The 122,063-nt window shown below is 45.1% G+C and overlaps 1 protein-coding gene across 5 annotated transcripts; it reads left to right on the plus strand.

The window, feature by feature from the left end:
• The first annotated feature begins 4,219 nt into the window (after positions 1-4,219).
• KCTD1 (potassium channel tetramerization domain containing 1) lies at positions 4,220-107,184 on the plus strand. 5 transcript variants are annotated; one of them, XM_075416287.1, is made up of 5 exons: positions 4,220-4,290; positions 71,597-71,775; positions 99,040-99,184; positions 101,499-101,804; positions 105,364-107,184. In XM_075416287.1, the coding sequence occupies exons 2-5, from the start codon at positions 71,612-71,614 to the stop codon at positions 105,520-105,522; spliced, it is 774 nt and encodes a 257-aa protein (XP_075272402.1). In that variant the 5' UTR covers positions 4,220-4,290; positions 71,597-71,611; the 3' UTR covers positions 105,523-107,184. The 5 variants fall into 5 exon arrangements, with proteins under 5 accessions (XP_075272402.1, XP_075272403.1, XP_075272401.1 ...); XM_075416288.1 differs by lacking the exon at positions 4,220-4,290 and adding an exon at positions 5,182-5,245; XM_075416286.1 differs by lacking the exon at positions 4,220-4,290 and adding an exon at positions 36,687-36,761.
• The last annotated feature ends 14,879 nt before the right edge of the window (positions 107,185-122,063 follow it).

Raw genomic sequence — 122,063 nt, forward strand, 5'->3', positions numbered from 1 at the left:
GAGAAGAACCTAGTTCAATCGGGCAGTTTTTGTACCAATGATAAAATTACATAAATGAGCTTCATGTCCCACTACAGTGATGCTCTGTCTCCTTAAAGCAGCTACCCGCAGATTCTGGTCTTATTCTCTGAAGCAGACAACTGTGTGGGCTTTGAGTTCAAGAGATTTTGGTGCTGCAATGCAGAGAGAGACATCACCTCCTCTTACAGTGACTGGCAGGCAGAGCTGTCATATCTGGACACCAGAGCTAAGGGATCCACGTAGAAATCTGTTACTACTTCTGTGTCTGCACGCATTTGCATTGCCTAAGACAGAGGCAACCTCACAACAGGGAACTGTAGTGGGATATGTAAATGCTTTTATTTAGCTTCTGGTTTTTAATTAAGCGCAAAAGGGCATATGTGGCATCAGTGAGAGTGGTACATAAGGACTACTAAGAAACAGGGTAGTACTTGTTGCTGCATTAGTTCAACCACCTTCCAACAGTAGACCTGTGGCTTGATTCCCCGTTATTCTCACAATTGCAGGAGGGATGCTGTTGCTTAGGCTACTTCACTGTTCAGTATGGTTCACACTGTTCAATCCATTTCACAGCTAAATAACAAAATCTGTTTCTTCAAACACTGCATCAAAATGTTCCTGGTAATAAAGAAAAAATATATTCTTTTTAACACTCCTTGGGGAAAACAAATCTGGAGAAACTGTGTTCGTAAATCTCCCCCTTCAAATGCAATGTAAAATCCTTTCTATTTTTCTAAAAAGAAAAAAGAGTCACTGACAAAGTATCTAATGTAGGCAACCAGCTCTTATTTCCATGCTGAGCTGCTCTTCTTTATATTTTTGAAACAAGATTGCAGCACATATAAGCCTATGGAACTGTAGGAGGGAACTTTCAAAAGAAGGTCAAGCTGACACGCGGGCCTTCCTGAGGACCTCCATACTTGTTTCCAGATAGCATTACAGCTAAATCAGAAATAATGCCCTTTAGCAAGTGGACACATATGATCTGCAGCCGTTGGAAAACCTGCCTCTTCAAAAGCTGCAGTTTTCCAAACTGTTAACATTGAAAGGCTAATTGTGAACAGGTGATGATTTGAGGAAAAAATTCAGAAATCAAATATTGAGCTCAGTTAGAGCTCGTTAAGGTTGCTATTCAGTATCAGTAAAATATTCATAATGCACAAACACAATGTAGTTTTATGTAAACCTGTTTAAAAAAAGATAACTCCAAGTAAAACAGAACAGAATTTGGTTTAATGTGTTCTCCTTTGTATGCAAATTACCTCCAAGCAGTTAATAAAGGTAAACCTTGCTAACTTGTTTAGATGTATGTGACAGCCCTTATGGGTTATATTGATCTCTTGTGGACTCTCCCGATGCCAAAAGCACATCCCTAGGATCAGAGCACGGCCACACCAGCAGTAAATTCAGGCCTGAGTTAAGGCAAGGAAGGCTGCGGACCCTGAAGGCTGTGAGCAGGAAGGACAAGCAAAACCAGGGTCTTCTCTCTTCTCTCCCGGGAAAGTGCTACAGAAATGTTTCACTTGCATGTAAAAAGAGGTGCAGACAGTACTTCAGCGTGGCGGTTAACATCGACTTCTTTGAAAACACCTCCATTTTATTCATGTGCGTTTGTATTTTTGACCACCGTGTAGAGGGAAGGCCCAGGCTGCAGCCCCATCGCAATGTGACGGTGGACAGATGGAGACAGCAATCTCTACCCGGACCGGTTTGAAGCTACCCCGGTGGGCATTTGCCCCGTCCCACAAATGGGATGTGAGACTTCAGCCCACGATTTTCTGACTCAGCAATGAAAGTTTTGCCAAATGAGCTTTCTCGAGGTAATAAACACATTTTCTTACTTCTTAAGAAAATACACCTTTTCTTATCTAGTGCTGACATCATTTGATAAACTCTGCTGCAGGTAAAATAACAGCACAAGGGTATTTTTCACGTTTTTAAAGGATGCTACGTTGCGATTTTTCTTCATCTTTCTCCATAACAGCCACTTGCAAGCTTGAAATTAAAATTTGTTCCTTTACTGATTTTTGTTCTCTGTATTATGCAGGTTGCTAATGAGTGCCAGGCTGCTGGCATTGCTTTATTTATTTATTAGAAAGAGAAGAGCAGTGAAGCATTTAAAATAGTCACGTACAAAGAGCCATAAAATATTTTTGCGGTGACACACTGTAAGACAGAAATAACGTTAGGTCAAGACACAGGTCTACTGAACTTGTAAACTGTTCGTTCCATCTGCATAGCAAACTTCAAAATTTTTCTTTACTGCGTTTTGACAAGCCATGAGAATCTTGGAGTAAGTAAACCAGACTTAAGTACTTAAAAATGACTCTGTTGCTAAAGCTGCGTAACATTACTGAGGGTTGCAATGACCCTGTTCAACACAAACCCAGCTGGAAAAGGCATGAACGGTTGAGGGGAGCTTTTCCTCTTGTGCGCTACTAGTTTTCGGAAGAATATTAAAAATAAAATTTGAAGATGAAGCCATGTTGAGTGTTTCTTGGGGCATGTAAGTGTGTGGTTACTTAAAGTTTTTCCTTTTAATTTTTGTCAGCCATTCCTGGTTAATTAACCTGAGGTATTTGTGCTCCTTATATTGCAACAACAAAGCATTCGCAAATAGTGTGATTCCTGCATGAGAAGTCCTACCATGTTATTATTATGGTTTCAAGAGAAGAGGAAGGACAAAAGGAATGTGTTGGGTTGGATGTATTTGTAAGCAAGAGAAATAGTCATTCCTTAGGCTGCAGCAACTGCCTTAGGAGAAAAAGGCGATTGTTATATTTTGCATTACTCTCTTTAAAATACTAAAACCCTATGATAAAAAGCTAATTGTAGGTATTCGCAGGACATGCCTGGCTCTATTCAGGGGCTTTATTGGCCAGTTTTGGCCTCACAGCCTGCTCTTTCTCATACGAAATGTCATCAAAGTCTCCGAATTAATGGACTGTGAAGTGCTTAGAAACATACCGTTTCACAGAAGTGTACCGCGAGGATGTGACACTAATGGGAGGTGACCCGTGGGTTTACGACAAAATAGCCCACTCTTAACAACAACAGCAAAAAATTAATACAGCTTCTATGCGCAGTAGCTTTGCACAAAGCAATATTTGGGAGGGGGGGAAGGGGGGGGGGAGGAACGGTAGAATAAGCGAACCCTGACCAAGAATCAAATTTGTAAATTATTTGGATATCCCCGGTTTTGTTTTCTTCAGGAGAAGGGAGCTGCAAACTCCCGGCTGAAAAAAAAAAAAAAGGAAAAGGCTCCGTTTCAATTGGATAACTGGGGAAGGAAAGTTAGCAGCATTTGCGAGCGGTGTCACATGAACCTAAGTGGTAAATTCCTGGCTTTGCTTACATGGATTTGTTTTCCTTTAATTTTGCTGCTTAAAAAAAAATAAAAATAAAAAGCGGTGCAACTCCTTCAATCTTTCTGCAATTCTGCATGGTTGAACATTTGAAATGAGTTTGTGTATCACCCCCAGGCATTGATTCAGACTCGACTGGGGCAAAGCAGACTCCATGTGCTTATTTTTATACACGTCATTTGGGAAGTTCTATAGCCAAGGGAACAGAAAATGTGTTGCTCCACTGCCAAATTATCACGTATCCCTCGCGCAAACTGGGAGGTGATCCTCATCAACAAGTTGCGCGACCTCAGAGCAACGGCAATGCCAGGTCAGCTCGGCAACGTGAAGAGAGAGATCTAAATGCAAATAAAAAGGACGAGAGAGACAGAAAGAAAGAGAGAAACAACCAACAATCCTTATAATTATCATCATCTGCTGCTTTTCCCTCTTCTGGCAAAGAAACACTCCATCCATTTGCAGAAATCGCCCGCGGAAACGTTACATCAAAACTAATCACAACGATTAAAATCAGCTTTTCTGTGCAAGAGGAGAGTAAAAAAGCAAGTTGGAGGCTGGAATGAGACGGGTTTTTTCCACCAAAAAAATCCGGGGGGGAAAAAAAAAAATCACACGCGAGATATATATATATATACACACATCTATCTATATGCACGTTTCGAAGGAGATCAATTTTATGCCCGTGCGATCAGTTAATTTAATTTAACTTTTATTTCGGAGATTGATTCAGACTGGAGGCAGAGACACGAGCTAATTGTATCCCGATCCTTGCCTTGAGGGGTTTCAAAGCCCTGGAGCAACTATTCTCTCTGTTTTGCTCCGTCTACCTTCGCCAAGCCATTGCATTTCTCTCTGGCGTAGCGAGGAGAGCGGACCGCTGCCGGGAGAGGGGAATATCGGAAGTGTGAGTTGGGGGGGGGGGAAGGGGAGAGGGGAGGGGGGGGAAGGAGAAAAAAAAAAGGAGGTGGGGGGGTAAAAAACAAAATAAAGCGAGGGAGCTTTCGGCGGCGGCCGCGGTGCCCCAGGTAGGCGCTGCCCTGCCCGCGGCCGCCGCTGCCGTTCGCGGCGGAGGGCGCGGAGGGACTCGGGCGCCACGCGCTTCCACGCATGTGCCGGGCGCTCGCACCCCGCGCGGGGACGCGGCGCGGCCGCCTCGCACTCCCCCGCGCAACCCGCGCCCCCGCGCAGCGCCGCGGGGAGGCGGGCGGGGAAGGAAGGAGGGAGGGAGGGAGGCAGGGGCGGAGGGGAGGGAGCGCGCGGTGGCGGGCAGGGGGGGGGCGCCTGCTTTCCCCACCGCCTCTTCACGGGGTGCGCGGGGGGGGGATTTATTTAATTTAAATTTGCGTGTTTTCGCGCGGGGGGTGCGCGGCCGGCATTGTTCTCCGCCGGGCCGCCATTGTGTGCGTTTGTGCGTGCGAGAGGGAGCGGGCGGGAGGCACCTTCCCCCCTCACCCCCAGCCCCCCGGCGCGGCCCCTCCGGAGCCCCCCGCCGCCCCCTTTGTTCCCGGGGCGCCGAAGGAAAGGGCGGCCCCGCGGCCCTTCACCCGCCCGGCCCCGCGGGGCAGCGGCCGCCCGTCCTCCGCGCCGCCAGCTGCCCGCCGGCCCCGGGGGCTGAGGCGGCGCGGGCGCCGCTGCCGCCAGCCGCGCGGGGCCGTTGGCGGGGGCTGAGGCGGCTGAGGCGCCGCGGCCGTTGGCGGCGGGACGGCGGTTGCTCCCCGGGGCCGGCCGCGCTGCCCCGTCCCCCGGTGTCCGACGCCGTCCCGGAAGAGAGGGAGCCACGGCCGCCTTCTCAAAAACATAAAAAAAAAGAGGCACAAAAAAAAAAAAAAGCCGCTGGCCGCCTGTTTCCCATCAGCGAGGTACAAGTTAATGGGAGCGTGCCCTGCGGGCACCGAGCGTGCTCGGGCTGTTCGGGCGAATTAAACATGGGCGAAACGCTTCTCCCTCCTCGGCGGCGGGGGCTGCCCAGAGGCCTCCGGCCCCCGCCGGCCGCCCGTGATGGGGGGGGGGGGGGGGGCAGGGGCAGGGGCAGGGGCAGTGCCGCCCGCCCGCACCTCGGGCATCGCCGGGTGCGCGGGCGGGGGGGCGGCGGCAGCGGACGGGCGCCGCGGGGCCGGTGGCCGGGGCGATGCGGGTTTATCCTCCGTCGCAAGCGCGGGGGAAAGGCCGCGCCTGGAGACGCAACTTTCCGTCTTCGTCTGCCCCCGGGGGCGGCTGGCGGAGGCGGCCGGGGCCGGGCGCAGCGGGGGAGCCGCGGGGGGAGCCGGTGCCGGGGGGGCCGAGCAGCGCCCGCGGGTCGGAGGCGCTCGGCGAAACTTCCCCTCGCCCCTTGGAAACGGCTGCGGTGATTTCGATGTGTTAATGACGCCCAGAGCGCGGCACGAAATGTTGTAGCACACACTAGAGGTCCCTCTCAGAGCTGTCAGACGTTAGGGGGTGCTCAGGTTGGGTTGCTCTTTATATATCACACCCCCCCCCCCCCCCCCCCCCACTGTTTGAACAACGTTGACTATTGCTGCGAATACCAGGGCAGCGTGCGTTACTCAGGCGAGGGTGAAGGAGGATTTGCGGCGTTTCTGTTTGTGCCCGTGTTGTTTGGGCATCAGCGGGTCAGTTAATAACACGCGTCCCTCTGCACCCTAAACAAACCGAATGTAAACGGGATTGATGTCATGCGGTGATCTGTGCGTTTTGTTTGAAATAGTCTTGCAGTTTGTTGTTGTTGGGGACGAGTTCCAAATTTTGTATTCGCTTTGCTCGTGTGAATCTTGCCATGGAAGTAAACAGTGTAAAACTTGAATAGGGATTCCAGGCTATGGCTCATGGTTTTCAAAAGAGAAAGATGCAAACAAGCAAAAAGACGAGTGTTGAGATTTAAAGAGTCAATAAAGGTGATGGAGGTGACTAAAAATGATTGATCCCTAGCAATTTTCATATCCAGGCCATGTTTCGGAGCTAACTAGTCCCCCCAGTCTTCATATATTGCAAGCAGTATTATCACCATTTTACGGATGGAGAAACTGAGAAATAAAAAGAAGGTCACTGACTTGCCTAAAGCCATATAGCAAATAAAAGATAGATCTGGAATCAGCTAGGACAGATTTAGATCTCTTGCTGATTTGCAGTGCTGTAACAATTGATTTCAGTGGAATTCTTCTGGATTTAAGTCAGATTTGGACCTTAGGTGTTGCTCTGTCCCTTAGAAATACTGCGTTCTTCTAAATTCCATTTTGAACGTGCCTGAATAGATGTAAGATTTGGGGGGGGATATTTGTATATTAGTTTTTAAAAGACAAATTACTGTGAAACTTTAGGACTATGTTGGGTCTTGATTCTTCTCTTTTATTTTTTTTTTCTATTGCAATTTCATCTGTGACATCAGCATAGTTCCCTAGTTGGTTTTTAGTATTGTAATTTTTTTAATGAACAATTTCCTTATGTCTAGTGCAGCTTTTGTTACTAGTTTCTGAGAAGCACTTCTTACTAGGTGTCTCTGAACGAAGCCTTTGGTTTTAGGCTGGAACAACCTGAGAACAAATGATTTTGCATGAGGAACACTTCCATTCATTGTGGATCTCACTCAAGCAAAAATGAAAAACTGCATGACTACAGTGTACAAAAAAGCCAGCCTTTCCCCTGCACAGAGGAAAGGCTGCATGTAGAAAACCTGCACACATAGGCTCTCCATTGGTTTATGATAAGTTTATGTATGAAGAAAATGCATTGTGAAAGGAAAAACTCACTGATTGTAACAAATGTGAGTACATTATTCAAAGTGGGGTCTCTCACAATTAGCAAAATATCAAATCTGCCAGTCACAGTCAGACAGCATTTCACATGAGCCCAGCTGGGAAGGAATGATAATTTCTGCTTTCTGTATTGCAACTACTTTAGAAACAGTTTCAGGATACCATAAAACAGACGCAGATGCACAGATTGCGATGGTGGTGCTTTACTGTTCATTTATTAATGTGTGCTGGTATGTACAGACTGCCACCACTAAAGCGTAGCGTAAAGTTCCTGCTTTCGTGTAACTAGTCATCAGGTGCATGGAGCAAGATGCTGATACCTCAGGGAGCTGATAGTCCCTCGGTGCTGCTGACACCCCTGCAATGAGGGTCTGAGCCCACATCTTAACGTGTAGGGAAGCAGGCACACAACACGGGTGTACCACAAAGCCCAAATTTGAGCTTATGTGTCTCTGAAACAGAAAACGGTTAGGTGGGGATTAGCCCCACAGAGTGTGTGTGGTTTGTTTGAGACCATGTACTAACTCAATGGCTGAGCCAAGTTTTAAATGCCAGAGCTTTAGCCCGTGTTCTGTGCAGTAAACTACTGTGCCTCGCTTGCCGTAGGAGTTCAACTCTTCTCTGGTACCAGAGGAAAAACAGTGTCGATCAGAAGCAAATTTTAGCAGAGATGCCTGCTGTTACTTATTTTGGATCGTTTTACAGTGCTGCAGCAGAGCCAAGTTGGATCTCCTTCCAGGAAACAAATTTAGTTAGTTGTTGTTTTCTAATAGAAACATAATTCTTACTTTAAATGGAATCTCTTCTCTTGGTCTGCGTTGCACTTATGTTTTCTTTTTGCAGCCTGGGTAAAATTTATCTCTGGTATAGTGCCATTGACTTCTGTGGTGTTTCACAAAGAATTAATTTGCCTTCCTTGTTAAAATACAGAGTTCTGTTGTCCTACTTTCCACAGAACACAATTTCAGTTTTTTCAGTGTGAAGGAGAAAAATGTGAAATGCACATCTTCATTTTTATTTTGTCCAACTTCACAACTTGTGCAGGCAGAGGTACCTCTTCTTTCACTACTTCTCTGGTAAATGAAGTTAAATATACATATACGTTTAGAGAATGTCTATAGGTGGGAGGAGGGAGTAACTACTATCTTGCTGGCTGATAATAACTTCAAAAAAATTTTAGTGTATGTGAAAGCCATTAGCACATTCCATATTGATGATGTATGTTGTAGCTTTAATAATCTTGGGTTCTCTAATGTGTATTTTAATCACACTTTTGATCCAGAAGTCAAATAAACAACATCCCATACCCAGCTGAACCAAAGTCGATGCTGTTGCACGTTCAGTTTTGTGAAGTGGGTGGCTCACCTGACAGCCTTTCCTGATAGCTCTTTGTCGGGCTGGCTGCCCGCACCGGCAGCAGAAGTCACCAGTTTGATGGGGTCGTCAGGCTAGCGCAACCGCAGCTTTGCGGGTGGTTTGCATGTAGCCAAAGTCTATGGGTGAGGGATGCAAACCTTAGGAGTGCTTGTTGGGCAAAGCACAGCTCATGCTGACAAATTAGTTAGCGGCTTTTACTCAACTGGTTTTCCTTGCCTAACGCACTCATGAATAGGAACAGCTTTTAAAAAAACAAGTTTGACACTGCATAGCAGGGCTGCCACAAGATGATGGGGAAATGAGTTCTGTTTCACCCAGGTTAATGGCTTTTTCTCATTCTCAAATGAGACCTTTACAGATGTGGCTGTTCCCCCTCAGCCACCACTTAGGACTCAGTTCTGCCTCAGTCCTCCGGTTCAGTGTAGGCATCTATGGGTTTTCCTTTATTTTCGCTGGTGTAATTCAGGATTATTTGCAGGATAGCCAACGTGCGGGACTGTAACTGGTGGTATGTCAGCTCAGGCGCGTGCACCGCGCTCCTGACTCTGATTGTGGTTGCCTCTATCAAACAGGCAGCTGGTGCGGGGACAAAACTCTCTCCTGCTGCTGTAGTAGGTTTTGCCAGACCTCACCTGTCATAGCTTTTAGTTCTCATGGAAGAACTGTGAAGCCACGTTGTGATTTGGTCAGGCAGAAATGATGGAAGGTTGTCTCAGGTGAGGTATTTCCAGCAGATATGAGGAAATATTAATACTGAGGCACAGAAGTATGAAACTTAATCTAGAGCATGGTGTGCAGCTCTGAGCATCCACCTTTAAGAAAGGTGAGCTTAAGCTGGAACCACTGCTAGAAGGATGGTCGGGGAGTGAAGTATCTGTCTTGTGAAGGGAGACTCAAAGAGGCTTGAATGTCCATGTTAGCAAAGTATAGTCTGGAAAGAGGTATGACTTCGGTATAAATACACACGGGTAGTGAATCCCAGAGAGAAGTACCTGTTCAAGCTTAAAGGACAATAAATGTGGGTATAAACTGGCCCTGTTTGGGCAGTAGTTTACAGGAATGCTTTCTGAGACAATATTTAGAGGATTCAACATTGAAAATGAGACCTTGAATTTGGTAATACTCTGCTTTGGGCATGTCTTTAAAACCTGAGCGACTTGGAGAATATTTACAAAAAAAGCACTGACAGCCCTTTACCTCAGTGAATTTGCCTGCAGAGTTCCAATAGGCTATGGCTGACTAAGTTTTTTTTATAGACATTTCTGTCAGTGGAGAAAAGGTTTTACTTTTTTTAAAGAAAAAATACGTTTTAATTAAAAAAAATCTCTCAAAAAGCAATTTGAGATTCTTCTACAAATCTGAAACCAGACCTTTCTCATGCCTGAAACCATTATTTATTTTGCATTTTCATTAGACAAAAATTTGAAAAAGACCTCTGACACAAAAATGAAAAAAAAACCCTAAATTTTTCACAGAGGAAAGTCTTCGATGTCTGTTTTTATGAGTGAAAATTTTGCGTGTTTGTCAGTGGGAGGAATTTCTGATTTGCCCTTTAGATAGGATCTATCATTTCTTCTCGGTTCCAGCTGCAAAACTATTTATCTTTCTATAGTTCTTAATTTTTTCCCCAAGTTAGATGTTTAATGCTTATGGTTTTCTTCTCATTTATTTAGTGGCATTCACGTTGCTTTCATCATGTTCTATAACATGTAGAGGAGAGATTTAATGAATAAACACAAACAAAGAGCCCTTTTCTCTTTTTCTCGCCTTCCTAAAAACATTAAAACACCCTCTTCGTCATCCAGTCACCCTGCAAACTTTCTGCGGGCCAGTTTGCTGCTATACCCAGCTTATAAATCCTGGTGGGGAAGGCCCGTCTCTCCTGCTGCAGCAGAGCACTGCAGGTGTCCACAAGTAATTAATAAAAAGCCAGCTCCTGCTATCAGGGCTGCCAGAGGAGCAGGGGGGAGAGATGAGTGGCAGGCGCTGAGAACATACAAATAATGGTTGGAAACCAAAGTGTCCAGGGGCTGCTAAAGTAGCTCAAAGTTAAGGCAAAGTGCACTTATGAAATAAGAACAGCTTTATTTCCCTGTGTGAGCCGAACTTGGCAGCAGCGTTAGATGGAAGAGGCGCTACGCGTATCATGGCTGACGAAGGGGGTACAGGCCCGTCAGCATGATCACACAGCCATCGGGGAGGGAGGGAGGAGTGCCGTGGTTACCCAGACCCAGAGGAAGGAAGGAAATGGGGGTCTCTACCTAAAATACCGATGCTGGTCTCCGCAAGGCCTACTGCGTTCTAAATAAGCCAAGAGTCACCTAGAGGTTTAGTTAAGATGTCCTAAGAGAGATTGATGGTCCATCTATTCATCACGGGGACCAGTGCTGAATAATTAAGAGGATCGTTATCATTTCTGTAGCCCGTTATGTACCCATTATACCAAACACTCTTCTAAACAGTGAAGAGAGATAATCCGCGCACTAAGGACCACTCACACAAGGCAAACAGACCTTCCTGGCTTGCCACTAACTGGCAAATTTGACACCATTTATCTGTAGCAGCCTATTTTGCTGTAAGTGTTGTGGCAAAAGGGGAGAGGGGTTAGAGGGGCTCACCATCTGTATCGGGGTGATGTCAGGGCAGCTGCACCAGCTGCTGACTGTAGGTGAAGGCGTGCAGACCATTGTAGGTGAAAACGAGAAAAGAGCAGAGTAGCTCAACAGAGGAGAGTTAACACCCTGATTATTGAAGGGAGCTCACAGATGCATGGAACATAGGGAGAGCTTCACAGACTGGTGGAAATCTGCAGATGCAGCACCAGTGGAGGGATTCAAGGAGTTCAAAGGGAGAGCTGGACAGTTAGGGCTCCGTTCTGTGTAGACAGACAAAAGGCTGATGGATTTACTCTAGACATCCAAGAGATAGTCACTGATGAGATCCAAGTGGGATCTTACATGGATCTGTGGCTTGGCTCTGGAGAAAGAAGGAAAGGGAGGGAAAAAAACCAATGGAGTTTGGAGGCGGCTGCAGATGTGAGCTGAGGGGAAAAGGACAAGGCAGTGCAACCTTCCTTATCCTCCAGCTTTTTCTTACAGCGGCCTCTGTGCTGCAAAGACAGCTTGGGATTCCCGGAGGCAAAATGAGAGCATGATTTTTGCTATTGGAAGAAAACTGAATTTGTAAGGGTGTTGATGCTGTTCTGAGGAAGAGGCTTCCTGGAAAACGTGTAGGCAGGATTGTTCCTGTTTTGGGGACATGTGAGAAAGCAGCTGAGGTTTTTGCTGAGCCTTCTGCACTCAGGCAGGTGAGACTCAATCAGGAATGAAAGAAGTTAGCTCTTTCTCTGGGAAAGAGGTGGTTCTTTCAGGGGAAAACCGTAGCTTTGAAGACATACTTTCTTTAGCTCAAAAATCTATATTTGTTACTGGCTACATGCAATCTTTCCTTTTTTCTTTAATCTTCTTGAACTATTTACATCAATGTCCTGCAACTGAGAGTTCCACGGGTTGCTTAGAGATAAGCTATAGAGTGATACCCTTATCCATTTATAAGATAATACCGTTTTAAATTCCATTAGGTGCCCTCTTGTTTTATGAAGGGCATCTGATTTCTCCTTCACACTGTTCATTATTTTATATACCTCAATTCTATCATCTCTTACTGTTTTTCTTTCTAAATGAAATAGTTCTGTTCTTAATCTTTTTGTTTAGAAGTACCCCACATGCCTCTAATCATTTTTGTGGCCTCTGGCTATCTGGTGTAGCTATCTAGCGCTCCCATCATTGCGACTCACTGGATCTCGTTCCAAAGTCATCAGCGTGAAGGAGACTGAAGGATGGTCTTGTGGTTAAAGCACATCACCAAGTGTCCTTCCAGATCTCCTGCCCTGTGACCTTGGGCTAATCACTCAGCTGCAGAGATCCAGTTTCCCTTTTAGTCCCAGGAAACGGTATGGGGAAGTTTTAAGCAAAATATGTTTAGTGTTTCTCTATGCCTGGATGGAAATTATTGTAGAAGCACAGCCATATTAAATGTAGTAGTTTGGATTGTTTTTCCACAAGGCAGCTGCATGTGTGTTGAAATTTGTAACTTCTGTTTGATTTTATGGCATTTGACTGTTTTCTATTTGTTACACTCCTCTGATATTGGGTTCCAAACAAATTCAATTAAGTTATTTCTCTTTGTTATTTTATTGTGAAATTCATATGCAAAGTATGAGTTACAAATGATTTGGGCCAAACAGGCACATGGCTTTCATGTGTCTTTGGGGATTTGGAAACCCAGCGCAGTCCTGCTGAAAGTGAAAAACAGGATCAGATTCTGACCTGTAACATGCAGGACATGGCCCATTCCTGGGAGGTGGTGGATATCCCTCATGCCCACTCATACTTCACACGTGCGGGATCAAGACTCAGGTATTGCTGGCTTGTCTCCAGTCTAGATGAGCTAATTATCCACAACCTGTCAAGGCTCTCAGAAGGAAGCTAAGGCTCACCCATCTGGTTCCCTCCTCTGAGGTTTTCAGCTAGGCCTGGCTGTTACATATTTCTAGCACCTCTGTCACTCTCCAAAAACCCGCTTCAGGTCTGGGCATCTCGCTGCCTTGGTGTGTCGTTCGGTGCCTCATCGTTTCTGGCACACGGGAGCCTGCGGCACTGCAGCAGGGTGTGTGCTGCTGTCACGGCCCCATGCTCCAAGGGATCTCACAAGCAAACACATTCCCAAATGTCATCGCTTGCTGCAAAGTGGTCATGTCTCGAACGCTGGGATAGGAGATCTTTGAGGTGTCTGAACTATAAACCCTACTTTCTTTAAAACATCTTGTGCCACAAAAGGTGCCAAAAGAATACACCGCCTTGATAGGATGCTGCTCCAGCAGAACAGCGAAAGCAAGCTGCTTAGATATTTGTGGCATAGAACTAAGGATAACTGAATTCTGGTTTAAACTGAGTGGTTTTGTCTGCTTGTTATCCTCCTAGCCCTGTACCACCTTTTTTGCCTTCATGTCCCTCTTTCCTTTTGTAAGCAGATAATCAGCTGTGGCTCCCGTGAATAGCCCAGATGGCACTGCCTGCTCCTTTTGCTTGCTGGCTCAAGCCTCTGTGCGCATTCCTGCACAAGCCCCGGGAAGTCCGGTGCTCTTCTGGTCTCTTTGAAAAGGGGCCAATCCTACCAGACTCTCCTGATAACCCCAGTCATGTCGTTAGGCCTGTTTGTGTGATTAAGAATAGCACATAAGGATGCTCAGGGATGTTGGGGCATTAAGAATCTTTGCAGCTTTGAAAGAGGAAAAGGGTGGTTTGGCCTTTAGTGGGGCTTGGAGTGTTTTGTTTCACTTATGCCTTAGAGTTGGCGTTTTGTCAGAGCCTTCTGCTCACTAGTATTCCCATGACACGTGAACACGCTCAAAGAAAAATTTCCTGTGAGAAATCAGTGGGCTTCATTAAATTTTTGAAGTTTAGAGCTGTGCTCCTCTTTGCCCCTCTCCACGGGCAGCTGGCTCTGCCAGATTCTGCTTGCTTATGTGAACATTTGATAAATCTCACTGTGGACTGCATTTGCTCTTTCACCCAAGCATTTATCACACACATTTCCCTAACACTTTAAAATTACGCCTGCCAAACATTTTCTGATGTAAAGTTAAAAGTCATCTATTACTGAAGTGATTTTGCAGCCCTCGTGGGCATGTTTTTCTTTCCTTTTTTTTTTCCCATGTGTAGTTCAGATAGTTTCAAGCTCTTTTAAACAGGCTGCCAAGGGTCAGTTTCAAAATACACATATTTTTTAATTTTCTGTGCCCTAAAAATATGTTGGCGCTATTCTTCTCTTTTATACATCTCCTTTTAAAGTCGAAGTCAAGAGAACATAATGTTGCCTTACTGCCAAGGCCACAGAGAACTTAATATAAAACTGGATGTTGCTTCTGCCTCTCCCATGCAGGTCTCAGTCCTGTACTTACGACAGGAAGGACACTTTTCCCACTGGCTTCAGTTAGCCACAGCCGAACAGGCCCCGTACCACTGTGCTGAGGTCGATGACAGTCTGTCTGAAGTGACCTCCGCTGTGTGCAGTGGCACTCGTGGTGGCTGTGCTCCTAAGACATCCAAACCGGGGATGCCACTTGAAGGGTGCACAGCTCTCAGCTGGCTGCCATGCTGGCTCGCAGGGAGGGGAAGCGGGTTCCTGCCCAGAGCAGAGCTGGGGTGGGACTGCATCAAGCATCCAGATTTGAAACGCCTCCAGGTCCCCCGCTCTAAGTTGGACCTGTGTGGATTTGGTTGCAGCTTTGCAGTCCAGTGATTTGGTGTCGTTTAGGGCCAGCCTCTCTATGCAAACCATTTCTTCCTATTCAGAGCCTTGCCTGACCCTTTCCCCATTTTTCCCCCGTTTCACCTCCTGTGTGGGTCATACTCCTGCTTTCAGTGTGTGAGCAGAAGGCAAGATGTCACTTCTTTCCTCCCCGATCCGCCCGTTTCCCCTTTCCTCAGGGCTCTTGGCATTTTTCTTTAAATGCCTCTTTTCTTCCTCTAGCTTCCAGAGCTGTGCCTGGTTTTTGAAACTGATTGAAGCAGTTTGTCCTGCTATGGCAGGAAGATGCTAAAACAAAGCATGTGTGTCTCTTGGTTTTAAACCAGGATTTTTCTTGCTCTTTTCCCAGTTTCTTGTTTAGCAAACACGGTTAAACAGGATCGTGGTGTAAAAAAGCAAAGCAACTCCTCCCTTCCTGGAGAGCGCCAGGCTGATAACACATCCAGCTTTTTGCCAAAACCCTGCTAGTGCCCTTGAACTTACTGAAGCATGCTCCAGCATCGAATGGTCTGACCAATTTGAATTTGTCGTTTGCCATCAGAGTGCCTTGGCATGACTTTTATTTGAAATTGCATTTGCCGCCATTTGTGTCACAACTGCATTTCATGCAGTGTCTAGATGTGTAGAGACTTGGGTCTGGGCCAGTCCTAAATAAAGAAGCTAATGCAAATACCCCCCCACCCCATAAAACCCCAGAAACACAAAGCATCATACAAATCCTTCTAGGGTGGAGATAGAAATCTAGCAGCTAGCTAACACTTAAACTGCACTGCAATTAAAATATAATCCTTTAAATTTCTTGGATTTGGAGGGAGGAGAGGGTTGGAAAGAGGCACAGAGGAGGAAACCAGTCAGAAGTGAAGACATTACAATCCTTAGCCTCAACATGGAACTACTTAAGTATACGATAATTGCATCACAGAAGGTATGCATACCCCGAAACCAAAAAGGAAGCAGGAAGGCAAGAAAAAACAAACACAGTGTGATGAACCAAACAGGTAACCTTCGGGAAAAGGAAATCTAGCCCTGGCTAACCCGAAAGAAAGGACCGTAAACTGGCAAGGAAAAATGAAACAGGAGGGCTGAGGGGAAATTTCAAGTGCAAACAGACACGTTTCTGCAAACAGATGAGAAATATAAATATCTGAAAGAGAATTAGTGGATTTGCTGGATCAAAGGGTCAATTAGAAAATGATGGGTATTGCAGAGACAAAGTTATAGCCTCACATCAGCCTTTACTGATTGGAAATACATTCACTCTCTACGTATTTTATTTAATTACTAAAGATGGGTGCCTGTCAAACATTGAGGTATCAGAAGAGAAACGGCGGGATTGACATGCTAAATTAACAAACCTCCCAGAGCAGATGGCATCAATCAAGGCTGATAGCTGTTAACAAAACCATGCAAGTTTCCCTTAAAAATAGACTATTCTGCTGTACCAAATCAATGAAACATGGCATGTATTTCACTTTAAAATCAAGATCATCTCAGCCACATGAAAAACAAAGAACGGTTGAAATGTGAGTTGTAAAACCTGCACATGAGCTTAATGCTAAGCATGACTGATCCAGTAACAGAAAAGCATGCCTTTTTTAACTTCCTAAAAAAACCTTGAAGTATCTCAATGAAGCCATGGATTATGCAGAATCATTTAATATACATTTTAAAGGAAATTTCGGAAAGTCTCTGATAACTTTTCTCTCAAGATGCTATTAAGAAAATCTAGCAGTCATGAGGTGAGATGCAAAATTCTGCACTCGTGTCTGTTTTACAAAAGAAAGCAAGTCTCACAGGAACAAGGAGTGAAAGGCTGGCGAGGATGGCAGTAGAATACCCACAGATAGACCCTAAGGGTAATCTGTAAAACTCTGATGAATGATCAGAACAATAAGGTGGGACGTTTGGAGGTAACCACATTGTCGAAATTGTCTGGCCTCTTGGTCACCGAGGATGAGACAAGACTGAAAAACTTGGGGACCCAAATACAGTTATGTGAAGAATAAGATGGTGTTAATTTTTTGCTTTAACAGCACAGAAAGTGGCAAATGTGAGAAGAAATATTTTGAGTTCTTTGCATACACCATCAGGTTGTGAAAAACCTCTTAAAGCCTTATTTTATATGTCATGTGAGAGCGGAGCAGCGGTGGAAGGGGCATGCTGTGGCAGCCGGCTGCTGATGGCAGAGCTGCAGAGGCTCGGAGCAGCACCAGGGCTCGGAGGGCAATCAGAGGGGGCTCCTGCAACGCGGCTGGGCTCCTCGCCCTGTGCTGGGGGGCTGCCCAGGACAGGGGGGTACAAAGCCTGGCCTGCAAAGAGAGAGTCGCTGACCCAAGTGAGCAGGGCTGGTCACTCTTGTATAAAAGTTAAACACAGAAGGCACCTAAAGTGGACAAAAACACAGAGGCTTGGAAAGCCACCACCTGGCTGAGTGTGAGCTGGTTTGTTGAGAGAGAAGATTGAGAATATGCTGAAAGTAGACCATGTAACAAACACAGTGGAGAAAAGAAATTCTATGTTTCATTTTTGTCTTTCATAATTTTAGGAAAAGGTTTGTGTGACAGTGTTAGTTTGTAACAAAGAAGCTGGTGTTATTCCTGGAAGACTCAGCTTTTCTAAATTTCTGCCCAGAACTGGCTGCAGCATCACTCCTGCCTATATCTCTGTGTGTTTCCCTATCTTTGCAAACTGAAACAGCCAGGGCAATGTTCCCACAAAGATCAGAAACACAATAGAACACAAAGCCGGCAAGTCTAAAGCTGGTAAGAGGAATTATATTTTAATATCCCATGGAAACTCCCTGGTGCAGTACCTAACTGACAGCAAATACCATTCAACGCAGCATGAACTGGCACAGCGAGGTGCACCTGGTCACCTGGAGACAGGAGAGAAGGCTGTGCAAAGACTGGACTTAGTGCCCTACAACAAAGCTGTGATCCATTTTTAAGGAGAACTGTACTGGACCTTTCATATTAAATTACTAAATTTTGTAATCCAAAGGTTCCTTTCATGGTTCTTGTGTATTTTCCTTCCCTTACTCCTGCAGTGATTATGTTCTGCTGCAAAATTACTAGCAAAAAATTCTCAGTTTGATATCAGTTATCTGAAATTTTGTCAGTCCTGGGGTGGGCAGAAAAGAAATGGAGAGATGCTTGAATAAGGAGAAATTCTAGTTTATGGAAATGAATAGGACATGATTAAAGCACAGAATAAGCTCCTTTCATCTCACAGCATATACAGTATTTGTGGGATGTCAGGATTATGAGTTGCTTGAATGTCTAGAGTTCAAAATACTTCTATGTGTAATTTTGTGGCTAGTGGCACTTCAGAGTCCAAGAGTCACCAGAGGAAATTACAGAGAGGGAAATAATTTAGAGAAGAAACTAAAAGTTTATTATGACACAAATCACAGTGGAAAAAAGCAAGAAGGATTTTGTTCCCAGATACGGTACATGCTTTAGTCTGCAAGCTAAGAAATAATAATACAAAACCTCTCTGCCTAACCTGATCTGCAAATAAGATTGATAGAATTCCTCCACCTTTACCTGGTAGTAGAGTGACAGTATAGGTAGAACGTAGGTGACTTTGGGGTGATATTGCCAACACTGATTTTTTTTGTTTATTTAGCTAAAAAAAAATAAAAGAGGAAGGTTCACATTTTGTCCCTTTCAATCAGTGTCTCCACTGGATGCTTCTTTTCTTGCTCTTACAGAGTACTTGATTAAGAAACTGCATTTGAAAGCCCAATATCTGACTTCTGGTTTTTGTCTAACAGGACTGATAATCTTAGATGCAAAATGGCTAACCTGTGAGAGTGCTGAGATGCCAGGCCTTACAGGGGCCACCAGAAAATAGGAAGCATTCAATACGTGAACTTTCCACAAACTCTTTCACGGAGACTCCTAGGGTAACACCTATTGCTATGTGTACGTGAGAAGGGAAGGGGAGGAAGGAGAACAGCCAGATCACAGTGTTCTCTTCTGTTTTCAAGGACAGATCATGTAAGCTCCATAGGTGGGTGCACATCTTTGAATATATTCTGAGTAGTAATGAATTTGGCATTCACGTCTGCCAGCCACGAAATAGCAAGCTGTGAGCTGCTCTGAGCATCCCTCGCTGTGCCAGAGTTTCTCTGGAGGTGGTCAGAACCTCAGAGGATTAGACACACTGGACAAAACCTGCTATATTTAGCTGTGCATAGGGAGTTTCCGCGTTTCCTTAGTTACCTATTACATTTGCAAATAAATGTTCTGCCAAAGGCATTAATAAGTGCTATCAATAACTTCTTCAGTCCATGAACTGATCACAAAGCAGGGTAAAACTGATCATTAGTTAGAAAGTGCAACTATGTCCCAGTAGACTGGCAAACGGAACAGCAGGAGTCACTGTCCTAAGGCAAAGAAATGAATACCAGGGTCTGTCCAAAATGTAAAACCAAGCAGGTGGAGCATTCCCTAGTCACACATGGAGGAGGAAGGGGTTGCTTTGGTACACCATGCATTTAGGAGAGGGTTGCTTGGTACACCATGCATTTAGGAAAGGTTATGGGTAGGCAGTTAAACAGAGAGAAGTGCTTTCGTGCTCTGAGTGAAATGAAAGAAACAAGTTCCCAAAAGACACCGGTTTACCTGGAGAGGCAGACATGGAAGCTGTGGATGTGTTTCCACTGTGCTCAGGAGAACCTCTCTTTTGCTATGAGCAGGTGACACTGAAGGTTAATTTAAAACAATGATTATTTTAATAGAATAACCACAAAGCAAGATGAAGATAGTAATGATAATGACCACCTCTTCTGTTGTATTTTTATCAACAGATTTCAAAGTTTCTAATAAAAGAGGTGTTTAACTTTGGATGCATTTTACAGAGAAGGAAACTGCTGCACAGAAGATGGAGTGACCTATTGAAATTCAGCCAGGAGGCACTTGGCTGAGTCGGGAATAGAAACCAGAGTGCCAGCCCAATGGGGAAGGCTTCCTAAAACAACATGGAACCAAGGAGAAATGGGAACAAAGTCTCTGCATTTCAGCAGTGAGAAGCACCAGCTGCCTTGTTCACCATTTCTTTAGAATATTAGTACACACATTTTTTTAAAGATGAGTATTTGATTAATTACTGAGCTGGCTCTGCAGTTCTTCTACAGGATGAAAACAAACACTTAAACAAGCCTCTCCTGCCAACCCCACCCAACACCTACTCAGTTACAACAGATGGATGAGTGCCACAGACCAGATGTCAAAATGATACCAAATTTGACACTGCACAAGAAACTGTAGCACGCTACAGCAAAGAACTACTCCCACGGTAACATTATTTAAACGCCAGATTGTGCTGATCCCTGTTAGAAGTGACGTGCACAGAAACTAGATCGCAGAGCCTGTAGTTCCTGCCACAACCTCCTGAAATCTTTCCATTTTTTGAATACTCTTGCCTAGATATTGTTCTCTTCCAAGAGTGGGAAGCTTTGCTGAAAAAGGTTATAGAAACACCTGGCTGCAGTCCAAGAGGGATGGAATGACTGTCTCCTCTCCTTGGAACAGCTTTGATTACACGTGCTTTTGTAGTGCCTAGTGAACAGGACCACTCGAGGTGCTCCATGCCGCCGTTGGACACTGGCCTTGAAGGACAGATGTTCTCTCTTCTGCGAGATTGTATGTTCCTGAAAGACAAAGAGATTCAGATGTAGCGTGGACGGGGAAATATGTGTATGAAGAAGGTATAAAGCTTTGACATTTACATAGATGACAGCTTCATTCAAATTGTTTATATAATGTTGTACCACATGACTACTTTAAATCTGAAGCAGGGTACCTTTCTGAGCAAACATGAAGGCCTGGCAGGTTGGGTAGATGGCCCAGGGTTACCAGGCTTTATGAGGAAATTGGTCACTCTTGGTAGCCTGGGATGATGACCTGAGCCAGGTGAGCTCCCGTGGAGCTCTGGAGCTTCCGTAGCTGGTACCACAGAGTTCAGATGAAAGAGGTGCCTTTGCAAGCCTAGTTTGACTTTACCCAAAGCAACAACCTTTGGAAACAGAAACTCGTACAGTGGGACTGGTACACTCATTCCAGAGAGTCTCAGCTGTCCAGACAGGAAACGTGTACAAAGCAGTTGTCTGACAAGAAAAGTTATGTCAACACTGAAGCTTTTTGCTGAAAAGTATCTGTTTTAATGACATCCTAACTAGGAAAGGTTTCTCAGTTAAACTGAGTGTATAAATGACCTAGAAATGCCAAAAGTCTGCTGATTCAAGCAGCTACGTGGGACATCCTAAACACTTGGAAGCTGTATGAGAAGTCCCCCACTCAGACCTGTGAGTGGTTTTCTTTTTGTCCTGGTGGGGATTTGAAAACTCAACATGTTACGGGACGGAAATACTGCTTCCCAAAGACGTAGTTGTAACTGTCACACTGTCCCCATGCTGGAAGAAACATTTTGCATTAAGCAAAGGAAGTCCAGGGACATCATGGCTAAAACTGCTAATTTTAAGTTTGAGCAGCTGAGTGTATCTTTTTCAGAATACTTAGCATTTTTGTAGCATTCTGCTCCAATTGTATGGAATGAGTGCTTAGCTCTTTCACAAATGAGATCTCAAGTGATTCGAGTCAGGCGCCCACAGCATAAATAGAGGCTCTTGGTGCCCACTTTGGTTTGGTTTAAGTGACTAGTCTGGTATCTTAACATAGGAACTTTGTGGCAGAGCCAGGGATAGAATCAAAGGATGTATCTTCAGCTCCAGGCAAATCTGCAGACAAACTGTCAGACTACAGATGCCTATGCAATGAAACCCATCCATCCTGGGCACTGAATGAGGCAAAGGCCCTGTAGAAAAAAGAGGATGTGATTAGATCATTAAGTGCAAAAGAAAATGTGGCAGTAGGAGAAGAAGCATAGCCATGCTGGCGTTAATCTAACTAGCAGGAAAACAGTTTTATTGTGGATATGGCTATATGGAAGACTCCATTGTTGGGTGACTTGCATTAATGTCATAGCCTTAGTTTGCTGAGCAAACTTACCATAGTCTCTTTGGTGCCCGTATACCCTCAGCAACATAAGAGAGTCAGGACCCATCCTCAGATCAAAGCTTAATCATGTTCCTGCTGTCTTATCAGGTTCTCTTTATTTGCAGCATGCACGTGGGATCACACAAGGCAGGCATGATCTGAAGTACCAAGGCACTACATGTGAAATAATGGCTGGTCCTTAGCAGCAAAGTCAGGAATTGTACACATTTTTCATATTCTGTAAGATACTTCCTTTTTACCACTATTCAGCCTTAAAGAATATCGTCTATTTCAAAATCCCTACAGTGTATCTGGGTAGCCCTGCATTTTAGAGACACCCTGATATTATGTCCATAAGGCACAGGAGTTAATCCATGTTATTCATTAGCTGACTCCAGAAAAATGGCATGTGAATGCAAATTCTTTGTGGATATTGGACCTCATTACAATGTTCCCGTTGGAGCAGTGACCTCACCATTCTGGCTTGTATTGTATTAGCGCTGTGGAACACTATGGAAATGGAGGTACCAGAGGTTTTTAAGCATGGTTATTGAATTCTGCATGCTTTAGTAGAGGTTTTTTATGTCACACAATTTTGTGAGACAAATGTTTGTAGCGTGTTGCGCTAATTCCTAAGATGGAAGGCAGGCTCCATGATGTATCCCAGGTCAAAGAAGGGATACCCACTTGTAGCTGCACAGCACTTGGGTGGTGGCGTTCTCATCAGAGAGGTGTCTTGCGTAGGTCATCTTCACAACAATGCAGCTGTGATAACAGCGATGAGACTCTATCAGTACAACAGTTAGTCAAAATAAAATGAAAACTCTTCTATTAATCAGTCACATTAGTGAAACTGTCAAGGGTACACAAGTCCTGAAATGGTACGGGAAGCCTAGTAACAAGAGAATGGAAGGGACTTGGGAGGTGTTTTGGAGGTCTGTGGTTGGTTGTTTTGTACTAGTTGATTAGCAGATAGCTGTAATTTCTTGTAGTAAATATTTTCTTCATGATAATTATGTTTGATGAAGTGTTGGGGAGAACAAGGGAAAGTGAAGTGCACCAGGCAATGCATATAATTCTCCAGGTCATAGTGATAACAGTCGAAAGAGGGGGCAGAGAAGAAGGGATGATCTGCAAATAAACAGGAGGAAGAATAAACAGTGGAAGTATGAGGCAGAAGAGAACGAATCAGATAGTTCCTTGACAGCTGAGGCAGGTGAGAAGTGCCAAATACGCATCTCTAGGCTGCCCCAAGTTCCTGGTTGGGCCCCCAAGTAAAGGTGCAAATCAAAGTTTCAAATGTTTTCCATCAATGCACTTTCCATCCCATAGCCAGTCCCCAGAGCAAGTTATCTAACCCCAATCATCCAACAGTCCCTTCAGGAGCCATAGTAGGTGGCAAGAGGAAGGAGCATCTGAGGCCGTGGTTTCTATGGCTGAGAAGACTAATTTTCCTTAATTTAAGGATTTATCTTTTTCACAGTTGTAAGGATGACTGCTCAAATGTCCTTAATCGTGTGTGTGCTTGCCTGATGGGAAACGTGCAAGAGCATTTGCGGACTGTGGCTTTGGTACATGGCAAATGGCAATTAACAGAGCAAAATCTGCCTCTGGCAAATTAACCGTGCACGGAATTCTAGAGGGTTTTTTTCATTGGTTTTGTTTCAAAGTGACTTTATTTGCTGAAATACAGGAAACTGAGGTTATCATTTCAGAACATTTGTGGGGATGGATTCCTTCTTCCCTGCCATGTGCACTTGTTTTTCATCCCTTCTTTCCCACTTTTGTTTGCCTAGGCATTGGCCTGCATCCTTTCGTGTGTATTGCCTCTGATGTCTGACTCATTATGGCAACAGAAGTGTGGATGCCAGGCCCAGAAGCAGTACTTAAAAACCTGCTATTCTCTCTCCTTTGAGCTCAAAGCTGACCCAGTTTGTGGCAAATGAAAAAAATGCAATCATTTGGCACCTTGTCCATGCATCAGTTTGGAAACATAGGACCTTTCTCCTCTGCTTTTCTGAGAATCTTTTTCTATTTGATTAGGTTGTCATAAAGACCACTAACTCTAGGGTGTGGAGTTTAATGCTTTAGAAGGAAATGACTGGTTTATTACTTTCTTTCTTGGGTTGCCAAGCCTCTTCCCCCACCTCACCTCCCAGTGTATTTCCCACTGCCTCATATCCAGGAATGAAGAGATTCTCAGATTTCAAAGAGGGAAACAATCAACCTTAGCCCTTATGTTTGGGATGGAGGGTGAATGGATAGGGCAGTGCGATAAGAGGGAGGCAGAATAGGAATTCAAAACAAAATGCGATCTGAAAATTCAAACCTGGAAGTTAAGTAAATACTCCCAAATACACTGTTTAAAAAATAATAAAGCCTTTTTCTCTTTCTTCATGCTTTGTTTGGGAAAGTCTTGTGGTCGTGAATACTTGAGTTTGGCATGGGCTGGGCACTGTTGTACCCAAACGCTTGCAAGGACACGTGGCTGAAAGCACAGCGATTCCCCCACGGCTGGTGAGGGAGATCAGTACTGGCAGACTGCTGCGGCGCTTGGTGCCACCTTGAGTAGAGCATCACGGTTGTTCTGTGCCATGTGCCAAGGTGAGGAGTTGGAGCCTCTTGAGGAGGCAGGCAGGGTTATACAAAAATGGAGAGACTTGAAGGAGGGGAGGATCATCCTGTCTTTCCCACAGGTATTAGCGCTGTCTGTTCGTATCCCTCAGTAGGAGCAAGGAAGCACCCAAGGATTCTGCTGGAGAAGTGTGGGAAGTCATCCACCCTGAAATACAATCACAGCTCAAAGAGGAAGGGGTTTTTCTCTTCTGCTGCCTTGAAGCTGACAGGCACGCAGTTTTTCTCCTGCTAGTTTTCAGGGGATTCCAAAGGAGAAGAGATAAAGCAGAAGGATGAGATAGTAGAAGAGACGTTCAAGGTGGTTTTGCGTATCAGCTCAGTGTATTTTCCGTCCCAGCTTTCTCAGTCTTTCATCTTCCTGATCCCCACCAACAGAAATCTAGGAAACAATTCTGGCAGCTGGACATGTACTTCTGCTCATTCCTGAAGGAAGAAAAGGTAGTGAAGGAGAGGGTATGGGACAAGGAACAAGGTGATTTGGAGAGAGTGGAGGACAGATGAGGAGAGGAAGCATTATCCAAGCTGGGACTGACTGGGAAGGCAAAAAACTAGGGAGTTTCTCACAGAAGGGTAACAGCAGAAAGAAGAGCACTAGGCCCAGGACATTTATCAGCCAATTTTAGCAGCATGAGACTGGACTGCCAAGAGTAGCATCAAAGGAGAAAAGGCAGGAGAAGGTGTCTAAGATAAATTTCTCCACAGTTGCATTTTATGTTAGAGTGAACAGTGAGAAACTAGTGGGTTTTGTACCCCTTTGGAGTTTGCAAGAAAGGCAAATGCAAGAAGCCTTGGTGTGTCTTAAAACCAGGCTTCTTGTACACTTCCAGCCACCTTCAGGGCAAAGTGACCCTGTCTGCCAACGGCAACACTTGCATGGCCTCTGCAAGATGCGTGCCGCTTGGCACCACTGTCTAGAGCCCTGCTTAGTGTCCTGGGAGAAATCTTCTCTTGCCTATGCAGGCACAGCAGATTTACTTAGGCTTTGCTTGTGACACCAGCAGTTTGACTTGAGACAAGGTTGCTGGAGGTTTTGAGTGGAGCTGACCGGAGGCTCTAGCAACACAGAAGCTGCTGAGGGCAGCAGATTGCCTTGAGGAACAAACCACCTCTGGCCTCTACTGTCACCTGTGCCAGAGCCCTAGAAAATGAGACTTGCTCCTGCTGCTGTCTTCACCAAGGGAGAGTCACTGCTGGGAGGGAAAAGAGTCAGATCCCACCTCCTGTCAGCTGTGGGATGAAGGAAGTCTGGCTCTACATCACCATTTTTCTGGCTCTGTCACGTGTCCCCTCCCTTTTCTGTGTAAAATGTGCTCTGGCCCTGAGCTCTGTCCACCACTGCCTCTTCACTGAGACAGCAGAATTCAAACTTGGTTATGCTGTTGAGAAGCATTCACCTGTTCTGAGTACAGAGCTCATAAATATGCCTGTAAGTGCCCAAGGATCATAGGTGGAACAGGGCTGTAGGGATGCTCCCACCACAACTCTTTATATCCAGTGGGATTTCTGATGGGAAGAAACTGCAGGCAGCCAGACCACATCTTCTATTACATGTTCCTCTCAGTGAAGTATGGGATGAATCGCCCACAGTTTGACAACAGGATGGCTTTAGGGCTGTAAAGGTTCGGATAATTGCCAACAGACTTAGGGGGCATGCAGGGATTGTTGGAGGAAAGCACAACCTGAGTGGTAGTAATTTCAGAACCATTTCAAATTCTTTTGTAGTACAACTCCAGCCCCCCACCTTTTTCTATCATTCACCGTTGTTCCAGCTTATTTTCCTTGGTTAACCCAGCCCAGCCCTGACATCTTGGTGTCAGATCTTCTCTGATACAGCTGTGGCAGTTGTTCACAAGGAGCAAGACAGAATACTAATGGAGGAAATAGCCATCTGTTTGGTCTGGATTTCTGGTTTGTGGTTTGGTTTTTTTTTTTCTTGCGGGGGGGTGCGGGTGTGGTATTTATTCAAGAGCAATGGCCATGGTGAAATTGTACTTCTATCTGCTATGAATTTGCAGGTCATCATGTGTCAGACTGGTTGTCATGAGTCCAAGATGAGCTCCCCTTGATATTGCTGGTTTTGCAAATGTGGTGGGAAATTTTCTAGAGTTCCTGCTCTCTCCTAGAAAATCTTCATGACTCTGAGCTCTGTATTAACAGGGAAACATTAAGGTCTCACGTAGGGCACAGCAGCAGTCTTGGTATCCTTGACATTTACAGAGAATGTCCTTTAAATATATGATAGTAAGTTGAATGACGGTTGACTGCACAGAGCAAGGGGGCTTCCTATTTCTTCCATGAGGAAACTAAGCCAGATATGTGATGCAGATTATTCTACTGGGAAGTCTTTAGCACTTGTGCCCATATTACTAACATTTTCCCCCAAGGTGTATACATTTTGCAGCGAGCACAAACAGCATGGCATGGATCACCACAAGCTCTCAGATGACTGCGAACAGCTGAGACTCAGTTCTCTTTTCCCTAGTCTATTTGCTAAGCCATACTCTGCTGGCAGACTCAACAGTCAACTCAGGCTGCATCAACCCAGAACACAAGGATAGTCTTTGTGGTAGGATGCAAAAGAAGACGTGCAGCCAGTGGTCTTGGATTCAGGGTTTTCTCTTTTCTTGTTGTTGGGGTGCTTCTTGAAGTACTTTGCTTTGCAGTGTTAAGAAATAGGTGCTTTGTAGTAACAGGTAATTTCCACATGACAAATGTGTCTTCTTCATTATGGAGCTGAGTGTCTTCACGCTGATTAGGCTAATACAATACAATTACTGACCATTTCTGTGTACTGCTCTGTTGACTTAGTGACATTTCAGATACACTTGAGGGAAAAGATCCTCTTTTAGCACTGTGTAAAACTCTTGTGTCATCCAAGCCAGAAGTTTTATTACCTGGTTTTGTTTGTTTCCTTATTTACATTAGTCTATTTTCAGCTTTGGTGGGTTTTTTTTGTTTTCGTTTGGGTTTTTATCCTATTTTAAAACATATCCAAAGTTGTAGATCATTCACAATGTTTTTTTTTGGTTGTTTCATGTCCTTGTTGCAAAGTAGAAGAAATTGAGAGGACTTATTCTCTCTCTGAGGTTAAAATGAAGGATAAACCTTTCATACAGGCGAGTGCTAGCTTGCTTATTGCCTATGAAAATAACGTTTATGCATAGGACTTTGAGAAACTACTCTAGAGACAGTATTTACCACCTTTCATTTAAAAAATTGTTATTTCTGATGTACTATGTGGAGGAGACTTCCTAATTCAAATATCACAGTGCTTATGTTTGAATTATGACGAAAAACATTGTTAAACTTTTCTGAAGCTTTCAGACAGTGAAAATTCTTCTTACTTTTTTTATTTCAAAATTCTCTTATTGACTAGCAGTCAAAAACGTAAAAATACTATCAGCGTGCAGGTGTTATTCCATTAACATATCGAAAAATACTGAAAAAGTATTTAGTTTAGGTACATTTGTTGTTTTAGCAACGGTCACCCTGCTCTAGATAGAGCCTAAGAGGTGGGACAGCCCTCCAGAGAGCGTGCACAAAATAGAATTCAGCAGCCTGTCCCTCAAGTGGGCTTCTGAGCAGGACAGGGAAGGGAGCTAGTGGCATTTGTCCATGGCATTAGGGACAACCTTCATGAAAGCTTGGCATTTGTGGCCAGAAAGCATGAAGAAATGAAGACCTGACAGACTTCCCCAACGTGGATGTGGTTGTGTAGCTTCTGCCTGTTAGTGGTATTACTGTTGAGAGCTGAAACTCTCACCACGACTTCCCAAAATGGTACCAGGCTTCTTGAACCTCACAGAGCTTAAGAGCTGGGCAGCGAGGTACCCCTGCAGGGGGCAAACTTGTTGTTTTGTTGGGTGTTAAAAAGCACCTGGGCTTGTATCCTCCATACAGCAATATTTCAGCCCAGTAGATGAGAAGGATTATAAAAATCCTAGAGTGGACAGGTTAGCCCATGAGCAGCCCACCGTGTGTTTCTGCCATGATATGTCATCAGAATCATTTTCCCATAAGATTTGGGATGTGGTCAAAGCCAGGAAGCGCAGCAGGCAGGTTGGAGCAGATTTCCTTTCTGTGGGTGCTAATTAGTGCTGCTGACCTCAGGGGGACATCAGGATTTTTCTAGTTTATTCAGCAGCATATGGGGTTCTCTCTAGGTGGCCCTAATAAGCCCAGGCACTAGTGGCCAAACTGGAGTTCAGAAGACAAAAGCCTGTCCTTCCCTGTTTGGGATCTGACAAGCTCGTTGGAAGGGGAGGGTTAGCAAACTGAATCTAGAACTTCCTTTCAAATACAGTGCCTGTTCCTAAAACATTACAAATTAATCCAGATACTTTGATCGCTTTAGCTTCACAATCAAAGCTCCTGTAATTCTGCCTCTCCACTTTATGTATGGCTGAAATGCCTACGTATTTGAACACCAGTACTTTCTGATGGAATAAAACTAGTTCTTAGAGAATATTACTAAACATTTTGGTGCAAGCCAAGCCTGATATGTCTTGTTGAACAAAAGAAAAGCTTTAAAACTTGGGAACTTCCATGAAAATAGAACTAAGCTGATTAATGCTGTATATAGAGTTGGGCAGAACAATCCGGCTGTAACTGCTGAAAATGCAGTGAAATAGAGGGAGCTTTTGGTAGGAGTATCCTGAAAGTCACATCTAGCTAGTTTTAGAGGGAAAAAAAATGTGGTACGGAGTATGTAAAGCACAGAAAGGATGTGTTTTCCTTCAGTCTTCTACCAGTGTGCCAGAAAGACCAAAGGTCAGGTTCTCAGAAGAACACCGTGTTCGCTAACTCTAATTTGATTATCTACATAAGCAGCCATGTTTGCAAATGGCTAAGCACCAAGCGGCTCCCATGGAAACCATGTCAGGTGCAAGCCTGTTTAACAGTACAGCTGGCTTAAATACCTGTACAAGAGTTTTTAAATGCAAAGACGTTCTAATAATCAGAACAAAATTACTGATTCTGAGAACTTTAAGAAATCTGGATATGAATTTCTTGAAGTAGTTCCTTGTGGTTCTTTGGCTCTTCTAAACATGTTGCCAAAGAGGTGGCAAAAATGGCTTGCGTAGGATTTGGATGGTGGTTTTTTGGTAAAGAAATCTTGAGAGGAAAAGGAGTCAGGCATTTAGAGACTTGTCCCTAAAACCAAGTCAAGTTATCAGCTCGGTTCTCATAGGCAAGTTGATCTGGGAAATCCCAGAAGGGCCAACCACCGGTCTATAGAATAAGAAGTCTATCTTAAAAATCACAAGGATTTCTTCTTCCTAAAATTAAAAAACTGTAGTTCTCCACCCGATTTCGAAGTTTTTACAGAGCAGTAATTCAAGGTTTCAGACTTGTCTTCCAAACACTAATTTTCAGCCCCTCCTTTCCAGCATATGGAGGAGGAAACTCCAAACCCAGTAAGCATCATGAGGCTGTGAGATTTGGCAACCCTGTTATCAAGATGTTACTGTCAAAGCCAAATCCGTAGGAATGACCTTGAAATAAAGGCCCTATTATCTCTCACCAGCTCTTCAAACTATCCATCCCCCAAGAAACTTTGCAATTGGAATAGGATGCCGGGCTGTTTGGAAAGAGATTAAATTGTTCACAGCTGCCTGGGAATTGACAATCTTCCTCCTCTTTACGGTGGAATGCAGCATATTTCTGAGCCAGGTGGAGGATACCATGTGAGGTTCTTGTAGGACCTGGAGTTGGCACAAAGAACAACATTTTCAAGTCTGCACATATATCTGAGTTCCAGGGCTCAATAATAATTTTCTGGCAGATCAGTCCTGCCCTACAGCAGGTTTCTGTGATCACTAAAGCCAGAATGAAAGCAATGGGTCTGCATTTCACACTTTATATCCTTCCACACCGAAGCTTTGATTTTAAAAACTGCTTTTTTTCCTTTGAAACCAATCAGCCAGAACAAATCTTACAATACACAGGTAAACAGCAGAGTAAACCGCAGGGACAGGTCTGTAACAGGCCAAGTGACACACTTGTAACTTGGAGGAAATTATTGAGAACAACTTGATGAACCTTTGCCAAGGTTGCTAACGGAGAGATCGTGCACTGCAAATTGCAAATGTCACCTTGTTTTATCCAAGGCAAAAGAAGAGCTTACAATTTTTTTCTTGCTTATTTTAACAATACTCATTGATCCTAAAAACCAGGGCCTTTATTAGCAAATAACTACCTGCTTGTAATAAAATAATTCAGTCTATGAATGTGCAAAATGTTGGCTCTGAGGGTTTTTGAAATGATTTTTGTTTATTTGATGACACCTTTAGTTCTATGAAAAGAAACTGAATTTTAGCGTTGATCTTAAAATAAGGAAACTTTGAATCATCCAGCTTAATCTTTCATGGATAGAAAAAGGCAAGGCTGTTCAAAGCAAGGTACAACTCAGGGATGGATAAAAAGTTTTGCACTTAAGCATTCTCAACAGATGCAGAAGTTTTTTTTTTTTAAATGCCAAACTCTAGCAGAATACTGACACTTACCAGCTGTTAGAAGGCATTTTTCGTCTGTTTTAGTATTACGTGGTACTGAAAAAACAAGAGGTACATCCAGTGCATCCAGCCTTTTTCACTAAACCTTGTAAGCTTTCTTTATCTTATCTCTGAATCATTTCAGGTTTTCTGCTTTTCCAGGCTTTACCCTCTATAGCTTAAAATACAGCAAAACACAGGTGCAAACTGGAAAGAGACCTTCCATGTCTCTTACTTCATGGCCCCTGGCTTTAAACCTCAAATGAAAGTCCTGACAATATTCTGAAGATTTTCCCTCAGTTTTTACCTGAAATCACATACACTAGCAACATTTAGTTTATGAAAGTGCTTTTGCATAAAGGACCAGTCAAATCAAAATCAGCATGCAAATTTTCCTTGTCTATTAATATTCTGCTACACATTCTACCACTTTTTTCTTGATATGAATCAAATCATGCTCTGACAGAGTATGTGATGGGGGGTGGCAGTAAATATGCTATACTTTTTTTATCCCTGTACTCTTCTTCCATATGACCTATGAACTGATTCCCTTCTACTCAAATGCTGCTTTACAAGTTAATGTAATCTGTGGTACAAACCTTATTGAGACAACTTCTGTGGGTTTAGATCTCACAAGATAACTGGAGATGCTCTAGCATCTCACACATTGAGAAGGGAATGTGGCAGGAATGGGGCCAGAAAACTTAATAATCACGCAATGGTTTAAAAGAAAATAGGTGCGAAATTTGCACAGGTCAGATTTGCAAACATCATACCAAATAAAAAGGGGGAGAATGAAGGGGAGGCATGCAAAAGTGGAAGACTTGTGTTTAATTGTAAGTTGCTGTTTCAACAACGGAAAGGTGGGTCTGGGTGACAGCCTGAGCGGGGCTCTGACACTGTTTAACTGTGGTTACGCTCTCTGTGCGTGTCGTTTGAACTCGTCCAGTTTTAAACTTGCTTAAACTGGGTTTGTGTCAACCCAGCTGAGATAACTCAATTGAGAAAAGAAAATCCAAGTAGACAGGCCATTGGTGCTGGGGTTTTTGCTGCATAAATACCTGAAAAGGAATTTCCAAATTCGCTATGACACAGACATAATACTGGTGGAAAAGGGGAATAATCAGTTTATTTCAGTCACTAAGTCAAAACAAAAGTATATTGACAGGGAATTCATGGTATAAAGAGGCGTTAAAGCCACTAGCCGACGGTCAGAGGAGGAGTCCCTTTTCCAGGCTGTGCCGAAGGCCAGCTGTTGCCCTGTCCCTTGAGGACCCCCAGCTCTGAGAAGAGCCTGACGTGAAGAAGTTTTGTGGGGTGTAAAGCCCTGCCTCTGGCCCTGCGTGGGAATCAGCGCTCGGCATACCTCGTGGCAGCACAGCGACTTCGGGTCGTGGCGATGGGAAAAGTAAAGAAGGTAGAGTCCATACGGTACAGAAACAAGGTGGAAAGTACATTTCTTCAGAGTCTCATTGCATTACATTTTTGTTTGTTATATGGTAAGGACTCAGGGGTTTTTGTCCTGTTTTCTTAGAGGAATGTTTAAGAAGCCTTCTCGCAGACCCTGTTGTCGTAGAACCGGTCATCCCTCCCTGAATTTCTAGACTTCATCCAGCCCAGTGTGACTTCCAGCCTGAACGTTTAGTTCAAAATAGTTTTTTACTGGAAGATTATGAATGGAAAATAGGATTTCAGGAACTCCATATCCAATACAGCATGAATTTATGCTCTATTCCATAGTACTAAAAACACTGTACGAAGGGAAAACTTGCACTTACACAAACCTGCAACAGCTATAAACAAGGCTTTGTGGTTTCACAGGGATCTCTCTTTCGAAGTTCCTTTCTTGAGTTACTGTGTGGTCCTTCCAAATTTCCCTCACCTCTGCATAGAATTTATGGACCCAGTTAAGAAGGACTAAAAACTAACTTAAATGATCAGCCTGGATGGGAAGACCTCTTTCTCTCCACAGAGGATAAGCGTTATGGCACTAACACATGGGGTTGCTCAGTGTCAGTAGTTCATTGAAATGACCGCACAACTGCTGGAGCAGCTATAACCAGCTACCGGTGTGCCTCACAGACCAGCCAATTTGTTTGAAGTGCCCTCATCACCACAGAAGCAAAGACAAACATAAACCGAAACACAGCTAAATAAAACATTAATATATCTCCTGGCAATTTACCTCCAGCGCATTTTAAAAGACCCTTAAAACCTTTATGCAGCACTAGGCAATTTATTACCTGCCTCTCTTCAAGCTGTCTGACAGCATAGCTCTTTATATTTTTGGAAGCAAAAATGCTTCAGCTGCTTGACACTGAAAATAACGATGATTCACGAAGTCTTGACTTTTAATTTGCCAAGCACTAAACGCGTGCTTTCTTACAAAGATGATGACTCAGTTTTTTTCTGGTTTGTTTGGAAAAAGGAGCAATCAGGAAACAAATCATGGCCTCAGCAACAAAAACACTGCTTTTGTAAAAGAGAAGAAAAGCAGTCAGGTGAAAAACGGCAAATACCTGTGGGAAAAAAATATGAGCATATTTCGGAAATACGCTTTCGATTGGCATGGTGGAGCTTCGTGAGGGAGCTGGTTGGATGCTGCCTTCACATTTCACAACGTATTGTAGTAGCTGGTACTTTGATATGCACAACTACCACTAACATTTCACAATAGAATGAAGAGGTGAAATAGCTTTTGTATTTTAAAATTCATTAAGAACAGCTGCAACTTAGTACTGATGGATCATTACTTTCCTAAATCAATGTCACCTTTGTTGAGTTATATAAAGCCGTTTCATTGCCATGCAGACAGGAAACACTGATCTAAAAAAGAAAAAATTAAAATGAAAGAGACTTAAAATCTATTATAGCACATTATATGTCAGCATCAACTGCCCCTAATATCAAGAAGTAATGAAACAACTAGAAAAGCCATATATACAAATAAAAGAGTAAAATAAAAATGTAATTAGCATGTTGAAGTGACAGTTCTGAAGTGCTAAAAAAGCTTATCTCAAAACTGTGTGTTTCTGGGTGGGAGAAGGATTTCTAGGACATGCTTTTTCCCTAAGTGAATTTGCCAGGAGTCCCAAGTGTTATTTGCCTTCTAGTTCTGTAGTGTCAATATGGATTTCTCATACCGACTTCCATGTAGCCTGCCTCCAGAGCGAAAATGTCTTGTGCTGAGAAAACATATTAACACACTTTAAGAACGTATTTATTGCATTTAAACTAATAGTAAAAGTGTACGTGGAGAAAAAAGCTATTTTCTTAAAAAGATGCCATGCAGTCAGCCTTAGGGTTAACCAATAAGCTTGGTTTAAGCACTGTTTTTTAAAAATCTTTTGTAGATGCCTAGACTGGATCACAGGGAGCAAATGAGTTCAATGGATTTTCTTTGTTTCTTGGCTTTTGGGGGATATTCTGGTTTAGTTCCTGGGGAAGCTTCATGATGAAACGGCTACTGAGAAACCATGAAGCAGGAAGGCTTAGGTGACTGTAAGTGAAATAGCCATTTACGGAGGCTACAGGAGAAGTAGCCTGTGTTAGTCTGCAGGAGAAGGTGGCTGTGGAGAGCTTTAGCACAACAGTCAGATGGCCAAAGAGCGTGGCTCTAGCAAGCTCTGTGCTTGCCAGGAGGGAGACCGAGGGCCAGGGGGAAGAGTAGCTTAAAAAAGAAGCAAGGAAAGGCCTGAAACTATTTGGTAACGTGGTTACAAGCATTACCTTTATTGTAAACCAGCTGACTCATGGAGAAGGTTTTTTGGATTTGGTTTTTAACCTGGCATGGTAATTCTGTGGCGTATGGACTGATATCCAAGTAAACACAAGGAAGGATAATCCAGTCTGGGGTTGCAACCTTAGTGGGGCAGGTGCATTATTAAGTGTTCTGTGGGTATTACACCTTCTTTACTGACAGAAGTAATAAAATGTGTTCTCCAAGCGTGGACAGGACCTGTATCAGAATCAGCCTCAAACCTTGAGTCCTAGGGGAGAATGCTGTCTATGCCTGCGCGGAGCTGTCGGCGGGATAAAACTCTGATTAGTGACGTGGAGGGTGGAGTGGATATAAGTTTAATGTTATGCTGCCAACTTGCATTAGACAACCTTGTGCAACTCGGGCAGTTTTGGAATGCAGTTCGATTACCTCCCTCCTCTAACCTGAGAGCTTGAACAATAGGATTTAAACTTCTGGAATACGACTGACTAGGCTAAATCTTATCTTTAGGAATGTAGACAGATAAGTAAGTTAACATATATGTGATTAACTTGCATACGTATGTATACATGCGTACGCACATATATACAGATACAGGTCATGCAGGTATATACCTTATGCAGGTGTCTTCCTGATTATGGGTGCCTGAAGCACTTAAAACACTTCACTTGCTACTTTCTGAATTCCCACTGGCTGCTGAGGTGCTTTCAATTGATGTGTGTAATATGGATGCTACATATATATTTTTCCCCTCCAACCTCACTGCAATATCTTCATGTCCTTTATACTTACTATTAGTATACTGGGCTCCATATTCATCTCCAAGTCTGTCAACATAGTTCACCTCCTGTAATCAGGAAATGGTGATTAAATGAACATCCAAGTACAGAAGCTGTCAACCTGGTGTTCATCTTTTTTAAAGTTTAAAAAACCAAATGTTCAATTACCTTTTGCACTCATGTGGCTCTGGAAAGCTCTGCTTAAAAAAAAAAAAAAGAAAGTGGCTTCTCTTCTACAGTCTTCAGACAGAGCCAAGTTCACAGGTCAATGCCAGTCATGTAATTTTTAGCATTTGTGGGAACAATAAAGGAGGAAAAAAAAAAAGATCTCCATAGAAAAGGTGTACGCTGCAAGCCCTGCAATTCTCTGTCTTCTAGGGTGGGTTGCTGTAGCTCCTAAAAGGAGCTTCTCTGGGGCATTTAGGTTTTAACCACAACAAGGACTTGCTGCTTTCAGCTGTCTGTTCAGCATTTGGTCCATCTCATCGGAGGGTCTTCAAGACTTTGGTTCGGGATTGGCTTGCAGATAGCGTATGATGGGGAAAAAAAAGTTATATGTATCCTCTTCATGTGTGTAGGAAAAAAATTCTCTATCATATATATATATATATATATATGCCGTCGACCTAAGTGGGAACATAATCTTCTCTCAAACTAAAGAGCAAGCGCAGCTTTTCTAGTGCATGCAACAACTTTGACCTCTGTGTAATTACTCCAGGTTTACATCAATATAACAGTGCCGGATTTATTTTCAATTATTTTCTGGGAGTGGCAGGCTCTCTTCCCGGAGTGCTGATTTGTTTCCAATTGGCCTAATTTGCCCAACAATTTGCGCATCCCTTCTTTGGGATCCCACGTTTGCCCAGACGGCGAGGGCTGGGGCTGCTCTGGACGCCCCGTCCGCATCCCCGTCCCCCCCCCCCCCCCCCCCCCCCCGGTGACCATCGCGACCGGTACCCGGTGCCGAGCAATTGCCTACGGATGAGTAAGCAGCAAATGTAAGCAGCAAATGTGGTAACTCGGACAAGCAGCTCTGCAATTAAGGCTATAATTTCAGGTGTAGCCAGTAGTCGTAATGAATATTTATTTCGAATAAAAGAAATCGCCCGGCTGGGCGGGAGGGGGGCTTGCGTGGCGCGGGTTAGCGGTGAGGCACGGCCACCTGGTTCCCCCCTCCGCCCCGGGAGGGCTCCGAGCCCCTCGGCCGAAAATCCCGGCGAAAGATGCGGCTGCCGCCGCGGCAACGTCTCCGTCGAGGGCAGAGCCGTGCTGCCGGGCAGGCGCAGCCCGAGAGGGTTTTTTTGGGTGGGTTTTTTTCCGTTTTGGAGTTGTTTTGGTTTGTTTTTTAAGTTGCTGTGAAATGAGGACGTGCGAGGGTTGGGGGGGGCGGGAGACGCGCCGACCTCCGTCCCGACTGCCCGATGGCGGTCCGTCTCTACCGAAAGAGACGCCCCACGCACGGAGTGGGGTTAGGTGGGGTTTTTTTCGGGGATGGGGACGCGGGACGGGCACCGGGGGTGGGGGGGAACCGCCGGGCCGGGGCGTTCGCCCCGGCCCGGCGGTTCCCCCCCACCCCCGGCGCCCGTCTCCGTTGCTGGACGTGCCGGCCCCGAGGTGAGCAGCGGGCGCGGTAAGTACCGCTCCCTTCCCCGCGGTACCCCCTTAGCGCGGCTCAGCCTCCTCCCCGTCCATCCCAAACCCCTCCCGCCCCTTCCCCGTCGCCGCCACTGGGAGCGCGGTCCCTTTAAGAGCCCGGCTTTGCCTCCCGGTAGCTGAAGGTCATTAAAACACAAAAGCGCTCCAGCGCTGCGGTCCAATATAGCGCATGCGCCCTGCCCGAGGACTGGCAGGGAGACGGCAATATGGCGAGAATGCCTGGCAGCGGCGGCGGAGAGTGGAGCGGCGGCGGCGGAGGAGGAGGAAGAGGAGGAGGAGGCGGCGGCGGGAACAATGCGGGGGACCGGCCGCCCGGCCGCGGTCGCGGCGTCGCCCCCCGCCCGCACCGCTACTGCAGCGCCGGCGAGGAGGAGGAGGGCGAGGAGGAGGATGAGATCCAGGAGGTGCAGATAACGGGGGACGAGGAGGAGGAGGAGGACGGAGCCGATGGGGGGCTGCTGCTGGACGAGGAGGAGGAGGAAGAGGAGATGGGTCTGGAGTGGGACGGCGAGGAGGAGACGGAGCCGTTGCCGCCCGCCCCGGGCCGTACGCCGGGCGGCAGCAGCGGCGGCGGCGTCGGGGCTGCCCCCGGGGGCCCCGCGGCGGCGGCCCCGGGGGGCGGCGGCGGCGGCAGCGGCGGCCCCGGGGGGGCGGCGGCGGCGGAGGACGCGGAGCTGGAGGCGGCCCTGCTGCTGCAGCGTCCGGAGCGGGCGCGGCTGAGCGAGAACACGCGGCTGGCCACCCGGTACGCGGTGCGCATCTTCCGCGAGTACCTGAGCGAGAAGGCGCAGAGCCCCGACTTCGAGACGATGGACAAGGCGGCCCTGTGCCGCGTGCTGCGCTCCTTCTACGCCGAGGCGCGCTCCAAGAGCGGGCAGCTCTACTCCAAGTCCTCCCTCATCAGCATCCGCAGCTCCCTCAACCGCTACCTCAACGAGCCGCCCTACTGCCGCACCCTCGACCTCACCAAGGACCCCGAGCTCCGCGCTGCCAACCTCACCCTGGCCGCCGTCATCCGCAAGCTGGAGGAGCAGGGCGCCGGGCCGGTGGTCCAGAAGCAGGCCATCACCCGCGCAGACCTCCGCAAGCTCTACACCTGCAGCGTCTTCAGCACCCAGAGCCCCTTCGGGCTCCTCAACAAGGTCTGGTTCGAGACCTGCATGTACTTCTGCACCCGGGGCCGGGAGAACCAGCGGGAGCTGGAGGAGGACTCCTTTGGGCTGGCCGTGGATGAGGACGGGCGCAAGTTCGTCTACTTCAAGGCGCTGGGGCCCTACCACAAGTCGCGCTCGTCTTCCTGGAGCAAGAAGCGGGCGGAGAGCAGCGACGAGGAGAACCTGCCCCGCATGTATGAGACTGGCACCGAGTTCTGCCCCTATGCCAGCTTCGTCAAGTACCTCTCCAAGCGCAACCCCCTGTGCAAGGCCTTCTTCCAGCGCCCGCGGGACCACTGCAGCGAGGGTGACATCACCTGGTACGAGAACAAGGCCATTGGCAAGAACCTCCTGGGCACTCGCATGCAGATGCTCTCCAAGGCAGCCAAACTCTCCAAGACCTACACCAACCACTGCATTGGCGCCGTCTCCATTGCCACCCTCAACAGCATCGCCGGCATCGGCACCAAGCTGGGGGGGCCACAGCCACCACACCACCACCCCCCTCCCCACCACCACCAGCACCACCACCTCCTCCACCACCCCACTGGCGGGGGCTGCTACACCCCTGCTGCCCTCAACGGCGGGCCGCGGCCCCGGCCACCTGCCGCCAACCCCTATGTGCTGCCCAAAGACGGTGATGCTGCGCCCGTGAAGGCAGAAGCGGCTGCGGTGGCCCCGGCCAAGCGAGCCCTCTACGAGGCAGTGTTCCCAGCAGGGGCTGCGGCCGGCGGCGATGTCTGCGGCCCCTCCGCCTCCCCCAAAAGACTCTGCCGCCGCCCCACTGAGCCCCTGGACGCTGCCGCGCCTGCCGTGGTGGTGGTCTCAGTGAAACACGACCCCCTGCCTCACCTCCTCCCCGAAGCCAATGGGCACAGAAGCACCACCTCACCCACAGTAGTGTCACCTGCTATTGTTTCCCCCACACAGGTAACCGGAAAAAGAAAAAAGGAGAGGAGAAAAAAAAAAAAAAAAGGTGGCGACTCGGCACCCTGTCCACATAGCCCCCGCTGCACCCCTCCTTCCTTCCCGATCTCCCACAAGGCTGGGCACTGACGCACTCCGCCAGCCCTGGGGCAGCTCCTGGGGCGACTCTCACTGTTGAGGCACCCAACGAGCCCGATGTGAGTTACCCAGCTTTTTCGCCCCGTAACTCTCCTGCCCCGCCAGCGGTCCGGTGGCCGCTCGCTGCGTGCAGGATGCGAGAGGTGCCCGGGTGCTGCCCTGCTCCCCCTCGGCAGCAGCACCGCCAGCTCAGCCCCACGGGCTCCCCCTTTCCTTCCTTTTTCTTTCTTTTCCCCCTGTTTTCTTTTTGCGGGAGATGCGAGTTACGAAAGTCGGGCCAAAACAGTAGATAAGGGCGTCAGGTGTCATTAGTATGTGTGGTGTTCTTGATGTGCTAATGAACTATTTGAATAACCTCAAATGCAGGAAACAGCCAGGAGAATACTCAATTACACGCTAGTAATGAGGGTGTAATTTTAAACTTCAGAAGTTAACAAGAGGGTTAATATGGCAATTGCATTCATCTTGTATTTGTTTATTTAAAATAGCTCTGTTTCCTGGCAGTGATCCCCTACTTTTTTCCTCCCTTTTTTAATAAGGCAGATTGTCTTCAGTTGTGTTAGTTGCCATAGTGGCGAAGTATACAGTAAGAGCACTATTAAACGGGGTTAGGTGCAGCTGAACTGGAAGGAGCCCAGGTTCGTTAGCTGTGTGTCGTTGAGGTGAGGCGGTCTGCGAGCTGTGCCGTGACGCGCGCCCCGCGAACCCCCCGCCTGCTGGTGCCTGCTCCCCGTCCCCCCCAAAAGTGCTTCCCTGTCGGGGGCCTGAGTGCCGGAGCCGAATTACTGCGGTTAAAGCCTCGCTGCACCCCTGCCATCGGCTCGAAGTTTGGAAGTCATTCTGACTAAACCTGTGAAGCCTTGTGCAGTTACGGTGTGCCCCGTAAAATCCCGCGTTCCAGGCGAGGGCTTTGCTGCCGGCTGCCCTGCGCGGCTGCAGAACCCCTCTGACACTCCCGTGTCCGGTAATGACAGGGCTGGCGGCCGGGAGCGCGGCGCTGGGCGAGCGCAGGTAGATGACATGCCTGAGCTGCTTCCCGAGTGGAAATACCAGTTCGGGACAGACTGACCCTTTCAAAGGGTTTGCCAGCTAATCAACCAGCCTGAAGGCTAATTTAGGGGGGGAGAGAGGGGGGCTTCCAGTGCATACCTGCATAAGCATCTGTGTTCTTTAAAATACCTGTGACCTCTCCTTTCTAACAAGTTGTTTGTTGTTTTTTTTTTTGGCGACTTCAGTGGAGTATACTGTAGTTTGATCTCCTGGTGTGTGTATCTGGTGTCTCTGAGTGGCTTAGAGGCTTTTATGTGCAGATAATGTTTTTGTTCTAGCTCATTATTTCAGGTACGAGCTAATGCTCTTTGCTGTATTTAACCCTAGACTCCTCTTTCCCTCGCTTTTAATGACCTTGAGAATAATTTTGAAACTTCAGGCATAGTTGAGCTTTTTCGGAGCAGCAGCAGCAGCACATGTGAGTTACAGGAAGGGGAAGAGGGAACGGGGCAGAGCAGTTCTGATCCAGTTAATGGTAACGGAGTACGCCTGTCTTTAACCTGTTAAATGAAGTGTATTGGTACCTGCGGTCGTCAGGCTGGAGAGCTGGATCTCTACCCCGGCCCACAAATCTCTTCACACTTGCATAAAGCTTAGGTGAGGAGAAATCCAGCTGCTGTGCTGTTTGTTGCAGAGCTGCGCTTCCTAGTGAAGCATTTGGAGCTGTATTTCTCATTAGTGGCAGGCTGTGGGGAGAAAGGGAGAAATATCTAAAATAGATGATAGACTACACAGGCGTGTGCTGTTTGCTTAAGTGTGTCAAGAAAGAAGATGAGCAATCAGCAAGGATACTAGACAGTGTGGGTTTTTTTCAGCAATTATATGGAAATGTTCATCTCCATTCGCAATTTAATGAGCTAAACAAGCTGCCCAGCCACTTTCGTAGCTGAATCTTGCCTTCGCTACAAAACTCGTTAATTTAAGCCTTTAGGAGAAGGAAAAGTGTCTTTTTCTTTTTAGTTGCTGATTCTTCTCGTGTCAGTTTTAACTTATGCACTACTTCTGGGATGTGACAAAATGAAAAAATATTGGCTGTGGAATAGACTTCCTTGGGAGAATGTTACTGCTAAACTTTTTCTCCCTAGCTACCTTTTATAATAGTTACGTTAATCGAGGTCCAGGGCATTTCCTGGGGAAATTAATGACTGGCTGGGGTTAATGGCCCAAGGCATTGCCTCAAGCCATCGACTCTCCCAGCCAGTCATTAATCCCCAGGAAATGCCGTGGCCCTCAATCGTTATTGCTTAATTATAAACAAAGGCTTTCCAGGCATTTTTACTGAATACATCTCATCAAGTAAAGTGACACTAAATTCCGCTGTTGACAAATATTACTGATTCCTTGAAAACGTGAAGGTCACAAGTTTGTGGTTTATTGGTCATCTTTGTAATTTTTCTTCCAGGGGACAGCTTCTGCTGCCCTCGTGGGCTTGTGCGATACTCATGAATAAATGGTGGCATGGTGAGTGGGTTTCTTGGCATTCACGTATGCTCTTTTTTATAGCATTGATAGCATCAAGCAGGAAAAGGTTAAATTAAGGCACTAAATGGGAAGTCTTCAGTTTGCACTGGCTAAAAACTTTAAGTGTAAGAACCTGAGCAAGGATGTTAATTTTACGCTTTTCTGTCATGGTTAACTCCTATCTTTTGTTTTAGCCCTGAGATGTCTTTTCGACACTGAGTTTATAGGAGCCTCCTCCAGAGCTAGGGAAAGGTACATTAAATGTTCATCTTGATCCAGCTATTGCTTTAGGTTGCAGCCTTGAAAGCAGCATTTGCAGAGGGAATTTTAAGCATACAGCACTGTGCCATCATGGCACAACTTTCTTTTCAGTCCTTATTTGCTCTGAAGTGTAGCAATTTTCCTGCCACTGACAGCAGTACTTCAGTGCGAGTTGATGACAGAGGGATGCAATTTGGCTGTTGTTCATCTCTTGTGTTACGGAATGATGAACAGTAGCTCAAGTTTAAGCTTCTGATGCTACAGTGTGGTGGTAGCTGTTGAGATTTATGGATCTGGTACATGGTGAGCTTACTACAGTAGTAGTACCCAAAAATAGGTCTAGGAAAATAGATTGGCTTCTGCTATGGGCGAGGAGAGTTGCTTGTCACTTGAAAATGCTTCTGTTATGTTGGTTCTCTAACTCCGCTGGGTTTCTCTGGGCAGCTTGTGAAGAGTTTCATCAGCTATTGAGATATCTACCAAACAGTCATTAAAACATGACCCACATCCATTTGTCTTGGCTGTTCTGGGGAATCCTTAAACAGTTTTCCCTCCTGCTTTAAATCTAGAGCTGCACTTTTTGTTTTCTTTTAATCTGGCACGTCTTTTCATTGCCTTATGCTCTCTTTGAAGGGTTTGCTTTGTCCAGAACCAGAAATCTAGTTCTGGCTGCAGATTTTGGAAAAAAAAAAAAGGGGGGGGGGGAGGGGAGCGGCAAACACATGATGAATATAAGTAGGCAGCAGGCACAACTGGGAACAAATCAAAGTAACTAGTAAGTTAGTCTAGCTCTTTCTAGTCTTTGTTTTTGGAGGTGGATAAGAATCTTGCTGCTTGATCTTTGGGAACATCCTGTATTTCCCTAAAATGGCCACAAAAAAAGGCTTCTGATCTGTACAAATGTTTGTGGTACTCTGACCAGTATCATCGCTAGGTGCTTTCCAAGTGTCAGGGGTAGAACTCATCGGACAGCTTCAGGAAAGGATGCTTAGGATGGTGGTGTTGGGATGCTAGGCTTTATTTCTGTACAGATACTAGATGGGGCAATATCCCGATCTTAAAGGCTTGAAGTACCGCAGATGTTAAGACTGATGACTGTTAAATACCTTGTTGGTTCTTGTGGCAGTACTTCTGTTGATCTGGTTTCGGAGGTTAGTACTGGCTGCCCTACTGCCTAGTTAGTGCCTTCCTCTTTGATTAATGGATTACCCCAGGTTGCAAGAAAATCTAGGATTTGGTCGGTGTGTTTTTAAAAAGAAACACTGAGGTTAAAATCTTAAAACTGTGATGATTAAAGGAACTGTAAAATCTGTGCCTGCCTCAGAGGCTGCTGTTTCTTGGTTGTTCTGGGGGTTTTTTTGGTCGGGAAGATTTTCGTCTTCTACTAAATTACAGATGTGGGAAGTGATTAACCATAGAAGGGACCTATTATGCCTGATAGTCATTGAAATTGCTCTGAAATCCTCGGGAGACGGGGGATAGGGTAGCAGGGGTGTCAAATGTGGTCCCCAAGGACAGCTTTCTTCTCAGTCTCCTTAGGAAAACACATAAACCCTGGCTATTGCTCTCCTTGGCAGAAGTTGGTGTTGCTTGTAACTGAATGCTTCTACAGATTGTTGAACAGAAGTGGGGGCTTTTTGGAAGACAGTAGGATATCCCAGGCTATGTTTCTTGTGACTGAACGTGAGATTTGGTAGGCGTGTGAATGTTTCCAGAGATGAGTGCAAGAAAAGCAGAATAGAATTTAGGCTCAGTGTTCTCGTATACAGCTTTGGGGGCTGTATATGCACTGAAAGGAGTGAAGGGAACTGGTTTTTCTTTCATAGACTGGAGTTGTTCCATTTTGGGTCAGCTGTTGGGGAGGGAGTTGATTTGAGGTGGCTCAGGAGAGTACTTGACAGAAGATCTGAGAATGGTATTTTGACGCACACATCTAGAATTGTGGTTGCGGAGTTTGAAGTCCGATACAGTTGCCACTCTGTGGGTCCGCTTAGTTGCACTGGCATGATACACTGGAGGGAATAAATTTTTGTAACTATTTCAGATAGTGATTTCTTCCACTAGCGGTTTGAGTTTTAAGATATTTGTACTTTTTAGAAATTAGACTCCTTTTATTTAGTTGCATCATGTAAGCTAGTCAGAGAATTTGCCTGGTCCAGCCTTCGGTGATAGCAGGAATACAAGAGGTGATCTGTTTTGTATAACTCAAATGAAGATGACCTTTTTAGTACAATTAAGAGGAAAGCAGCATCACTAAAGTGCTGCTGTATTTTGACTTTTTAAATTCTATAGAATGTGAAATGACTGCATTGCTACTCTTGCTTTATGCACATCAGAGAGAAAATGCACAAACTTAAAGGCAGCAGAGAGCTTTTTTTTTTAAACAAAAAACCCCCTCTTCTGTGATTATCCTGTAAAAGATTTCCCATTGCCCACTGCTCTCCTTCTAGAGAGCAAGAGATCAGAAACTGTTCAGTCTAATTGGTGAGTCTGTATGACAGTGAGCTGCCTTATTTCATGTATGGTGTAGAAATAAATGAGTGCTTAAACCCTTTGAAACACACCACTACTGCAGAAGCCATAGGCTGTAATTAAATTGAATGTGGGGTGGTATTGTCTTGTGCCCTTGGCTATAAACTTGATAACAGACCATGGTACACCCACTATTGTGTTAGGAGCTGGAACCTAATTAGTGGTGTTGTAGATTTTCAGTCACTTTCGAAGCCCTTCTGTTCATCTTTTTCCCCCGTGTCCTTTCTTCCTTATTATTTTGCTTTTCTATTTCTGAAGCAATAAATGCACCCTTCTTTTCGGAAAGAAATCATTGAGGGCATGTAGCCAAATATGTACGTGCAAGATAATTTTTTTATCATATTTTGGATTTAAGGGACAAATGTTGGTAACTGCATTTTATCTGATGTAGAAGAGATTTATTAGTGTTGTGATAGTAAAAATATGTAATCGTGTTTCCAGGGAACGTTTTTGAAGTATCTTTCAGGCATTTGAAGGGGGAGTAGGGAAGGGATTGGAACTTCTCATAATACCTTGATCTCAAAGTAACATTGGAAGACGTACAACTGAATTCTGTTCTGGTTGTTTTTGGGGGGATTATCCACAAGGAAAAATGGCTCTTCCGGGCTTTTAGAAATTCACGTGCTTTTGCACTCAGCCAGTTTTAGTTAGTTGATCTCAAAGCCTTCAGACTTGCTAAGGACTTAATCCTTAATGGGGACAAATGCCTTTGATGTGTTCTTAATGCCATTTTTAGTTTGGGAAATAATAAAAGTTGTAGTGCACAGGTGCAGTGTACACATTTCCAGTAAGTTCTTAGTTAATTCGTATGCTTACCTGTTGTATGCATCTGTACGCTTCTGTAGCTAAGATATAGCACTTTAATTAAATTGAAATGGACTGAAATTTTTAAGCCCTATTCACTTTACCAATGTATGAAAACATTTTTTTTCACTGTATGTTGAGGGCACATCTGCTCCATAGAACACAGTCCTGCGCGTAGATACTTGAGCTCGCACCTACTCGGGGCTTCGGACTTGCTTCGTGCGCTGGCCTGGGCAGTGCACTGTGCTGACGTGGTCGGCAGGGTTTCTGGTGCTTAAACTGGGCGGTGTAGCCTGGATAATGCGTTATCGTGAGCTTTTGGGTGATCACTTCTCTTCAAACAGTGGCACCAGCAGTGTGAAACCGATGCTTCTCCTCTGATACTCTCATGATTTTCTGCTGGGGAGCAACAGGAATCCAGGAAGACAAAACTGGTGTGATCTGCAGGGAGGCATGGACTGTAAATTCCTTTGGGAAGCTTCCCTGGGGTGGGAGTAAGAGAGGAGGTGTGAGGGTAGCTTTTTGGGTAGTGGGGGTAGCTCATGGGGTTCGGTAATTTGTTTGGTGCTGTTCATGTAACATGGACTGGAGCACTTGTCCTTGCAAAAGGAGGAAGGCAGAAATCTCTTTGAGAGGTGAGGTGCGAGGATGAATTTTAGCTTTCCTCTGTTTTCTTATCCCAAAGATCTTGTGGAGGTGCTGCGGTGATTTCTGAGCTTGGCTTATCTCTAACACAGTGCTTCATTTCTCTGTCTCCTCCTTAAAGTGCCCAGGAACCGGGCATGGTGATGCTGTCATTTGTTTTGGTTTGTGTTTTTGGAATGAGGAGTGGAAGGAAGAGGAGGCTGTGTAGTTGGGACTCTTGTGCTTGGTAGCTGTAATGCAGGAGCCACAGCTCTCAAACTTCCCTGCAAATTGGCACCTGTGTATGCTTTTACTACTTCTGCATCTGTCTGTCAGAAAGGTAATGCATAAATGAATGACTTCCCTAAAACACCACTGTGTTTTAAGCTCCTCTTTTTTTTTTTTTTTTTATGTGTGTCCCCTTATGTATGTTTAAAATCAAGGATTGCTGGAGAAATGTCAAGAGTGATTTCTCAACACCCTTCAGCTGAATCCTGAGCTTTCACTCACTGCACCGATCTATACAGTTGCTGCTTTCGCTGCTGTTGATTTTTCCTCATATGTTTCTAGCAGACTTCCAAAGTGGCAGGAAGAGGTTGGTCTGGACGAAGGAGAGCAGACTGTGTCTGATGCTTTGACTTTGAGTTAGTAGGTCCAGCGTAGTTGTCCTGAACTCTTACTCTAATCCGGGGTTACTGGGTTGCGAAGCCTGTGCTCGCCTTGCCGGTGTGAGCTCTTGTTTCACGGGTGAGGTGTCTGCAGTGCACCCGGAGGAACAGCACCGAAACTCTCAGGCGCCCTAGGAAATCATCAGTGGTTAATTACTGAGCGTCCTCCGGCTTCAAGCTCCCCTGGAGAAGAAGCAGCGGAAGCGTGTGGTGTGGCTGGCTGGCAGGGGGGTGGGAGCACGATGTGTGTGGGTTTAGCAAGAAAGAGAAGGGGAAATCCGGTCACGTTGCCCTCCTCACCTCAGTTCTGCTTGGGGTGGGTTTAGACCATTTTCTGCATGTGCCTGAGATATGGGGAAGAGGAGGAGTGAGGAAGGTGAAGTGGGCTTAAATAGCTTGCTTTCCTCCTCCTTTCTTTCAAGGGCTGGCTGTTACCTGTGACATGCCTGATAAATTCCTTCCTTCGGACTGAAATCGCCCCGTTCAGAAGCAAGTGAGTCATCTGAAGTGCTGTAATTAACCTATGTAGTTTTGATGCCAGATTAGGAGGACCTAACTGTGAGAGCTAGGTTGACAAGTTGGAAAGTGTAAACAGGAGCACAGATCCTGTAACAGCCAAACCCACTGGCTGTAGTACGAATGGTGTGTGAATGTCAGATAAAGAGGGAACCTGCTTGAATTGGTTGCCTTTTTGAGGGTTTCCCAGTGTTTCTAATAATTTTATGACTAGCAGTGCTCGCATAAAGGATGCTTTTGTGCGCTTCCTCCTTGCCTCAGATACAGCAGCGATACCGGCTGCAGCTGTTTATCGCAGGAGGTAGCTAGAAAATTGTTACAGACCATGTTTGCGATGGTTGGGAGATGATGCTTTGTGTAGGCTTTTATCAAGTTTATCAGTACTAGTTTCCATATCGGGTTCAGAAAACATACTGTGTTTTTTCTGTCATCATAACACTAGTTTCTGGAAGCTTTCCCTAGACCATTGCAAGACTAGGTTCACATTGCTCCATTCTTTAAAATGCTTTTTTTTGGGAGGGGAAATAGTAAGATGCTCTAAGCATTGGGTTGTGGCAAATAACCAGTTCAGAAAGCAGTGTTCAGCCTCTCAGTATATTTTACACTTTGTCTTCTCTTTCATTTTGGTAATGCTGAAGTATGTATCTTGTCGATTATCCCTGTATGAAAATAGTTTCCCACTCTCACTCTAATCAGTGACTGGCAAACTTGGGAGTGGAAAAGCAACTGTTCTTGGGGGCAAAAAGCATAATGCAAAGCTCTGTGGTCCATGAAGTCACATGAGGAGAATGAAGATCTCTTGAACTGACTGATGTTGATGGGTATATGATTTGTTTCCAGCACAAACACTTGAAAAATTTATATTCTTTAGCAGGGATAGCAATGCAAATCTCCCAGCCTTTCACTCTGGTTCGTTTACCGAAGTACTGTTTGAAAATAAAACAGGCAGAGTGGGGCTGACATGGTTTCAGCGTCAGACTTAAACTGCTTCAAAATCGTCTTTCTGAAGCTTCTGCCAATCCAAAGCACTATGGGTAGCACAGTAATGATTTGATTTTTTTAAATTTTTTTTTTAAAAAAAGCAGAAACAACTTGAATATCCTGCCAGAACTTTGTAGTTTTGCCTTCCTTTTTGGGTATTTGACACACTTCTAAGGCAGCCATTTCTGGTTTTATGTCTTTAGAAGTCTTTGCAAGTTACTTTTTTTTTTATTTTTAAATGCATTGTTTTTGAAGTTCATCTGCATTTGCCAGCTGGTTTCAAATAAAACATTGTGAGGCTCTTTGATATCTCTTAAGTAGGACCTGGATACACTGAAAGTACTTTTAGATCGAAGCTGTTCCCTTCACTTTTAGGAACTGAAAAGTATCAAAAGTAAGGAATGCCAAAAAAAAGAAAGCTAAGGAAAAGCCAGGTTCATTGTAACTAGCAAGTACAAATGTCAAAACGGGTATTGAGTTTAACATGTACAGTGACTCAATACTAAACACAGAGTTAATTGAAATACTAATGCATTGGTGTATGGAAGTAGCACTACACTACTGTGTAAATGGCAAAAGTATCCCCATGCTACAGAGGATGAGAATGCAAGACTTTTTTTAAAGTTTACTATGGTAATTCATTAGGAAAGGATTCCTCATGCTTGTGCTAAAGTGGAATTTTAATCAGTTTTCCTCAGTGTGGTATATTCATTTCCAATCTGCTAATAGGTATATTCAGCATCATGAATATAATAGTAGGCTAGATTTGCAGTACAGGATAATGATGTGGTAGTCATTGTTCCCGTCACGTAAAACGTATGGCAGACACTTTCAGAAGCTTATGTGCGTTGTTTTAATCGTTGAGAGACAGCAAAGCATCAGGTCAAATCTGTGTCTTTCCTGGAAAAGATATAATAGCTGATAACTAGTTTATTTTTTTTTTTTAGATTTCACGAGGCCAATGTCCAAATTTTTGCTAAAAGGCAAAGCACCCCCTCCCCTTCTGTGCTTGTTAACTTAGTTGATTATTCTAACTTCTTAAAGCATTTCTATTTCTGTAAAGCACTGGACTGATTCCACTGGACACTTTTTCTTGCTACAGGGTTGCGAACTTACAGATGTTGGTAGCTGTAGAATGCTCAGGTGTGGTGATTTTCTGGCATTCCTCTGTGACGATTTCCAGCGATGGAGCCGCAACGCCTACCCCAGCCCTCACGGCAGCGGGCCCTTGCTGGGCGTGTGGGGTGGCCGAGCCCTCGGTGGCCTCGTCCTTCCTGCGGCCAGCCAGCTCGGGCTCCGGCATGCAGGCACGCCGCAGGGATGCTGGGCGCCGCTGCCAACAGCCTGCCGCTCCGGGCTCCGCGGGTCTCCTCGGGCTTTCCTCTGGAAAAGGAAACTGATACCATTGGCAAAAACTAAAATGTCTTCCCCCCGCAATTCTTTATAAAACTGAAAAGCTCCAAAACAAGCCCCAGTCTGAAAAACTTTTATTCTCTTTAACATTAATGATAGTGGCCTGACATAGCTGCTACCTCCTGTATCTGAAGGGGCTAGATTTTTAGGAGGGGAGGAGGGCAGAGATGAGCTTATCGACCTATCTGGAGGTCAGGGAGAGGGGGTTAAATAACCGTGTTAGTAGCAGAATTTTGAAGGCAGAGCATAAGAATTTTGTGAGAAAAGAAAGATCTGGAAAAAAATTGAAATGGAAAAATAAGGAGGAGAGGGAAAGCAGGGTGAAAAAACGTTACCAACTATCTTGTTGCAGCACATCAGTTTGGAAACTAGATTAATTGCTGTATACCAGTGTGCTTCTGCTGGATTAGTTTGATGGATTCAAGGAGTGGTAAATAATACTTATGCTTCAAGAGGGACTAAAACCGAAAGAAGAAATTAGGATTAAAAAAAATCCTTTTCTCCTGACATTAAACAACAAATGTAGTAGGCATTGAAGCAAGATTTGATCAAGGAATAGATAGACCCAGAGGTCTTTCTACTTTTAAAGAAATGCTAGAGCAAAATGTAAAAGAACAGTGAAAAGGAGGATGGGGGAAGAGTCTAGGTTTTCTTCAACTGTCAAGCTGGTTAAAAGAAAATGAGTATGACGTAAACTAAGTACATTATATTCTTGCCTCTTATGGCCACTAAAATTTAAAGATTTTTTTTCCCTTAATCTTAAAAAATGTGACATTTAACCAGTGGCTTCCTATAGAATTTTGTGTCAGAGTAAGCATTGGTTCTTGGGTATGTATCCCAAAAGAATCCACTGTCAGTGCTGTGGTAAAATGGCCTGTAAGCATTGTGTTTGTTTGTTATGTCTAATGGACAATAAACTAGTTTCCTCAAGCTACTTGAAATACTCCTTGTAAACTAAAGTGTCCAGATCAATTTCTATTCACATCTTATTAAAACTCAGTGAGGAAGTTGGGAAAAGATGGTTTTTATCAAAGTGCTGTATAAACTAGTCATCTACTCCATTAAACTTTAAGCTGCTTCATAAAATTCCTGAGAAGAACCCCGGTGGGTTCCTGCTTTCAAAGACAGCTTCATCCTACCTGCATGCCAAACAGAGAGAGAGAGAAGACAGCTCCACTGCGTGATGGGAGGGCACGTCGGAGGGCTACGGGGTCTAGAGAAGAGGAGACGGAGTCAGGTTTTTTCCCATGTTTATCTGACTTGCAGTTTCCGAGTGGAATACTAAGATTGTTGAATCACTTCTGTGAATAGCTGTCTGCATCCAAAATGGCTTGGGTATGCCAGTCTGTTCTGTGTATGTTAATGCCTGTATGTTTGTTGTGTCGTCAGTTTGTGTTATATAGGACAACCTTAAATGACCCTGTGGTGTGCTTAATGGAAACACCTTTTTTCCCCTAAGGAAACGAATGTAGGGTCGTAGCTCTGAGAAGTCAGGAATTTTTTGTTCGTTCTGGTGATAGATGCTGGATGCTAGCTTTCAGCAACCGTTCCAGAGAAGAAGTTAAGCTGCCATCATACTGTACTCCGCTTTTTTCACAAATACATTTTAAACTTCTGTACTGGCTGTTTTCAGATCCTGCTTCTGTCAGGTTTCTGCCTATGAATCTTCATGAATAGGAGACCTCCGATGAGTATTTACAGCATCTGTTTGCATGCTTTATAGATGCAGCTATATCAAGATACATGGTTATGCACTTTATAAGAAACTTATTCAAGGAGAGGTGTTAATCTGATCAGTAATAACTACTGCTTGGCAATGGTAGGGGGATGTTTGAGCACTGTTGCAAAAGCAGTAATGCTGTGTTTTGGAGATGTTGTCAAATACGCTGGTTTTGTTGTGACTTGAAAATTAAAACTTTGTGTTTGACTGTGGAAAAAAGTACGTGAGAAGTGGCCACCACAACATAAAGCCTCCGTGGAGCGAGAAGTGTGCCGCCTGTGTTCCAGCAGGTTACCACCATGAGAGTTAGAAGTTGTGCTTCAAGAGCTAGGAGATGGCAGTGTTGGAGATGGTGTACCACCCGATTAAAGGCTATCGGGAGGAGACAGGCTACATGACCAAGAAAGCTAGTGAGAGATGTTAATCTGGATATACCAGCAGTCTAGTCCAAAAAGAGGATGGGGAAGAAAGTCCACATCTGTAGCAATGGAAAGTCATTAACTGTTCTTAAAGCAATTTTTCTTGTGACTTATGTGAAAATTAGTGGTTTCCGTCAGATCCTAGTGGACAAATGTCCTCACAAGGGAGGAGTCTACCAGAACTGACACTAGTTGTCACTCCTGTTGGCAGCCAGAGTGGCGAGGGGGGAAAGAGCTGCCCTCACCCCAGAGGTGAACTGACCATCAGGACTGGCTGATAGCCACACGAGAAGGCTTGCTCTGCTGATGCTGCAGTTGCTGTCTGGATGGGCTGCTGGGCTGTGAATGTGATGTTATCTAAAAGTAGCAGATTCCTGTTCCAATTTAAGTGGAAAAACAAGGCTAATGGACAAATTCGTACCCACAGTGTTTTTCACTGATTGAGAAAAATAGCAGTTTGTGTCTCCGTCCTCCTGGCTTTACCGTCATCTTCATATAACTGTGCTGACTTTTACTGATGGCTTCTTGTGTCTAATCATTTCTTAATGAGGTGGACGAGTATATCTTATTTTATTCTGCATGGGCTTCTTTTTGTCACTCGTTCTTCTTTCGCTCCACTCTATTTCCACTCCAGGCAAAAATTATTTCCAGCTGAGAGGGGCTGGATGCATGTCATTCCAGAGCAATTGTAAACGACCCTACAGATTCGCTTGCAAAAAGCAGAATATATTTCCTCTCTGTGCACACCCCCTTTTCTTGCCTATAATGCCTGCAAAAGAAAGGTTATATGGGGCCAGACCCAAGGGGTGTCTGTCCCCGTGCCCCGTCCCCAGATCAGTGGCCAAGAGCAGATGTCTGTAGAAGAGGATAGGAATAGGGGAGTAGGTGATGCTTCTCATGTGGGTCTTATAAAGATGTTTGGCAGCTCCCCTCCTGAGGTCTAACTGTTGGGGCAGAAGGACATTAATCATTAAAAAAGCAGATATTAACACAGTCACGTTGGGGTATGTGGGATGAGCGGACCCCTTTGCATTTTCCTCTCAAAGTGTTTTGATGGGAATGTTGATTACAGACAAGGTAAACTTGTTTGTACTTTATTCATTAATAACAAACTATAAAATGCCCTGCCTCCCCTCCCCACAGGCAAGGCACTTGAGGAGATGCCAGGCAATTAAAGTACTTAAAACAGTAATTACAGTCAAATATACAACAAAAATAAAATCACTGCACATGATTTTTTTTATGCTTGGTTTTGTTCTCTGCCTTTATTAAACCACAGTTCTTGCCTCACGATTGAACAGGAGTCTCTCAATTGGTGATACCAAAGTGTGCCACAAGTTTGCTTTGGTTCAGCTGGGTATTTAATAAGCTCTTTGAAGGTCTTGCTATTAAATTCTTCACAGCTCTGAAACTACTACTTTTTAGATGCGTCTTGGTGTCTAGAGCTGGTGCACTTCTTGGTCTTAGCACTGATCAGTAGGGAGGTGATACCAGTGGTCTCTTGGTACTTTTCCTTTCCTTTCTTGCTTTCTAATTTTCTTATTGTACAGGGAGTAGCATCTTTCTGGTTACTCTGATGCTTAGGAGGGGAAGACCGAAATAGGCTGACGCGTCAGTTAATAATCCATACTTGGCTTCAAATATTTAAATATTTAAATTTAGCTGATGCATTTTAAACTTCAGAGATAAGCGTCCACAAACTTGACTTGTGAACGTATTTAAGGAGTTAGTGTCCTGTGGTATAAACTTGTGTGTATGCCAGCTGAATGTATTTTTAAGTGAAATTCTTAGTGACTTCCATATTCCAGATAAAGTACACTTTAAAAAGACAGAAACTTAGCTGTAATGAGATCCAGCTGGTGTGCATAAACCTTTCACATTACATTACATAATTAAGTTGGTAAGTAATGTATGGGGAAAAGTTCTTGTAGCTTATTCTTTTGTACTGGAGTTTTACAAGGCTATATAAATACTGTAAGCATTTAATGGGGGAAATGCAGGATTAAAAGCAAACAGCAGATGACGTATGGGACAAAAATGTCATAAACTGAATGGGTAATATTACCCTTTCAGTATTTAATATTAAATGATCGAAATTTCACAGTGTTCTGAATGTCACCTGCGTTAAAATTGTTTTCATAAGAACAATTTCCAATCGATTGGTTTGATTAACGTGACTAGTTTAAAGGTAAATTGCTTTATGCTGAACAGTATCAGAGCGTGGATTCCTTCTGAGTAATGCGTTGACCGGTCTTTTTATTTGGTAAAATCTACATCGCTGTGGTATTCAAAGCAAGGTGCAGGCTCACGGACTCCTTACGTTATCTTAACAACCTGTTCTTTTAACAAACTGTAATTACAGAAACATAAACTACATCTTCATTTATTTCAGCGGTAGAGCACGGGAGAAGAATGCGGGAAGGCGTTTGTTGTGCTGCCATCAATTTAGTTGCCTACCTTGCAGTTGTTTCGTAAACATCCTAGAAAGCTCCTGAAAATACCGAATGTGGAATGTGCCAAAAATGGTTAAAATGCAAGACTTTGTCCTCTGGCAGACAAGCCGGGGCAAATCTTAGCTTGATGTTGCTGCCCTCCTCCTTTTTGGAAGGCTTTTGCTCTCTCGCAGAGTCAGCAGAAGGCACCGTGTGCCTGTGCTTCAGCGGCTACACCAAACCTTGGGCAAGGGGTTGTTATTTTTTGGGTGCTGTCGTCGTCACCAGCAATTCGAGTTGTGGTGTTTGGTCTGTGGACTGGAACGCGGGAGGCATGGGCGTATGGTCTGTTTTGCCAGCTCTACTACGGGGGTGGTAGCCTTGGGGAGAGGAGAGGTAAAAAAAAGAGCAGTCCTAAACTGTACAGCTGTTTGCTGCACCATGGTGAGTCGGAGCCCTCAGCTATCCTCATGTAATAAGAATGGTAAGACAGGTATCATAATCTATTTAAAGCTTAGGCTGTTGTTCTTGTGAAGAGTGTAATTTACAGTAATTGCCGCTGTTAAATAATGAACTGATCCATTTGAGATGTTTCAATGCCCGCTAAACAGTTAAAATGACAACTTAATTTCAGGATGCTGTTACCGATGTAGGTGTATTGACCTCGAACTGTTCAGGGGGGGTGTTGTGGGGTGATTTCCGTAGCAGAAGTACATGATGCCTAGGCTCCCTTCTACAGAAGGGAAACCAAATTTTGAGCTGCAAATAAACTTTCACTTGCCTGAGAATTATTCAGTGAGAGGTGAAAGGAACATTCAGAATGTAAGTGAATTACAAACATCTTTTGGTTTTGTGGGTTTGTAAGTTCCCATAAATCAGTCGGCAAGTTCCCAGTTGTGACAACCGCATGTCCCATGCTCTGACATTGCAGCCACCACAAAACTTCAGTGAAGGGTGCAATCAACCCATAATAAGAGTGGCAAGCCAAATGAGTGGCATTAAAAAAACCAGGGTGCTGTCTTGAAAATTTCTGACAATTTTTTGCAGGCTGTCAGTGCACCAACAGACTCTTTCAGTCACCCTCCCTTTCCTCTGTGGGTCACCACCTCGGCCCTTGCTACTTGGTAAAGCGGCAGGCAAAAATCCATTACGGGACTTTGAGGGGGAAGAACAGGCTGAAGCATTTTAATGGCTCCATCAGGATTTGATGTGGCTTGATATTTTGTGATCCTTGTTTTTAAGGAAACGCTCGTATTAATGAGCATATACTGTAAAATACGGAAAAGAAATAGGTTGAAAGTCAAAGTAGTGATGACAAGTGATTGATTCTGTTTTCCTCTCTCGGCTCCGGGGGGCTGAGATCCCCACTGCTCGTGGTGAAGCCAGCACGAGGAGCGGGGCCATGCTGCGGGGTGACCGGCCCATCTCAGGGCTTCCAGCAAGGGTGAGCTGTGGACTGACAGGCTGGTGCTGCCCAAACATCCCGAATTAAAAAACAAGGATAGGAAGCATTGCTGCTCAGCAGCCTCGGATCGCTTGGCAGGGCTGCGCTTCTCGGCAGCTGCTTACTGTGCACAGGACTTGTGAATAGCCAGCGGACCCACGGGAGCAGCGGTTGTAGGTGCCGACAGGGACGTCTGCAAGCACCCAACACCTTGGGTGCTCCCACTGTGTGAAGAGGCCTTGCCGTGAGTGAGGTGCGGGCTCGCTCCAGCCTCGGAGCGGCCAATTCCAAATGCTGGCCTGAACCGACCCTGCTCGGCCCGCGATCCGGTGGGATCACAGTGCGGCGGGAATAAGAGGCACTTTGTTCTCCGTCGTAGATACACTGCGATTAAACTCGATAGTCATGAGGCTAGATTTACTGCTCTGCTCTCCCTGTTTTGCATTGCACAACAGCACAAACACCCGGAGAGCAAGCGAATTTGATCCATGTTTCCGAAGGATTGTGAAATTCTCCTTATAAATTTGCTGGCTGAATTTTATGCATGATTTATAAAAGGGGCCTTTCCTCTTATAGTAAACATGATTTCCCTTTCTGTAGGGCTGTAAAACAAATGTTCTTAGTCTGCAAGGTAACTTTCTGGTGTGCTGTCCTTATTGTGGTTTTGGCTCATCTTTACTACTGCACACTTGATACTGAAGCTATTTAATTGAGATGCAAAAGAAAAATGCTGTTTTTTCAGCATTTGGACCTAATGTTGGCTATAAGAAACGTAGAGCAGGAAAGGCATTTGGTTTGCACTGTTCAGAAGCTTTCTAAAATCATCTGAAGTGTGCTGTGGTTCTTATTTTTGGTTCATTTCCTCAGTCTGCCATTGCAAGTAGACTTTCTCTGGCTAATCTGCTGCCTGAAATACTCTTTGTTCAGGAAAGCAAGTCTCTTTCTGTTGTAATCAGGGCTAGGAATTCAGCTGCGGGGTCACTCTTGGTGCTGTAGAGTTCACTGACCACGTTTTGCTTCTGGCAGTCCTAGCTTTGGCCCCTTTACACAGATCAATGCCAGGCTAACCCCATTTATTGCTACTACTGAATCAAAACTCTGCTTCTCCTATTTAATTTAGCTCAAAATAGACGTAATGCAAGCAAGCATCAGCATGGCAAAAGAGCCAGAAGTAGAAGAGGAAGAAAAAAGGCATTCAGGGTTTTTCTGAATTAAAGATACCAAACGGTGCCAGGCTTCAGATGGGAGGAATTAGTTTGCACTGTATCATTAGACCCTTTATAAAAATCAATTGTTACCATCGATTCCAATTTGCACGTGAGTATTGGAGTTTGTGGTCGTCTTCAGTTCCCTTTTTGTTTTTAAAACCATTTCTAAGGTAAATGCTACTGCTAAAGCTCATCCACGTGTTAAAATTTTTTCTGGGTTTTGTAGTCACAGGAATGCATCTCCTGGTTTGCTTCATTTTGCCCCCACTAGGTGAACCTTCATCCTTATTGCTAGATGCCTTCCACCAGTTTCCGTAGTTTCAGCCTCCTAGAAACTTCCAGACTCGCTTGTGGTCAAGTGAAGTTGCGGTTGGCAGGAGTGTGTTATTCTTGGTGAAGCTACTCGGTGCTGAGCACTTCGTCACTGTGAGATAGGTTGAGAGATTTTGTTAAAGTAAGCGTGTGGCAGGTAAGACTTCTGTGGCTGTCAAACCCCATGACTACAATGTTACTCCTTTCTGTATCTGTGGCACACCTCAGTATGAGAAAATGTTGGGATCTTCAGGACCTTGCTCGAAGTTTAGATGATGGGACGTTTATGGTGTGGTTGGCATCCAGCCACCGTTCCTGGCCAGGGCTGGAGTTACGAATTCCACGCGCCACACCTCATTCCACACCGCTTGTCAAATATGTGGAAGAAGGCGCACACATTACCCTCAACCCATTGCTGTTTTCTGGATTGAAGCTCTGTTTGCTGTGCAACGCAGTGTGGGTAGAAATCATGAGATTTAGTGTTTCTGCTGAAAAGCAAAACAATCTCACCAGAAAATTCCCCCCAGAAAAACCTCTCCCCACACTAATCCCCTCCAGTTCTTCAACTCCAGGGTGGTGGTCAGCAGAAATCAAGCGCTCAGTCGAATGTGTCTGTAATGGGACAGAAGATGGCTGCTATGAGACAAATCCATAATTTAGGAATTGTTGCTGAAGTTAATTTCTGCTATGCTCTACTAGATGATCACCACAAGACCCCTGAAACCTTTCCTGTTTGTTTCAAATGCTGTGTTATTTCTGACATTACAGTTCATCTGTTCTTGAAGGCAAGCTTTTTGAGTATTTGTTCCAGAGGGGAGACCAAAGCCTGTCAAATGTTTTTATTGGTTTTATTTCACCACCCTTCTCCACACTCTTACCAGTTAAATGCCGCCTCCTCCTGCCTGCCCTTTTCTTTTTCTTGCAGGGCTTTGTTGTTCTGACAGGGGATGCTTCAGTCTCCCACTCCCAACACGCGCTTTGTTTCTGTTGCCTTCCTTTCCTTGCCTCTTGCAGCAACAGTGGTGCTTCAGCCTCTCTGCTTTCCTCCCTTCCATGCCGGCGAGGCAGCTGATGGTTTGCTGCACTGCTCCTCTGCACAGGAGACAAGCATCAATTAAGGCACAAGCTGCAGTCTTCTGATGTTTCCCTCAAACTTACCTGGTTCCAGATAAAATCCTTTGCAGACATTATCTCCCAGACTTTATCTGGAATTGGTCTTTGAAAGACACAGGATGTGTTGCCGTGTGCAACTGTCCCTTTATCTGCTGTTTTACCTGCCACCTCCTCCTCTTGTGATGGTTTCTTCCCCTTTTCAGGTCTTTATTGGAATGTACTGGGTTTTTTGCATGCAATTTTTAAAATTATTTCACTGTGGTTGGTGGTCTTCTCTACCTGACACTCAAACTGTTCTTTTAAAGAGATTTTTTTGTTTTAGATACTTCCAGATGTTGTAGTTTTGATCCTTCTTTAAAGTTGTTTTTTCTCTATTGCAGAAGCCGGGCGTAGTTCAGAGTTGTCAGTTTGGATCTGTTTTGCCTTGTCAGCATGGTTGTGGGGGTTATTACCACTCAAGATATTCGGTGGGTTTGTTTTCTTTAGCTATAGTTAGGTGAAATCTTCCTCCCTATCCCAACAAAAGATTTCCAAGTATTATTTTGTATGAGGATGATTTCACATAAAGCTTTCTGCCTCATCAGTAGTTAAGTTAGCCAAGCCAAGCCCCTTGGCAAGGGCCAGCTTCTCCAAGAGCCCCGATACAGAACCAAAAGAGAAATTTCATACCTGCGTGCTTCCCCCATGGTAGTCGGTCCAGCTGTGGCAGGTGACAGTGTGTGTCCTGGGTTGTCTCACTTAACTTCTGTATGTTTTAAGCATAAAATAACTATGTATTTTGTTTAGCTTTCATTTTCTTGGTGAAGCTGCCAGTTGCCTTTTTAATTTCGAGCTGTCCCTCATAATCATCTAATGATACGATTCTTCTCTGTTGTTGGCTTCTCTGTCAGAACACTGCTATGCATACTATCAGTTTGTTAATGTGTCTTTATTTCTTGCTTTTCAATTTTATTGAAATGTGTGTTGTACGTTGGAGGCAGTAAAAGCCAATAGCTAGAGAAAGTGAGATAGGCATTTCTTGTTGATTGACAGGCTGCTTCTTTAAGCATTTTTGGATCCTTTTATTGGCCAAGCACTGATGCTTTGCATATAAGAAATGACCAGAGAAGTACAAATGCAGACTTAGAAGCAGGGCATGCCATCCAAAGATATTTATATTGTATAAGATTTCATCCAGCATTCTAAGGGTATGTGCATGGTCTGTTGCGGTGTTGGGTCAAGTAAAAGCCTTCTAATATAAAATGAAGAGTTCACTAAGCTGGTTAGCAGAGGTCATTCTGTCTACAGCTAGATAGTGGATTGCTGCTTCATAAGGTTGACGGTGGCAATGATGGCGTCTGTTAGCATATAGCACACGGTTATATAGATTTGGGGTTAATCTACCCTTGTGGGCTAAAATTAGCTGCCAAATGGAGTTTTTATCATACTAGCTACAATGACTACTTGGAGAAATCCCTACAGGTCTGAAAACAGTAATAATCAAAATTGTATTTCTTAGCCTTCGATCCTAAAGTATCTTTTACACATAATGGAATCAAATGAACCAAATCTAAAATATGCTTTGTTCGTATGCCATATGGCTGTCATCTTGCCAAGCACTCTTCTTGCCTTCCAGAGCAGACTCCTGTGTTCTCGTCTCCTCAAATCCTGCCCTTCACACTAACAAAAAGAAATTGCTGTGTGACCCCCATAGTGAGATGCCTACCGTTCCTTTTCTTCCTTTGTCCCGAAATGTTTTCTCAGCATCTAAGAAAATCTCAAACACCAGAAAAAGGGGTAAGCCAAACTAAAATCCTTCATGCGCTACAGCGTTGCAGGAGCCTTTTGAATTTAATCATGACTGTATTCAGCTGAAGTCAGGATTTCAGCACCGTCCTACCAGCCACCAGAAAGCATACCTACTCCTCTGAGGGATTTAAAATCCAAAAATGGACAGATTTCAGTATTGGGCAGGGGTAAGGCAGCACCTAAGGCACTGATGGTTTTCAGTTCAGGCTGCGTGCGCAGCCCATCTTGGGAGCTCTGGGGAGGCCCCTGTCACTGCGTGCAGCCATGTACACGTATGTTTAGTAGGAGGCTGTTTCCTGTCCCCACGCTGGGAGCACCTGTGTGGCGTTATAGCGCCTGTCCCGAGATGTTAAGTAACCCACATGCGTTTTGAAACAGCTAATGATAATACGATTTCTCTCATGATAGTGTTTGGGCTTTTTTATTCTCCTGCTTGTTATGAAATCTGTAGGCTGATAATTTTAATGGGAGTTACAAGAGAAGAGGAAAAAGTCCCAGCCAGCCCTGGACATGCATGGGATCGTGGTGGAGCCGAGTAAACGCTCCCTCTTGCAGTCCATCTTACCAAGGACTTCCAAAAAGCCTGTCTTTTCAGTAAGTTCAGCTTTGACCCTTTCCTCGTGCTGTCCTCCCACTTGGCAGTCTGTCCCTCTGGTGAGGTTTCAGTAGAGCATAGTTTCTGAGAGTGTTGTTGCTTTGCTAAGTTCAGCTTCGGAGATTTGCTGGGAGGGGAGGTGGATGGCAGAGAGGAGGAAAACCCAACGATGACGCAGGGCTCCTAAAAGCTGGTCCTTTTTGCCCATAATGTTGCATGACATTGATAACTGGAGTGAGAGATGTATAGTTTGAGATTACAATCTCACACTGTATTTCTAATTCTTTACCAGCCTGAATTGTAAACATTGAAATTGCAGTTCTGTTTACATCTTCATTGGAAATTAGATAATTATGAATGTATGGCTTTAAAGTCCTTTTATGCTTTTCTTCTGCACTTAGGTTATAGATGAAGCTATCTGTCTGCTTTATTGTCTAGTCTCGTAATTACTAAGTGGACGCAATGTCTTCAAAATTACGATTCAGTCTGAGAATATTTTATTATTGGTTGCTGCAAGAAACATCTGGAGAGTACTTAGAGCTCTTGTGTGTTATAGCATTTCAAAGACACGGTTTTATTGGATCCTTATAATTTGTCCCTTTCCTTTTTCCTCTTCATATGGCAGGAAGAGCTAATGGAGGCTTTCTTGCATTTTTAGGTCCAGTGAGGTGATTCCAGAGATAAAATTCTTCATGTAGTTTGAAGGTGGATTTTTTGTTGTTTGTGTGTTCAATGTCATGTTCTGTTGATATGTCCCAAAACGCATCTTCTCTGGATGGGTCAGTATTATCTCTTTCTGCTCCTAGGCAAATTAATAAACCAATTTTTAAAAGTGCAAAGGAAAGCAGGTGGCTGGCTGATTCAAAGGGAGAGGCTATGTTTTTCATCACCACCCTTTCAAAGCCTCTCTGAATCAAAAGAACCATTGGATTGCGAAGGCAAGACCTGTGCCACACCAGAAGCTCCCAGTTCAGCAATTTTCCCAGGGTAAAATTATAACTCATGTTTCCTCAGCACAGGCTGTAACTGGCAGCGTTCCTTGTACTTCTAAGGGTGAAATCGCTGCAGGGGGAACAGACATCTAATGTGCCTCTGGAAGTTTTACAATGGGTGTTAGCCTCCCTTTGTGGAAAGGTAGACGTTCTTCTGGAACATACCCAAAGGCAGGTGCTATTCAAACTGGAGTGTAAATTAACTTCAAATAAAGCAGTACAGACTTATTTTTGTTCAGTTTGAGAGTCAAATTTAAAGGAAAAAAAACTATTTCTCAAATTCTGACAGTTCATGGTGATCTTCCAGTTATCCCACTGAAGTCTGCATTTTTATGGGTCTTTAAATTCTTCAGATATGACTGCAATTCAAGATGTTAATCTTTATTCATGTACTACTGATAGAATCTTAACTCGCAAACAAAACAGACAGATTTTAGCAGTGCTTGTTTTTTGGTGTTGCTTCTCACCAGAAGATTATCGGACAAATTGCAAACTCTGTCCCAGAAGAATGTAACCAGTTGGTTTCTTTCCCACTCAAATTTTGACACCATCTTCAAGGACTTGTTTAACTTTGCATTCAAGTGTACCAGCATGGTTCTGGCAAACAGAAGTTCTTTCCTTCTAAACCCAGGAGGGAGTATTTTTTTTTTTCTTGTCCTTTTCTTATGTAAAGACTCTTACAAAATATGCGCAGCGTGCCTGCTAGAAGTGGATAAAGGGCAACGACACTTGCATGAGTAGTCTGACTAAAAATCACGTTATTAATTTATCTCAACCTATGAGACGTCCACGTGGGAACAGCTGGAAGATGGATTCCTGTGTTCAGAGCTCCCCTATCGCTTCCCATGAGTGTTCCTGGTCCGAACCCTGCATATGTGCATGAGATGGAGGTGGCTGTTGCACACCTGTCTTCACTGGTGCAGGAGGTGAGCTGGGAGATCCTCGTGGAGGCAGCAGGAGCTGTTGGCTGCTCTGTGCTGGGCTGTTCCCAGGGTCTGGGGAGAGCTGCCCAGGCAGCTGCCTCTTTCAGGGAGGAGGTATAGACTCTGGATGGAGCCCTGGTGTGCCTAGGTATGTTATCTGCAAAGGTGCAGGCATGCCACACCTCTTACAGCAGGGATGGAGTGGTCCAAGGTGTTTGGATCGATGCTGCTTGCTGGAATGAATGAAGCCTTGAACGGAGGAGAACTGGTCTGTTCTCTCTGTCCTTTGCCAGAAGGTGAAACTCCCTTTGTGTGCTTGTTTTCCTGTGAAGTACAAGTAAATTCACATTGTCTCTGCTACCTGAGGTTTGATAGAGTAAGAGAAGAAAAGCGACCTATTTTCCAGGTTTAAAGGAAAGTAAATGAAACTGTCCTCGGGGCAGCAGAAGCAAAGACTTTTGTATCAGCTGTAGTGTTGTGGGCAGGGCTGCCCGGCTGCTAAAGGCTTTTCAGGCCTGGCAGCCTCTTTCCCAGGGACTGCTCATCTTTTTAATAGCATTTCCTTTTTTTGTGTTGTGTTGAAAAAGCGTCTGCAATGACTGCAGTCTTTCTCCGCGGAGACCGAGGGATCTCTTGGCACTTAATGGCTTGTAATAGTTTCTGCAGTATCTGGCAAGACCCCCCTTTTGCCTGTGAGAATAAAGAAGGCTGAGTGAAGGTCACTGAGGTGCTTCGTTATATATCTTGTGAAATATTTTGAGCAAGGCATGTCTAGTTAGAGAAGGCTCAGGCTGGGGAGTGATGTTTCCTTTTGGTCACTCCTAAATCAATTTTATTGCTGGTTTCAGTAGAAGCCGGTGCAGAACAGACAAACTCCTGGTGGAGCAAGTGGCCTGAAATGCCAGGTATCCACTCCACCTCTATCATAGGACGCCGTTCGAAGCAGCACAGCAGGTCTATTGACCTTTGGTCTGATGTCCTCCTGCATCTAAACGCTGGGTCCTCCGGCATGGTTAGGGGATGTTTTTGCCTGCTGCATCCTGGGGTAAACACCCTGTGATTATACAGTGTCAGGTGCACAGTGGTGTGCTCTGCAGTAATTGAGAGCAGCTTTCAAATCCGGTTTTGCTTGTAAATTAAATGGCCGCTTTTACTGAGCGAGAATCGAATCAGCGCGTCTGAAGAGCATAGAAGTTGTCTACTTCCATGATGAAAGCCAAAGTGACTAGTGGAAGTGTGTGTGTGTTTGGGGGCAGTGAATCTAGGCTGGACCCGCAAGTTATACGTGGAATTTTTTTTAACAGTGCAATGGATTGGATGTGTGCCAAGGATCCTGACTGCATCATGGGCTGAAGTCAAGTCCTGTGTCAGCCACATTTACCACTTGCTTGACCAAAGCATAGAGGGTGTGCACAGCAAGAAATGGGTAGGCAGGGCAGAAGAACAGAGCTTTGCTTGCAGGGCCTGAATGTAATAAATGAAAACATTTGGGCTGGCCTCAGCACTGCTTACCCAAACAAGCAAGGGGCCGAGTTAATCTTCCATAAAGAGTACAAATTTATAGAGTATCTCGAGGGAGGTGTTAAATTTTTGTCTGCAGTTTCAAGGCTTAGGGGTATCTTCAGAGAAGTTTATAAGCACTTGATAAGATACGTCCTGTCTCTGTAAACTTGGCCTTCTCCAGGTTTTGGACTCGCCTTGACTGCCCTACTGGTCCTCATTTGACTCCTGCCCTTCTCCCTAAATCTTTTTTCTTCAGTTAATTAGAGATTTTTTCTTAAGGTCCCAGTGGCCAGTTTCTGACAAAGGTGTGGTTAGAGCTGTTCTGCTGAAGTGAGTTTTGTGCTGCAGACTCAGCTGCTGGGTGCTGGGATTCTCAAAACACCTTGAAGCTCTTGTCCAAGGGCATTTTTAACTGTCCTGCATCTCCAGGTAGGCAGCTCTCTCCATCCAGCACAAATATCTTGCTTCCCTAGCCCCTTGCCTTGCATTTGGTTCTCTGCACCTGTGGAATTTATTCTAGGTCCTGGTCAGCTCTGAAATCCCAGCAAGGCTTGTTTTACCCTGGAAATTCAACCGCAATCTCTCCAGCATTTGCAGCACTGAATGGGTGTGTGTGCTCAGCAGCGCCAGCATCTCCAGGAGGAGGAGGAAGCTGTGAGCAGCCAGCATGCAGGATGTAGAGCAAGGGACCCCCATCTCGAGGGGCTGGATCGGCGCATCGCCCCGGGGCCAGCGCCTCTGGGACAAGGAAGATGTAGCAGTTAAAATTGTCCTGTCAGGTGAGTGCTCCAGTCACCACTGCTATAGCCACTCTGGTGTGACAAGAGGTCCATTATCACCTTGTGGGCTTGATCGGTATTTGGCTATTGCAGAATACAGAAGACAGCATAACACGGTTCCTGGTACCTCCAGGAACGGGTTTCAGCCAAGGTTTTGTTTTGTGATGGCCTATACTTTACACCCTGGCTATGATGGACCCCTCTGGGTATCTCAGTCCTATCTCTGAGGCAGCCTTGTGGCGTTCTAAAATGCGTTGCTGCATGTATTTTCACAAATAATACTGAGTGCTGCAAGCACGGCACTTGTGGTGGGAGGATTGAGCAGCTGCTTGGTATAGGAGTAGGTCTTCTGCTGCGCTTGGGTGTCTCAGCATCTGAAGAAAACCTTCCTACTTCTCAAGTTGTCCGTTCTATTTGACTGTATTGCATAGGATAATTGGACCTCATGTCACATGTTGACAGGTATTCGGGATTTAAAATGAGGCTTTTCCTCTAGAGGTCTAAAGTAATAATTCTAGTACTACCGCTGAGTCTCCGGGGACTTGGTATTTTGGCTTACTGTGGCACTGAATTGCAGCTGATAGTGTTTTGGGCCTGTTTCTCACGTAGGACTCAAACACAATTGTTTCGGAGTTTTGCTTTGTAAGCACAATTCATAGTGTTCCATCAGCAATCCTAAAGCTCGCAGCTTCGAGGGAAAGAACAGGTGGATTATATGGATAAAAGGCAAAACATGACAGTGCAATTGCTGTATTTTCGTTGGGGAAAATGATGCGCTATTTCTTTGTTTTGCAGACCCAGTAGCACCAGTACCACCCAGCCAAGTCCTCAGAGAGCTACCGGTCATTGGTGTAAGGGTGAAAAAGCAGAAGAAAGGGCATAGATGTGCTCACATGTAAAGACTTTCTGCTGAAGATCTGGGCAACCTTTTTGGGCTTCTGGGCTCTTCAGAGCGACCGTGAAGAGAAGGCACCGCAATGGCACGTGCACCTTTGGAGACCAAAATGCAGCTTGCATACTCCGTGTTGTGCACGTGGTCATCTTTGACCACCTTGCAGGGCTCTGTCTAGGGGCCAGCACAACCCGGTGTCATCTGTGGATGCAGAGTACCGCAGCCATAGCCAGAGAATTTGGTGTGAGGACATCATCAGCCCATGGTGGGATTTTCCCCTTCCATCAGGACAAGCACCTGGGCTTGCTGGACATGTAGCTCTGTATCTCTGCTGGCTTGCTACAGCTTCCAGAAGTGCTGTTTGTACTGTACTGATATTGTTTATGTTGAATAAATGCTTTCTCCAGCCTCTTTGTTGTGGCAACTGTTTTTGCTGAATTGAAAAAAAGTGTGTGGGGGGTACTTGTTTAAGCATTGTGGTGAGACATGATCATGATTAATTTTTTTTAAGCTTTAATGAAATGTTTGTTTTGAAAAAGTTCATCCTCAAAATGGGGACATTTGTGCAGGAGCTGAGAATAGTCCTAATGTTCCTGGTTTGGATGAGGGACTTGAACTGGGTTTTCCCATATCCCACACGCACCCCTCAGCATAAGCATGCTGTTTATTTCAGAGTTGGGCACATAACTGTCCATGACACTTGAATGATTTCTACTATGTACTGAAGGAAAAGGGATTTGTCTCCAGCTTCTGAAGTTTGTTTGCTGTTTGGATTCATTCCCCATACAGTGGGATGTGTGTGTTCAGAAGAGACTTTTTGGCTGGAGGGGGCTGATGTCGGTGCGCTGACTGCGGTTGCCAGCTGTTCCTGGGTACCAAGCTTTTGTGAGGAAAAACATCTCTCTCATGGCTTCCTGTTGTGAAAAGAAGATAACGAATACAGACAGATTTGATGCTTTAGAATAAACTACTGCAATATTATAATTTCTAATGTCCAGACTAGATGAGACAAGCTTGTCCTGATTTCCTCCCAAAAAAATCCAAGAGAGTTCGAAATACGTGACTTTGAGTTTCTGAGCAGTGATAACTGTTTGGGCTGTGACAGGGAGCATCCAATAATTTTAGAATGTGATACAAAGGCTAGAGCCACAGTATACGGAGTACCACCTGTACCTGCTGCTTGAGCTGGGCTGGCTTGCAGCAAATATGTTGGCTATAATAACCCAAGCCAGCAATGCCTTGACCTGCAACCCAGAATGATCCGCACAGTCCTGTGAGTCAAGTAGATGTTTTGTACTTGAATGTCGATCCTCCTGTGAGTGAGCTCGGGTTGTCTTGTAGTGGTATGGTTTTTGTCGGGGTTTCTGGCTTAAGGGAACTGGAATGACTTTACTCAAGACCACAGAAAGTAAATAACACTTCTGAAACCACTGCTAATCATAGCAGTCTAACGTGAGCAAGTATTTTGAGGAAGAATATGTATATGAGGAAGAACTTCTTCACTCTGAGGGTGACGAAGCACTGGAACAGGCTGCCCAGAGAGGTTGTGGATTCTCCTTCTCTGGAGATATTCAAGACCCACCTGGACAAGGTCCTCTGCAGCCTGCTGTAGGTGACCCTGCTTCGGCAGGTGGATTGGACTAGATGACCCACAGAGGTCCCTTCCAACCCCGACCATTCTGTGATTCTGTGATTTTGAAGGGAAGAGGAAGCCTTCTCTCTCTTGGATTTTTGTACGCTTAGCAGTATGTTGTAATAACTCATGTTCTTCAGATACCTCTTATTTCTTCCACCTGCTACCAGAAGATTGACATAGTTCCTATGTTGTTCTTTGGTAGACCAGTTGCGTGGGTGCACATCTCAGCCCTAGAGCTACTGTGTTTTTTCAACCTAGACGTAAAAGCTTATTCTTTAACTATATTCTGGAATGGAGTTAGCAAGAAGGTGGTATGGAAGAAAAAGGCAGGGAGGACGAGATCTGAAAGCTCTCCTCCATGATCCTCAATCCCCTTTGTTAGAAAGACTTCTAGATCTGAAGGAGTTCTGTAAATCCCAGGGAGGAGGATTTCAGGCAGGGCTGCTTTTGCTTCTGTTGATCTTACTGGAAGGCTTGCCTACGGCAGAAGATGAGAAGCAGGTTCAGATGTACTCAAAAGACCTGGGCCTACCAACTGCTTGTGGTTGAAAGACTCCTTCGCAAGAAAGTGGAGGAGGCCAAAACTGTTCAGAGCTGGAGTCCCGGACGGCTCTAATAGAGCAGTGTTTTTTGTGTGCTGAACCAAAACAGATGTTTTACAAGACCTAAATGTCTTTAACCTGCCTAGCATATAGATTTTAGCACTTTTGAGTATGTCGTTTCAGTAATAAATTTGTTCTGATTTGAAATCAGAACTCGTTATTTTGAAAAGTTGTTGGGAAAAAAATTTTTTTGAGTACTAATATGAAATGTTTTACAGGGTATTTCAAGTATTTTGGTCCACGGGAAGCATTGTAAAGCGTTGGCTTTCCTGTTCATATTTGTTTTTCTGTAGAGTAAATACTGAAATGTTTGAGAAGAAAAGGTACCAAGTGAGAAACGGAGTGTTGACAGGTGAGGAAGGTCGCTGCCCATCCAGCCCGCGCAGGCTCTAGCTGTGCTTTGTGAATAAAGTTGGTGCGGTTCTTGAGGCAGATGACAGCCCCTGATGTCCTGTGTGGGAACAGCTGTGGCTGAGCTATAAACCCTTCATGGGTGCGGGTCTTGCCTGCCTGACACCAAGCAAACCAAGGAAGGCTTCTGAAGAGCTTTTTGCTCCTTTTTGTCATCAGCTCTTCTCGTTAGCTTGCTGGATCCCATTCAATTTAGTTTCTACAACTCCCTTCTCTCCTTCTGTAATTGTTTCTAAGGAATTGTATTTGTAATCGCTTAGTGGAAGCTGAATTTACCAGCAGGGCCTTGTTCTAACCGCTTTCTACCTACGCTTGGTCACTTACATGTTTGCAATAATCCAACGCAAGCCATGTATTTCTTCAGAGAGCCTGTTTGCCCCTGTGTCATACTTTCTGTAGCTGAACCAATACAGTGATTTAACTTTGATCTGTTAGGCAAATGTCAGTGGTCTTAATGCCATACCCGTTGGATGGCGAGCTCCTCTGCTGTGGCTGTACAAGTGGGTTGTGCCACATAAAAGAAACTGGTTTTTAAGCACCCAGTTCTCTGAATCCCATTTCTGCTTTAGTATCTCTGGGGCAACTGCAGTAGAAATACCATTGCCTAATTTCAAAGTGGTCTTCAAAACGCTAGTGGACTGGTTTTATCCAGGGAAATGTGCTTTGTGAGCTAAGGCTGGGGCAAGGCTAGCATTACTGTATTTAATATCTAAACATTGAGCAGATGGGCGTTGTTTCCTGAGGCACAGTAAATGCAGGTGACTTGAAGGGGGAATGTTAAAGATTAGGAAGGTGTAATAAGAAAGCATAAGGTTTTATTGTAAACCACAGAATACCAGGTTGGAAGTATTTTTATTTCTTGGGAGTTTTAGCTGGTAAACTGTAAGTGGCCACTTGGTTATGTTTCATTTCTGGAAACTGGTTCCCTTGTCTACGAGTTTGGGTTTGGTTTCTTTTTTTTTCTTGTAAAATGCCCATAGTCGGTCAACCTGATCTCCCATCCTGGCAGTGATGTTGATACTACACATTCTTCTACCGCTCCATGCAGCCAGCGCTATCACAGCTATGCTGAATGAGGTCCCAGCCTAACTACAATATTAACCCTGCAAATCTGTTCGTTTTCTCCCGAGCAGCCCCAGGCAGGGCACACAGGAGAATGTGTCCAATTGAAAAACTATTACAGGCTCGCTGGTGCTGCAGTGTGCTAAATTGCAACAGGGCTGTGTTTTTCTGCCAGAGAGGATCCTGCTAAGGGAGGTGGTGGTGTCTGTCTCATAGAAGTTACGGAATTTGTTTTTTGTTTTAGTCTCAGCCTCCATTGATGATTTTATTTTTTTTCCCAAACAGTTTTTCTGCTTTTAAGCGCTGAAATGTGTTCCCTTCCTCACACCAGCTGCTTTCATCCTTTTGATCATCCAAAGCGTGCCTGATTTTTTTTCCCCTGGTTTGTATCACTCCTTGCCACCTTACTTTCACATTTCCAGTTGTTGTTTTTAATTTTTTTCTTCATTATTTTACTAAATATCATACTGCAGATCAGTAGCATCTTGGGTGGTGGTTGTACCACATAGCATTTATAGCAGACATTAGTTTTGCATAGCGTGTGTACCTTATTTTGTCTGGACTTGTCTTCATTGCGCTGCAGGCACCTCCTCAGGAAACTGTAGTGATTAAGCATGGTATTTCTGCAGATTTATATTAACTTCTGCTTATAAAGAAGCAGAAGAAAACTCAACCCTCCCCCCCAATACCTAAACTAGATGTTTTTCTTCATCCCCTTCGTTTTTATCAGGATTTGACCTGAGCTTGCTTTTGTGTATGAAAGAAAATTAGTTAAGTACCTTGTGGTTTATAGATGCCTTTTGTTACGTATTGCTTGGATTTATTGTGCAACACTGGCCTGTAAATCATTTCAGTTAGATATTTACCTGGCTCGTGTTGCCTTTATGGTTTGAATCTTTTAACAGCCATGAAAAATGGAGAAACGATGTTTTTGGCGGTGGCAGAGCTTGCTAGTCTGAATGTCCTGTAACTCTCTCAGGGCCGTGCTCCCCTTCTGCGAGGTTTGCTGCCCGGCTCTCCGGAGATGTTTACAAGGAATCCATTACCTTTTGCAGCTAAAAGACGTGTCGAAAGAACAAAGAGAGTTTTGTGATGAAGTGTATCTGACTTCTTGCTGCTTTGCTTACCTTTTAAATGTAAAACTTAGTAATTTGCAAGGGCTTTTAGTTCTCAAGGCATCCCTATAAGATTCCGCCCCGTACGGAGATTCCCTTCAGTCGCAAGCGGGGTTGTCTCCAAACGGCTCTCGAATGCATTTCTATTTTAATCCCCGGCTTTGAATGCAGCCTGCCTTACTGGCTCCAGCAAATTGCCCTGCCCTGCCCCACCCGCCGCGCGCAGGCTGTGTCTGCTCTTTGCTGGCGTTAACATCGCTGCCTTTGTGACTAAAAGTTGGTTTCATCAGCAAAGCATCGGCTCCCGCTCCGCTCCCGGAGCTCGCCTGCCTCGGGAAGTCGCTCGGACCTGCAGCCTATGCGGGGCACGCAGGGGCATCTGTCGCCATACGCGTAACTTTTAAATGGAAAATGTCTTTCTCAAAGGCTGTCGATGTCCAGTGGTCTGCAGTCCATGAGCAGTTGACTAGTCCAGGTGTTTCTGCTTCTGTTTCCGTGCTATGTGAATTGGGAGTTCGAGAGAAGAGTGTGCAGGATGGAGGAGTTGAGGGTTTGTATTTCTGTTCTGACTCTGCGGCAGTGACGGAGGGCTTGGGAAGGAGCAGCAAGTTTACCTGGGGCCGTCTTAATTAAGGAAAACAGTAATTGTTCTTGGTCTATCTGTCTGCAGCTCTTTCTGGCAGCGCCTTTATCAGCTCTTAAATACAAGAATGAGCTTTCTTTTCGTATGGGTTGTCTGTCACGAGCAGTATTCAGGAAGAACTTGTTTTATTGAGCATGATTTCTGCTTTGTGGGTTTTATCACTGCATTTTGCCCCACTTTGCCTACTTAAAACATAGTCAGTTAAAACTCTTAGAGCTGGATTGACTTTAAAAACTGCCAAATATTTGTCTGTGCTTTAATAAGATAGTCATAAGCTGAGACTATGAGACAGTGCTGTTGACTCGAGACTGTGGGTTTCTGTGAGGTTTTTAAGGAGATCATTAACCCGGGTCTATCTCTTCACAGGACAGTCGGCCCAATATGTCAAGACCACTGATCACTAGATCCCCTGCATCTCCATTGAACAATCAAGGCATCCCCACTCCAGCACAGCTCACAAAATCCAACGCACCAGTTCACATTGATGTGGGTGGGCACATGTATACCAGCAGCTTGGCCACGCTTACAAAATATCCCGATTCCAGGTAACTTTAAAAAGCTTGTTCTGCATGTCTTTAGCAACTCCTTTTCTTTCATTTCATGCTTGGACGTCCTGGGGCTGTCTTAGAATGATAAATTTAGTTTCTTTTGTTTCAAAATTAAATTAGGTCTCTTTGTTCATAGGAGGTTAGTGACTGATTTTTCGTTCGCTGCTCCACTGTTTCAGACAAATGGCACTGCTGCAAGTCCCTGTGTGCATGTACTAAAATGGAGTTGATGGTAAAGAGCACTTACTTCCTACCTCCTAGAATTCTGATTTTATGCCAGGGCACCCGTTCTGTGGTTTATTACATTCAAAAAACCGTAAAGATACTGCATTTAAGTCTAAAGGTAGGGATGTTGGGATATTTGTTTTGTTTCTTTAGGAGCAGTAACTGCTCTCCTGTAGTGTCAATGAGTAATCTTGGATATGTTACTTGAGTTAAAGGAGAGATTGTATATATCAAAATATAGGACAGCATTAACTGAATACTTTTTATAGAATCTTAGGACTTTTCAAGTAATTAGACTCTTTACTCACGTACCTTCTAAATGAAACATTCGTGACTCTGGTTGCTTGCCAATATTAAGCAGTTAGAAGACTTCTGCATGCATGAGCAAGTGCTGTATGTAGACTAGATTAAATGAGTGCAGCTTTAAGAAAACAGAGGTGCATTGAAGACAGTGTGTGTGGATATTATGTGGTGGTGATGTCAAACAAACACTGTAGTGATATCGTAATTCTAAGAGTTGGTTATCACTTAGCAAGTGTTGACTGTGTCCACAGTATTAGCCTATACCTTGCCTTTCGCTGCCCGATCCTGCTCTGGAGGGAAGGCGGTGTCACCTTCGTGGTCTTTCCAGTGTGTGAGGGGGAAGTTTTCGAGTTTCTCGATCCTGCAACTCTGACTTGCCTTTCCAAAGGGTACAAGGCACACTTCGTGGGATGTGATTTTGTTCTAAATATGGATTTCACTGGTACTACTGCCTCTGCAGCCTTGCCTACATAGTTTAAAGGTGGGACTGGAGCAGTGCTTCTGACACTAGGAGCTGACAGTGCTAGAGGAGGAGAACAGTAAAGAAAGGCATATGAAAGAGAAAGAGCTGGGCACATGGCCTTTCTTATGACAACCTCCTCAAGGAAAGCCAGGCAGAGGGGAAGTAGTAGAAGGCATACCAAAGTGCAGCTCTGCCAGGAGACATTGAAGCACTGTCTGGAAAAACTTGAACTGTTCTTCAAAAACCAAATCTGTTGTTTTGGGGAATTTTTTTTAGGACCTGCTTGTGTTCAGCTACTAGGAGTTGTGATTACTTAGCGTTTTTTCAGTAGTTGGAATAGTGATGGTGTCCGAAACTGTTGTGTGTGCAGTATGAGAGGCGTTTGCTATTAATGCATGCTCCACATCAAATTCACTAGCCCTTTAAGTGAAGAAACACTAAAATGTCTTTCGTAAGTGTGTATGGTGACAGTGGAATTTAAGCTTTAAGAATTCTGTGTTCAGTTGAGCCATTGTAGCACTTGAAAGTGGAAGCTATGCTTGTAGTATTAAAGTCAGTTTAATAAATTAAACATTTTAAAGCTCTTTAAACATAATTTAAAGTAAACCCAAATTCTGAGTTACAGTAATTCTGTTTTAAGTCGTTCTGACATGTGTTTGTGTTTCAGTTCTGACAGTAAATGTCTTTTGAACTTCTTGATGAGTGAATATTTCCAGTGTAGCTGTTAGAACCTGGAATTCCCAGCGACTTCCAGAACTTGAGGTATTTTTTTTAACATTAGCAGCTTCAAAAGAGCAATCACTGAACTCGTTTGGATGTCAAGACAATGGCATGAAGCTGTAAGCTGGCAGTCGTGGTGTAGTAGTTTGCTTTTTGCCTGTGAGATTTTACCTTGTTTTCCAATGGGGGGTGCATGTGTGTGTGTGCCTCTGTGTGTGTAGATATATATCCAGGGAGTGCTGGGTACGAATTATCCAGTAATATTTGGACCTAAACTGTTCCTTGGAGCCTGACACGGCCAGTCTCTACCTACAGTCTAACTTTGTTAGTGTTAGTTAATTCAAGGTTTTGGTCAATATTGCTTGTATGGTTTTTTGGTGTTTTTTTTTTTTTCTACCAATATCACATGTGTGAAGGAGATCAAAACTAAGGTAGGGTCTCATAGATGCCTTTTGGTGAGTGGAAGCCTCCTGAGGCTTACTGTCATATGAAGTATTGTCTGTGAAAAATAAGGCCTTGATTATCTTGCCTGAAAGAGCACTGCTCCAGGGATGAGTCAAGGCATAGGTTGCAGGCTCCAGCATCTAACAGGTTGAGACATGAAAGTCATTACGCTTCTGACTCCTATTGCATGTAGTCTAAGGGCCAGAAGCCTAAAATGAACCTTTCATCTGTGGGCCAGGTACCAGAGTCATCTTTCTGTGAGAGACTGAAAGGGTGATAGCCAAACCAGCAGCTCTGGAGTCACTGTGACCTGCTGGCGTGAAGGAGACCTATCCTGGTAGAGCAGTCTCTGCTTTGGAGCAAGTGTACTCTTCCTTCTCCTTTTTGGGTCAGTAGCATCTCATCTTGTGCTTCTCTGTTTTCTCCTTCTTGGACAGCAGAGTAGGAATTGGAAAGCGTACTTTAAAAAAGTGTTCCTTAAATGGTAGCAGGTAAAGACTTGTAGCTCGCAGGGATCATTTTCCATAATTCTTTTGTTAGATCCCCCGAACTGGTTTGTGACTTGATATGTAAAATGCCTACTAACAAGTATCCATTTATTTCTCCAAAGAAACCCAGGTGAGACTGTAAAAGCATCTTGCTACTGATGCTGAGTCTCTGCCCTTTGCTATCGGAAGACCATTGAGCGGTTCTCTCAAATGCTGTTGTGATTGAAGAACCCAAGGAATTGGAGCCTATCTGTGTTTTGGCCAAAGACTGACACAGTGAAGCAATCCAACAGACAAGCAGCTTACCTAATAGATGATTTTAATTGAGTAATCCTAGAATTTTAAGTTCTGAAGCTGAAATAATGCTAATAAAACCAAGCCAAAAATCATTAAAAGAACCCAGCAGCATACAATTCAGAGGAGCCCGGTTATATTCCAGACCAGGCAGAACCTGCTGTTTTCACAAGGAAGATCACATATGATTATTTGATCTCGTCAACAGGCTTCAGGTTCCCCCAAGCCACCAGTGAGACCATGCCTCAGATATGATCTCATGCAGCTGAATAATGCAATTTTCCAGACTTGGGCCTCAAGAAAAGGCAATTTGAATCAGTATATCTACCAAGAAGACTTAATGTAAGGTCAGTCTGCTGAAAGAAATGGTAATGTTCTTTAAATGTCCGAGGAGGTGGCAGGTGTCCTTTTGTGCAGCTCTCTCCACTGAGACTGTAGACCTTGATGCATTCACCCATACACAAATTGTTGCTCCTGTTTCTCAGTTGTCGACCAATAGTTATTCATATGTCCATGTGAATCGACCAAACAAATTGTTTCTGTTCTGCAAGGAGTTTTGTGGGTTTGGAATGTTTGAACTAGATCATGCCCTCCTCTTCTCAACAACCTTTGGTTTACTTTAAGTTACCAGACCTGCAGGATGATACCTGGCAACATACAGTTATCTGTTAAAAATTTGAGGGCACTAAATATTTTTATTATTTTGTTTTTGCAAATGAATATTTTAAAAAAAAAGTCTGCTTTTCACCACCCAAGAAAAGCCTCAGATTTTTTATTCCTTGGCAGATGGGTGCAAGATAAGGGTCTGCTTAAGGATCCTTTCTCCCCTGAGAACTGAGGCATGTGGATGCTGTGCATGTTCTCTATGGTCACCAGAGAGTCTGTGGAAAATGGGTTGCGATTTTAGGATTGATGGCTATAAGTAGAGGAGGCACAGGCCTGTTAGTTGTGATATTTGAATCTGAGCAGCCTACTCTCCTTCTTTCAGTACATTACCATCTTGCACTAGCATCGAACCCTTGCTTGGAGTAGGCATTCCTACATCTCTCACCCTTAATGCTGTCTGTATGGTATCTACCAAAAGTTACTGTGCACCAGGCCAAGACAACCTCAACTGACTATCAGAACTAAATGGGAAGATCTTTAACTTTGATCATATCAGCATAAGTTTTCTAATATCTTTGATATCAGCAATATCAGCAGTGCTGTCTATCTCATAGGTTCAAAGCACCTGGACTTTTAATTAGTTCTGTCCAAGTCATCTGATGCAATTATTTGCATAACACCATGGTACTGGATTGCCACATACTGTATTCCCATGATAGAATGGGAAGATTTCATTAAAAACCTTGTATATATTTCTTTGTAGAACCTTGTGGGGTGTCTGTTTGCATTGTTACATCTCCCATCTTGAGTTAGTCCCTGCATATGAAGATGGATTCTTCTTACGTGGTATTTCACAATACTTCCAAATTTCTGCCCAGGGCTGTTTCAGGTTTTCATATGAACCAATCCATTTGTGTCCCAGTTGTCTTACCCAATCTTCACTCTCAGCCCTCAGGGAAATTAAATTTCACACACTTGGATACAGTTAGGACACTGGCATTTTTTTTTGGTTGCTAAGGGTTTCTTTTGCATTGAGAGCACAGATTACTTAGGAGAATGCCCAGACTGTCCTTGGCCTTTTTTGACAGTCTGCGAGCAAGTCTTGGTGGACCTCCAAGGATGTGCTATGAATTAGGCAGGCTAGCACTGTTTAGCTGTTTCAGAGCTTCAGCAGTTTCTGTTGTCTGAGGACGGTGTCCAGTTCCAAAACAAGACACCGATGTGGCCCTTAGTTGAAACTTCTGCAGGCTGCAACACTATGCCGGAGACATCTGGTTTGGTAGGAGGGCTGTTGTGATGGGGATGTTCTGCACTTTGTGTAGGACTCCCTCGGTCATGTCTCCACAAGAGCAGCTCCATCACACGTTTCCTACTCACCTTGGATGGTACCTCTCAAACTGCTGCCATGTGATGCTCATTGTTTAAAGAAATAAATCCAAAGTTTTCTAACTAATGATCATTTAGGGATTTTTTTTTTTTAAGCAAATACTAACAGAACAGGTGTTATTACATCTTTTATTTCCACTCTCTTTATTTGAATTCGTCTTCCTGAAAGGCACATTTCTGTCTGTGGAGGTATTTCGTGATCTTTCTGGAGTAGCAACATCAAAGCCTGATGAGGTGGTTGTTCTTAAATAACCATGACATTACAGTAGCTAAAGACTACAGCAGGCTTGCGTTTTTTGAGAACAAACATTGTATTGCAAGTTGTAAAGAGCAAGCTTCCCTGAGAGTTTCCAGTATTGCTGTACACTAGCTCACCCAGCTTTGTTAGTATGAGTGGTCAACGTCGCAGTTTTTTAATATTTTGTAGCGTTCCTGGCAGAGGGGAATAGGCAGAAGAAGTTGGCAGAGGCTCAGTTTAATCTTTGTTACCTATCCTGGCTTGCTCATCTAGTTATTCGCCTTTTATATTTCATCATTTGATTGCTGCATGGTCTTGTGGCAAGGGGAAGGGAGGGCTTGGGGTAGGGAAGTACATTGGCTTTCTCATTGACCCATTCTGTGACCCAAGATAACTGATTTAACTTTGAGCTTTGGTTGCTTTCTACCGAGGTTAACAAAAAAGCAATTTGTAAAATATTTTGGTTTGATGATTGAAAGTATAAAAGATGACTATCTCTAAGCATAAATATTTATAGATGCCCGTAACTGAGATAGAAACAGTTGATGACGTTGGTATCATAAGTAGCATGTATTAGTAAATAAATGAAATGTTGATTCACAGGGACCAGACTCGCAGTACAGTTGTTCTGGCTGGTGTAATGACATATACAAACTTGGGGGAAAAAACTTGGGGGAAAAATAGAAACAGAGCTGTGAACGATAGTGTACTTTATGCCTATTTCAAGAAATTCAGAGAATTTAAACAACTGATACTGTAAAGAGAAATCTTTTGCAACATACATCTGTCAATAAAGAGCTCAGAGGGGTATTTTCTGATCCTGCCTGAACCAAGATTAATTGTATCTCTAGGTGAGTATATTGAACTCGGGGTATATATTGACCTCATTTTGCCTCAATTAATGATCACCACAGGTCAGTCATCACTGTCGCCTCAGTAGAAGTGAGTATTTTCTGAATCTTAGTTCTGTGGTATGTCTAACTTGCAAGGTCAGCAAGTCGTTGCTGTTGCTTGTGGCTGGTGACTAGGTGAAAGCAATAGCATGATCAGGGTAGCAGGTTCTCGCATCATACGTGGTCAGTAGCTGGTGGCGAGTCGTTGCTGAAAGGGGCCATGGAGTTGGTGTTTTCCTGTTCTAAGTGGCAGTAGAAGTGGGTTTGTGTAGTATTTATTTGGAGAATAAAAAGCAGTATTTTGTACTTGTTCAATGCCTTTGCACTCAAATGTGTAAAATGTCAGCAAAATCAAGACAGTGGATTGTTAGAGTACTCTTTGCACACAGGCAGGCCCAGAGAAGGTAGATATGCAGGCTTGGATATGGCAGGGGTTCATGCCTTGCTTAACTATGGCTGCATGGCTATGACGGTGTGGATGGAGATATCCAGGGGAATAAATTTCGACATTCAGGAGTGTTACAAAGCTAAAGGCTTCGGCTCCTTATTTCTGAGGCTGATAGTCCCCTGAAGTACCAAATGTTTTCCTTGAGGGGAAGGGAGAAAATCCATATCTGTATGGTCAGTATGGCTTATCGGTGCCTTTCCCAGTAGGCTCGTGCGAGGTTGTATGGGTTGGATCAACCTGCAAGTCAGGGAGAGGGGAGGTTGTCAATAAGTAGTTGAAGGGTTTGTGCTCTGAGAAATCCTTTCATTGCAAAGGCTGTTTGATATCAGCTCCATGGATGGAAATTTGTTGGTGAGAAACAGTTTGTTGTGGTGGTGTTTTCCCTTTTCTACCTAGTAGTGTAGCTTCATAAACCAGGCTGAAGGCACTCAGGCAGTATTTCTCATTCTAACTGACCAAAAAAATACTTGGGGAGGACGAAAGGAGTGCTGAGTCCATGGGTCTTGCTGGTCTGATAAGGAAAAGTCCATTAGAAACTGAGGTGGCACTGAAGTATTCTGCTTATTGGTCATTTCGGATAGGGTCAAGGTTTGAACCATGGTCTTGAGGTTCAGTGGTTTGTTTTGCCTTTTGCTGTACTCAGTCCTTGCACTCAGAAACCTCTGTATGTTAGTGCTAGATTCTCATCCTGCTCTCACACGGACTGTTTGTACTTCATTGGTCTTTCATGAATTGCCACTTTGCTTAGTAACTACATTGCATCTAGTACATATGTAATTGCAGAAGTAAACATTTGGCTTCCAGTTTTACCGTCAACACCCGGCCACCTCTTGGGTGTGTTTGGAGCTTTAGGATATAAATTCCAGTTTCTGACTTACCTCTTTCTGGTAATGATCAGCATTCTGACTGGGTTTCTCAGTCTGTCTGCCATTTGGGGGGTGTATTTGCGAAGGTTGTATAGGAAATGGGGAAAACCTGTTTTAGTGCAAATAATGCATAAGTGCTGTGTTGGCCCAGGAATGTCACCAGTTCCTGTTACGTGAACGTGTCTTTTAATTTAACTAGTTTGCAGTTTATTCAAATGAGGTCACGTCTTAACCAGACAACTGTCATCTGGCAAGCTTTATTTCTCCTTTTGTCATTCGTTCTTTCCCCATATGTTGCTGTCGCTTTGACTCCTGCCCTTCAGTACCTTTCTTCTGTCTCCATTCTGCTCTGAGCATCGACCCTGCTTCGGTCATCTGAATTCCCTCATTGCTTTGTCTTCATTTCTTTTTCATCTACACTTTTCGATCTCTGTTGGAAGGAGTCAGAGCTCACAGAGATCACAAGTAATCGTCACCTGACCAGATCAAGGCACATTGCTTGCTTCCTTGTCCCTTTCTCCCCATGCATCCTTGGTTTTCTGGCTCCTCTTAATGGTGAGCTTCCCTTGAGCAGTTAAGCAGCCAGCATATTTTATAGGTATCTCAGATGATGCTTTCACTCTTCGTGACATCAGTTGAAAGGATGCTCTGAGACTCATTGATATTGATCTCTTTCATTGAGTCTTTGAATCGGTAATCAAATAAACTGTTGCTGGCTGTGATGTGTACATTAGCTTGGATCTGTAGGACTTCTGCCGCACATTCGGACAATTTTCTAGGCACTTTCAAGGCACTGTCTGCCTGCTTGAGAGAACTGAGGGGCTCCTGCAACAGTTTGAAAGCATTTGAGCTGAGCTTGTAGCTACTTCTTGTGGCATGCTTTGTAGGGACAGCCCTTTAGGACAGCGGTGGGCTCACGGTCACCTTCCCACCCAGTCCTTCCCCTGTGCAGTTCTGTGTGCGTAGACTCTTGGGCTAGCTCAGATGCTCAGAGCAATACAGCGCAACGCTCCGCCTGGACTCGTTTATCCTGCTTCCAGCAACTCTGCTGTGCCGCGTCTGGTACCCAGGCTAATTACTGAAGAGCTATCTTTTGTATTTCTACACACCGCTGCATTTTGCAGAATAGGCACTCGGTGAAGGAGAGCAGCACTGGCAGTTTAGTTTCCGTGAATTAACTTTCTGTTCGGGAAGGATTAAAAAGGTGAAAGTAATAGAAATATTACAGGGGTTTTGTTCAGAAGATGAGGTGGTTGAGCATAGCAGTATTAAATGCAGTGGGGTATACTTCAGCAGTACATCAATTTACAAAGATTAATTCTACCTCTTAAACCTCAGTGGTGTTTTCATGTTAAAATGTGACATGCCTGTCAGTCAAATGGTAGACATAATTGTTCTTTAAGTCACCTATTAAAATACCATTCCTTTTAATTAAAAATTGTATTTGCGCTCTCGTGCAGGCCATATTTGAAGAGTAGAAACTCTTTTCATGTAAGGCACATTGAAGGCAGAGAGCTGTCACAAGCTGTGTGACACACGTGTGAAACAGGAGGACTGATTGAAGTCCCAGTGCAGCAACATGTGGCTTGCCTTCGGCTCCCGCTGGCAGGGAGGGACATGGAGGAGTAAGCAGCATCTCCCAGGACCACACCCAAACCCTTTGCATTCCTTGCCTCAGAAATTGCTTATGGTTACTTATTGTGGCATAGAAAGTTATAGTACATAGCATTTGCCGTAAGTGTGTCACTTCAGAGCAGATGATGGATTACGTCCTTCCACACCCCAGAAGTCGTCTTTGTGCTGTAATTAAAAAATAAATGTTGCAATGTTGAATTGGAAATATTTTCTGCCATACAATGAATTTGTTTTGTTAGGTTGCCTGGATGTAATTGCAACAATGTCAGCGTATTAAACCCTTGTCACGGGGCAATGGTTTCCTGCCGCTACACCAGTGCCAGTGCCAAGGACTGCTTTGCTTAGCAGCTCTGTTGCTGTTTATCTCCATCAGCTGTAGTGATTATTTTGCTTCTGTAAAACTTTTTTTTTTCTTATTTTGTTCCCTGTATGCATACTATAAATTATAGTTCTGTGCGAATGCTAACCACAAATCCTAAACAGTAGGAAGCGCTGCCATGCCAGAGAGCCGCTCTGCTGGGAGCGGGGCTTTAGGTTTGCCCAAACTTGTTGTCGATCCGAGGGGAAGAAGGCGTTCCAAACCGGGAAGGTCTGCCGGGCCCCTGCTACCCATCTGAAAATTGATCAGTCTTAAACAGTTTAGAGGGCCCTCGGGGTCTTACAGCTTACATAAAAAATGAAAGCCCTTCCTGTCTTAGAGCAGCGCAAGCAGTCAATACAAAAGAGAAAAATGATCTTTTAAGTGTATCCCATTGAATCCATTATCTCGGGGGCTCATGCGTGATGCTTCATCAAAACATCATCGTCTGTGATACATGGGGGAGAGGGTGAGGTGGCAGTCAGGGAAATTCAGAGAAAATGCTGCGGTACTCTCAGTGCCACAGGACAGGCTAAGTACAATACAAGCCAGAAAATGAGAGCTGCAGAAAAACTGATATGTTCCTCCTTACAACAAATTGAATTCATATTTTACATGGTTGAAACAAGCAAATCATTCAGGAAAAGTTTTGAATGTTTCTTTTGTAGGTATGAAAGCCCTGTTGGCATCTCATAGAAAATTGCTTTGCTTTCAGTCAGAGCACAAACTTTCAGGATTTTTTTGCGTTACAAGAAAATAAAGCAGGAAAGAAGAATGAGTGTTTGTGCCATCAATGCATTCTAGCCTTGTTTTGGGAGGTAGCAGAAGAGTTTGACTGCAGTATTGTGAGCTGAATCAGTGTTGAATTTCTGGTTCTTGTGAGCAAGTGTCAGAACTGTTAGTTTTTAAGCACTGAAGTTTTTTAAATCTTTTGTGTGCCTGTACTAATGATTCATATATTTTTCTTACACTAACGTGAAAAGAAGATCTTTGATTTCTGTTGTTCTGAGTTTGCAGTATTTACTTAATGGCATAGTGGTATTTTTACCAGATTATGTGGTTAGGAGCAGATCTTTTGCTGTTGGTGTTCCCTTACTGCAAATAATGAGTATGTTGCTCTTTGGTAGTTTATATGCAAAGAAGCAGAGAAGATACAAGATTTGTTTCCAATAACCAGTAGTATCAATAATTCAGAAATGCTATTGAAAAAATGTGGGTTTCAAGGGCAAAGGGAAGAGTGAAGAAGCAGTATTTTTGAATGCAGCGGAGTTGTCAAACTCATGTCCTTTGGGGTGTCCTCCATTTCCTCTGGTGAAACGTTTGCTTAAATAAACTGAGCAGTAGGCAGTGGGTGTGTGCCTTTGCACAACAACATACACCCAGGTGCTTGTTGGCCAGGGTGATCCTAAAGGCAGAGTGCTGTCAACATTCCTAATTGGTTATTACCCAACAACGCACACCCTCCAGTGTCTTGGGACTACAAAACACTTTTTACCTAGCCTTCCTACATGAATAATGAAGCACTTCAAATATTCATCCAATTATAGTCAGCCTCTTTCTTGACTAAGAGTTGCCAAATGCAATTGGACATAGTTCTGACATAGAATTTCAGGCTATATGTTGGAAGAGTTTAGTCATAATTCTTGACTTCTGGGGATAGATTAGATAACACCATGCTGGTAATTTCTCCAGCCTCAAAAGCTATTGTTTGTTCACTTTTGCTGTTAAATTCCAGTTTACTAGTAGCATAATTGCAGAGTATTAGAAAAATGTATTTTTTTAAAATTTTGTTCTTGGAGCTTGTCGTATCAAATTGCTCATGTTCTCTTTGAAACAATACGATGGTTCACTTGTGCTCCAAGTGCTGTGGATACAGCTGCACATGACTGAAGTCACCATCAAGCATATGAAAAGCAGACAGTTAGCATGTATACTTTCCAAACATGTGGTCTGTATTTATTTTTCTCTTCTAGTTTTTCAAAATGTTATGCTGCCTGTCATGATTGGCTCCTGATATGCCAGCATATGATTCTTAAATGGATTTTTCTCATGTCTTGCCTAGCATTCTCAAAAACAATCCCCTCATCCTTTGCAGAATATGAAGGTTTAATTTACTTTACTAGCTTCTCCTGTGAATAAGTTCCCCTGAATGCTAATCTTCCCTCTGGCCTTCCAAAACCTGACGAAGGTGTTGTGCCATACCCCTGCTCGCAGCAGTTTCCAGCCCCGTTGCCATAACGCCGCCGGGAGTCGTGTTGGCTCCAGCACGCTGCCACAGAGGGAAGCCCCGCAATGGCGCCCGCCTGTGCAGTGCAAAGGGGACACACGAGCAGGGAAGTGGTGGTAAACGTTGTTCTATGAAGATGTAAGCTGGGGGAACGGTGGCAGGAAAGATGCCTCCCTGCTTGTGCTTCCCCTGTGGAAGACCTAACTCACAGGAGAGGGAGAGGAGAAAAACTGCTGCTTTTCTGTAGCTAAAGTGTATTTGGAGGCTCCACTTTTTATCAGGCATTCTCATTTTCCCAGTTTCTAATGTTGCTGTCTCATAAAGCCGGGCCTTGGGCCATGCCTTTCATACCGGCCTTTTCTTTCTTAGTAGCTAACCCTGATAAACTCATCAGCAGAGCTTCAATTGCGCTTTCCCTCTTCCCCTTTGGATTAATGGTGTAGCTCTCTGAAACTGAACGGATGCTGCTCTGTGGACCACAGAGGTCTGGTTCCAGGTGAGCATTTAATTCCCTGCTTGGGAAGTAGAAATAAAAGCCCTAATCAGGTATGTTTCATGCTTCTCTCTTTAGTAGGCTCAACAAAAGGAAGGGTGAAAAGGATGCTATTGGAAGTCGCTGTTTGTCTGGTATCATTACAAGGCACAAAGCGTTGATTTGAAAATAGAAACAGCTGATATGGCTGCGACTTTCAATTGCATTTTGCCTCCATGTGGGTCACTTTATTTCCTATTAAAATGCTAAGTAGCTAAATCAGAGATATGAGTCCTTCTTCCTTCTCTTCATTAATGAAGTCCTGAAAACATGATAAACACAAACAGCCCTAGGAGTGATGAAGAACATATAATAGGCTTCTCTATCATGCAAAAAGCATAAAGCCGGTCATGCAGTTCTCATTCAAAGAAGAAAAATTAGTCACGTTGTTCTCCAAACCTGTCCCTGAGCCTGCAGAAGCTCTGCTGGGGCGTGCCAGGCAGTTCCCCATTGGCACAGCCTGGCTGCAGCTTCTCTGGGAGTGTTTCTTCCAAGAGCCCTTTCTGTTGCTATGAAGGACCACAGGAAGGGCTCTGTCCCTTGGCCTTGCATGCCTGAATGTTTTTCTTTGCAGCATGCTTCTGCTGGGGAAGGTGAGCAGTGATGAAAGCTTTGTCAGCTGGAAATTGAAGAAGCTGCAGCCAGAACAAAATAAATGGGGTGAGGTCCCCAAAAAAACAGGGTCAGTGAAATCTAGTCCCAATAAAGGTGAAGTTTGTTGTCGCACGTTGCTGACTAAATGTACGTACGGAATGAGGACACATCCGTCATAGCAGAGAGTTTGTTTTCCTCATTGCTGTCCTAATATTATTCTGCCGTAGTAACAAAACACTCGCAGCGGCGTGGCAGGGTGGTGAGGGAGCAGGCTGGGAGCGCAGGTAGCGCAGGGGAGAGCCAGTCCCCCCGGTAAGAAGTGACTTCCCTCAGTTCAGCCGGCAGGAATGCATTCCTGTCAGCTTTCCTGGCGTCCGAGACCGAGGTGAAACCCTTTCTGTCTCTTGTGTAAGTGTCTGGTGGTAATACATAATAAGTCAGTGATGTGCTTCCAAAATTAGATGTGGAATTTAATTTTGCCCCTGTTCAAAGACTCTGAGGAGCAAACGTGTCTTGTCTGACTTTGATCCTGTAAAGAAGCCTGAGCTGCTATCTGCAGTCATACAGCAGCTGTTTCTATACCCGTCAGTATTGTTTAGCAGAGGATTTTCCACGAAGATCAACCAGCCCTGGAAGCGTAGTGGAGAAATACCCCTTCCTTTTGACAGACTTTACGAGGCTCAAGCCTTAGTCAACACTTCTCACTGATCCCTGCAAAGCCGTCGCTAACTGCCTTTGCATTAACAGCACAGATGTGGCAAACTTGCTCCTTCCAGCAGTGTGAATCCCTGGGGCATAACCCTGCCAGAGGTCTTTTACCATCAAAGCAGGTAGGTATCGGCCGGTGGCAATGGGAGGTGGCACAGATCACTGGTGTGCTTGCGCCGCTGCTGCCCGCCGCAGCTGGAGCTCTGCATGGGCTGCTGGATACAGGGGTGGAGTCGGGCGTATGGGCGCAGCAGGGCTGGGGATGAGGATCTGGCAGGGGAAGCTGCAAGCAACCCTCAATCCTCTTGCTGCTTTTCTATTGACTGTATCGCTGCAATATCAGTGATAATGTAGCAGAGCCCAGTCTTACTTCAGGTGCCTTCTCCCTCCTGTTAAAACCCATCACTGGGTGCTCTGGAAAGCTGGTGCTCAGCAGCAGGTTCTGCCTTCTGCTTCACAACTGGGCGTCTGGGTCCATTTTGCCTCCTGTGATTTTTTTTGTTTGTGGTTTTTTTTTGGTAGTCATCTTGTAATCTTCCTTTCTGAGGGAAGAAAAGCTGTGCAAAAGTGAATGGCTAATGACTGCACTGTAGGTTCCCACCACAGAAAGCTGCTTGACTAACACAAATATATAGAGACTTTTGTGCATGCAGTGGTTAGCAGGAGAATACAGTTTGATGGTCTGGCTGCACAGGCAGAGTTGGCTGTTTTAAAACATTATCTTTCTCCAGACCCCTGCCTTTCACTGTGCTGATTGGCTTCTGCCTGCCTGTAAACTCTCAAAAAGTTTCTTTTTTAGGAAGGTAATGGAAAATAATGGGAATCATCCCAGAGCAACAAACTCTTTATTGTAGCACCGGCGGCGTCCCGAGAGGTGGGGGGTGGAGAGCTTTGATGAAGCAGTGCAGCTCTTGATTACCCCAAACTATTTTCAGGCTTCTGCACCTTTCGATAATGTGGTTCTGTAGATCTTCTGTAAAGATAGTAGAAAACAATCATATCTATGCCTTGTGGTGATGCAAGAGAAAAAATCAGAAATCTACCAAAACACCTGGATTTCTGCTAAATTAAAATTGTATTACATTCAGATATAGAGCAAGAAGTATTCGTGATAAGTAGCTACACAAGTGGAGGGGGTAATGCCAGGTTTTTGTAACATGTTTTATGTTCAGCAAGCACAGAGAGGAAGAGAACTTTTTGAAACAGTTTTCTCTTCTTGAACATGCCCGTATTGGAACTTGCATTGTTCTGGAAAACTGCAGCTCTGAGGCTCAGGATTTTCCTCACTAAATTGTTAGCTTTTTTTCTCCTTGTTGTTGGTAAAGGGAGTCATGGCCTTTTGGCGTACATACCTGTGTTGGTTGTTGATCAGGGTTTTTTCAGTACCGGTCATTAGTTAGTGCCAGCTGCAATTTAATCTATGGATCGCAGAGTTGTGCAGTGGTACCAGTGTCGGGGGACAGGGGCAGGTGCAGTATAGAAAGACCTTTAGGCAATGGCTGGGTTTTTTTGTTTTTTCCCTTTTTTTAGTCCAACTGTAGTTAAATTTGACTCTTTTTAGAGAAAGGCTTCAAAATTAAGTGAATGAAATAATGAAAACATACAAATTCAAGCAGTAGGTTGCTCCATGATCAACATCTTTCTGCTAGTTTAAAAGCAGTGCTCAGCTTGGTATGCAGCTTCTTGTTTATTAGCAGCCTGGCATTGCCACAGGGAAATTTTGGCTTTTGGGTTGTGCCGGTTGCTACCAGGAAGATCACGACAGATGCAAGATCTGTATCCTCACTATTGTAAATGCTCCTGGATGATGGAGTTATGCTTATTTGGCTGTTTCTCCACAGATGTTTCCTGCTTGTTTGCCTGCATTCAGAATGTATTAGTTGCTACATGACAGAGCTGCCGTAATTTTTCAGCTGCATGATCACCAGTGGTGCAGGAGGCGTGCGTGGAATGAGATCGGGGCTGGGCTGCCCACCGTGGGTGTCTGTGTCTTTCGCTTGGCTGTAGCTCTATCCTAGAGTCCGCTCACTTTGACACCCTGCTGAAATGCTTGAGGCTGACTGCCTGCATTTAGGAAATGAGGACCCTAACACGCTTGGGGTATCCTCCGACTTCGGATGGCACACTGCTGTATTTCCTCTGTAAAGCTGTATCTCGGGGAGAAGCTGAGAACAGTCAGCTCTTCTGTGTGGGGGTAACCTGAGCTGCAGTGTAAAATACTGCTTAAATTAAAAACGTGACAAATCCCTACACATTTTAGGAGCAGTGCAAACTATTGGTTGCTACTTCATATCATATAAATCTGTTGTTCTTTAATAAAGCCTGGTTTTCTGTTGAAATGAGTATCTAGGAAGAACAGTGTTAAGACTGTTTAATATATGGATTACAGTACCGTTAGTTTCTGGTCACTATGCGAGTGAGACGCACTTAATACAGGCACTTAGAGCCCATGCACGGTTCCTGCCTGGAGTCCCGTCGTTGCTCCGGGAGGGCATGAGTGTGCAGTGATGTCCCTGAGCCACCCCCGAGCGCAGCAGCAGCCCCAGAGATGCCCCGGCGCGTCTCGGGTGGCACCAGGCACCTGTGCTTCGGCACCGGAATCGCATCCTGGCTCTCCTGTAGTAAAGACGCTCTGATGTAACGTTTAGTTTTTGCGATGTGGTGTTTTTGAAGATTTCACTGGCTGCAGCTATAGTGTCTGTTTTCACATACGTGGGTTAATTTTTCCTTGCACCACTATTTATGGGGCTATATTGCTACTGTACTGTACCTCAGTTCTCTTCCTTTCTTCTCTCTAGCTCCTCCATAGAAGTACTGTTGGGTTTGATATGGCTGTAGGGATGATTACACCATGACAGCATCTAATTTAATAAACAATAAAGCCACTGTTTTGTATATGTAAAGTTTGTCAATGGAAATAATGTTATCTATGTGCTTTTTATCACCCCCACCACCAGCAGAATGTGCAGGTGTGGCTGTGGCATTTCCAACCTATGCATTAAACGTTATTTATTGCTTAGAGCCACTGTTTAAGGTGTTTTAGGTGGACTTTCCTGTCCTCTTAACTGATTAGCGCACAGGTTTTGTATGAACTGATTTGGTTAATGGTGTGATTTTCCTAGTTACTGAAATGCTTAAATAATTTCAACTTCTATCGTGGAAGCAGTTAAACATGTAGATGTATGGGAATGAGTTATACAGGTATAAACACGTCTCTCTGTGTAGGCACATGTGTTTGTCTACACTAGGAATCACAGCAATGTAATTGTAATGTAGAAAAGTGAAGAGTTAATCAAAACAAGAGCAGTGTACAGCTCTGTGTTTCTATACTAAATTCTGTGCTCGTGACGCCCACATCTTTGTTGCCTCTGCTGTGCATGCTCTCGTGCTATCTGGATTGCCTTTCCCAAAGCATTTATAATCTAGGATGTTAGCCTGGAAGTACTATTTTTGGTCTAGGTGGAGGAATCTGTGAGCAGGTAAGCTAAGTAGTAAAGCAACACGCAAATGTTTGAGAGCAGTATAATAAATGTGTTACTGTGTAGCTGGCCTTGCAGCTTCTCTTACTGCATTTAGTCAGCTTTATAGGAAAAGAACATTATTAGGGCAGCCAGGGCGATGTTAGTTTGTCATCTTCATGGTGTGTGTGTAGTAATACAGTCACCAATATTTGGTTGTCTGCTGCTGTGTACAGAGAAGTGTGGTGCCTAATTAATAAACAGGTCATCAGCATCTCCTGTTCCTCCTCAGATGAGCATGTGTCCTTGGGCTGTATTTTCTGCGTATTCCTTGAGACCTGTTCTGAAGAGTTGTTCTTGCACGCTTTCTTTGCAGCATTCTTTAGTCTTGCTTCACTCAGAGGAGCTCAGAAAAATAAGGCAGGCATGCTTCTTAGCGGTAGCATCACTCAGGAAATCTGACACACGCTTGGACAGAGTTCATTTCTCCAGGGCAGCCCCTGTCTGCCTTACCTGCATTCCCTCCCTGCACCCATTTCCTCATCCGTCAGACCTCTCCTACTCCTCCAACAGATGAAGCAGGGGTCCTGTGGACAGCAGTCTGCTCCGCTACGCTCTACAGCCGTGGCTTCTCCCCAGAGAGTGTGCTGCCTGGATTGAGGGTGCTGTGGGAAAACAGGAGGTCATTACAGAACAAGTCTGAAGTGCGGAGGGAAGTTTGCAAGTGAAAGTTGCAGGAGTACCTCTAATATTTGACATATCTTGTGCAGCTTGTTCTGACTACCTTAATAATGTTCTTTAAATGTGTATTTTTTTTCCTTTGTCTATTCTTGTAGGGTTTTAAAAAAGGTACGCTAAACATCCTTTCCACCTTCCCTGAGAAATTTGTCTCATGACAGGCAGAGCCCAAGTTCAGCAGCAGAGCTGAAACCTGTTAATCTGTTTTACAGGCTTCTGCTGCACAAGCTAGCAGTAGCAAATCATTGTCTTCTGCATGAACTGCGCTTGAGAAGGATGTTATGAACTGTTCAAGTGACTTTCATGGGTATTTATTGAGAGCAGAGGAGTGAGGGTGCTTGGGAATACTTTATTCCATTCTGGGCTCTGGAGGACGGTGTTTTGTGGGGACACAGGCTCGCCATAGTTAACAGCTAAAGGCTTTAGAAGCATTTTCTTTCTCTGAATTTTATTCATTAACGAGAAGCTTTTACTTAGGCTTTAATGTAGAAGTGGCCTTTTACTCTCTTGAGGAGCAGTCCCTTCAGGATCCCCCACACAGCACGCAGAGGTTAGTTGTGTGATCTCTTGCCTTTATGGGCTGCAATGCAGAAGGAGTTTGTGCAACTCTTGCAAAGGGAAGGGCAAGTGTGTTCTTGTCCTGGCTGTGGAAGCGTGTTGTCCTTCCTCTGAGAGGAGGCAGCAGGTAACATAACAACATAGACGGGATTTCTGGCTAAGTAGCCAAAGTTGTGGAGATCTTGGAAAGCTTAATTCCTTATGGTTGTATAGCAATGATTGTTGTTTACAGGGGCACAGGCTCCAGGCAGGTGAAGTGTGTTGCCCGGTTCCCAAAGTAATATTCTGGAAAGGGGCAGAGTTAGTGATATCATAGTGCTTCTTACCTAGCATATACCTGCTTAAATGGAATAGCAGTCTGTTGGGTTTGGATCTAGAACTTGTTTTGCTAGCAGTTTGCTAAGGGATTTCATGGAGCATCTCAGAGCGTTTCCTAATTTGCAGTGATATGTACATGGAATTTTAATGCTGAGCCTTCTTGAGGATACAGAGGAAATACTGAGAGCTAACAGTAGTTTGAATGAAATTCATGAAAGCTGAGGGGCAAACTTGATGTATGAAGGAATACATCAAAGAATTTCTGCCACTCTGAGAAGATTTTGTTGTTGGGTGTTTTGTGGGGGGGTTTTGGTGTATTGGTTTGGGGTTTTTTCCCCATGTCCAGATTTTTTGAAAGGGAAATGGTTCTGGTAGCTTTTTTTAAGCTCCTTTGTAACAGTATTCTCTCTTTATGGAATCTGCATTTACAGAGTTATCGATAGGACTTTGAAGATAGGTTGCTAACATGTCATTTTCTTTTTGAGAAAAATTGGCAGGCTTAAAGGAGAGTAGGTTGGAGCTAATACATTTTTGCTTTTTACTTAAACATGATCCCAAGACACAAGTTCTACTTTATTACATTGCTGCCTGCAAGAGGGTTCAGTGTTCTGAATATATAGATCAGTATGGCCTTTGGGATGTTGCGCATTCCCCATTTTAGCTACTTTTTGGCTTTTGGTATTGAACGATAAACACTCCAGTTCTGCTCCTGTCCTCCATTATCTGTACTCACAGCAAACCTGACCATCTTAAACATGATTAAAATATAATTCAAAAGTTATTAGCTAATTATGACGCAAAGTACTTAATTTGCCATTGCACCCTAATAACTTAAAGGTACTCCTGATAACTTGGTAATAACTGTATCATAAGCAAAAGGACACGGTTGCTACTAACTTAATAGGCAGCTTCCCTCAAGATAAAACATAAATAACGTACCTCAATGAAATCGGATTCAAGCTTAGTAAAATTATCTTGGCAAGCCAAGAGAATATTTGTTAATTTTTCTGTGAAATGTTATCATTGCCAAGAAAACTTGGTTAACAACAAACAGAGATGGAAAAAGTATTTGCATGAATAATGGATTTAACATTTCCTTGGTTTAAATGATTTTAGGAAAAGTGGTTTTGATATGCACTGGAAAACTAAAAAGTTTTTAAGGACTTATTTGCAAGATACCAAATACTGTAGCAGTTGTGGGGCTTAAAGGCTTGCAGTCTGCTCTTCAGTAGATCCGGTGCGTGAGCGAGCCTGAAGAAAAAGCAAGGAGAGATGGCATTGTGAAGTGTAAAACATCGGTGGTCACGCTGCGGCTATGGGGCAGCGGGCGTGTGGGTGAGCTGCTGCACATCGCTGCTCTTTGCCCGATGTCTCAACAAATGGCTGAAGCAAAACGCCCCTGGTGATGAGAGGGGGATGGCGGCAGGTATCTGCAGCCTCCCTCCCTGCTCCGGGTCTCCTTGGCTTGGCACGTGGGGTGGATCGGAGTGCTGGCTGGCCAGTCGGAGAGGTGTCTCGAGGTCCTAGAGGAAGAGAGGGGCTGCGATACCGCTCTGTAGATAGTGGTTTGGCTGAAGGGACAGCCTCTTTGGAGTTGCAGGACTTAACGTTTTCTGGAGACAGGTCTGTGTGGTAGCAAAAGGGCTTAAGGGAGTGAGTGCTTGGTATCTGAGAACGAGCAGGACTGTGAGGGTCGCAGATAGATGGGATGTCTTGGGGAGTGTCAGCAACTTTGGCATCTGTCAGATGGAGGAACCTCACTTCCCCAAAAATGACGGGGATTGTGGAGGTGAGGATCCGTGGTCTGGGATGGGGGAACAGCTGGAGAGCAGCAGACAGGCCCCTCTCAGCCACGTCTGAAGCCTGTAACACAACCTAGAGGTTCAGGCGGTTTGACTGCCACGGTATTGAAATTGCTTTTGAAACGCTTACCTGCCCGGCCTTACATGAAGAGATGCAGATTTGGGCTGCAGCCTGTTCCGCTTATCTGTCTGCATCTCTTTGGTACACCAGAGCGGAGGGAGAAGGTATATGGTAAACAGAAACTCCCTGGGCCATCGTCTGCAGTCCGGGGATAGTGCTTTCCTGGCCTCACCCTTGCTGCCATCGTGCGATGTGAGAGATGGTTTCCATCTGCCCACGTGTATAGTTTTCTAGCCGTGAGTCACCAGCTCTTGACATCCCATCCCAACTATTTATCCCTTTCTTTTCTAAAATGTTAGCATTTCTACAAGTGTGGTTTGGGTCTGGGTGAATGATAGCCCTGAATTTGGGAATGGGGATTTGAACATCCCAGGAGAAGGCTGTGACAGAGCCTTGGTTTTTTGGCCTGTGTTGGGTGTTCAGGCACCCAGCACCCAACATCAGGCTGTCAACCAGTATGTTACATACATTGGGGTCCTGTATTAGCCATATTTCATAGTGCAGTTATCACTTCTGGTGTGAATCTCCTGGGTTGTTAGATCACCTGTTTAGTAAGAAAATACGGGTTTTCACTTTTCTTGGAAAAACTTCCTTTTCAGGCAAACAGAGATTGGGTTGTGGCTGTTGACTTCTGGAGCCTTAGCCATCCATTTTTTAGTTCACCCCAATGTTCTCTGTGACCCACATACCCTCTTTTGTTCAGCTGTCATTTAGGTACACGTCTCATTATCTCCACGCTCATCTGCAGCGTAGAAAGCCGTAGTTCGCTCTCGTGTAAGTAGCATTCCTGCAACATGACTACATGGTGTGGTGCAATTTATTATTTTCCAGTTAATGTGTCGGTTTGTCCATGTGGGTTAGAACCACTGACTATTAGTTCATTTTGTAATATGTCTGATTTGCTTTCATCTCTGCTCCTGGTGCTGCCTCTGATCAGACAGGTTATAGCAAATCCCATGCTTCTGGTGGTATCGCTGGCGATACCACCTCACTCGTCATTTCAGATCCTTCCCATCTGTTCCTCACATGCTTTACTCTGTATTTAAGGCTATTCACCACTTCTTGTCTATCTTAATTTCTTCTAAATGTTTTATTAGCCCTCTGAGCTTGCCCTTACCTTTTTTTTCACTTCCATGCCCGAATAACAATCTTAAGATGTTTGAAATGATCTCCGTGTAAATGATTCAGTTCTTTAATCTTTAGCAAATATTTCCACAAAGGTTTGACATCCTTCTACTCTGTATCTGGGAATTTATCTGTTCTTTAAAATGCCATGTAACATTTACTTTTAAATCTCTTAAGAACTGGTGTTTTAATACCTCCTCCCGTACATCCTTCTTGCTCTGTCATTTTGGCTTCTATATAAATACTTTTTCTATAGAAGGTTTAATGAGATTTTAGGTTTTAATACATTTTTCCCCTGTTACCTTTGCTTTATAATCATTGTATTCCTGCCTCTTCTCATAATGTAGGAGCTGTCTGTGCCAAGGAATTCCTGAGACTCATGGACATGAAACCTTAAATTAAATGTAAGAAGGAAGAGATAAGAACAAATTATAATAGCACTGAGAGCAAGAGATTACAACAGGGTATTTGGTTAAAATGCGGTTTTCATAATATACATTCCTGAAAATTGCAAATGTATTCTGTTACATCAGGTTTATGAGCCAACTTTTGTTATGCAGACTTATAAAGATTGCTAGGTATTCGGTCGCTGTGGATCCAAATGACGTGAGCTATTCAGAGAAGCAGAGCAGGTTGTTACTGCTAACGTGGTCCTCTGAAAAAAGAAGAGAAACCTCATCATTCTCCACTTGGGTAGGACAGCAGTTCTTCCTGGCGTGGATATCTCTTCGAATGCACTAGCTTCTAGGGGACAGTGCAAAATTACATAATTTAGACGTACAAGGAAGTAAAATTAAATAGCCATGAGATGAGCATAGCATTAAACAGATCTAATTTATAGTGGGCTCTTATGCAAATTGCCTTTGAGCACTTAGCAAAAGAAAATGAAAAGAAATTAATAAGGACAACATGGATTGAAAAGTCACAGAGGGGAAAAAAAAAAGTAAGTCTATTCCAGCTGGCTCTCCACACACCCCAACGTGTTAAATAAGCAGTCCCATTAGCCACATAAAAGTAATGATGCGATAGTAAAACTTGCATTTGCTTATCCTTTTAAGGGGCAAACCCCCACTCACTTTGCCACAGTGGCTCCAACCTGGTGAGTGAGATTTCGAATAAAATACTTTTTCTTTGTCATGTAATTGATTATTGGAGAGAGAGAGATGTGTTTTCATGAGTGCTTTGCCCCTTGCCAGCCACTGAATATCTGACCTTAGTGGAGTCCCAGGCAGTTACTTGCCTTGCCATTAGCACGGGGTTGTGGGTGCCACGACATCGCCGCCGATGCTCCTCCTGCTGCACAGTTCTCTCTGCCGGGTTATTAAACAGCGGGAGTTTTCCTCTATTTTTGTTGTTATGTGAAAGACACAGAGAGCAGCTAAAGCTGGCAGCGTAGAACTCTTGAAAATAGTTTACTGCATAAAAATTTTCAGTTTTGTCCTCTGATTATTATTTCTCGTATTATAATAATTTACTGAGTATATTCAATAATAGTGAATTTGTGTTTTCTCCTAAAAAAAATACTAGGTTTATTTCTACCTTAGATTGAAAGTAGTGCAGTATTCTGCATGCGTGTAGACATCAAGGCTTGCTGCTTTTCCATGTTCCTTGTATCCCTTTGATTACAAAAGGGAAGAATTTTAGCTCTGTCCGCTGAAGCTGCTAGAACAATCTGCTGAACCGTGTAATTTTTCCTTACTGTTGAGTTGTGCAATACTTGACTTGTTTAATTTATATTGGCCATCTTGTTCCTAATTATTAGGTACTTATTATTGGTTATCTGCTTTCCGAAATTCTCAGCCGAGGCAGAATATACTAAAGGGAAGTCTTTCTGTTTATGTGTACAATAATGTATGTAAATATTTATACACTGAGAGAGCGACGTTATAAACACTCACACTATGTATACAGTTTTGCTGCAGACTGGGTATATTTTTGTATTTGACAAACAGGACTTGTTTCTGAAGAATTTGAAAAATTCTGTAGGCAAGGTCATCTTCCCATGCTAGCTTTTTGGTCTAGAAACGCTGCTACGGGAGTGCTGATCTGTGGGGAGAAGGATCGCCACAGTATTTTATGGAAGTAGAACATTGATCTCTTCCCTGTCCAATTGTTTTCTCCCCACTAAAACCAGGCTTGCGGCTGTACCTGTTTTGTGTCCTTAAAGTAAAACCAAATTCTCTGACAGAAGCTGATTTTTCCACTGGTTATATTTTCAACCCTTGAAGCATTCGATTTCTGACAGTGGAATATGATACTTAAAGCCATAGACATTAATTATTACCCATTGGAGGTCGCACTTTCAACCCATGGGACGTTAATTTTCCTGATATACAGAGAATTCCAGCCTGTTAGTTGTAATTAAAGATTTCAGAAGTACATTTTCTTGTAAATGGAATACAGCTTCTTATCCTTTACCCTTGATATTTGCCTAATTCTGCATATAATTGTCAGCTTATTTTGCAAGCCTCCTTCAAAGCACTTTCCTGTTTAGAAATCCATTCAGCTGTTATGTATTTGTCATTTAAAAAAAAGTTATCTTTGCCAATCATTGGCCAACATTGTCAAGAAGGAGGTGGGGAGAAACATCTTTCAGGTTTCCTTGGGAGGTGAAATTAGAATAGACATGACTTAGCCTTCTCATGCCAACAGATTGGTGTCTCTTAAGCATTTATAATTGCAGGGTGAGACCAAGCAGGAGTAACAGCAGAGCTATGGGTGGCAGGGAGGATGGTTACTCAAATCATATTGTATAGAAAGGTTGCCAAGTGAGGCACGGCAGAGAGCTTGCTGCTGTGCTTCCAGGAACCCAAGGGTACCGGGGAGGCTGGAGGGTGAAAGCGCTGGTAGCTCCCCAGATCCTGGCACAGCCCAGCCTCCTCTCCTGGTGGGTGTGGCAAATGTGGCTTAGGAGAAGGACCATGCAACCAGATTTGAGTCCCATATTATCTCAAGTCTTTCCCTGGAGGCCAGGTGAAGGAAGCTGGAATCTACATTTTTCCATCTGAAAAGGAAAAAGGCTTTAATGTTGTTTACAGAATTCTCTCCGCAGGGGGTCTACCCTTCCAAAACTGTTTTAACATGTGAAAGTGCAGTTGTGTGTTGCAAAGTGGTTCTGGGGGCCACTGGGAGGGAATTGGGACTTTGCAGTTGCTGGGGATTTTCTGCTGCTGAAAAGCAGCAGTGCATTAAGGCAGCGCTTTCTGTTAACTCTTCCAGCCCAGACCCAACGGCTTTCGGGTCCCAGGTAGCACTCTGATGGTTGTGCGCTCTTGTCAGCATTCTGGTTTTGTCAGAAGTCTCCATCCTCTGATACTGTCTTGTTCTTCCCCTAAACAATTAATAAAATGAAGACAAAAAGCCTAGAGGTTTATAATATGTAATTATAATAGTAATTTAGAACTAGGAAAATGTGGCAGAAACCAATTACAATTCTACATTTCGGTAATGGCTGACTTGGCCAAATATATATGTTTTGTGTGTGGATTCTGTGATAGATTCCAAGATGACATGCTTGAGTGTAAAGGAAAATTAATTCTAAATGCTGAGTGCGTCCATATTAGACATAAATGTTGCTCATCCACCTAGTGAACAGGAACCTGTATTATATGGCCTGTCGCAGCATAAATTTTGAGCAGCAGGGCAGGCAGTAACAAGTATCCAAGGAAGAAAGCTTGAATTGTTGTAAGGGATGGCTTTGAGGAAAAAATATTTTGTACCTGATCATTCTGCAAAATATATTTAATTCCTTGTATGCTACAGATTTCATGTGACTTTGATTCAGGCATTTTCTACAGAATTGTAAATGGCCAGTTGAGGTTAATGTGATTTTACTTCTTTCCTGGGCTTCATCTCTCCCAGCCGGTGAGAAAGAATAGATGAGACTTGTATGCTGTTCACAGCTTGTTACCAGGTGTCCCACCCAGGTCCATGCTGCGGGCACAGGCACCACTGCAAGCTGCGTTTGGGTTCGCTGTGTCATTTGCCATGCGCGGGCGTGTGACTGTGGGTGTGCAGTCGTGTGCACTCACCGGGACCCCTGTCCCTCTGCAGCTCCCCGAGACCCCGCTACAAGCCCTGCCTTCTCCCCGTCTTTGGGAACCACTTCTGTCTTTTGCCTCTTGACCCTTTCCTGGAGATCCCTTCTGCTGGCTGACGGACAGGGCGTCTCTCAGCCCGGGACGCTTCATGCAGCCAGGCAAGCTGTTCACCTCCAAGTTTTTGGTGTTTGGTTTTTTTTCTACTTGTGATGGGGAATGGTTGTTTCCTCGTGTCTTTTATAAGAAAAATAGTGTGCCGTGCTTGTTCGTTTTGCTTGCTGTATGCTTTTCTCAAGAAGACAGATTTGTACCTTACCTACGCCACAAACAGAGTGTGATCAGGGAATAAAATTGCCTCTCGCTCCCCTAGCTCCATGCTGGTGTACGGGGATGCTATTGCATGCTCTTCAGTAATCTGCAGAGGTTTTACTGTGCTGGTTCTCGAAATGGACTGGTTATGTTGGGACAAAACGACATACAAATGAGCCTTTTCATTAAAATAATGAAAACACAGAATCTGCAGAATATTACTGAAAGTAACAAGTTGTGACAAGGCTCTGAAATCTCACCCCAAATTGTCAGTATTGTTTCACGCAGTGTCCGTGTGACTTGTCGCAAGGGAGCTCTGTGGAGACCGCTTTGTTTACAGTTCTGGTGCTGGAAAGAATCAAAAGGCACTTCCACATCACACTTGAGGATTTGTAAACAGGCGCACAAAATCAAACCTGCCAGTCGCTCCTGGTGATTGCATTGGGAAACTGTGAGTGACTCAGGAGGATTTTGTAAACACCCTGGTGCAGAAACACAACATGTATTACATGTTACTCTGGCAGGGTTTTTCTTCGGAGTTTTCAGCCCTTCCTGCTCCTCTAACGAGAGCAGGTTTGTGGGGCACACATCTAGAAAATGTGTGTGCGCCCAGCAGTTGGCAAGCAGAGTCTCTTTAGGTGGCTGTGTGGTTCTGGTGGTCAGTGGGTGGTCTCTAAAAACTGAGGCATTTATCCTGATTATTTTAGAGTGTGCTAATTGATACCTGCCACAAGCAGTTAATTTTTACTGTGAAATTGTTACCTTGCATTGAAATACTGTAGACTCTGTATCCCCGGCTTCTTATCCCTACCATGTGCTGCCCCCTCAGCTGTGCCTGTCCAAGTGTTCATTGCAGTAAATGGCGTCCAAAAAAATGAACTGGGTTTAAAAACAAACAAAACCCCAGGAAACAACCAAAAAAACCCATTTCCCAAGTGCAATTTCCAAACTAAATCAGCTTCACTGTGCAGTCCCCCAGAAAGCAGAATGAAGTCAATCAAGGGGGCTTGGTACATCTGGGGGGGCAGAGTCTGCTGATGGGGGATATTGAGAGAGGTGGCCAGAATCATCGAAGGACTTGTCATGTCATGAGACACAGATTTTGGGGAGCGAGAGGCTCCTGCCCCGGCTGCTTCCCCCTCCACCTCCCCAGAGGTGCTATGCTACTTAAAAGTTTCCAAAGCCGCACTGGCAAACACCCAACTTAAATCATGGCTTGAAATCAGCCCTTTTCTTATGAAGCGGAGCTGCAGAGCTGCTTCGGCGAAGTTGGTGCGAGGGGGTTTTGCAGCATCAGGCTGTTTGAGCCGCCACTGAGCCAAGCTTGGTCTGACCCTGCCGCTCACTTCTTGTTTACTCCCCAGAATCGGCCGGCTTTTCGATGGCACGGAGCCCATTGTCCTCGACAGTCTCAAGCAGCATTATTTCATCGACAGAGATGGGCAGATGTTCAGATATATATTGAATTTTTTAAGGACATCGAAACTCCTCATTCCTGATGATTTCAAGGTGAGATTTCAAGGGACTTTGTTGTTTTGCATGTACTTTGGTAAAGCAAGTATCTGGCGTGCAGTCAGAACAGAGCCCTAGATGGGGAGGTGCTTGGTGTTTGATTTCAGGTACGTGGCAAAAGTAAGCGTGGGGTTACTAAAGTGGCATCTGTCAGCCTTTCCTGGAGTGGCATCAATTTTAAATTTTCCCCTCCTGGCTATAACGTAATGGAGCAACCTTGCCATGTTTGACCTAGGGAACTTAAATATCGTAGCGTGCTGGTGGAGATAAAAGGATGTTACAATCTGGAACCAACTGCTCGTGAGCTTTGCTGATTACTTGTCCTCTCATCTGCTTTTATGCTTCCCCTCTGATTGCAGCAGCTCCAGCTTCCTCTCCCACGCTGAACTTCAGAGAATGGTGTGGGAATCACAGTATTGACAAAATAAACTGCACGCATGGTAATTTTTGAGCATTAAGTTATAGAATATTTTCTCCCTCAGACTCTTGAAAGCATACTGCAAGTTTTATTTGGGAGCTTTAGAGAGGTCAGGGATGAATGGTTCCACATCTATTATTTAAACTTTATTAAAGAGCTTGCTTTTTTTCATTTTAATAACAGATTAAATTTGTGGTAGTTCACCACGTTAGACATTAGCCTACAGAGGTAGAGCTTCAGACTCCCTGTGCTGTTTGTTCTGTGTTTATCCACTTACAGGTGTGTGGGTGTATATGTGGTGTCAGCGAAGAGAGCACCGGAGACCACGGTTGCAATCAGCACAGATCTTTATCGTTGCTTAATGAATGCGTATCAGCGTAGCTGGCTGTGCCATCAGTTCACCGTAGGAAATACAGCAATTCAGACTGAACAGGAGAGGTGATATGGAGGGGTTAGAGCAGTTCACACTGGTGTGCAGTCTTTTGTCCCTCGCATCTGAGACAGATTTTCTGGTGTTTGGGGCGTAATAGGTGTGAGGTTGAGTTCGAGAGCCATATTGCAGGAACCTTGGAATCATCTGCCGTAGATGCATCCTTACTTCTCCCACGCGTGACAAGGGTAGGCCTGCTGGAATAATGTGGCAGTTTGGAACGAGCCGATAAGCATCATGTCCCTCTTTTGGAGCCTTAGCATGGCTTTGTGCTGCTGTCTGCGTTTGTCCTGAAGGTAGTCAGAAATACAGAAAAAAGGAAAAGACACCTTCCATGCAATATTAAGAAGTTATATATGCAGAGCCTTTTAAACACATAAATATACTGCAGCTGCGCTGAAATTAAAGATGTTACTCCGGGCAAGTTCACCCAACCAATGTAATGTTCAAAGGGGCGTCCTTTCCGATTATGCTTCAAGGCGTCCAAAAAGATCAGTGCTTAAAATGAACAGTGGTCCTTGTTTCTTAGAAATACGTAGATTGGATGATGTTTTTGTTACACGTTAAATGTAAGCAGTATTTTAAGCATGATTTAGGTGTCCCATTCTCGTAAAGCATTGTGTCTGTAGCTCAGATTCAGGGCCATATTGACTGCCAGCAGTCTTCCTTTGTTGTCATTCTGTTCCTCTGTCTTTCCTAATTCTCATGTATTGCTTTTCTCTATATAAATATTTTCCAAATGGTCGTACGCGCTTAAACCTAGAAAAGCAAATTATTTTTTTTTTTTCATTTAAAAAATGGCAGTACACAGACTCCAGATCATCAGTTCTAAATTACTTCTGTACTGGCTATGCTTAGAAATGTGTTCTCTCTGCTCTAGCATTTGGGATGATGTAGTAAACAATACTGTTGGCAAAATGGGGAGGTATTAAAAAATACTTAATTTTTAAAATGCAATATTATGTGCAGTTCATTATGCAAATATCTGAATCATTTTACACTTAGAACCATCACAGGCTTCCTCATTTACATTCTTATACCTGTTACAATGCCTGCTAGTATTGCTGTAAGACGCAATGGATCCTAGTGATGAATTTTTTGAATCCTGATTGAATTCTGTTCCATCTGTTCAATGAGGTCATTATTCTATGACATCACTGTGGGGATAAAATATTGCGGAAAAGTGGGATTTTTGCCTGGATTATTCCATAACGGGGGAGTTGAGCAAGCATAGCCTTCCCCTCCCCTCCCAAATGCTGCTATACCCAGTCTGTTTCAAGTGGCTAATGGTTATTTTTGCTTGCATTGTGATTTTTTTACACCTTCCTACACAGTAATTACGGACTATGTCTGAAGGGTTCCAGATCTAGAACGGTGTTAGCCTGAATAACCAGATACATTAAGCGGTACATTATAGCAATGCCTCTTTCTTAATTGTGCACAGTAATGTATGTGTCTTTCAGGACTACAGTTTGTTATATGAAGAAGCAAAGTATTTCCAGCTTCAGCCCATGCTAGGAGAGATGGAAAGGTGGAAACAGGACCGGGAGAGTGGCCGCTTCTCAAAGTCTTGTGAGTGCCTGGTGGTGCGAGTTGCCCCAGATCTTGGAGAGAGGATCACACTGAGTGGCGATAAGTCATTGATAGAAGAAGTGTTTCCAGAAATCGGTGATGTGATGTGTAATTCTGTCAATGCCGGCTGGAATCACGACTCGACACATGTCATCCGATTTCCACTGAACGGATACTGTCACCTCAACTCAGTTCAGGTAGGTAGCCATGTGTGCATTTTTTGGAAGGGAGCCTGCTGACCACGTACCAGTGGGTCGACCTTCTTCCCTGTCACTGGAGCATTTTGATGAACAAAACCAGCTGGAAGCTTTGAGCTCGTTATTTACTTCTGTGGGTCCAGGGTTGCTTTCTCGACTTAATTCACACATATCATCACTAAATCTCTTTGGAAACAAACTACAGTAGTGTTAAAAACCTGCTTTAGGAGGTAAATGTTTGCCTCAATATAAAGACATATATTTGGAGAAACATTTTTTGGCATTTGAATATGGGGTGACCATTCAAGCCTGCTTCTAGTCTCCTGCCCTGCCTGTTACAAATTGTTTTCTGGATTGATGAGAGGGCACGAGGACATCTCAAGCCAGGGAGGGAAGCTGACACATCTCCAGGGAGCTGTTGTGAGAGCATCTGTCCCTTCACTTGAGAAGGGTAGTGGAGATCCTCTGGTTTGCCAGAGTCCACGGGAGTTCTGAAACTAAGTAGGAAGAATGGAGAAACAAAAAGATGAAGCCCTACTCTGGGTGTAACAAGTGAAGAGTGAGACAAAAGGAAATTTACTGTGAGAAAGAGACAACTGGACAGTAGTATTGGCCAGCTACTGAATGGAGGGCCATGCTTCCACAGAGGAAGAACACAGCCAGCATCCTCCTCCTCCCTTCTCCTTCCTCCTCCTTCCTCCTGAAACAGGACCCAGTATTTGGAGAAGGGAGCAGCCTGCAGCCACAAGAGAAGGCATCTGTTGAGTCTTACCCTCACAGAGGGGACTTTGCCTCAGCCCCGGCTGCTACCACTCGAACTGGGGCATCCTAGGAGGGCTTTGACCCTTCAGCAAGACTTACCAGGCAAGGCATGTAGTGTGGAGGGTGCAGTAGTGGGGAGCTGACCGCAGGTGTGGTTAAAAACTATGTGTGTCATTTCTCTGGTGCTACCCAGGTCTTTTGCATTTGATAAAGACCTCCCTAATACTTCTTGAATAAATCACCATATACTTTTTACTTTGGATGAAGACAATATGTTCAGTCTTCCTCCTTGTTGAGGCAACAAAAACAAAGGCACGTCTGCTTATTGCAAACAGGGGCCCATCTGTTTCTGTGGTCTCAGGGAAGACCCTCCTTTCTCACTTTCAGCAGTTTTTCCTAATTTATTATGGCATAGTAGAGCATGTAGCAATATCTGAAATCAGTAGCTGTTACAAATGAAGGTAATTTCTGTAAGAATTGTAATAAACTTTTAAGTTATAGCATCATCTGTTTTATCCTTTGGTTAAAAACAACGAACCTCACACACCTGTCTCCACCTAGTTAGCACATCCTGCCCAGCCAGCACTTTGGATTGAGAGCACTTCTTCACACCTGGAATTGTCATTAGCATTCTTGATGCTGTTTGGTTCAGATACACCTCCTAAATGCTCCAGGCTCTTGAACGAATCCTTACAGAGAAGAGAACTGCAAGCTGAGCCTGGCATCTTTCCATCTGCCAGGTCCTGCTGTCCAAGTTGAGTTCTGCTCCACTCCCTCCCCAGAAGCAGTGAGCTGAGTGCCGCAGTATGCACTGAGGGCTCACCAGACACTGCAGATGTGCTAGCACCTGGCGCAGGAGTCTGGACAGACCTGTGTAGACCTATCGAGATATGGTTAACTCGTGGTATGCGTGGACGGTTGTGTCTCTTACTGGCCTTCACTGTCATGCTGAAACATCAAAGTTGTTTAGTTGTAGTGACTAATGCAAATTTAGATCAGCTCTAGGTATAAGACTGCAACTGAAAAGGGAGAGGATTTCAAGGAGGGTTATTTAGCCACACATCGTATGATAGTTGTCAAGGCAGTTGTATACTTCAGCAGTTCATCTCTTATCCTGGTGTTTACATTTTTGTCACACAAATAAGAATTGCAAAGCATATTTACTGATGTGAAAAACCCACGTCAAAGTGGCAAAATATGCACAGGCTTCAAGAGAGATGATGATGCCACATTGATAATGCTGCATCTTCCTTTTCTGGGGCACGTAAGCATCTCCCAGTCCTAATAACAACCTGGGGTGGGACAGGGACTACCAACAGACCTGGAGAGTGAGGTGCAGACTAAACAGTTTGCCCAGGGCTGGGTTAGTTTCCTGACCAATTTCTACCACTACATTTTTTCTCAGGACCTAAGTTCCCCTGCTCTCTTTTTCAGGGGCTTGCACCGAGACATACTGGGGTATTTTAGCTTCTGTTGCTGAAAGCTAAAGATTGGGATAAACAAAAATTGAACAGATGTTTTGGTGGTTGCTTCCGAGTCTCTTATCCCACTCCTTTTTGAGGGTTTGTCTGCTGTGCAATTAGCTATGCTCAGGTATTTTGGAAAGACATTTGCTGACCTGAAGCAATACATGTAAAGACGTGGCATGTCTTGTTTTAGGTGTTTTTAAACCACAGCTCGCTTCTCCCCCACCCCAGTCCTCTGCAGCCTTCTGCCACTCTGTTTGTCCTTGCTGTCCCAGCACATGTGCAAGCCAATTTGCTAACTGGTAAAATAGCTGAGAAAGACTTAGAATCATAGAATCACAGAATGGTTTAGGTTGAAGGGGACCTTGAAGGTAATCTAGTTCCACCCCCTCTGCCATGGGCACGAACACATTCCACTAGACCAGGTTGCTCAAAGCTCCATCCAACCTGGCCGTGAACACTGCAAGGGAGGGGGCAGCCACAGCTCCTCTGGGCAACCTGTGCCAATGCCTCACCACCCTCAGAGTAAAGAATTTCTTCCTTATGGCTAATCTAAACCTACCCTCTTTCAGTTTAAAGCCATTACCCGTTGTCCTGTCACTGCATGTCATTGTAAAAAGTCCCTCTACGGCTTTTGTGTAGGACCGCTTCAGGTACTGAAAGGCCACAATCAGGTCTCTCTGGAGCCTTCTCTTCTCCAGGCTGAACAGCCCCAGCTCTCTCAGCCTGTCCTCACAGGAGAGGTGTTCCAGCCCTCGGATCATCTTTGTCATCCTCCTCTGGACCCACTCCAACAGGTCCACATCCTTCCTGTGCTGAGGGCTCCAGAGCTGGGCACAGTGCTAGTCTCATAATTAAAGTTAAAAGGTCTCAGGTTTTACCACAGGTAACTGCAGCCACAGATCTGTGTGATCACAGTTGGTTTTTAAGTCTCTAGAAAGCATGAGAACTTCTCTGAAATTGACCGCAGTGTAATACGTCACCATTTAGTTGAGGCGTTTGCTCGACATCCCCCGGTGTCTGCTATGGAATCCAGTATCTGCCCAGTAGTGTTGCAGATTTTGTGAAGCAGAGAATGCATTTTTCTAGGCATGTATTTGACGGTACTGGGGGTCAGGAAGTCTTTTCTTACGTTTTATCTCTTACTGCTCAGTGGCCAAAGTCAGTAGAAACAGTCCAACACAATGAAACTGAGGGAACCAGTTAGTGGGTCTCTGTAACCACTTTTATTTCCTAGCTGGATCCATTTGAAAACAGCAGTTATCGTCCTCGGACAGCAAATAGTCTGTTTATTTATGTATACATTGGTGTTTGTTTCCTCTTTTTTGCAGGTACTTGAGAGGTTACAGCAAAGAGGGTTTGAGATTGTTGGCTCGTGTGGAGGTGGGGTGGACTCTTCCCAATTCAGTGAATACGTACTGAGACGAGAACTCAGAAGGACATCTCGTGCACCCTCCGTCATTCGAATAAAGCAAGAGCCTCTGGACTAAAATGGACATGTTTCTTTATGCAAAAAAAAAAAAAAAAAAAAGGCAAAGAGAGGAGGAAAAAAAAAGGGGGACGTTTCATGTGCAGTTTGGACTCCAAACAAGTCCTGGAACTAAAATTGAATAAAAGACACGTTTATAACAAATATAGAGACCACACCTGAATTCATATGGGAACATTTGGAATAGTAGTAATAATAATAATAATAACCTCAAGGTGTAAAAGCAAACACACACACACATATATATAAAATATGTATGTATATGTATGTATGTACATATATATATGTATGTATATGTCAAAGGGTAGGAAATGCACAACAAAAAAGTGGTAGATGAGAGGTTAGTGCTGTGATGGCCATTAAGTGTCCTAGGCCTTACGCGGGCCCACTTAACGGCATACAAGCCATTACCATTGGGGGGATACGTAGGCTGCTCTCCACCCACTTTCCATTGCCAAACAGCCATCCACTTTTTAATGTGTACACACCTTGACTCAACTTTATTTGCATATGGACGTTTATGTCTGTCTTTTTTAGAGGTGGATGGACCGGTGTTCAGGAGACGACCATCCATTGCATTGGAAAGCTAGTCGACTGAAATTTTAAATGTAGTTTGTACAGAAGTCGCACACTTTTTTGTCTGCCCTCACAGATGTGAAAGGTTAACGTTTCTTTTGAATGAGGTTTTTTTGTTGTTTTTGTTTTGTTTCGTGTTTTTTCAAAGGGGGCCAGAATAATATTTGGTAGAGATGCTCTGGTTTGAATCTGCTGCTTTCCTACAATTTTTTCAAATTTTATAATGTATTAAATACAATAAACTCTGTTTAAAATACCGAGGGTCTGGTTTAAGCCAACAGAAGCAGAGCAGTGGGATTGAGCTCACTGTGTTCCAGTGCACAGCGTGGCGGCCGCTCCGGCGGGCAGCGGGCGGGCAGCGAGTCAGAGGCAGCAGGTGCCGGTGCGGGACCTGCCTGGTGTGCCGCACGGCGGTGGTCTTCCTGCAGCGCTGTCCTGTGTGAGCTCTGTCCCGGTCTGAAGGGAGGCCATTGGTCAGACTAAGAAATAACACCAGCTCAGCCCAGGGAAACCCGTTGAAAAATGACGCCTGGTTCTGTAGCCTTCGGTGTAACCGTGAGTTCCTTCCCTCGTGACTGAGGAGTTGGCAGCTTCAGCTCCCGAAGCCTTTGCCCCGCTGAGTGTTAGTCAGCGTGTTTGTTTTTAACGTTGTTCATTTCCCTCGTTTAAAGCTAGTGTTCCTCTGCCCGGAGAGCGAGACGCTCAGCCCCTCGTGTTGCGCCGCAGGCCGCGTTGCGTTGATAGCGGGCGGTAAGTTCGTGTCCTGCCGTAGGTGTCCGCGAGTTGTTCTCCTGCGGAGCCTCACCGAGGCCACCTCTGCCGCCGCCTGGGAGATTTTGCGAAGGCACCGCATCACGATGCCGCTGCACCGACCGTTCACGGGTTGATGCTTTCACTACCCGAGATGCACCTGCAACCGCCACCTTTCTTCCAAAGTATCTTTTTATGCAATATTCCAGAATATGACTCTGTATTCATCCTAGTGTGGAAGTTTCTATTGACGCAATGGTGCCGGCGTTCCATTCGTTTTGGTGACACTTTGCTATTTATTTAAGAAAAGAAAAAAAAAAGAAATTGTTAAATACATGTAACAAGGTTTTTAATATAGTCTGATAACTCAAAAAAAAAAAAGGCTACCATTTTTCTGGTTTTCATTGAAAGAAGTCAAAAGGCATACTTAAATAACTCTCTGGCAGCCCTTATCAATGGTTTTGAAATTACTGAATTGTGGAAATGGGTGAGGGAGGGGGCCTCAAAAATTAGCGGGTTTCATTAGCGGGTTATTAGATCTTCAATGTGATGCTGATCTGTCTGTTCACAGTACTGAAACAGCTGCCTCATTGAAAATGCTTGTTTTCAATTAGCAGCGAGTCATCCTCTTTCATATAAAATAAATGAGTGCTTGCTCTTGCTGCCCACAGTTGGTTGTTAGTTCGCACAGAAGTCAGAAAGCTAAAATCCTGGGAAATAAATATTTTCGACAGATCCTCAAGCCATTGGAAGTGGTATGAAATTTGTGTTGTTGAGCAAGACGCCGGCCCCCGTGGGTTGAGAGCAGCGGGGTTACCAGCACAAGGCGACGCGCTGTCTGCGAGGCCGTTTGCTGCAGGAACCCTCGCTGCGTTCCCAGCGGGAGCCTCACCGCCGGGGCCTGCCCGGGGCTGTGTTCACGCTTGCTGTGGCGCCCAAAGGTGCTCTCCAGTCCAGGCCTGCCCTGCCAGCCGCTATGTTTACCGACGGGCGTATGCTCTGCTGCAGGCTGGAGCCGGGGGGCTGCAGCTCCTCTCCCTGCTGCTCAGCCGGGAGGGACCCCACACCTGCCTGACCAGGAGCATCAGCGGCCCCCGAGTTGGCCTGGCAGCGCCCGCAGCCGTCGCGCAGGCTGGGTGCAGAGGGTGAGCAGCTGTGCCACTGATGCGTTTCGTCCTGTTGCTCCCAAAGCTGGCAGGTTGTGCTCAGCCGGAGGTTTTGCTTGCTCAGCGCGTACCTGTCTGACTCGATGACACCAGGGGTACCTCTGTGCTCCTCCCACATCCCCAGCTGGCTGGTCACCCTCCCACCCAGCCCACGTTCGTTGCTGATGGAGTCAAAAACCACCCCGAGACCCTGAATGTAAAAGTCGCTGCAGTTGTGGTGTGGTCATGGAGTAAGAGGTCGTGAATACACAGAGCAATGGCTGATGAAAAATGTATGCAGGAATAAGCTAGAAGTAGATTTGTAGAGAGCGAAAGAGGTTGGTCCTGTCTGCAGTTGAGGCTTGTAACCATGTGTTTTTAAAATGGTCTTTAGAAAAACTGATCTGCAGACAAATGAGCAATATATCCAGGAAGGGGGAAGTGGGGAGACCCAGACTATGGTCAGCTCTCTTCTGGAGGTTAGTAATTTTGACATGTACAATAGTTCAAATTTATCTAATTTTTTATTAAAAAGTATGACTCCATTTTATGCTCTTAGTGGCGCTGTGTTTAATACCAAGAGGAAGAGCTGCAGTGAGCAGCGGCTACCAGCGCTGTACTGCAGCAGCTTGGCTAAGCACCTGCTGGGAGATCTGTGGTGGGCGTGCAGAGGTTGCAGATGCCACCAAACACCCCTCCCCACAGTGAGACACGGGCAGAGGAGCTGGGTCTTCACCCTTTCTTTTGGCAACGTGAACGCTGGATTTCTGTGACAACCATCAACCCAGGGTTTAATTCTTCTCCCGCTGCCTCCTTAATGTACCAAGCAGCTACGGAACCTGAGTATGGATCCTGGCACGCTGGGATGGGATGAACCTTGGCACTGTGAGTGTCCCACTGAAGGCTCTTCGTTTACCCTGCTCCGGAGAAAGAGAAGTCCCGCTTAGGCACGAGGTTAATCTCTCTTTCCAGGAGCACGGCTTGTAAATAAGCAGTGCTAATTTATGCTGTGTCCAGATACGCATTGGCCAGGTAGCCTGACCTGACGAATGTTTTTCCTCTCCCTTGCCACATGTCTAGAAGCAAGCTGCTCATTTCAGTGCTTGCTTGGCACAAGCAGGCACAGTTGAGGCACTGTTTTTTGATGCCCAGTAGAATCCAGAACGAAATCCAGTGGCAACAACCTACTGCCCTCTGAAAACACGAACGTTGAGCCACCTATTCAATTATTTTTCTTTATGCTAAACAGGCACTGATTTCAACTTAGAGAGAAACATTTTGTTCATGAGCAACCTTTAAAAATTGATTGCTGTACTGATTACAGGGGTTTTACTGCCACCCAAATGACTTAAGTGTGTTTTTCTTTAATGTTCACATTTTTTGGGTTCTTGGGGGAGGAAAGGTTTGATTTTGGGGGGTGAGAAAAGGTTTTTTTATTGACCAGGGGTCAGTTTTTCAGAGGAATAAAAACATTTATTTCCATCTGTCATTTCTTGACGGTGGAATTCTATATTATGAATTATTTCTAGGGACAACTGGTATTTGTATGTAGGCATCCTTGCTGCCGGAGGTTTATTTACAGTGGAAATGAAACCAAGACATCCTCAGGGCCTGTAGGCCGGCTGCTTTTTCTCAGACTTCGGGTTGAGTGGTTTATTATTTCTTGAGGGTCTGGAGGGATCGCCACCACCAGAAATCAATACATTGCATCAGGTCTCTGTGTTGGCTTTGGCTGCTACCTCATTGATCTGGTTCTCCAAGACCCCAAAACCAACATATGTTTGGGATCCTTTATTTGAGACTGAAACTGCTAAAATTGCATCCCTACCCCTCTTCCAAAAAAGGTGCAGGCACGTAGCACAGAAGTTCATCCCCTCGTAAGCTGAGCTAGCGCTGCTGACTGGTAGCCAGGCTGCTAATGTCCATGGCAGGGGAAACCCTAGTGCCGACCTGCTGAAGCATCCTCTGCGTACAAGGGTGAGCTCCAGGAATGGAGGTGTCCTCTGGCAGCTGGGGACAAGTCCATTTTTCCTTGAATCTGTGATTTTTTCCACATGTTTCTTGGCTAGGGGCTTGGTATGTTATGGAGTCCCCTAAAATAATAAAGAGTGTATTATTTTTCAACTGGTGTCAGATACCATGGGCCAGATCCCATCTTCTGCCCTCTGTATTCATGCTGAGCTTGCCCCACACCCAAGTTATGAACTGAATTACAGATGAGTGTAATTTGGGGACTGTGAGAAGATGCGCAGCACAGCGATCAGCTGTTGGTGTTGCATTGACAGCAATTGTACGTCACCTCTGTTGCATGTTGCTTCTAAAAAGTAGAGGTTTTTTCCATTGCAGGTCAGAGGAAATGTGATTCCATCAGACTCTTCTCTCTCAGGCCCACTGAAACTGTATGTCCACGAGCTCTGCTCTCCAGAGAGCCGGTTGCCGGTGTCAATGGGCTGGGTTTGTGCCCCATGGGGAGCGTGGGGTGTTGGTGCCCTCACCCAGCCCAGTGAGCCCCATCCCATGGTCCTTGGAGCACAGCTCCGGATCGCTGCTCCGGGGAGAGATGGAGGGAGGGATCTTGGTCTCCATACTCTGGAGCTTGGACTCATAAATCATCTCATCTGTGACCCCGAATGATCTGCTAGCTTCTGTTCTATTATGTAGCTGGTCAGTGTTGTTACTAATTTTCCCGAGGAAAGAGCATGTTGTGGGGCGGCTGGCCTTGCCTGCTCGCCGTTTGGGTGCAGTCTAAAGGGCAGGCCAGCGACCCGTCGAGTGCACACCCCACTTTGGGCATTGACTTAAAACAAAAACTGCACGTGCTGAAGTCCCTAAAATTCTCGTACTGGGCTCATCCTGGCTTTAGCTCAAGCCACGGGGCTTAGCAGGGATCACCAATGGACGGTTGATGCTTCATTTGACTAACCTCCACTAACCTCCAAGGAATTACACTCAATGCAAAACCAAAAGACAAAACAACAGGAGTATGAACACAAGTTCTGAAGATCCATAGCCGTGATTTCACTGATCCCTGCCGCTTCTGAAGAAGTACTTTGGCTCAGGGTGGCTCTCATCAAAAATATCCCTTGCCAGGGATGTAACAGAAGTACCTGCGCGTTTCTTTCCCTTGCTTTCTCCGGTTCGGGAGGTTTGTTCTTCTTCTGCTTGGGGCTGTGCCTGGGCAGCTCAAGAGTAATGGTTCTGGCCCTAACGCAGTGCTTGGGCTCTTCAAAGCATTGTACAAACCTGCAGTTCAGCATCTCTCTACCTGTAAGGGGAGAAGGTAGCAATTAGCTCATCTTGCAGCTGGGGAGGCCGAAGAGGCTTGGCTACCAGGCGCCTGCGTGCCACTTCGGAGTCGCCCTCAGCAGCCACCCTCTCTGACAGCCCCCCCAGCAGTACAGAAAGGGGCTGGAGTCGGTGAGGGGCTACAGAATAAGTCACAGAATGGTAGGGGTTGGAAGGGACCTCTGTGGGTCATCTAGTACAACCCCCCTGCCGAGGCAGGGTCACCTACAGCAGGCTGCACAGGACCGCGTCCAGGCGGGTCTTAAATATCTCCAGAGAAGCAGAATCCACAACGTGGGTTTCTAAAGAGAGTTGCAAGCTGTTCGAGCTAATACAAGGCATGCCTGAGATGTCTGGATAAGCTTAAAAAGTAACGCTACAACCATGTTAGGCTTCATGTGCCTTCGGGATTTTTTTTTTTCTAATTCCTTCCCAAGTGACAGAAAAATAAATGAAATAAAATTCCTGCACCTTTCATGTTTTAAACAGAGTCTGCTGATGCCTTCGTCTCCTTCCTCTGACTTAGCTCTTCAGTAGTGACTATAATTTTCTGTTTATGATGTTTCAGTGCCTTACCACAGAACTTGGACATTACAGCGGGGCAAAACAGCAACAGAAAGCCCCGGAGCAATCTGTGAAAGAGCTTTGGCCCTGCCTACGGTGGTCACAATAAAATCCCGGCACGCACTGGGGTGGTTGATGGCAGGAAAGTTTTTCAGCTGCGGCTGCTGAGGTGGGGCAAGGCACGACTGGCTGCCAGCTTCAAGCGCTCCGAAATAAAAATGACAACAGTGGGAAACTAGGGCTCAGACCCTCGTGGATTAGCTTCCTCCTTAAGCATCTGCTCCTCTTTCTCACAGTAGTAGCCTTTAGATGAGTAGTTTGAAAGCTGTGCTGTCATCTCAGCCGTAACCAGTGCAGCGATTCCAGGAGAAAACTGCTTGGCTCAGGGACAGCTGTTCCACAGAAAAATTCTCTTCTGATGCATTATTGATAGATGTAAGTTAAAGCCATAAAGCTCACAGCTTTATCAGCCAATATCTGCTAAATCCTGGAAGCATGTAAGATAACCTAAAAGTAATCTACTGCGTAGCAGCTCCTTCCGTGATGGATAGCACAACAAAAGCAGGACTAATGAAAAATTAATGAAAACAGTTACTTCCATAAGAAAAATGATCTGTTTTCTCCCACCTTTGTATTGATTTTAACTGGCCCTGTAATTGGAAGCGTATAATTTTTTCCTAAGGTAAAGAGGATTGAGGGCGAAGGAGAGTGAGCGTATAATTCTATTCATGTTTGTGACATACTTTCAGGCTACAAAAACAAAGCCTTTTCCTTAGGATGTTGAAGCTGCCTGTGAATGCAGACTTCAAGCGTATTTTCTCAGCTCAGGCAAACTGCCACGCTGGTTGCCCGAAACCAGATATCGCTTGAGCAGAGCACTCGGAGTACTTTGAAGGCTAGCGAGGAAGTACAAAGAAACACTGTTTAAGAAAAATCAAATACAGTGCATGTAGCTCGGTGGTTTTCACATGTTTCATGCATTCGAGTTCATTCCCAATCGATCTGTCACTTTCTGGAAGGGAAAAGCCCTCCCGTCGCTCGCTGGGGAGCGAATGAGCATCAGGCTCGCAGGAAGGGCCTTCTCTGTGAGACCAGACCGGTTGCACCACATCATTCATGCGCCGGCTTGGCAGTGGGCTCACTGCCACATGCAGTCCCACCACCTTCTCGCCGACACCCTTAAACAGAATTGTCTTTTTCCCGACATTTAAGAGAGCGTTTCTGGTTTTTTGCCATAGAGCAGCAGCAGAAATCAGTCTAATTAGTGACTTTGCTGTAAGCTCTATTATTTCAAATTATTCTTATGTCTCTACCTGCTTAATGTTAATACATCCACTGAGCTTAAAGGACACTGCTCAGATAATAAATCAGAGTAGAATATAGTTTGTTTTGGTAGAGAAAAACACGCATTTCTCAAAATGTTTAGGAAATGCCCCTTTCCTTTTCCCACTTGTGCGTGGAATGGATCTTTTTCTAATCTCTGCCATGAGATCTATCGAAGGCGTGAGATGGGGCCGTATCGTGATGAGGAGCTGAGAGGCAAGATGTTTCTGCACATGTTGGTAGAAAATGTTACTATCTTAGTCTTTTTATAGCACCTTTTAGCTAATATGTCTTCATTTAAAACATGCATCTATTTTTTAACTTTAGAGATTTAGCCACATCCTCAGTTGTTGCTTTTTATTGTCGTTCTCATTGGCCTGAGCACAGTTGCAATACAAGACGAGCCGCCTCTTTCTATGCGTGTTATTAAAAATGAGGCATTCAGTTGTCCTCAGTATTTGGCTTGGCTTTATTTTTGTTGCAGCAGACTCAGCTGGCCCAGCCCCATCTCGCACTGCACACAGCAGATGCAGTGACCGGTTGACGTGGGTGACAGAGGAAGGGCCCCATCGTGACAGGGCCCTCCCCTGCTCACCAGGCCTCCCTGCACTAGCGAGCGCTGCAAGAGCAGCACCAGTGGGGAGAAACCACCCAAAAGCCACCATGGCTGTCGCCACCCTACAGCGAGGGAGGGCGAGGGCCGGGGCAGCTCCCGCACCCGCCGTTGGGGACTGCCCCAGCTGCAGGGGTGCGAGGGGTGCTGCTGGCAGCGGGGGTCCTGGGTGCCCAGCTCCCTGCTCCAGTCTCGGGTAAATCCTCCAGGCATGGGTCCTCCAGGTCCACTGGAGATGATACTCAAAAGCCATCTAGATGCAGTCCTGGGCAACCAGCCCTAGGTGACCCTGCTTGAGCTGGAGGGTTGGACAAGATGCCTCCAGAGGTCCCTTCCAACCTTGAGCACTCTGTGTTTCTGTCATTCACAGGAGGATTGGACTGATGGAGATGTGGAATGTTTGTCAGTGAGACAAATGTGGCCCTACTCCCCTACTTGCTGCTGTCAAGGTCCTCTTCTTTCTGCAGAGCGATGCACCAGTAATGCAAAAAATTTCGAGAGGCAACAGTGCTGGCTACAGAAGCGTGTGGCCAGGCCAGGAAAAGCACTATCTGTGTGAAGCAGCGTTACTGTAAGCCTGGTGCTCCCAGCGCCTTCAATAAACCAGCAAGACTTGCTTAAAAAAAAAAAAATGATAGTGGGAAAAGGAAGCTGGAGAAAGGCATCAAAGCCTGTGGTGGAAAGGCACTGGGGCATCCTGGGGGCTGCGGGTGCTGGCAGGGCACATGGGGGTGCGAGCAGGGCGTTGCTGGGATGGGATGGGCCACCTGTGTCCCCAGGTGACCATCAGCGCGCGCTTGGGCAGTTTGCTGGAGGGAGGGCTCAGCGCCCGGGGTCCCAGCGCTGCCGCTGCGCAGTGCAGGCTCAGCTCCGCAGGGGTGGAAGCAGCGCGCAGAGGGAAGAACGCTAGGTAAACGAGGAAGGGTCTTCGTGTGGGAAAATGAAGCAATAGGTCATCAAAAATGGTTAACAGCAAAGTCGTAGAAGAAGCGTTAGGGATCACTGGCAACCCTGGTATGAAGTCTGTATCTTGTATGTCACTTGTTAATTCAGATTAGTGATGGCAAAATGTGGGAATGATAAATGAGGGCAAGTGAAACATGCATGCGAGGAAGTGATTAGCACATAATTTTTCCTTAGCATGCCAAAGTGAAAGAAGGACAGCAATTTCAGTGAAAACCCACGGAGCAGAAAATTATCTTGATTGCTTTCATCCTTTAAAGAATAAAAACTTAACTGTTACACCTGTAACTGCAACAAAAAATACAGGCCTGCTACTTATGCTGGGCAAGAAAGAGGAGACATCCTGCAAAAGCCTGTTTTGTTACAGATGACATTCTAATCACTTTCTCCTGCCACCGTCTGTACATTAATTATGAAGTCAATCTTCTTCTGGGCCGTCTCTTCATTCCATCTTGCTCAACACGTGCTAGGGACCGAAAGAAAGTTCATCGAAAGAAATAGAAACAATACATGGATTCTTTTCAGAAACAATCATTATTTACCCTAACACGTGACAGTTTTTCTGAAAAATGAATATGCACTCTGTGTCTGTCCTTTCCTCCACCTTGGGGGTTAACTGTGTTTTCGAGAACCTGGGCAGGGCAGAGTCTGAGTGAAGGTTTGCTTTGGGAAGCGCAGGAAAGGAGCGTTTCTCCGCTCCAAGCGGTGGGATAAAGATGCTACTCGCTTGCAGGAGATCTTCTCCCAGGCGACAGCTGGGAACTCTCATTAAACAGGCATAAATAAAAACAGAGCCTTTTGCGCAGCATCAGAAACAGAATAGTCTGCCTGTGTTGCCTCAAAAATACAAAAAAAAAAAAAGCAGGGAAAGGACTTTCATTCTTCCTTGCACTTCTCAGAGATTCGGAGAAAGCCATAAATGTGTTTCTTCCTCCAAGTGTCACTCGTAAGTGACACTGTTTGTTTCTGGAGCATCGCAATTGTCCTGCACAATCATCCTTCTTAAAAGTAAGACATCACTTCATTTGGTTTCCTCACCTTGTCATAGCATCTGGGGTTCTATTTCTGTCCTCTCAGTTTTTTCAATCAAGAGAGATCTATAACAGCATTTTTTCCAGAAAGGAACGGAATGGGGATTCAGTCCTAATAGGGATGGAAAGCCATCAGGTGCCAGTGCTGAGCTTGATGGAATGAACCTCATTTAAATTGTTACTCACAGAAAGTCTGTGAAGAGCGAAGCTGCAGCTCATAATCACGCAGCGCTGCTGAAGAGCGAGCAGACGACCAGCAGAGCTTTGTGAAAGGTAGGCGCAGTGCTCCTCACAGCTCCCTGCGGGGCCCCGACTTGGGAAGGCATTTCAGGTGTCCGTAGCTGTCGGCACGGTAGGAGTTTCATCTTCATTTCAGTGCGACACTCACGGTACTGGAATAGTGCATCTATTTGCCTTCCTTGCCAAGCTGAGACACGGATGCCTAAAGCAAGGAGGGGTGAGAAGACACCAGCAAAAGCTTCCCCAAAGTTCTTTCTTCCTGATTTTGTTGTTTGTTTTACTGATGGTAGGGCTAAATATTGATTTTTCAGCTCTGAAAGACTGAAGACATAGCATCCTCTTCTGCCATGTTCTCAATATGCTTAAAAAGAAAAATCACTCTGTGACGTTTTTTCCCATATAAAAATATGAGCAATTAACACAGTAGGTTCTCGGTTCCACATGTATAATTTATTGTAAAATGTATATAATTGATTTGGCAGACAGCAAATGTACCAACACAAGCACAAACCTTTTTATGAATCCATATGTAATACTGGATATTGATGGATTATTACCACAGCAAGATGCCATATTAAATAACTGATGCAGATGTACAGCAGCGAATTACTGGTTTTGCCATTTTCAGTAAAAAATGAAACAAACAAGAAAGCTCCCATTCACATCTCCATTATTTATTGAAGATTTTTTTTAATACACTCACTGCTGGAGCATCTGGGTATGTGAAACAGCTGAATTCAGTATCACATTAAGCTAAATTACCCACGATGGGCAGCTGCCTCAGTTCGCTGTCCTTAAAAGCCCAAAACGTGCTTTCTGAACCTGAGGCACTTGTCTCCTTGCCGCAGCGGTGTGCCGACGAGTATTCCACCGAAGGGAGGGGAAAAGAGCGGGGCAGCACCTTGCTCTGCTGCCGAGACCCCGGCCGAGCTGTGGCCAAATATTTCAGAGCGCAGGAGAGAGGACGGGAACAGGAGGAGAGGTCAAAACTGTGATCCTGGCTTTCTGTGCGTGGACCCGGTTTAAAACCTGGTGGTGGAGGAGCATCGCGTGCCACCATGGAGCTGCCCGGCAGTAACCGGGCTGGGTCTGTGGGCAGAGCCCCCCGCCTGCCTTCGCTTAGCGACCCCTCCAGCCCCCCAAAGACTCCCAAAAACCTACGATGCCACATACCTCCAGCCCCTGAGTCTGCCCTGCCCACCGTGCTGCACTCCCCTGCCCTGTGCTCCTCCGTCCCGCACGAAGCCCCAGAGCTCCTCACTGAAGAACGGGGCCTCCTTGCAGCACCTGCCTGGGCTTGGTCCCGGGGGGACGTCTGGCAAGGCGGGCAGGACAAGGGGACCCCGCTCTGTCCCTTCCCCGCCTCATTACCCCTGTCTTTTTCCACAGAGACCACAAAGAGCTCAGATATTTTCCACCCTCTCTGGAGGTGTCACTGCTCCTGGGGGAGTCTCTTCACGTCACTGTTGGGGCTCAGGCCCTGACATCAAAGCCCCTGTGTGCGTTCCCCGCACCAAGAACCTCCTGTGTTTCACACCGACGTTCCTCCATTTGTGTCCTCCTTTCATGTCTTCTTTGGTCTCTTCCTCGTCCTGGAGTGGATTTTCCCATTCATTTTCCCACCTTTTATATCTTCCTCCTCCCTTAGCCCATTTTTCAACATCTCTTTCCAGTTGTGTCTCTGCTTTCTTCTCCTATAATCCCGTACATTTGGATAATTTTCATTTGGACTATTTAACATAACCACGAGATTTGTGTTTTAGCCTTGTTTGGCGGGTTAAAGGCTCCCCTTTCTGTCTTATGTTCTGCATTTTCTTCTCCCCCTTAATGTCAGGGTTTAGAGACTTGGGATCCAGCTCGACATCAGTGGGAAGCTTCACCAGTGATTTCCACAGGAGCAGGGGGAAAACATTCAAAATATTCCAATGTGAGAGCCTAAAACTCAGTGTCTGGGTTTGTTTGTGGCCATATTTCCCAAGCTACTCCATGCTTCCAGCACGCCCCGACTCCAAAGGGACCTGTAAGCAGAAAGAGCAGTGTTTCTGAAAAGCAGGGCACATTTCCTCAGGTCACAGACGACGGAGGCAGCATCCTACCTGGTTTGATCTGACGTGTCAGAGCAGGGACCGTATCTCCAGCGAGTCTCTGCTAGGCACCGTGCCCAGTCCGTCTGCTACATTTGTATTTATCAGTTTGGAAGGAAAGAGAAAATCTTTTTTGCCTTCCAGCTTCTTTCCAGGGGCAGCTCGTAGAGCTTTGTGTGTTTCAGGCAAGCCAGAAATGTCTGTCCCATCACCCAGCTTACTCACTCACACATTGCATGACTGTGGAGCTGCCCCACAGTAGATTTCTGAGCACGTGCGTCCTGCAGACACACTGTGGCCATCCCAAACCAACAGCTATGGCGGACGAAGCCACTCCTCCACACAGCTAATCTAACACACAACCCCATAATGTACATTCAGTGATATGCTAGAAAATATGCTTTTGCTGGCAGTGTTTATCCCGTGACCCTGCTCTCCTCAGCCAGCAAAGCAGGGCCTGATGCGGGGGATGCCCTCAGGAAGCCTGCTCAACGTCTGCGTGACCCGGGACAGCCGCGCTGGCAAAGCACTGCTAGTGTGGCCCTGGAGACAGGCAGCCCGGGTTGTTGCCAGCCTTGGTTTGTAGGAAGAAAGACTCCCACATCGTGCTCCCATCACATTCAGATATTTTTTATCCTTCAATCTCAAAACGCTGCAGCAAAATGATCCAAACTGATCTCAGGAGTGAAGGAAAAATGGAGTGGCAGCTGTTTTTGAGCGATGCTCCTGTATCAAATGGTGTCTGCTCAAACCCCGTCTGTTCAGTAGGAAAAGTCCCACCAGAAAAAGTCCCCCATTTCCAGCTCGCCTTTTCGCAGCTGTCGTTGCGCTGCTCGCTCTTTGTGAGGTTACGGGCACCTGTGTCTCCCCGCGATGCGATCTGCAGGCTCCCAACTGTTTATTTCAATGTAAATATTTTTTTTGTTGAGAAACAAAAGGGCTGGAAAAAGGGAGGTTATGGGAATATTCAGGATGAGATAAGGAATCTGAGGCAGCAAAGAACACACCAATTACCTCAGCTCACATGCTCATCTGCCAGCTGAAACCAGTTTTACCGGCTGTTGCCCAAAGGCGAAACACCACAGGGCTTCTGATGTCATGCCGGCCTTTGGTCATGAGCCCGGGTAAGTGGGTTCCTGGCAGAGGCAGAAAAAGGGCCGAGCTGCTTAATGCCAGCTCCGTCTATTTACGTTCGTCTAGCATCAATTAAAACTATCTCCGTCTCGTTCTGCCCGCCTGCCCGCCAGCGTGGCACTCGCTTTCTTTCCACCACGCTGCAGACTGCCTTGCCTGACAGTTTGCACCAGCGAGGGCCGGCGTTTGCCTCTGGCGGGGCAGGGGAGGAGAAACCATTTTGCTTTCAAGCTACTTTTCCTCGGCTCTGTCTCCGCGCAGAGCAGCGGCGGGGTTTGATGTGCCGCTTGCCGTGGAGGGGTGATGTGCAAGGCCAGGGCTGTCGTTAATCTGCAGTGCTTCAACAGCATTGGCTTTTTCCTTAGGATTTAAATTGGACTGGTGGCATTCCTGGGACAATATAGTGCTGTAGACCTGAACTGTGTTCCGTGTGCTTGTCTGTCTTTTTTTCTTTATTGCATTAACCTTCTTTTTCTTCCTTTTTCTTCCTTTTTGTATCAGCAAGACCCAGTGAAGCAGACTTTATGCTGCAATAATTCTGCATGTTTTGGTTATAAATATCCCGAAGCAAAGTTCAGGTTTTTTTCACAGAACTATCAAAGCAAGTGTCTGCTTCAGCGCAGAGCGAAAGGGACGTTTTACACATAAAAGCATCAGTGGGTGGTAAACAGCTCTCGTCCTAATACATATTGCAAATATTCTGCTGCGGTGCAGACTGACGGCTTTGCTGAAACTGGTAGCATCTGACTGAGACGCGAGGGTTCCCCGCGCTAGCTGCTGTCGTGGGAGCCTAACCAGGGTCTGGGCGCTCAAGAAATCCCAGGAAAATCAAATCTTTTGCCTGTCGCACTACAAAAGACGTCTCTCGCATTTTAAAGTTCCAGTTGTCTCCTTGAGACAAAACAGTGCATCAAAGCAATTTAAAAACAGAGGAGGTAAAAATCAGTGACTTCAGCAACAGCAGCGCAGACAATTTCCTCCACCGCAATCTCCCATCTAGATTTTCCGAGCAGAATTGCGATTTCGGCGGCTGCCTTGGCAGGCGCCCAGCGTGATGCAGCCGAAAGCAGCCAGGCTGTCTGAGAGCAGACGCATAATGGTTTCGGAAAAACGGAGGTCTTCCACCGTTCTCCAGCTGATCATCAGAAACTACCTAATATTTCACATTTTTCTTCTTCTGCGGTGTTGCACGCCCTCAGAATGGCAAATGCTTTGTGATCTGAAGTCAGCGTAACAGCACCAGGGTATCCCTGGCTCGCAGCAGCACCTGGTTGGAGGGGTGTTCTCAAGCAGTCTGGCAAGGCAAGACGGCCTTTTCTGTGCTGCTTCTGGCAAGGATGTGCTGATCTGAGCACTCGGCAGCATGATTTATTGATTAGAACTTCGTACCATTTTTTTTTCTCCCCGCTGACACGGGATTAAAATTAAACATCCTTAACTGCGCGAGACCAAAGTGTAGCTTGGCTCATTCAGGTTCGTCTGGGTCAGACACGTGTGTCAGCGACTGCTCTCCGCTAGCTCGATCCCAGTCGGGTGGGCAGACGGACCGCAGCGATGCTGGGAGGTGGCAGCGGTTGGACTAGGCCAGGGCAAACTTCTGCAGCTTTTGATTCTCCGAAGACCCCATCGATAGCCGTCCTTGATACTAAGGGGGGCTGCCACTGAGGCTGAGGCCCTTGGGAACACGTCGGATTCACGGCGTTGTCGTTTTCCCCTGCTGAGCACAGTGCTGCATGAGAGCTCCCTAAGCCACCTCTGCACGAGTGGGTGAAGAGGGGATGCGCTTTCAGGTCACGCACCCGCCCGGCTGTGGAGCGCTGCTCTGCAATGGTGTGAGGGGCCCTGGGGACACTGGGGCTGGAGAAGTCTGGCCAGGCAAGAGGCACCTCCACGAGGGACTGCGGTACAGAGGGGGTTTTAGAGTTGTAGGAGCCCTGAAGCAAAACTCGATGTGTCGGCAGCAAGTGGGGCTTGCCTTCAATGTTAGAGGCGTCTGCTCATGGCAGTTAGCAAGTCCCAGGCTAAGGGAAATGGTGACGCCTGACAGTGGTCTCATCCCTTGGTGATGCCTTTCCCAGAGATGGCTGAGGAAGATGGCAAATGTCGTGACAGCGACGTCTCGTGGGGTGGTGGTATCATGGGGAGCCAGAAGGCTGCCCAGAGCAGCCCTGGAGACACATGGGACGCGGGAAAGGGAGGGGAACGCATGTGGCACCGAAGGGCTGTGGCCAGGGAGGCACCGGTGGCTGCGCTGGGTGCTTGGTGAAGGAGCAGGCACGTGTGGAAGCCCTGATGGCAGGGAAGGCGACAGACGCAGAGCGACGAGGCTCCCCACTGCAGCAGGGATCCGGGCGACCCAGCCCTGAGAATCGCTGCCGGGCCAGACCACGCTTCTGCGAGTGGGCTGCATTGTGCCGCTCCACTGCCGAAGCTTCTCCTGACCCATCAAGCACAGCTACCCCAGTGCCCCGGCGTGAGTGTGAGCTTGGGGTTTAAACAGGACGGATGGGGCAAAGGGGCTGCAGGAGATGCCGCCATATTTTCAAGGAGGCTGTGTCTGCTGTCCTCGCAGCTGGAGGGGAGAGCGGTGGGAGGCGGTGACCCATCCCAGACTTGCTGATGGACGTGGTACAGAGAAGTCACCAGGCAAGCCAGTGTGGTGGTTTGTGGCATGGCAGGAGCATGCACGGTGCGGACTCGTTTGGACTCAGCAGAGTCCAAAAGGGTCTTGTCAGGGAGGCAAAGGGGTTTTGGGGGGAAGACCATCACCTGCGAGGGCCCCGAAGCTTTGCGAAGCGTGAAGGTGAGCACGGTGCTCCGACAGGAGCTCTGAA

Source organism: Opisthocomus hoazin, chromosome 3, assembly GCF_030867145.1.
Source record: "Opisthocomus hoazin isolate bOpiHoa1 chromosome 3, bOpiHoa1.hap1, whole genome shotgun sequence".
Taxonomy (NCBI): domain Eukaryota; kingdom Metazoa; phylum Chordata; class Aves; order Opisthocomiformes; family Opisthocomidae; genus Opisthocomus; species Opisthocomus hoazin.

Coding starts and splice junctions, on each gene's coding strand:
- KCTD1 (XM_075416285.1), top strand. CDS start 37,922: ATGGACAAGGCGGCCCTGTGCCGCGTGCTGCGCTCCTTCTACGCCGAG. Junction 39,197..71,596: donor CTATTGTTTCCCCCACACAG/GTAACCGGAAAA, acceptor ATCTCTTCACAG/GACAGTCGGCCCAATATGTC. Junction 101,805..105,363: donor GTCACCTCAACTCAGTTCAG/GTAGGTAGCCAT, acceptor TCTTTTTTGCAG/GTACTTGAGAGGTTACAGCA.